This window comes from Emys orbicularis, chromosome 13, assembly GCF_028017835.1.
Source record: "Emys orbicularis isolate rEmyOrb1 chromosome 13, rEmyOrb1.hap1, whole genome shotgun sequence".
NCBI classification, from domain to species: Eukaryota; Metazoa; Chordata; order Testudines; family Emydidae; genus Emys; species Emys orbicularis.
In genome coordinates, this window is record NC_088695.1 from 3,567,050 (window position 1) to 3,709,346 (window position 142,297).

General features: G+C 50.7%; 3 protein-coding genes across 4 annotated transcripts; 1 reads left to right on the forward strand and 2 right to left on the reverse strand.

Annotated features, from left to right (window-relative positions):
- Positions 1 to 17,647: 17,647 nt before the first annotated feature.
- LOC135887916 (C-type lectin domain family 2 member D-like) lies at positions 17,648 to 68,926 on the forward strand. Of its 2 annotated transcripts, XM_065415714.1 has the most exons (10): positions 17,648 to 17,912; positions 25,796 to 25,922; positions 33,764 to 33,838; positions 34,785 to 34,850; positions 55,976 to 56,050; positions 57,005 to 57,070; positions 60,436 to 60,528; positions 63,234 to 63,418; positions 65,396 to 65,505; positions 67,570 to 68,926. In XM_065415714.1, the coding sequence occupies exons 3-10, from the start codon at positions 33,802 to 33,804 to the stop codon at positions 67,730 to 67,732; spliced, it is 795 nt and encodes a 264-aa protein (XP_065271786.1). In that variant the 5' UTR covers positions 17,648 to 17,912; positions 25,796 to 25,922; positions 33,764 to 33,801; the 3' UTR covers positions 67,733 to 68,926. The 2 variants fall into 2 exon arrangements, with proteins under 2 accessions (XP_065271786.1, XP_065271787.1); XM_065415715.1 differs by lacking the exons at positions 55,976 to 56,050; positions 57,005 to 57,070; positions 60,436 to 60,528; ... (1 more) ...; positions 65,396 to 65,505; positions 67,570 to 68,926 and adding exons at positions 37,347 to 37,439; positions 40,146 to 40,330; positions 41,402 to 41,511; positions 44,680 to 47,617.
- Positions 68,927 to 102,749: 33,823 nt separating this feature from the next.
- LOC135888456 (killer cell lectin-like receptor subfamily F member 1) lies at positions 102,750 to 110,256 on the reverse strand. The gene is made up of 6 exons (XM_065416264.1): positions 110,172 to 110,256; positions 108,251 to 108,337; positions 107,264 to 107,431; positions 106,101 to 106,255; positions 103,656 to 103,768; positions 102,750 to 102,873 (listed from the first exon to the last, which is right to left on the reverse strand). The coding sequence occupies exons 1-6, from the start codon at positions 110,254 to 110,256 to the stop codon at positions 102,750 to 102,752; spliced, it is 732 nt and encodes a 243-aa protein (XP_065272336.1).
- Positions 110,257 to 117,158: 6,902 nt separating this feature from the next.
- On the reverse strand, positions 117,159 to 127,525 carry LOC135888368 (killer cell lectin-like receptor subfamily B member 1B allele C). The gene is made up of 6 exons (XM_065416174.1): positions 127,438 to 127,525; positions 121,410 to 121,508; positions 120,485 to 120,652; positions 119,399 to 119,553; positions 118,056 to 118,168; positions 117,159 to 117,282 (listed from the first exon to the last, which is right to left on the reverse strand). The coding sequence occupies exons 1-6, from the start codon at positions 127,523 to 127,525 to the stop codon at positions 117,159 to 117,161; spliced, it is 747 nt and encodes a 248-aa protein (XP_065272246.1).
- Between the last annotated feature and the right edge of the window lie 14,772 nt (positions 127,526 to 142,297).

Genomic DNA, 142,297 nt, shown 5'->3' on the forward strand with positions numbered 1-142,297 from the left:
TTACAACAATGATCTATATGGTCCCAGTTTATGTCAATAACGTCACACCCAGAGAAAAAGAAATGAGTGTGTGGGGAGAGGGGGAGCAAAGAGCAAGAGGCAATGGGGTCAAACAACAGCATGGCAGGTTTAGATTAAACCTCAGGAAAAACTTCCTAACTGGAAGACCAGCAGGGCAATGGAACAGATGCCTAGGGAGGTGGTGGAAGCTCCTTCGCTGAAGGTTTTTGAAAGGAGGCTGGAGCCATCTGTCTTGGCTGGTTTAGACACAACAAATCCTGCATCTTGGCAGAGGGTTACAGTGGATGACCCTTGTGGTCCCTTCTAACACTATGGTTCAATGAATCCAGCCCTCTTCTCTGAATGGGTTTGACACCTCCGAGCTGGAGGGACAGGATCTAGTCAGTTGGAGGTCGCTGCATCACTCAGTTCAGAGAGCTGCACAACGAGATTGTGCTAGAAAAAGAGAGACAGGGAATGCTGTGGATGGGGTGGGGGTGGCAGTGAGGTGGTGTGGGGCAGAATGGGGCAAATGCACGTGGGTTGGAAGGAGGATTGTGCAGAAAGGCCCTCGTGAGACCACAGACACTAATCGGAGCTCTCTCTGGCAGATCGGCAAGGGGCTGCTGGATTGTCCCTGGGAGAAGGGACCCTGGAGGGGACATGGCACTGGGACAGAGGTGCCCATGAGAACAGTTCCCTTTTCCCCTCTAACCGCCTGCCTTGGGGGGCTGGGTGAGCAGCGGCTGCGCTGATCTTCTGTTGTAAGCTGATGACCGGGTGCTCAGGGTGTTGGCTCCCCCGATCTCTGCCAGCCACAGTAAGGATCCATCCATTGCTTACTGGGAATGGGTAGGGTTCATGGAGATCCCCCAGGGCTGGAGCCGGGGGCTTCTGTGCACTGCTGGCATCTGAGCTTGTGCTGTACTGAGCTCCCCACTAGGCACACCCTGCTGTTGTGGACGGTTACTAACAGCTGTAGCACCTGGAGACCACAACTGAGATCAGGGACCCGTTGGGCCGGGCACTGCACAGATACACAGGGAGACAGAGCAATGCCTTGAGCACCAAGCCAGCCTTCTTCAGAACGCAGTTGCCCCTTGCCAAAACAGACCAACATATCCACCGGCTTTTACTTTGTTGTAAGTTGAGGGTTGTGCTAATTTCATGAAAGGTGTGTTCATATCTCAGAGCGATTGTTTCAGGCTGTCTGCAGACTCAGGCAGAAGTCACTTCATCCGTTAAACTCGGAGCAGTTCCAATAGGAATTGCCAGAATGGATCAGACGAGATCCATGTAACCCAGGACCCTGCCTCTGGCCAGTAACTGATGCTTCAAAGGCCAATGTAGGTGCAGCAGGAGATGTGGGTTAATCTGCCCCCCATATTAGGGCATGCCTTGGTCTCTAATAATTAGAGATTGAGCTATGCCCTGAACCAGGAGGTTCCCTGCCGCAATTTGTTAGCATGAACTATTGTAACTCTGGGGGCTCTTTTTATGCATAAAAGGGTACAATCCTTTTTGAATGTTGCAAAGTTCTAACATCTTCCTGTGGCAATGAGTTCCACAGTCTAATTATGTAAAATTACATGTAACTCAGCCTAGAGCCACTGCAGTCACTTCATCCCAGTCAGTAATCTAATCAGGAAGGAATACAACTGACTAAGTACTCCTTCACCCAGACCAGCTGGGTGTCTGGGATGGAGCTGTGGTTACATCAGTTGGAGATCTGGCTCCATTGGAGTCAATGGGCCACGCTGACACACACCAGCTGGGATCTGGTGTTTGTTGTCCTGTGGCACTCAGTGACCTGGGGGGAGGGAATGATTTAAATAATGGCTCAGGTACATACAGCTGCTCTGGGAAAGGAAGCTATAAACCAGCTGCTCTCAGATTCTGCCAGCAGGGAGTGGCTGGGGGAAGGGTGATCTCAGTGCAGGGATGGTTTAAAAACTACTGAGCTGGGGAGAAACTTTTGTTACCTTTTGAGGGTGTTTTTTTTTCTGCGACCTAAAAGGCCAGGGCTTGGACTGACTCAGTTAATGGTGCTCACTTCGTCTTGAGCCAGACACAGCCCGAGCGGCGTGTGTGTGTAGCTGAGCCTGGCGTGTGGATGTATAGTCAGTAAACAGGGAACTCCCCTGTGCCTGTGTGTATACTACACACTCATTTGTTTTGCAAAGAACAAAAGACAGAACACAGTTCCTGCCCAGGAGAGTTTATTATCCAAATAGACAAGGTGGGGGGGAGGAAGAGATGGGCCCAAGGTCGCTCAACAGGGAGGGGGCTGAGTCAGGGGTAGAAACCCAATTTTCTGAGTCATACTTAAGCCCCTTCATTTTCAGTTTAAACCGATTTTTGCCGAAAAATTCCCCGGGTTTACAAAAAATATTTTTAATTTTTTTCTGATTTTCACCCTAGTTCTGTATCATTCAAATATGTAAAAAAAAAATAACTTGTTTTATTAGGGAAATACAATATTGTGTGTGATTTATGTATTAAGATAGCACATTAATCTGTGTGTATATGCAACGCTGCCTGTTGAAGTAAGGCCATGTATTAGTCTAGAAGCTACACACAATAAGCAAATAGGCATGAATGCAAGCTCTGAATGTACTGTGGAATCTCACGGCCACCACGTACTATTTCAAGCTGCTAGCAGATAACAATTTTGAGATCTGACACACTGAGGTGGGAAGAAAACGAAAGTCTGTCTCAGAATATGGTTCAGAACACAAGAAAGTATTCAAAAGTTTAAAAACAGGAGAAAAGGATGAAGTTGAGTGTAGGTTCTACAAATGGTACGGCCCAATTATTAAATGTAAATAGTTATAGGCTAATAGTTCTAAGTCTATGTGACGAACTGGGACTGTTCTTACTGTGATCTGTAAGTGCTGACAGGGGAGTGTGGCTAGGATGGTCTCCATTGGGGGATGGGAGAATGACTGAAGGGAAATACCTGAGCCTGTAACATGAGAACCCAGGAGGGGGCTGGGGCGAGGTGACACCTTTGCCCGGGAAACTGAACAAAGGCTGGGGGAGGGGTCGCTGAAGGCAGACTCTGGGAAGCTGGCTGGTGAGGTGGCTGGAGGCAGGGAGGGCTCTGACCTCTGGAGGGGGCCTGGGGTGCCCGAGGACCCCAAGATGGACCTAACTGAGGGGTATCCTGTTGTCTGTGCCTGCAAGACCTGTCTCGGACTGTATTCCCGTCATCTAAATAAACCTTCTGCTTTACTGGCTGGCTGAGAGTCACAGTCGATCTCAGGAAGCCGGGGGTGCAGGGCCCTGTGTTCCCCCATACTCCGTGACAACTGGTGGCAGCGGTGGGATCTACTGCACCCCGTGGACGGCGCTTCCTGCAGTAAGTGACTGGGGAGCAGTAAAACGAAGGGGGATTGACGGGGACCAGGCGTGCTGAGGAGTCAGAGAGAGACGGTTATCACCCCTGGGAGTGTGTGACCAGCGAGAAGGACTTTTGCAGTAACAGGGTCCCCCGGGGGATCGCAGCGAGTGGTCCCAGGGGCGGAGGAGTCTGCAGCTCGACCCTGGCAGAGAGGTGGTGACCTCGAGAAGGGCTGGCACACTAGGGGTCTCCCTGGAGACTGTGGGGAGCGGTGAGCACACAGGCCTGTGAGTGGCCAGCAGGAAGATGTATGCCAAGCGGCTTAAGAGCGACCTGGTGGAGCTGTGCAAGCAGAGGGGGGTGCACATTGGGAGGCTCACCAAAGAACAGCTCATTGCCCAGCTGGAGAAGGGAGATCGCGCGAATGAACTGATCCCTGTCTCTGAGGGAAGCAGCCTGGCAGATGCAGCGCAGGCCCCAGTGTCTGTCCCATCTGGGAGTGGTCAGCCGGCTGCTGAGGGCTTCCCGAGACCCCTCCTTCCTATGCCTAGGGGAAGGGTGGGGAGGAGCCCAGCAAATACCGAGGGCGCAGGGACCCCCCCGGCCAGCAGGGGATCCTCCCGGCAACGCTCGCCGGCCAGCAGGGGATCCTCCCGGCCACGCGCAGCATCCGTGGAGCGGAATGGGCTGGAATGGGAAAAAGAGCTAAAACTGAGAGAGCTGGAGGATCGGGAACACCAGAGACAGCATGAACGGGAGGAGAAAGAGAAACTGAGGCAGCATGAACGGGAGGAGAAAGAGAAACTGAGGCAGCATGAACGGGAGGAGAATGAGAGACAGAGGCATCATGAACTGGAACTGGCGAGGCTGAAGGGCCGCGAGCCCCCGGCTGCGGTGAGTGAGGGGGGACCCAGGACTGCACGAAGCTTTGATAAGTGCATCCTGGCCCCACGTAAGGAGGGGGAGGACATGGATGACTTCCTGGATGTCTTTGAGACGGCCTGCGAGCTGCACCAGGTTCATCCTGCAGACAAACTCCGGGCTCTCACCCCCTTACTGGACCCCAAAGCCTTGGCCTTGTACCGCCAACTGGAAGAGGCGGAAAAAAGGGACTATGAACTATTCAAAAAGGCCCTGCTACGTGAGTTTGGGCTGACTTCTGAGATGTACCGGGAAAGGTTCCGGAGTCAGGATAAAACCCCGGAGATCTCATATCTGCAACTAGCCGTCCGCATGGAAGGATACGCCAGCAAGTGGGCTGCTGGGGCCCAGACAAAGGAGGACCTGGTTAAACTGCTGGTACTGGAGCAACTGTATGAGCGGTGCCCATCCAACCTGAGGCTGTGGTTGGTGGACAAAAAGCCAGAGAACCCGCGACATGCAGGCCGGCTGGCCGATGAGTTTGTAAAGAGCCGGTCAGGGGCTGGCAGGGAGGAGTCCCAAAGGAACAGTCCCACCTCAACGCAGAGCGAGAGTCACCATGGGCCATCCCAGCGGGAAAATGCGGAGAAACCCCACCAAAGGGGAAGATCCAGCGTCAGGTCCATCCAACCCACTCGAGGGGACCCCTGGGACATGGTCTGCTATCACTGTGACCAAAGAGGTCACATACGGGCCCAGTGCCCCAGGCTCAGGGACAGACTGAGCAGACCAAACCCACAGAGGGTTGACTGGGTAGAGACCCAGCCGGCAAGAGAGAGCAGGTGGCCATCCCTGTCCCAGCTGCTGAGTTCCAGGCCGAGGTGCAGAAAGACCCCTCCTTACGGAAGATAAGGGACCTGGCCGACCTCGGTGCGGTACAGACCATGGGGAGAGGTGGCCGGAAAAGGTTCCTGTGGGAGAAGGGGTTCCTGTACCGAGAATGGGCTCCCCCAGGGAAAATGGAGTCAGGGGGGATCAGGAGGCAGCTGGTGGTACCCCAGAAGTATCGCCGCCAGCTGCTGTACCGGGCCCATGACATTCCCCTCTCAGGGCACCAGGGAACCTGGCGTACCCAGCAGAGGCTGCTACGGAGCTTTTACTGGCCTGGGGTCTTTATTACTGTCCGGCAGTACTGCCGATCCTGTGACCCCTGTCAGAGGGGAAGGAAGGCCCGGGACAAGGGGAATACGGCTTTAGGACCCTTGCCCAGCATAGAGGAGCCTTTCCAGAGGGCGGCCAGGGTAAAAAGGGGGGCTCTGAACCAAGAGAGCCCGAAGCACAGACCTCCAGACTGGAGCGCTGGGAGAAGACCGCAGCCCAGTTGGAACCCCAGGGGTATTGGGGTGGGAAAAGGGCACAGGCCGCATAACCCTTCCCCCATGCGAACTGCGAATGCCCTCGAGCACCCCCGACCTAAGGGGGGGAGTGAAACTGGAGGGGCCTGGTGTAATTCTCACCAAGGAATGGGAGGGATGCTGGGGCATCCATGGGAACGGGGGTAGGTTCGAACTTCCCCGGGTCACTGGCTAAAGTGACCCCGCTCAGTTCGGTCTCGAAGGGGGGAGATGTGACGAACTGGGACTGTTCTTACTGTGATCTGTAAGTGCTGACAGGGGAGTGTGGCTAGGATGGTCTCCATTGGGGGATGGGAGAATGACTGAAGGGAAATACCTGAGCCTGTAACATGAGAACCCAGGAGGGGGCTGGGGCGAGGTGACACCTTTGCCCGGGAAACTGAACAAAGGCTGTGGGAGGGGTCGCTGAAGGCAGACTCTGGGAAGCTGGCTGGTGAGGTGGCTGGAGGCAGGGAGGGCTCTGACCTCTGGAGGGGGCCTGGGGTGCCCGAGGACCCCAAGATGGACCTAACTGAGGGGTATCCTGTTGTCTGTGCCTGCAAGACCTGTCTCGGACTGTATTCCCGTCATCTAAATAAACCTTCTGCTTTACTGGCTGGCTGAGAGTCACAGTCGATCTCAGGAAGCCGGGGGTGCAGGGCCCTGTGTTCCCCCATACTCCGTGACAGTCTACAACAGTAACTGTTTGTTCAAATGAAAATTTTTTTATTTGGGGATTGGAGACATGTTGTTTTCTTAGACTCACAGTTGGTGTTGTGTTTTGAGTTCCGTTTCAGTCCTGCAGCAAACCACGTTGAATTTCATTCATCAAAGCATTAATCTACGGAATACTTTTTTCCCTTGTCTTTCTGTCCACCAAAACAAACCACAATACTTACCCAGAAAAAATTATAGTTTTTTGCCCTGATTTTTCACCTGTTTTTGTTGTGGTGGTAATAAACACTGATAAATTCCCATGAAAAATGAAATAAATTAAAAACTGAAAACCAAGGGCCCTAGTCATACTTCACTTCCCTATTTGCTACACCAGCGTTTCTCAAATGTGGCCACCACGGGCTTTTCTTGCGGCCACTGTTACCCGCACAAAATTCTCTGTTACTCACACACTCTAGGGCACCCCCTGTACCCTGTTCCTAGGGCTCAGGCGTAACCCTGCAGGTTTGCAGGACCTTTTATCAGTGAAAGAGCCCTACACAGTAATATTGTCCATAACCTCTATTTATTAACAATCACCAAAAACAAACTGCACACGCTACACATAAGAACATAAGAATGGCCCTATTGGGTCAGACCAAAAAGGTCCATCTAGCCCAGTATCCTGTCTTCCAACAGTGGCCTGTGCCAGGTGCCCCAGAAGGAATGAACAGAACAGGTCATCATCAAGTCATACATCCCCTGTCGCTCATTCCCAGTGTTCACCACTCCCAATAAGACAGATGAACTTTTCTTGATGGCCAGGATCAGGTCCATCTAGGGGACTCCAGTTTCTGCCCGGTGTCATTGGCAGAGTGTTGAGGTCTGGCAGCTCTGATCTTTGGGGCGGTGTCCTGGAGCTGGTTCCCAAAGAACTTCCTTTTGGACCCCAGTTTATATAGTGAAATTTGAGTCCTTTTTAGCTGTACCTTAACCAATCGTTATGCTAAAATTTTACTAACCAATCCTAACACAGTGTAACAAAAATTCTTTAACCAATCCTACCCCACCGCCTTAATTAATTTACACCTAGCAAAATTAACAATGTAACAGACAGAAACAATTATAGAACCAGACAGATAAACAATAGGGAAGTGAGGACTATAATGACAAAACAATAAAGAAATGAGGATTTCACAACCCCAACTATTGATAAGTGATTTCTTGTCAGACAGAATGCCATCAAACACCATTTTCTTTAACCATCTTTAGATCTGTTTCTTTATCTGGTGATAGTGGTGCCATTAGGACGGGGTCTCCTTCTTACCAGTCTGATATTACACTATTGTAATGTAATGTAGATGCAATGTGAGGATGTGACTTCCTGCTTCTCAGATAATGGCCGCTGCTCGGCTGCTCTTTTAATCTGGCTGCGGACAAAGGCTTTAGGCCTTACAATCTGGCTGCAGACAAAGACCTTCTCCTTACACTACAGCCTCCCGGGCTGTGATGGGGAGGCAGGGCAAAGTAGCTCCCCCTCCCCGTTGCTCCTGGATGCACTGCCTTGGTGAACGTGCTGGGGCCACCAGCAGGGGTTGGGCCCTGCCCCCCTCCAGAGACACCTGGGGCACAATGCTGGAGGATCAGGCAGTCAGTGAGTTCCCCACTTTCCCGGGGTGGCGGGGCTCAGGCTTTGGGCTTTAGCCCTGGGGTGGTGGGGTAGCTCTGGATACGGGGCTTCGGGCTCCAGCCCCAGGCTCTGGCTGTGTGGCGGCAGGCTCCAGGCTCCGGCCACATGGTTTTGGGTTCCATCCCTGGCCCCCGTCCTCAAGGCAGGAGGCTTCGGGCTCTGGCAGCAGAGCTTCAGGCTACAGACGGCCGCTGTCTCCTCCTACCACCCACCTTCATCTCCGCTGACCCCACTGCCTCCCCCGACCCTCCCTCCAGGGCTTAATTTGTCCCCAGGCTTGGCAGGGCTTATTAAATCTGCGAAAGGTGATACTTGTATGTTTGTTAATATCACTTCTCACAACAGACTTACTAGCTAGCACTAAATAAATTACAGTGATTTGGACGTGTCTACGTGCATATGTATTTGGTTTTCCTAAAGCTAATTAAGTATTTTAGGAAAGTGCGAGTGGCCACCAGCAAGAGTTGGTGGCGGCATTCTGAGGCCACCAACAAATTTGTCCTGGACCAGGTTAGCCCTTTTGCCACAGCAGCTGGGAGCTCATTTGTGGCTTTCAGGATCCCTCTGTTCCGTGGCCTTGTGAGGGTTAATTCCCACATGCAAAAATAACAGGGCTGGTTTAGAGCGAAGGTTGCCAGAGGGATCAAAGGCAGGGATGAAAGTAACTTGAAGGACTTACCGGTAAGCCGGAGTCCTGAGCGGGGGCGTGGCCTCAATTAGAAGAGGCGGGGCCTTTCAAAATGTAAAGGCCCTGGGGCTCCGGCTGCAGAGGTGGCTGGGAACCCTGGGGCTCAGGGGAGAATTAAAGGGCCCGGGGCTCCAGCTGCCGCGGAGCTCTGGGCCCTTTAAATCACGGCGGGAGCCCGGCTGCCGCTAACCCGGAGTGTCAGGGCTCGAGCAGGGATTTAAAGGGCCTGCAGCTCCCCGCAGCAGCTGGAGCCCTTTAAATCACCGCCGGAGAAGCCGGTCCAGTCGGGCACGGCTTACAGGCTCTTGCCGGTACGCTGCACCGGACCGGACCGACTTACTTTCACCTCTGATCCTAGGACTGGAAGGGACCTCGCAAGGTCGTCTAGTCCAGTCGCTGCACTCATGGCAGGACCAAGTATTATTTAGCCCATCCCTGACAGGTATTTGTCCAACCTGCTCTTAAAGAATCTCGGAGATTGCACAACCTCCCTAGGCAATTCATTCCAGAGCTTAGCAGCATCCCAGCAGGACTAGCCGAGACAAGGGCTAAGGCTACACTCGCCGAAGCGCGAGTGTAGTCGCGCCGCCAGCGCTGCGAGAGCTCTCCACCTCTCCGAGGGGAGTAGCTTGCAGCGCTGCGAGGGAGCGTGCAGCGCTGCAGGCGCTGATTACACTAGCGCTCTACAGCGCTGCACTCGCTGCGCTCAGGGGGGGTGTTTTTTCACACCCCTGAGCGCAGCGAGTGCAGCGCTGCAAAGTGCCAGTGTAGCCAAGGCCAAGGAAGATCATACAGAGTTAATCATCAACACTATCCATTCCTCATTTCCCCTTTTCTTTACCTGGCCCTGCTTCTGCCATTACCATGGTCATCCTGAACAGCCAATGGGAGAAGGAGTGGGAGGGCTCAGGAGAAAAAGGGCAGAGGGGGCTGAAATGCTGCAGTGCCATCAATCACTGGGTCCTACAGATGCTCACTGTATGGGGTAGGTGCAATGCATTTATCTCGCTGCAGCTGCTTGGAATCAGGGTAAGTGATGGTTTGTGTCCATCGGAAATTTTGGGGGTGGGGGGGTTTAGTGGATTTCTTAAAGGGATGTGGTTGTTGGAGGCAGAAGAGGGAAAACCCCCTTCAAGCCCCCAATGTGTGTCAGGGAAAACACCCGAGAAGGGACTGAGGGTTGGACATCTGGGGGGAGCGGATCCGAGGGAGGAGAAAAGGTGTGTTCAGGGCGGTGAATTGGCCCAGCCCAGCAGGGGGCAGCGCTCGGCTTGGTGGCGTTTCTCTGTGTCAGGCTGACTCTGGGAAGCTGTAGCTGATCGGCTGTAGGATGGCAGGGGTTGGTCTGTGTGGAACAAAGAGCCGGGCGCTGGCAGCACCTTCCAGCATCACCGCCCCCAGCTCAGCTCTGGCCCTGTCCCAGCGGAGTTTGGCAGGCTGGCGCCTCGTGTGACTGATCGCTCAGAACAAAAGAAATGAGTGTGTGTGGTGAGGGGGAGCACAGAGCCCTGTGGGGGGATGGGACATTGTGGGGTGCTGGTATGTGGGGAGGGAGACGCACAGAGGCCCTGGCATGGGGGCAGAATGGGGGATCCTTGTATCTGGGGAGGGAGGAATTTGGGGGCACACAGAGCAGCCTTGTCTTATAACAGGCTTATTCAAAGCGATACAAGCTACGAAAGTGAGATCTTGGAAGAGTGTTGCCGTTTTCATAATGTAATAAAAATACTGTAATGATTAATAGTGTGTAATAAGCATGTCATAAGAACAAATTTTATATTTCCCAGATCACTACTTCTATAACTTATACTCAGGTAAAAGAGAAAAGGAGGGATAGCTCAGTGGTTTGAGCATTGGCCTGCTAAACCCAGGGTTGTGAGTTTAATCCTTGAGGGGGCCACTTAGGGATCTGGGGCAAAAATCAGTACTTGGTCCTGCTAGTGAAGGCAGGGGGCTGGACTCGATGACCTTTCGAGGTCCCTTCCAGCTCTATGAGATATACCTATCTCCATATTTTATTTTAAAAAATCCCTGGAAATATTCATTTTTAGGAGGGGTTTGCGAGACTCGACATTTTAGTGAAAGGGGTTTGCAGGTTGTTAATGTTTGGGAACCAGTGACCTAGGACTTGAGCGTCTACACTTATTTGTAACCCAGGTTAGCAATTGTTCAACCCTGGGTCCCACCCCAAGGCTCCAGTGTCTGCAATGCACTATGCAGGCCCGAGTCCAACCACCCATATCCCAGACTTCGTAGCACCCTGCCAAAATGTGGCCCCTCTAGCCCTTTGTTCATGGTGCAGTGTGGGAAAACTTGACTGTCCAGAGGACAAAGAAAGTTGGCCTGTGGGATTGTGGGATACTTTTGACTCCCAGAGCACGAGTCCAGTGGGGCTGCATCTACACAGCAAAGCAATAGGGCTTGAACCCTGGGTCCTGGCTTGAATCAGGTTCAGGCCTTCTACCCCAGTGGAACCCTGGGTCAGCATGATTTGTGTGTTGACGGAAGAGGAGTTAGCCTTGAGCCTGAGTTGGAACCCTGGGCTTACATTGCAGTGTGGACATACTAGAACCTGATCCCAAACCCTGTTTCTGTTAAGGTCACTGAGTGCTGGATCTGGGCTGGCAGAACCACAGTAGGTGGGTAACAGCCTAAGGTTGGGCTACTGAGGATTTGTTTCCTAGGGGACTTTAAATGACTTGTGTTTATAACTAGGCCTGGTGGACGTTGATGATTTTCATAATTTTGACAGATAATATTGATGTTTATTTTAAAGCTTTTTTTAAAAAAGATTTTTATCAATTTTAAATGTTCACAGCTGTGCAAAATTATGGGTTTTAGGCCTTTTTAAAATGTTTATTTAAATGCTCGCCGTTGTGGGAAATTAATTGGGGGAGGGGGAGTCAGACAATAATTAATGACAATAGATGTTGAGATTTAAACAATTAAAGCTTTATAACGCTTAAAACACAAATTTCAACATCTCATGTCAAAACATACAAGGGAAATACACGTCAAACAAACCCCAATCAGTTCTCAAGCAGCATTTTCCTGACTTTGCCTGTCTGTGAAGCTCAATAATTGTGGCTGGAAGTATTTTGTCATCCGTTTGTGCATGTGCGGTGAAATTGACCTTTATTGACAGTGGCAGATAAAAATCGAATTCTGAGTCTATTTATACTGCACGAATGGCTCCGGGAGGAAAGCTGGCTGGGATAAAAGAGACATTCAGGAGACTGGAAAATGGTTCCATTGCAGAACATTCTCTGCTTCCAAGTGGGTGCAGAGGGGCACGTGTTTGCGCCTGCAAATGTGTATGTTTGTGTCATTGTTGCTGTGTGTGGTTTTTTTCAGTGTCCTCATCCTTTGCAGGAACCAATCCCTGTACAGCATGCTCTACCCACGCACTATGTTTAACTTTACTCTTTACCTCATATTTACACTCCTGATGTCTCTCGCCATTGTTTTCTTGTTGTTAACAAATGGTTCCCCGGGTGTTCTCCCTCTTATCATAGCTAGTGCAGACATTCTCTCTTCTAGCTTACTGTCCCATTTGCTTATCTTAGCGCAAGCATTTCTGCTGATCTAGTTACCTAGGATTACCATACGTCCGGTTTTCCCCGGACATGTCCGGCTTTTTTGTAATCAAACCCCCGTCCGGGGGGGGATTGCTAAAAAGCCGAACATGTCCAGGGAAGATGCCGGCCGGGCACTTCCCCTCCCGCGGCTGCTCTGCTCCTCCCCTGTATCTTCGGCTCTGTTTAAGAGCCGAGCTGCCGCGCTATGGGCTTCAGGCAGCCCCCTTGCCTCCAGACCCCGAGCCGCCGGCCGGGCACTTCCCCTCCCGGGCTCCGGCGGCTCGGGGTCCAGAGGCATGGGGGCTGCCCGAAGCCGGTAGCGCTGGGGCAGCTCGGCTCTTTAACAGAGCCGAAGAGTCAGGGGAGGAGCAGAGCGGCTGGAGCACAGGAGGAGGGGAAGTGCCCGGCCAGCTGCTCTTCTCCTCCCCTGACTCTTCGGCTCTGTTAAAGAGCCGAGCTGCCCAAGCGCTACCGGCTTCGGGCAGCCCCCTTGCCTCCGGACCCCGAGCCGCCGGAGCCCGGGAGGGGAAGTGCCCGGCCGGGGGCACAGGGTCCGGAGGCATGGGGGCTGCCCGAAGCCCGAGTGCTACCGGCTTCACGGTTTGCCGGGCAGCCTCCAGACCCTGCGCCCCCGGCTGGGCGCTTCCCCTCCCGGGCTCCAGCTGCGCTGGGGAAGCGCTGGCCGGGGGCGCAGGGTCTGGGGGCTGCCCGGCAAACCGTGAAGCCGGTAGCGCTCGGGCAGCCCTTTTCACGTGGGAGGGAGGAGGGGGCAGAGTTAGGGCGGGGAAGGGGTGGAGTTGGGGCGGGGCTGTGGGTGGGGAAATGGGCGGGGCCAGGGCCCGTGGAGGATCCTCTTTTTTTATTTGTTAAATATGGTAACCCTAAGTTACCTCCCTAATCTTGTCTTCCAAGAAATGAGGCCTCCCCCATGTTTCATAACTTGTAGCTGAACATGAGTAATGTTGGCTTATCACCGGGGTATGTGTGAAATTTTTCACATGCATCGTTTATTTGCTGTAAAATGCTGTTTCAGTTGACCAGAAGCTATTTGCAAATTTGACACCATTTCACTGAATAGTTTGGCCATTTCCCACCCCTCCCCCCCCGTCCCCCGCCCCTTGACATTCACAGGGGATGGAGCAGGGATTTTTCCCTCCTCGGTGACTGGTTCCATAGCCTGGTGGCTGGGACATTCTCACATGCTCTCTGGCCAAGTGACGATCTGAATACTTTATATGGCATCAGCAGGAGCAATTGGGAGGTACCTGCCCTAGGACACCCCACAGCCCGACTGTCTCCCAGGAGCTGCTCTAACCACAGGGATAACGGTGCACGACACCCTCCATCTGTTTTGTGAATCTAGTCCTGTAAAAAGGCCGGGGAAGAGGGGTCCTGGTGATTCTGTCTCTTCACCAGGGGTAGCTGCTGCTGACCTGATCGTGTTGGACCCCACCTGCTCCCCAGCCCGATCCCTGGAGCTTCAGTGGCTGCTCCAACCCCTTTCCCATCCTGCTCTTGTCTCTGCCCCCAGCAGTTGCAAACCCCCCAGCCTGAGCGGCCTGACGCGCAGGGGCAGAAACAGATCAGCCCCTGCACTATTTCCATTGCGGAGGGGGCGCTATCTCATGCCCCCTTCCCCACCCACAGCCGTTCTGCCACCCCTGCCTGGGGGGAGGGTTATAGAAATACCTGCAGGAACTAAAATCACTGGGCGGGGGGTCAATTAATGCAAAACACTGACCAGGTAAATGACTCTGGAGAAGTACCGTCCCCCGGGAAATTGCAACTGGTTTTGATCGGATTCAACTGTCTGTTAACTGATCATTTATATTCTTCTGCTGCTTGTTTTTTCCTTTTCTTCCCTGGCAACTAATGCAAATGTCTGTGCGCATGCAAACGTGGTTGCTAGGAGTCAGGCCAACGAATAACAGGTGCATCACATTGTATCCTGTTTCTTGTGCTTTTAAACAAATTCCTTAGCCAATTTCTTAGTTTATAGCCTGGTTTTCTTCAGGAGGTGAGTCTGAATGGGAGGGTGGGAAAGGTTTTAGGCAGACGCTCTGCAATGACGCAGGCTGCCTGGCTTCCTGACCGGTCTTCTAAGCACTAGCCAGGCCTGGGGCTGTTTGGCCTACAAAAGCGGACACCATCCAGTGCATTGAGTCCAGTGTTGGCGTAAGCTAGGACAGCTCTGTCTCAAAGTCCTGGGACATCAACGGGCCCCAGTTCCAGCCCTGTCCATTGCCATGGGCACACTGCACATCCTACCCCCACGGAGTTTGGTGCCAGGCTGCGTATCGACGTTGCAGACAGAGCAGCTTTGGGGGATAATGCTGGTTGCTTTGAAGTGCCTACTGCGGGTTTCATGTTCTGCAGCTGCTGTTACTAGGGGAACACGCTGCTGGGTGGGTTGATCTCGCATCCGATTTAGGGCTTGTCTACACTGGCACTTTCTTGCTCAGGGGTGTGAAAAAACACCCCCTGAGCGATGCAAGTTTCAGCGCTGTAAAGCGCCAGTGTAGACAGTGCACCAGCGCTGGGAGCTGTTCCTCATTTTAGCAGAGCTCTTTGTTCAGAGTTAGGAGCAAACACATTCTGGGGATTCTTTACCCACCGCATCATGACAACCTGGCTTGCTTTTTAAGCAACCCGGCAAATGATGGGCCCAGTTCACGCAGCCCATTTATACCAGCGCAGCATAGACACAAAGCCTGGCACCAAACTGTGGTGGTAAGACTTGCTCGTGACAACCGAAGGGTCTGGAACTGGGGCCCATTGACGTCCCACGACTCTGAGACAGAGCGGACAAGATTGATGGATTCCAAGGCCAGAAGGGACCATTGTGATTGTGTAGCCCGAGCTCCGGAATAGCACCGGCCAGAGAGCGGCCCTGGATGAATTCCGGTTAGAACTAGAGCAGAGGGTTTAGAAAAACATCCAATCCTGATTCAGATAATAAAAAGGGACCAATTCCAGACTCTTTAACGTGTTACTAGTAATATATAGAACCAAGGCCCTTTCTTTTTTTATTTTGATTTTGTTTAAAAGTCCCCGGGAATTTATCAGTATTTATTACAAAAATTTTTAAAACAGAGATGAAAATGACTGCAAAAATTAACATCACAGTTTTCTGGTTAAATATTGGGGGACAGAAAAAAAAGCAACAAGTAGAGGAAAGTGGGAGTATTGAAAGGAAAATCAGTTTAACGCTGTGGTTTGTATTATGAACTGTACATAGTACATACATGTAGGCACTCACATACGTGTGTGTTTTTCACTTTAATAGACAGCCTCGTATTTACACTTAGACTAACTCATTATTAACGTGAACACACCAACCTAATGTAATGTACTGGATTTTTTTTTAAATGTAATTAGTATTTTTGTGTACTGGAGAGGTCCAATACTGGTTTAAAAAATCCCAACCAAATAGCTTTTGTAAAACCCTGGAATTTTTCAGTTAAAACTGAAAACAAATGGCATTCCGTATAATAAGCATTAAAATAAGCATTCAGCCAGAAACTCAGCCAGCCAAACACCTACAGAAACTGCTTCCCAATTCTTCATTGTTCATGTAATTGGTGGTTTCAGGAGGGGCGCGAGATTTTAACACCTGCCAAAGAAGAAATTTAGTTCAGCTGCTTTCACCACTTCCAATGTATTGTGTTATTGCCCCTCCCGCTTTCCTTATCCAGCTCTCCAATTTGTCCTTGCCTGGCTAGAGAGTAGTCGGTTGTGAGATACGTTGTATCTACCCCCCAGCAGCTGCTTGAGTCAACCACAACTCCCAACTGCTGTTTTCTGACGGTTGGCCCTGAATCACGGAGCCTCCAACTGCCTGTTCAGTTCGGCAGATGCAGGTGTCATGGGGGTTGTTCTTAGACCCCGTTCATTATGGAGGGGGAGAATAACGCTTGCCTCAGACTCTCACAACTCACTCATATCGGCGCCTCCCCGGCAGTGCGGGATTCATCTGCTGATCTCTGGCCTGTACGCTCGTGCCCTCCTGCCCACCCACCAGACGCACACGCAGCCCTATAGACTCAGAGACCTGAAGGCCAGGAGGGCCCATCATGATCATTCAGTCTGATCTCCTGCACATCACAGGCCAGAGAACCTCACCCACCCACTCCTGTAACAGACCCCGAACCTTTGGCTGAGCCACTGACGTCCTCACATCATGGTTTAAAAACTTCAAGTGACAGAGAATCCACCATTTACACTAGTTCAAACCTGCAAGTGACCCGTGCCCCAGGCTGCAGAGGAAGATGAAACCTCCCCAGGGTCTCTGCCAAGCTGAGCTGGGGGAAAATTCCTTCCTGACCCCAAATCTTGTGACCAGTTAGACCTTGAGCATGTGGGCGAGACCCACCAGACAGACGCCTGTAGTAACTCCGAGCCCTCCCCAGCTAGTATCCCATCACGGGCCATTGGAGATATTTGCTAATAGCAGTCATGGATGGCCCACATGCCACTGTAGGCAACCTCATTGTACCCCCCCCCCCCCCAATTTATCAAGCTCAGTCTTAAAACAAGTTATTTTGTTGTCCACGCTGCTCCCCTCAGAAGACTGTTTTAGAACTAAACTCCTCTGGTGATTAGAAATTTTCATCTAATTTCAAAACTAAATTTATTGATGGCCAGTTTATATCCATTTTTTCTTGTGCCAACATTGGTCCTTGACTTAAATAACTCCTCTCCCTCCCTGGTATTGATCTCTCTAATGTATTTATAGAGAGCAATCCTATCTCCCCTCAGCCTTCGTTTGGTTAGGCTAAACAAGTCAAGCTCCTTAAATCTCCTCTCGTAAGGTAGGTCCTCCATGCCTCAGATCGTCCTAGTAGCCCTTCTCTGCATCTGTTCTAGTCTGAATTCATCTTTCTTAAACATGGGAGACCACAGTATTCCAGGTGAGGTCTCACCAGTGCTTTGTATAATCAGAGAATCGTTGGACTGGAAGAGACCTCGAGAGGTCATCTAGTTCAGTCCCCTGCACTCAAGGCAGGACTAAGTATTATCTGCCCATCCCTGACAGGTTTTTGTCTAACCTGCTGTTAATAATCTTCAATGATGGAGATTCCACAAGTTTCCTAGGCAATTTATGCCAGTGCTTAACCCCCCTGACAGTTAGTACTGACTAATGGTACGAACACTTCCCTGTTTCTACTGGAAATATCTTGCCTAATGCACCCTAGGATTGGTGGCTCATAGTCATCCTCACTGCCCAGCTGCTTATCTCTCACAAGAAACTACTCAGGCGGCTTAATCGCCTGACTCCAGAGACGTGTCCCGTTCGTGGAGAGCTAGCGAAGATAGGTGCCTCGTTCCAGCCTGGACTTAGGTGCCAAACTCCCGGAGGGGGGCAGGGCTTAGGACACACCCCTCTCATTAGCATTGGCTGGAGTAGGCATCTCCCTGCCCAGCATGCTGGCTGTTGTGAATCCCATTCTACGGCGCCTACCTCTCCCCATTCAGTGTGTCGGGAGCTGGGGAACCTAACCCAGGGGTGGTGGATCCTGGTGCTGTGCCTGAGATTTTTCTAGGCATCTGAAAGTTAGGGGTTGTGACTCTCAGCAGCACGACACCCTTTGTGGGGCCAGGCCCCCCTGCCTTGAAGAGAGGAAGGATGGTCCAGTCGTTAGGACGTTAACCTGGGACCTGCAAAACCTGGCTTTGATTTCCTGCTCCGCCACTGATACCTGGGGTGAGTCACCTGGGCCTGATCTTCATTGGTATTTACATGCCTATTTCCCATTGAAATCTATCTGGGGCGCAGTTCCCGATCTGTAACACGAGGGTAGAATCATAGAATCATAGAATATCAGGGTTGGAAGGGACCTCAGGAGGTCATCTAGTCCAACCCCCTGCTCAAAGCAGGACCAATTCCCAACTAAATCATCCCAGCCAGGGCTTTGTCAAGCCGGGCCTTAAAAACCTCCAAGGAAGGAGATTCCACCACCTCCCTAGGTAACCCATTCCAGTGCTTCACCACCCTCCTAGTGAAACAGTGTTTCCTAATATCCAACCTAGACCTCTCCCACTGCAACTTGAGACCATTGCTCCTTGTTCTGTCATCTGTCATGGGTAAAAGCACTGCCCTGCCTTGTAGGCTTAAATGCATTAAAAGATTGTGGTGACTAGTGCGACGTTGCACTCCATATGATTTTATGAAAATATGCTAATGTGTGAATATGATGTAACTGGAATATGCTTCGTGCAAAAGGTGTCTTGTAAGGTATCATTACAAAGCTTATAATCTCCTGAGTGTGTGTGACGTTCCCCTCTGGTGTTGTCTGGACCAGTGATCTGCTAGGTCACTCCAATCCTCGACTCTGGGAGCCAGCCTTACCCTGCTCTGCTGTGAGAACCCCCACTCCTGGGCTGTTCACGCACAGCCTCTGGCATGTAAGCTGCTCCCAGCTACTTGCAAGCGAATGACACTAGCCAATATCTCCGGTCCCAGACACAACCCTGGGAACCTCCGTCTTGCAGTGTCCAGTTATGCCCACTGGACGCTGCAATCTTATATGAGTTTGTCAATTTAACAAAGAAATTGATATGTACCAGGCTTGTTATCCCCAGGGGAGTCTCTGACACACTTCAAACCGAATGCACTGCTTCAGGTAGAACAAACAAACAGATTTATTAACTATAAAGGTAGATTTAAGTGATTATAAGTCAAAGCACAACAAGTCAGATTTGGTCAAATAAAATAAAAGCAAAACACATTCTAAGCTGATTTTAACATTTTCATTGTCCTTACAAACTTAGATGCTTCTCACCACAGGCTGGCTGCTCTTCAGCCAGGCTCTCCCCTTTGATCAGCGCTTCAGTCAATGATGGTGGTGGTGTCTGTAGATGTAGGAGGAAGAGAGTGAGCATGGCAAAATGTCTCTCCCTTTTATCATGTCCTTTCTTCCCTCCTGGCTTTGCCCTCCCCCTTCAGAGTCAGGTGAGCATTACCTCATCACAGTTTCAAACTGACCAAAGGAAGGGGATGACTCCCTCCAGGGTCTAACAGATTATTTTGTTGCTGCCTAAGCCAGTGTCCATTGTTCCTGTGAGGCTGGGCTGGGTTTGTCCCATCCATGCCCTGACGAGGTGTGAACTGCCTCTCTGTTCTTGGAGAGTTTTTGCATGGGTTTGCTAAGCCATGAGGATACATTTTCAGCCTCATAACTATATACATTAAATTATAATCTTAATATTTCTCCCCACTACAGCCCCAGGGCAGCCTGCACCCCAAACTCCTCATCCCTGGCCCCACCCCAGAGCCCACAGACCCCTGCACCCCAACTGAACCCGTCACAGTGGGACCTCCTATTACTCCCAAGCAGAATCTGCTGGAGGAGCAGTCTCTGGGTGTTGTCACTGATATTACAGCAGTGCCTAGAGGCCTTAAGCTTTAGACTCATAGAAATGGAGGACTGGAAGGGACCTGGAGAGGTCATCCAGTGCAGTCCCCTGTGCTGAGACAGGGCCAAGTAAACCTAGACCGTCCCTGACAGCCGTTTGTCCAGCCTGTTCTTAAAAGCTCCAATGACGGGGATTCCACAACCCCCCTTGGGAGTTTTTCCAGAGCTGAACTGCCCTTAGATTTAGAAAATTTTCCCTAATATGGAATCTAAATCTCCCTTGCTGCAGATTAAAGCCCATCACTTCTCGTCCTATCTTCAGTGGCCGTGGAGAACAATTGATCCCTGACCTCTGTATAACAGCCCTGCACATGGTTTAAGACAAATAAAATCAGCATGTTTTGCATAGTTACAGTCTCAGCTTAATCCCCTCCCCCCCCTCACCAGCCGGCCGCCCGTGTTCTGTGGGTGTTGCAGCAGATCTGAGTCGAAAGGAAGGTATTGTAGGGACTTTCTGTGTTTTGCTGGGGATGTTTTATACCTCAATAAGGGGGGAGCCTGGAGATGTTTGCAGGGGTAAGAGGCTGGATATCATTGGCAGAGCAATGGCGATGTCCCTGGTATGATGAAATAGCAGGTTGGCTAGGAAGTGAGGGGCAAAAGGGTGAAGAACTGTGACAGAGTGAAGCGGAAAACTGCTTCGCCAACCCTCGGTCACTCCAGCTCCAATGAAGGGGGGTGAATGGAGCTCGGTAGAGCACCTGGCCCTGATTGGGGAAGCTCTAACAGGCTGGGGCTGGATAAGAGCCCAGGGGAAGGAAGCCAGGGGGGAAGCTGGAAAGAGGAAAGGCAGTGAGGGGAAGCAGAGAGAACTTGCCCCCTCTCTCCTGCCGGGGGACTGCGAGAAGGGGACCAGCGTATGGTGATACAGGCTGTGCTCCCACCACCTAACAGGCTGTAAGTAAAAGCACCAGGTGGGCACTGCACCTGAAGGTCTCTGGGTGACTTTCTCAGCCCAGCGGGGGCAGGAGCCAGGAGGGTCCTGCAGTGACGCTGTTACAGGAACCTTAAAGGCATAGAGGAGAAGCTTGTGTCTAACGCTGTAGAGCAGTGGGAGAGGCCAGAGAGGCGTCTAGGTTGGCAGGGTAACAAACTCTAAGGGTAACCGTCACTGGAGGTTTTTAGGAACAGGTTAGACAGACGCCTGTCAGGGCTGGTCTAGGTTTACTTAGTCCTGCCACAGCGCAAGGGGCTGGACTTGATGAGCTCTTGAGGTCCTGTCCAGTCCAACATTGCTGGGACTCTGTTCTCAGCAGCCGCGTTGTGAATGATGTGGAGAAGGGGTGAGCTCTGTTCTCTGTGTGTGTGTCTGTGTGAGAGAGAGGGGGGATGGAGGGAGTGAGGCAGGGGGGACAGTGGGGGAGCGAGTGTAAAGAATATTGACATCAATATGAAAGACACTTTATGCTGCCAGAGTAAACATTTATATTTAGTACCCAGACCACTGTGTGCACTAAAAACAAAACCCCCATCAAAACCGAACGCTCCCCAGCACGCCCTGTTCTGTTCTCCTCCGGGGCCGGGATGAGAGAGGGAACGAATCCCATGTCTCCGACAGCTGCTCATGTCGTGCAGCAATGAGGAGAGGAGAAGAACAGAATTTATATGGCAATGTCTGGAGACTTGTTGGGATCAGAGCCCCTTTGCCCTGGCAGTTTTACAGACAGAGTTAAGTCCCTTCCCCGAAGAGCTTGTAGTCTGAATAGACACAAAACAGACCAGCAGCTGGGGCCTTGGCTAGAACGTGCAAATAAAAATAGTGAAGAATGGAATAGCTTTTTAGTGATGTGGTTGGTTGTGATTGGCTGCAGTCTCACACGTGTGTGTTACTTACCTAGTTAAGTTTAATGCCACAGCTGCGTCTTGACTGTTTTTACCCCTAACAGTTTTAGTTTCATTCTATTTATATGATATGAAAGTTCCCCAGTTAATTCTGTGTGACAGGCCCGGCTCTGTGTTTAATCACAATCCGGGGGTCAGTGGGCATAAATTTAGGGCTACGCACGCCCCTCAATGCACAGCAAGGTTCCCGCTAGCGTCAGTGGCAGCCTGCAAGGAGATGAAGGGGAAAATCCGTTCTTGATGAAATAGCAGAATTCTGAGTTATGGTCATTTCTGTTGTTGCCTGTTCCGCCTCACTCACTCGTGTGTGGGTGCCAAGCAGTTTATCCCCCCACCACCCATGGAAAAGTGATTACAATTTTTTTCCCCATGTTGACAAGGCCTTAATCACAAGGCCACCCTCTGTCTCCAATAAGGCCTCAAGGGCATCAGCTGCTACCCTGGATACAAGAAGGCTCTGTTCCCCCTTGTTAGCTCAGCAGTGCGGGAAGAAGGGCTATTAGGTGCTGGGCTCTTTGGAGAATCCGACCCCCATGGGGTGGGTTCACTTTCTTTGCAGCTGCAGCCCGTTGCTGACTCACTCAATTTGTGATCCATTCGCACCCTCAGCTCTGTTTCACAGTACAACCCCCGAGCCAGCTAGTCCCCAGGTTGTAGTTGTGCGTCTGATTTTTCCTTCCTGTGTGCAGTATGTTGTGCTTATCTTTACTGAATTTCATCTTGTTGAATTCAGACCAATTCTCCTATTTGTCAAGGTCGTTTTGAATTCTCATCCAGCCCTCCAAAGTGCCTGTGATCCTCCCAGCGTGGTGTCAGCCACAGATTTTACAAGCATGCTCTCCACTCCGTTATCCAAGTCATTCATGGAAATAATTAATTGTACCTGAGACAGGACCCTGATGGACCCCACTAGATCCATGTAGACGTTCCTGCCCTGAAGCTCGGTGAGAAGGGTGGGTCTCCGAGCCCATGCAATTTTTTGTGCCATAGCACAAGCCCGAGTCTGTAGTCCCGGGCTCTGAGACTCGCTGCCGTGGGTGTTGTTTTGCAGTGTAGACGTACCCTGGGTCATTACTTAGTGCCTGGAACCTGCCCACTTTGCAGTGACAATGCAGGCGAAATCATCTCTGAACTGTTAGCGATTAACTTCAAGATCTCATGGAAGGTGGATGAGGTCCCATAGGAATGGAGAAGGGCAAACATAAGACCTACCTTTAAAAAGGGGAAGAAAGAGGACCCAGGGAATTATAGATCGGTCAGTCTAACTGATTTACATGATAGCCCTGCCTAGGGGCCCCATTGTGTAGGTGCCTGCACAGATGGTACTTACCCCACCCGACCGACAGGCTGGCATGTCTGGCTCAACAAGGCAGGGTTCTGGAGTCCCAAGCTGGCAGGGAAAATGGGCTTAGAGGTAAATTCAGCACATCAGGTGACAGCCCCAAGGGGGTTTCTGTGATCGAACCCGTCACAGTACTTACCTTTAAAAAGGGGAAGAAAGAGGACCCAGGGAATTATAGACCAGTCAGTCTAACTTCGATCCCTGGAAAGGGACTAGAACAAATGATTAAACAATCAGTTTGTAAGCCCCTAGCCTTACATGAATTCTCACAAGCACGTGACATTCTCACAAGCAAACTGAGGAATGTGGTCTAGATGAAATTACTATAAGGTGGGTGCACAACTGGTTGAAAGACTGACCTCAGAGTAGTTAGCAGTGGTTTGCTGTCCAGCTGAGAGGATGTATCTAGTAGGGTTTAGCAGGGGTCAGTTGTAGGTCAGGTGCTATTCATTATTTTCATTAATTACCTGGATAATGGAGTGGAGCGAATGCTTATAAAATGGGAGGCTGATACCAAGCCGGGAGGGGTTGCATGCACTTTGGAGGACAAGATTAGAATTCAAAATGACCTTGATTAATTGGAGAATTGGTCTGAAATCAGCAAGATTAAATTCAATAAGGATTTATTGAATATATGTGTGGCAAAGTGCTACACATAAGAAGGAAAAAAATTAAATGGACAACTATAAACTGGGGAATAACTGGCCAGGTGGTCGTAGTGGGGGGAAAGGATCTGGGGGTTCTAGTGGATCAAAAACTTGAATGTGAGACAACAATGTGATGCAGTTTCAAAAAAGGCTTTAATATCATTCCGGGGTGGGGTGCATGAACACGAGTGCCGTGTGGAAGGCAGAGGAGGTCATTGTCCAGCTCTGTTCGGTGCTGTTGAGACCTCATCTGGGGCACTGTGCCCAATTCTGGACATTAAGAAAGATGTGGACAATTTGGGAGAGTTCAGAGGAGAGCAACAAAAGTGATAAAAGGTTTAGAAAACCCGACTTATGGGGAAAGGATGAAAGAATTGGACATGTTTAGTCATGAGAAGAGAAGGCTGAGGGGGGGACCTGATAGCCTGCAAATATGTTAAGGGCTGTTATAAAGAGGACTGTGATCAATTGTTCTTCATGGCCATCACCTGCTGTTACTTTACTGGTTGTATTATTACTGTGGGGTCTAGAGGCCCTAACGGAGACCAGGACCCCACTGTGCTGGGCACAGAACAGACACACACACTCAGAATCAGGGAGCTTGCAAGTGAACTGCACCAGAAAGAAAGGGGCAGGTGGGGAAACTGAGGCACAGAGCTGGGACTTGCTCAAGGTCACCCAGCAAAGCAGTGGCACAGCTGCAAACAGAATTGAGCTCTCCTGAGTCCCAGTGTGGTACCCTGGCTACTAGACCATCCTGTCCCATAGGAGTGCATGGGTGCTGAAGGAGATAGAAACAGGAAGGGGGTATCCTGTCTGCACCAGCCCTTCAGAGTGCCTGTGGTCCTCCCAGCTTGGTGTCAGGTGCAAATTTTACAAGCATACTCTCCACTCTGTTATCCAAGTCATTTGTGGATATAATGAATTGCTCCTGAGGCAGGACCTGCTGGACCCCACTAGACCCCTCCTCCCAGTCTGGCAGCGAACCAGTGAAAACCACTCTGTGCATACGGTCTGTCACCCAGTTGGGCACCAACCTCATAGCAATCTCATCTAGACCACGCTTCCCTAGCTTGCTTATGACAGTCATGTGGGACCATGTCAGACGTCTTACTAATGTGCTCCCATGACTGGAAGTGGAAATTAGTCAAATTCAGGCTGGAAATAAGACATATATTTTGAACAGGGAAGGGAATTAACCACTGGAACAGCTTACACAGAGTCACAGTGGAATGATTTTTGGGATACGTCTCTGGCTTGGAGAGAAGAGCCTCCAGTCTGTCTCCATCCTGCATTTGTATCAGTTTACATTTTGGAGGGGGGAGGGGGCGAGTTGCTAATTAAAGCCCAGTTCTGCAAATAGACGCCTCCACTGAAGCAGCAGACTCTCAACTGGCATTTTCATTGTTTGCAATATAGCCCTGCCTATGGCCCCATTGTGTGGGTGCCTGCACAGATGGTACCTGCCCCACCCGACCCACAGGCTCAAATCGTAGCAACAGTCGAGAGGCAGGCAAAAAAGTCCTGACAACAATGTAGCAACCGGTGACTGAAACAGATGGCGTGAGTGCAGTGAGCACGATTTAGGTAGCCGGTGATCGTCACAGCTTGTCCCTGGCCTAGCAACAGTGCCGCAACTGTGCAATATCTCTTGAGGGGACAGAGCTGGGGGCGCAGAGAACCCCTGCCAGGGGGGTTAGTGATGGTAATCTAGTAGTTACCCCTGTTTATTAGCCTGAGGTAGAACTTGGGGTTCGTTTGCCTGTTTGACTTTTGATATTCTTACGTCCTCACTAACACGGGTGAACAAAGACTCTGTGTGTTGCATCTGCCTGCGGCCAGGTGGGGTTTATAGCACACGATGAGACAAGAGAAGGAAGAGAGTGAAAGTCTCGCTGGGGATGGTGGGAGTTTGACGTACGAGCGGACACCTGCTCGACTCCTCTCCCAAGCCAAGGTCAAGTAACCAGTCGGGAGTGGAGGGAGGGGTGTGTGGGTGGGTGGGGGGGCATAAGAAAGGCTAAAAGCCAAAGAAACGGTGACCCTGCCTGGCCGAAACACACCCTCACTCCTTACCCTGGAAGGTGGGTGAGGTCCCATAGGAATGGAGAAGGGCCAACATAGGACCTACCTTTAAAAAGGGAAAGAAAGTAGACCCAGGGAATTATAGACCAGTCAGTCTAACTTCGATCCCTGGAAAGGGACTAGAACAAATGATTAAACAATCAATGTGTAAGCCCCTAGACTAGAGGATAACAGGGTAATAAGTAATAGTCAACATGGATTTGTCAAAAAAAAAAAAAAAACATACTAAACCAACCTAATTTCCTTCTTTTAACAGGGTCACTGACCTAGTGGAGAAGCAGGAGACGTGATATATCTTGATTTTAGTACGGCATTTGACATAGTCCCACGTGACATTCTCACAAGCAAACTGCGGAATGTGGTCTAGATGAAATTACTATAAGGTGGGTGAACAACTGGTTGAAAGACTGAACTCAGAGTAGTTATCAGTGGTTTGCTGTCCAGCTGAGAGGACTTTAGAGGAGAGCAACAAAAGTGATAAAAGGTTTAGAAAACCTGACTTAGCCAGGATGGGTAAGGAATGGTGTCCCTAGCCTCTGTTTGTCAGAGGGTGGATGGAGATGGATGGCAGGAGAGAGATCACTTGATCATACCTGTTGACTCCCTCTGGGGGCACTGGCATTGGCCACTGTCGGTGGACAGGATACTGGGCTGGATGGACCTTTGGTCTGACCCAAGCATGGCCGTTCTTATGTTCCTATGACTTATGGCAGTGGTCCCCAACCTTTCCGTGGGGCAGGCGCCAGACGACTAGATGCTGAGGAACACAGTCGCCGGACAAGCAGCCGCCGAAATGCCGCCGAGAAGCGGCAATGCCAAGAAGTGTCGCCGCCGAAATGCCACCAACAAGCAGTGTCATCAAGAGGTGTCGCTGCCGAAATGCAGCCGAAAATCGGCGATATTTCAGCGGTGACGCCTCTTGACTTTGCCGCTTCTCGGCGGCATTTTGGCGACAGCTTGTCCGGCACCGCACTGGGGACCCCTGACTTATGGGGAAAGGATGAAAGAATTGGACATGTTTAATTGTGAGAAGAGAAGGCTGAGGGGGGACCTGATAACAGCCTGCAAATACGTTAAGGGCTGTTATCAAGAGGATTGTGATCAATTGTTCTCCATGGCCACTGATGGCAGGACGAGAAGTAAGGCACTGAATCTGCAGCAAGGGAGATTCAGCTGAGATATTAGGAAAAAATATAACTCAGAGGAGAGTTAAGCTCTGGAACAGGCTTCCAGGGGAGGTTGTGGAACCCCCGTCACTGGAGGTGTTTAAGACCAGGTTGGACAAACACCTGTCAGGGACGGTCTAGGTTTACTTGGTCTTGCTCAGTGCAGGGGGCTGGACTTGATGACCTGTGAGGTCCCTTCCTGCCCGACATTTTTCGGATCCTATGATTTGATGAACTGGCTCTTTGAGGAGCTCAGGGGTAATTTGCCTCCTTGGATTTTTGCTTTTAAGCATTGTCAATCCGAAATATTTGTTGATTGAAAATGCCGTCAGCCCTGGCTCTGGCTGCCGTTCCACCCTGGCTCAGTAAATGCACAGCACGTAACAATGGCTCCAAAGCCCCATCGACGTTAAAGACTCAAGTTCAAGCAAAGGTCTCGCTCCACCAATCCCACCTGAAAACGTCTGGGAGAAAGGAAACTAGGTCCATGAAGTGGGAGTGAGGTGAAAGTTCTAGCATTTAGGAACTGTGATTGTAACACAGGTCAAGTCAGCCGCCCCTTCCTCATTAAACCAGCACCAGACGTTCAGCTGAAGTGCCTCAGCTGAGCTCCGTGATGTGTCACCTGTCACCTCTCACCCACCATCACCTGCTGTTACTTTACTGGTTGTATTATTACCGTGGGGTCTAGAGGCCCTAACTGAGACCAGGACCCCACTGTGCTGGGCACAGAACAGACACACACACTCAGAGGCAGGGAGTTTGCAAGTGAAATGCACCAGAAAGAAAGGGGCAGATGGGGAAATTGAGGCACGGGGGGGACTTGCCCAAGGTCACCCAGCAAAGCAGTGGCAGAGCTGCAAACAGATTTGAGCTCTCCTGAGTCCCAGCGTGGTACCCTGGCTACTTAGGGTGACCAGATGTCCCAATTTTATAGGGCTAGTCCCAATATTTGGGGCTTTTTCTTATATAGTCACCTATTGCCCCCCCACCCCTGTCACGATTTTTCACACTTGCTGTCTGGTCACCTTATCGCTGCTAGACCATCCTGTCCCATAGGAGTGCATGGGTGCTGAAGTAGATAGAAACAGGAAGGGGGCATCCTGTCTGCACCAGCCAGAAAGGAGGGGGAGCTGCGAAGGAGGCTGTTCAACCCAAGCCTGGAAGAGGAGGATGGAGCTTGCCTCTGCTTTTAGCTCCCCCTTCCTTTAACCCCTGGAGTTCTGACAAGTAGAAGGGACAAGGGGAGATGTGTGTGTGGGGGGGTGTCATAGAATCATAGAATATCAGGGTTGGAAGAGATCTCAGGAGGTTCTAGTCCAACCCCCTGCTCAAAGCAGGACCAATTCCCAACTAAATCATCCCAGCCAGGGCTTTGTCAAGCCTGACCTTAAAAACCTCTAAGGAAGGAGATTCCACCACCTCCCTAGGTAACCCATTCCAGTGCTTCACCACCCTCCTAGTGAAAACGTTTTTCCTAATATCCAACCTAAACCTCCCCCACTGCAACTTGAGACCATTACTCCTTGTTCTATCATCTGGTACCACTGAGAACAGTCTAGATCCATCCTCTTTGGAACCCCCTTTCAGGTAGTTGAAAGCAGCTATCAAATCCCCCCTCATTCTTCTCTTCTGCAGACTAAACAATCCCAGTTCCCTCAGCCTCTCCTCATAACTCATGTGCTCCAGCCCCCTAATCATTTTTGTTGCTCTCCGCTGGACTCTTTCCAATTTCTTCACATCCTTCTTGTAGTGTGGGGCCCAAAACTGGACACAGTACTCCAGATGAGGCCTCACCAATGTCGAATAGAGGGGAACGATCACGTCCCTCGATCTGCTGGCAATGCCCCTACTTATACAGCCCAGAATGTAGTTAGCCTTCTTGGCAACAAGGGCACACTGTTGACTCATATCCAGCTTCTCGTCCACTGTGACCCCTAGGTCCTTTTCTGCAGAACTGCTTCCTAGCCATTCGGCCCCTAGTCTGTAACAGTACATGGGATTCTTCCGTCTTAAGTGCAGGACTCTGCACTTGTCCTTGTTGAACCTCATCAGGTTTCTTTTGGCCCAATCCTCTAATTTGTCTAGGTCCCTCTGTATCCTATCCCTACCCTCTAGTGTATCTACCACTCCTTCCAGTTTAGTGTCATCTGCAAACTTGCTGAGAGTGCAGTCCACGCCATCCTCCAGATCATTAATGAAGATATTGAACAAAACCGGCCCCAGGACCGACCCCTGGGGCACTCCACTTGAAACCGGCTGCCAACTAGACATGGAGCCGTTGATCACTACCCGTTGAGCCCGACGATCTAGCCAGATTTCTATCAGCACAGGGATCAGAGCCCAGGCAGTGGGGCTGCAAGGCCTAAAGCCACCGGTGGGTCTCCCTTATTCTTGGCTGCTCCGGGGATGTTAGTGCAAGTTAGAACAGCCCCAGGGCTACTCTAATTTGCAGCAGCCTTGCAGAGTCATGCTCACTCGTAGCCCTAGCTGCACCCCCAGCAGGCCTCTCTGCTGGGCGCTGTGTAGGGGGGGCACAGGGCTTCTAAGCAAGTCCAGCGGCATAAGGGGATCAAGGGAGGTGGGGAGAGAATCCACCGCACTGTCATGGCTCCTCGTCCTGGAGGGGTGGTTTAGCCTTCCCCAAGCTCACATCTGACTCTCACAATCAAACCCCTTCTGCAGGGCTTGTCTACACGGGGAAATGGACTGGAATAGCTCCCGTGGGCCGAGCTGTTCCGGAATAGCTCCCCTTGTTCCAGAGGTGGATGAAGCTGAACCAGAACGAGGTGATCTTATTTCAGAATGAGAGCACCCGCCCTGGGTGTTATTCCAGAATAGCTCTGGCCCTTTAACGTCTCTCCCTATCTTACTCCGGAATCACTTCTTCGGGTAGCCCAGGCCTCAGATGGGAGCCCAGCAACCGCTGTCACCTCGGTAACGCTGCTCTGGGGATCACAGGCCTTTTCCTGTTTGCCGCCTGCAGAGAAAGCCGGGCTAAATAAGCACTGCGGCTGGAGAGGCCATGCTGGGCAGCCTCAGGGAAGTCCCTGGCATGGAGCAGACAAAAGCAGAGCCAACAGAAGGAAGCAGAGGCTGGGGAAAGTCAGGCTGCAGAAACAGTACCTGTTTTCACAGGTTAATCAATCATTGGAACAGCTCTCCAAGGCTGAGGTGGTTCCCATGGCAGGCAAAACCACTAAACCGAGATTAGCTATCTTCCTGAAACACACGCTCTGTTTCACACGCAACCGTTCTGGATGCCGGACGCGCTGCGGGGGAGGGTCTCTGGCCTGTGATATGCGAGATGATCTTAACAGGCCCTGCTGGCCTTTGACCTGGGGAAAGAAGCCTGATTTTCAGCGTCCCTGGTACTCGGCTGTTTCTGCGAATTTAGCCCTTTTCAATGACTGACTGTCGTCCGCGCTGCAGGGCGCGGCTGATGCTGCAGCGTTGTTCCCGCTCACGGTGCAGCGTGTTCGGTCAGTGTGTTATTCGTAAGGCCCTGGGCTCGGTTCAGTGGCAAAGGAGCTCAGCCAGGTTCATTGTCGACACACCACAGTGCTAGTGTCCTGTAGGAGCCACAAGGACACTAACACACGTATACCTGGGAAAATGGTACCGGCTCAGTCAGCGCACCAGGGTCCTGTCCCCTAGATCAGCGAAAAGTCACCCCTCCTCTGGAGTCTCCTCTTTAGGCATCGATACAAACAAGTTACATATGACGCTCCAGACGTTTAGTTACCGCCCTTGTCCTTTTAACTTCTAGTTCCACCAAAACATCCTTATCTGTTATTCTGTCATCCCCTCCTTGTCGTAGAGGGGTCGGTATGTTCCTGCACCATCTCTCAGGAATGTGCTGACGTGTTCTCTTGAGAGATCTGCATGTTTTTGTACCATCCTCTCCGCTCAGGATATGCTCACTTGGTGTGAGCTAAAACTTATTTTGCAGAGGTCAGTTATGCCAAGAGGTTAGTTATGCCAAGGGCTCCAGCCAGGCCCATGCTACTCTGACCAAAAACCACGGCCATGCTGTAGTTTAGTGCCTGGAGCACCAGAGTGGGTGACAGAAGACCTGGTTCTGCCACTAAACTGTGGCGTAACTCTGAGCAAGTCCCCTCTCTGCACTGTTTCCCCGCCTGCCCTTTTGTCTGGTTAGATTGTGAGCTCTTTGGGTCAGAGACTGTCTGCACAACGGGGTCATGATCTCGCTAGGGTAGTGACTGTCTCTCGCTGTGTGTCTGTGCATTGCTCTGACTTACTAAATCCTTGTGTGGGGATCCCTGTGCACCCCAGTACATTTAGGGCCAGGAGATCTCTCTGATCAGTGGGGTGTGTCCTGAACCCCACTAAACTGTTAACATAAAGACTTTCCTCGTCTGTGAGCTGGGTTTGAAGTGGGGACAGTTAGCACCGCAACATAGAACTTGAGGTGGCAGCAGTAGTAGGCTGTTATCCGTTGTGCGAATGGACCAGGAGAGAGGTACAAGAGTCTCCCTTTGCAATGCGTGACACTGAATGTATTGAAAAGGCAGGTTATTATCTCAGCCTGGGGGATCAGGGGTGATAATGAACCAGCAACTCAACATGAGCTCCCAGTGCGATACCGTGGCAAAAATGGCAAACGCGATCTGTGAACGTGTAAACGGGAGCTGTGCGCAGGGGAAGGCGGGTGATTTAATCTCTGTGTACGGCACTGGTGAGGTGATACTGGACTAGTGAGTCCACTTCTTGTGCCCACGTTTTAAAAAGGATGTTGAAAAATCAGAGAGGGGCGGAGAAGAGCCACAAAAATGATTGGCAGCTGGAGAAAAGGTCTTACAGTGAGAGATTTAACGAGCTCCGTCTGTTTAGTTTCTTAAACAGAAGATTGAGAGATGACTTGGACCTGCCCTGGGAGGAAATACCAGGTGCTAAATGGTTCTTTAAACTAACAGAGAAAGGCAGGAGAAGGACCAATGGCTGCAAGCTGAAGCCAGACAAATTCAAATGAGAAATAACGCACAGGTTTTCTAACCATGAGAGTAATTAATCCTGGGACCAAATTCCCTCGGGAAGCGCTGGATTCTCCACTACTCAATGTCTTCGCTCTAGGACTGTCAGGCGATTAAAAAAAATTCATCGTGATTAATCGCGCTGTTAAACAATAATAGAATACCATTTATTTAAATATTTTTGAATGTTTTCTACATTTTCAAATATATTGATTTCAATTGCAACACAGAATACAAAGTGTACAGTGCTCACTTTATATTTATCTTTGATTACAAATATTTGCACTGTAAAAAAAAAAAAGAAATAGGATTTTTCAATTCAGCTAATACAAGTACTGTAGTGCAATCTATTTATCATGAAAGTTGAACTTATAAATGTAGAATTATGTACAAAAAAATAACTGCATTAAAAATAAAACAATGTAAAACTTTAGAGCCTACAAGTCCACTCAGTCCTACTTCTTTTTCAGCCAATCACTCAGTCAAACAAGTTTGATTGCAATATGCAGGAGATAATCATAGAACTGGAAGGGACCATGAGAGGTTGTCTAGTCCAGTCCCCTGCACTCATGGCAGGACTAAGTATTATCTAGACCATCCCTGACAGGTGTTTGTCCAACCTGCTCTTAAAAAACTCCAGTAATGGAGATTCCACAATCTTCCTAGGCAATTTATTCCAGTGCTTAACCACCCTGACAGTTAGGAAGTTTTTCTTAATGTCCAACCTAAAAGGCCCTTGCTGCAATTTAAGCCCATTGCTTCTTGTCCTATCCTCAGAGGTTAAGAAAAAACATTTTTCTCCCTCCTCCTTGTAACAACCTTTTATGTACTTGAAAACAGTTATCATGTCCCCTCTCTGTCTTCTCTTCTCCAGACTAAACAAACCCAATTTTTTCAATCTTCCTTCATAGATCATGTTTTCTAGACCTTTAGTCATTTTTGTTGCTCTTCCCTGGACTTTCTCCAATTTGTTTACATGATCCATCTTTCCTGAAATGTGGCACCCATAACTGGACACAATACTCCAGTTGAGGCCTAATCACTGCGGAGTAGAGCGGAAGAATTACTTCTCGTGTCTTGCTTACAACACTACTGCTAATACATCCCAGAATGATGTTTGCTTTTTTTGCAACAGCGTTACACTGTTGACTCATATTTATTGTGATCCACTATGGCCCCCCGATCCCTTTCCACAGTACTCCTTCCTAGGCAGTCACTTCCCATTCTGTATGTGTGCAATTGATTGTTCCTTCGTAAGTGGAATACTTTGCATTTGCCCTTATTGAATTTCATCCTGTTTACCTCCAACCATTTCTCCAGTTTGTCCAGATCATTTTGAATTATAATCCTGTCCTCCAAAGCACTTGGAACCCCTCCCATCTTGGTTTTGTCCTCAAACTTTATAAGTGTACTTTCTAGGCCATTATCTAAATCATTGATGAAAATATTAAATGGGACTGATTCCTGTGGGACCCCACTCGTTATGCCCTTCCAGCTTGACTGTGAACCATAGATAACTTCTCTCTGGGAATGGTTTTCCAACCAGTTATGCACACACCTTATAGTAACTCCATCTAGGCTATCTTTCCCTAGTTTGTTTATAAGACGGTCATGTGAGACAATATCAAAAGCCTTATTAAAGTCAAGATATACAACATCTACTGCTTCCCTCTTATCAACAAGGCTCGTAACCCTGTCAAAGAAAGATATTAACTTGGTTTGACACAATTTGGTCTTGAAAAATTCATGCTGACTGTTACTTATCACCTTATCTTCTTCTAGGTGTTTATAAACTGATTGATTAATTATTTGCTCCATTCTTTTTTGGATTCTGACGTTAAGCTGACTGGTCTGTTATTTTTAGGGTGGTCCTTATTCCTTTTTTTATAGATTGACACTATATTTGCCCTCTTCCAGCCTTCTGGAATCTCGCCTCTGGAATATCATGTAAATGATAGATACATAATCCTATCCTCCAAAGCACTTGGAACCCCCAGTTTTAAAGGAGAAGTGCATAATTAGAATAACCCACCCTGAGTGACCGTCTCTGTTCCTTCCTGGTAGGTGGAGACACAGCAGTCTCGGTGCTGATTGTTCCGAAAATGGCAGAAGAGAGCGCTGAAGTGGCAAGCGATACCTGTAAATACTAAATACTTTGGTCTTAATTAAAAGGGAGCCTGCAGTGTGATTGGCAGAGGGACAATAATTCAGTGGGTGGGTTGCCCCCTCTTTTTTTATGAGGGATAAAGACAGGATAAAAGGAGTTTTTGTTGCTCTTTGGTTTATGCTTGTTTTTTATGTTAGCAATTTGGGTCTTTTCTACCCTGAAGGACTAAGGCCAACAGGAGAACTGGTGGAGTGAAAGGCTGAAAATCTGGAATACTGTGTGCGCCCCACCTCGGAAAGGAAATTGTAGAACTAGAGGGGTTCCGAGAGAGGTGACAAGAAGGATCAAGGGCCTGGGAAAACTCTTCTGTGAAGAGAGCTTGAAAAGACTGAGATTGTTACCTTGGAGAGGAGATGGGTACAAGGGACAGGATAATGGATGGGATAGAGGAGGTAGATCTGTATCTAGCACAAGCACAAAGGGGACAGTCAATGGAATGGAAAGGTGGGAACTTCAAACTGATCAGAGGAAACAATTTTTCACACACTGAGTAATTAGATGGTGGAACTCGCTGCTAGGTGACATCAGCTGATGATGTTAAGGCCAAGAACTTAGCAGAATTCCAAGAGGGATTGGAGAGTTCTATGGAGAACAGGAAGAGCCAGAATTGTTATAATACTAACAAAAATGTTGGCAGAGATTATCCACTTACCAGCCACTAGAGGGGCACACAATTGGTCAAATGCATTGCCATGCTCTCTAATCCGCTAGGAGCCCCCACAGCCAGGCCAAGGGAGGGCCGTGTGGTGTGGGGATAGCAAGATCTGGGGACTGCCAGTCACTTTGGGATGCACGGAGGGAGGGGAAGCAGTGATGGACACATTCAAAAGGCCTGGGCTCCGTACACAGAACTGGGCCCTGCGTGGAGGGGACTGTATGATCTGACCTTAAATGACAGTTTCTTTTGCTTTCTGGTAGGTGGAGGGGAGAATGTCTCAATGCGGCCGGGTCACACAGCAGTGGAAGAAAGGAGAAGAAATGTGGGTAAATAATTATATTATTTATTAGGTACAATATGGTAACATCGAGAGACAGCAGCTGAGCCTCATTGCATGCTGCACAGACACACAGGGAGAGACAGTCCCTGCCCCAGCTGAGATCAGGGCCCCGTTGTGCCGGGCGCTGCCCAGACACACAGCGAGAGACGGTCCCTGCCCCAGCTGAGATCAGGGCCCCGTTGTGCCGGGCGCTGCACAGACACACAGCGAGAGACAGTCCCTGCCCCAGCTGAGATCAGGGCCCCGTTGTGCCGGGCGCTGCACAGACACACAGCGAGAGACAGTCCCTGCCCCAGCTGAGATCAGGGCCCCGTTGTGCCGGGCGCTGCCCAGACACACAGGGAGAGACAGTCCCTGCCCCAGCTGAGATCAGGGCCCCGTTGTGCCGGGCGCTGCACGGACACACAGGGAGAGACAGAGACTTGGGGGAGATTCCCCCAAGTAACAGTGACCCCCCCCCCATAATTTGTCCCCCACACTTTAAAATCCAACAGTTTCACTAAGTACAAAAATCTCTTGGGTCTTCTGTTAAAACTTGTAAGCTACTGTCTGTAGAAACCATTGATTGTATCTGTCCTGTAAAAGATACTGTAATTGATACAAGGTAAACAAATGCTATAAGCCATTAAGTGACTTTCACTTCATTGTAACAGCAATGGCTCCTAGGAACAGAGCCCCACCCTCTGTGATTAAAGGGCCGGGAGTCTCAAATGAATTAGCACACACCCCGAAAGTGGTGGAGACAGTAAATTAAAATATGGTTAAGATATGGAATGTATGTTGATGAATGCTTGATGCACATGAATGGTTAGGGAGGTGCCAGCCTAGAAAGGGATTATCCATCGGCCGAAGAATGTGTCAAGTGGACAACCAGAGAACCCCCGGAGGGTAAACTGGGATCCACCCCATCACCTGGAAGGATGAGAAACACAAACTTTGGACAGTGTGAAGCCACCAGGATTGTGCCATCTGCTGAGTAAGTCAGCAACAGCAGAATGAAACAGCTCCCATAGACTAACATAGGAATTAATTCTATAAGAATGGACTCTCAAGACTGAGGATTTTGCGTCTCTGGTTCTGCTGCCAACCTTCAGGAGCATCAGGTGCATCTGACACGGACTCGGCTCCATCCTCATGACCAAGATACCTGGCCAGTAACTTGGCATGAGCAACTTCTAGGCTGGTAACTATAACACCTGTACAGAACATCTATCTATCTATATATGTGTGTGTATAAGGAATAAGTAGTGATAGGAATAAGTAGTCAAACAACGTTGTTTACTTTTATCTTTTGCTTTATTATATTTACAATAAATGTGGCATCTTTTCCTTATCCCTCTTAATAAGATCCTGCTGGTTTTTATTCTATTGGTATAACACACAACGAGAGACAGTCCCTTAAGGTGCTTTTCCTTTAGCTCAAGTGGTAATGGCTTGTGCCTTTAAATCCATAAATCAGACGTTCAATTTCTACTGCTGATGATTTATTCCCTTTCTAAAGGCAAGTCCTGGGATATCCTGGTAGCCCCCAAATTACCCCTCTGGGCAACCATGAAAATCTCTTCCAACCAACCAACCAGCTCATGGCAGCAAGGTCCCTGATCCAGCAATCTGGGAAGTAAGAAGGTCCTTCAAAGCCGGTGACCAGAGCTCAGTGACGTTTTTGAACCTCTTTGTTTTTTTAATTGAATTAAACATTTTTTTTTTCACCCAGAATTGTCAAAGTTGTTTGGCTTTTTCATTTCTGTTGAAAAAAGGTGTTTCTTGCTTTTTGTTTTTTATTGATCTTTTGGTGACATTTTTATTGAAAATGTATAAAGTTGTAAACATAAGAGCTGCCACACTGCGTCAGAGCACGATCAGTCTAGCCCAGTCTCCAGTCTGCTACAGTGGCCTCTATCAGAGCTTCGGGGGAGGGGACAGGAAAGGGGAATTACTGAGCGATCCGCCCCTGCCTTGGCTCCTGGGTTCTGGCAGTCAGAGGAGCATGGGGTTGTGTCCCTGACCATCTTGGCTAATAGCCATTGATGGACGTATCCTCCAGGAACTTAGCTCATTCTATTTTGGAACCTAGTTATTTTGGCCATCACCACATCCAATGGCAGGAGGACTATGTGCTGTATGAAAAAGTATTTCCTCTTGTTTGTATTAACCCTGCTTCCTGTTAATTTCATCAGGTGACACCTGGTGTTTGTGTTGTGGGAAGAGTAAATAACACTTCTCTATACACTTGTTCCACACCGTTCATGGTTTTATAGACCTCTAGCCTATCCCCCCCTTAGTCGTCTCTTTTCTAAGCAGAACGGCACTAATCTTTGTAGTCTGTCCTTGTATGGAAGCTGTTCCATGTCCCTGATCATCATCAACTAGATTTATCCACTTAGGATAAGGAAGCACTTAGCAAAACATGACCATTTTCATGCACCGGCAGCATTTGCTATTGAAACGCCTTCGTCTCCTTTCATCTTTTTTTCTTTTTCAGGTTTCAGCCTAAAATGCATTAAAGATAAACGGATCCCAATTACCGTTACTGTCGTCATCACAGCGTTGATCATCACCGTGATTGCACTGGCGGGTGAGTGAAGGGTCATTACTAACCCAGCTGATTCTCATTCCCTTGTCACTGATTCTTCATTGACTGCTTGTCCTAGCCCCAAGGTCACGGTGCCCACTTGCATTTCCCACGGCCTCTTCTCACCCCGTCTTTGCCCTGGTCTGACTCCTCCATTGAAGCACATTCCCCTTCTCAGAGGGGAAATCTCTCTCCAGACGCTTTCCTCCAAAGAGGAAGGGCCTAAGTCCATTCCCTGCCCCCTCGGAAGCAGCCCCACTAGATCCCAGGCCTGGGCAGCAGTGTAGGGATGCAGTGGGTGGGTCTCCCTGCCTCCCCCTCCCTGTGTCATCCAACGCCCAGTCTCACCTTAAATTGTCGTAGGTTTGGGTGCCACTGTGTGGCCATGGCTCACAGCGCGTTTCGAAAATTGTTTCCAATCCATTTATCGTTGTTCCTCCTCCCCCATCCACAGTACTGTGTGTAAATGCAACTGGGAGTCTCAGGCAGAGGATTCCGTTCCCTGATCCGGGCCAGTCTCTTGTGGCTTTGGGAGCATTTCTGAATTTCTTTTCTGTGCCAAAGCTCCTCTGTAAAACTCACGTGAAACAGAGAATCTGTCGCACTGAACGGATTCTTCCCATTCCTAGCTGGGCGTCGCTGGCGCAGCGGAAAGGGGTGTGTTGGAGTGTGTGCGCCCTGCCCCCAGGAACCGAAGAGTTCCCGGGATTCCTTAGAGAAGACACATGCTGTAGGGAGTGTGCGGTGACAGCTGCCAGTGCTGGAGCGAGGGGCTGGCTGCTTGGCCTCACTGGGCAAACAGACCTTCACAAGGAAATGGTTACAGGGAGGAACACGCTGTAGGGGTCAGGTTGGACTGCGTGGAGAGTGGGAGACTCTGGGCTGGATCCTTAGACCACTTTACACCACGCTGGGGACTCAAGGTGGATGCAAAGAGCCCTCTGAGAATCCCCCCAATTCAGGGGCCTCCCCAGCTGGTGTATGGGCTCTGCACCCAGACTGTAGGGGATGGGTTGGGGTTCTGGCCAGAGCACGCTGCATTACAGCTGTTCTGTGCTTCCCAGGCGGCCTGAGAAGCAGAGGGTAAGTTAGAGCAACCCTGAGGCTGCTCTAAGTCACACCAGTGGAAGGTCAGGGCCCTGAATGGCCCCGGAATACAGGAAGCGCAAAGCCAGCATCTCTTCAACATGTGCCAGACATCCACACGTGCTGTTTTGCTACAGAGCACGTGCCAGCATTTCTGCCCATAGTTAATGCGTCTGTGCGTTGGGAAATCACATGGCTGGTAAAAGTTTCCATTGACCCGAACTGAAATTGTTTCTGGCTTTTCAGTTCATGAAAACGTTTGACTTTTCTCCCTGACTCAGGAAGGGAAAATTCTGTGAAACCTCGAACGTTTTGCAGGATGTTGAGAAAACCGTTTCCCGCATCCCTCTTGTTAGGCTCCTTTGCCCTCAGTCTTAGTGGCTGCTTCGCTTGCCTGAGTGGAACGCCTTGGTGAGTGTGTGTGACAGGCCGGCCTTTGGCCCAGCCACAGAGAACGTGAGTTGTTCTAGCGCCACCTAGGGGCTCTCGGCTCCAATATTACGGGTCTAGCTCTTTGCTCTGGAGGGCCCCAGTTCTAGCCCTGGTGTGGCAGCCGTCATGGTGTACTGAGGATGGTATGTCCAGGGGGAGTCCATGAAATGCAGCCATCCCTCCCATTTTTCACCCCTTGCCCCAAGGAGGTGTATTTGAATGGGCTGCCCGTCCCTGGCAGAATGGGCCACCACATACGACGGTGCCGGAAGTTAAGATGGTGGATGGGCCCATTTGGATGTGTGGGTACAGTGAGTCATGACGCCATCTTAGCTCCACCCTGTGCTCTCCAGCCTCCCCATGCAAATGGCGGCCGTACATACAGTAGGGGGGGCTCTGTCCGGGGAGCAGGGACTCTGACAAAGGTTTGGGGGTCATGGGGGATAATCCGCTGAACACGAGTTCCCAGTGGGACGCTGTGGCCAAAGGCGCTAATGCGACCCTGGGATGTATAACCAGGGGAATCTCGAGTAGGAGAAGACGGGTTATTTTACCTCTGGATTTGGCCCTGGTGCGACCGCTGCTGGAATCCCGTGTCCAGTTCTGGTGCCCACAATTCAGGAAGGATGTTGATAAATTGAAGAGGGGTCAGAGCTGAGCCACAAGAAGGATTAAAACCTGCTTTATAGTGATAGACTCAAAGAGCTCCATCTATTTACAAGAGAAGGTTAAAAGGGTGACTTGATCCTAGTCTACAAATACCTACATGGAGCACAAATATTTAACAATGGGCTCTTCAGTCTAACATGATCCAGTGGCTGGAAGTTGAAGCTGGACAAACTCAGACTGGGAATAAGGCATCAGCTGTTAACTGTGAGCGTTATTCACCCTCGGAACGATTTACCAAGTGGCGCGGTTTCTCCATCACTGACAGTTTTTAAATCACAATGGGATGATGATGTAGAAGCTCTGCTCCAGGGATTATTTTGGGGCAGTTCTAAGACCCGTGTGATGCAGCAGGTCAGACAAGATGATCACGATGGTCCCTTCTGGCCTTGGGATCTCTGCAAAATGACAACCCAGGCCCGAGACGTGTGGGTCTTAGTGCCCTCTCTGGCCGGGATTCCCATGCAGAGACAGACACCAGGGATAGGTCCATCCCTCACCACTGTGCTACTTGCTTATTTTCAGCCAAGACAACTCCCCCCTGCCTAGGCAGCCCGCCCCATGTCACTGCTGCGTGCCCAGGCGGCTGGGTTGGATACCAAGGGAAATGCTACTACTTCTCAGAGACTGAAGGGAACTGGAGCGCCAGCCAGAGCCACTGCTCTTCCCTCAACGCCTCCCTGGCTTCCATTGATTCCCTGCCGGAGCTGGTAAGGAAGAGACACGAACCTTCATAACCACAGCTAGGGACATGCCAGAGCCTGGTGCCCCCTGAAGGCCTAAGGCAGCCAAGGAACTGAATCCCCTGCGGAGCTGGTTGTAAAATGGAAATTCAGGGGCAGGATTAGACATTTTTTAATAGGAAAAAGTTGATTTTTCTCCCAAATGTCATTTCAGTTTGGGGTTTTTTAAATCTCATTTTTCAAAATTTGGGGTTCCCTCCCCCTCACCCCACCCCGCCTTTTCCCCCCCCCCTTTTTCCACATCATTTTATACTGGAAAAATGGAGGAAAAATAAAAAGCGTGGGGAAAAAGGTGTGGAAACCCACCTTTAAAAAAAACCACTATTTCCCAAACTTTTCCGAGCAGGAAAACTGTGCAAATGTTACTCTGAAAAAGAAAGTAACATTTTCATCTCAACAATATATGCCTCGTTTTTATCTATCTATATCTATATAATTTAACCAGCAATAAAGACAAGTGCAAAGTACTTCACGTAGGAAGGACAAATCAAATGCATGAAGGCAAAATAGGGAATACCTGGCTAGGCGGTAGTACAGATGAAAAGGGTCTGGGGGTTACAGTGGACCACAAATTAAATATGAGTCGACAATGTGATGCAGCTGAGAAAAAGGCGAATCTCATCCTGGGGTGTATGAACAGGAGTGTTGTACGTAAGACATGGGAGATGATTGTCTAGGTTTATTTATTTTGTCCTGCCTGAGCACAGGGGCTGGACTTGATGATCTCTCGAGGTCCCTTCCAGCCATTCATTTCTATGATTTCCAAAAGTTGGGAAACTGTAAGAAAATGGGCAGAACCCCCCCCCCCCCCAGCTATGAAATGGGGGGTAGGGGGAAGTATTTGGGCTTTTAAAATAAATCTTCCTGTGCAAAAAATCATTTTGGATGAACCCCTTTGCCCTGAGTAGTTTGACTGGCAGCTCTTTGGGCGAGGGATCAGCTTTCTGTGTGTGTAGCACCCAGCGCAGGGGGCCCCTGATCCCCGTGAAGGCGGCTGTAACACAGATAAGGATATAATGTGTGTGTTCTTATCCACAGGATTTCATGCTGCGCTATAAAGGGATCCCTTACTGCTGGATTGGCCTCCAGAGGGAACAAGGCCAGGGCCAGCCCTGGAAGTGGACCAACGGTACCATATTCAACAACCTGTGCGTCCCTTTTCCTCATTCGCTTTCTCAGTAGTAGGGCGCAGAGAAATGCAACTAAACCCTGGGCTGGGTGGAGAACGGGGATTGGAAGCGAGACCTCAGGATCTTAAAAGCCTGATCCTCTACTGCCTGAGTGACAGGGCTAGTTCTGGGGAGGTTGCACCTGTTGAAGACTTGTAGACCTCTTCCATAGCGTAGGCACCAGAGGAGGACAGAGAGCCCCACTCGGTTAATGTGGGTGGCACAAGTGGGACTGGTTGGAAAAATTCCAACTCAAAGTTTTCCATTAAGGAAAATCTGATTGTGTCGAAAGCAAAATTTCCTGGAGGGAAAGGTCACTGGATGAGATTTTTCCTTTGTGGAAATTGACTCAAATGTTTATTTTCAGTCAACCCAGAATGAAACATTTTAATTTTAGTTTGCCTGTGGGGCCACTGCAGCACATCATGGGAATTGTAGTTCTGGGTCCTTCTGGTCCCATTTGTCCCTGATCTTTGACCAGACAACATCTCCCATGATGCACTGCAGTGTCTCACTGATGGATGTTCTTATGTGGTATTTTGGTGGTAGGAAGACACTGCAGTGCATCATGGGAGGTGTAGTCCAGCTGGGAATCAGGACCTATAGGAGAGAACGGTGGAAGAACCAAGAACGACAATTCCCAAATGAAAATGATGCACAAACACATCCCATCATTCATGCACAATGACAGCCCACCGAGGGGAATCGCTATGGCTACGGGATGCAGCAGAAGATGTGGCAGCTCAGTGGGGGAGCAGCTCGGTAGCCGCGTTAGGGCCTTGCTAAGCACAGCTGGGCTCTGGGTGCCTGGGGCAGAAGGGGAGGCAGAGGGAAATGGATGGGAAGTGTGGGGGAGAGGTTGGGAGACCCAGGGGGAGAAGATAATGAGCGGGGGCAGGTGAGGCAGCAAAAGGATATTGGAAGAAAGGGGAAGTTGCTGGAAGAGGCAAGTCCAAGAGGGAGAGCAGGAGGACAGGTCTATCAATGGCTATTAACCAAGATGGTCAGGGAAGCAACCCCATGCTCTGGATGTCCCTAGCTCTGATTGCCAGAAGCTGGGAATGGCCGACAGGGGATGGATCACTTGATAATTGCCCTGTTCTGTTCATTCCCTCTGAAGCACCGGGCACCGGCCACTGTCAGCAGACAGGATACTGGGCTAGATGGACCATTGGTCTGACCCAGCACGATCGTTCTTATGAGGTTTGCTTACCCTGAGGTATTGCCTGATTTCCAGTCTAGCTGCACTAATGCATCCAGTTCTGGTCACCCATATTCAATAAAGACTCACTCAGACTGGAATAGGTGCAGAAAAGCGCAGCTAGGATGTTCACAGGAATGGAGAATCTCTCTTATCAGAGGAGAACATAAGAACATAAGAACGGCCATACTGGGTCAGACCAAACGTCCATCCAGCCCAGTATCCTGTCTTCTGACAGTGGCCAATGCCAGGTGCCCCAGAGGGAGTGAACCTAACAGGTAATGATCAAGTGATCTCTCTCCTGCCATCCATCTCCATCCTCTGACAAACAGAGGCTAGGGACACCATTCCTTACCCATACTGGCTAATAGCCATTAATGGACTTAACCTCCATGAATTTATCGAGTTCTTTTTTAAACTGTTATAGTCCTAGTCTTCACAACCTCCTCAGGCAAGGAGTTCCACAGGTTGACTGTGCGCTGTGTGAAGAAGAACTTCCTTTTATTTGTTTTAAACCTGCTGCCCATTAATTTCATTTGGTGGCCCCCTAGTTCTTGTATTATGGGAACAAGTAAATAACTTTTCCTTATTCACTTTCTCCACACCACTCATGATTTTATAGACCTCTATCATATCCCCCTTAGTCTCCTCTTTCCCAAGCTGAAAAGTCCTAGCCTCTTTAATCTCTTCTCATATGGGACCCGTTCCAAACCCCTAATCATTTTAGTTACATTTCTCTGAACCTTTTCTAATGCCAGTATATCTTTTTTGAGATGAGGAGACCACATCTATACGCAGTATTCAAGATGTGGGCATACCATGGATTTATATAAGGGCAAGGAGATATTCTCTGTCTTATTCTCTATCGGTTTTTTAATGCTTCCTAACATCCTGTTTGCTTTTTTGACTGCCGCTGCACACTGCGTGGACGTCTTCAGAGAACTATCCACGATGACTCCAAGATCTCTTTCCTGACTAGTTGTAGCTAAATTAGCCCCCATCATATTGTATGCATAGTTTGGGTTATTTTTTCCAGTGTGCATTACTTTACATTTATCCACATTAAATTTCATTGGGCAACAAAATGGCAAATCACTTAGTTTTGTGAGATCTTTTTGAAGTTCTTCACAGTCTGCTTTGGTCTTAACTATCTTGAGCAGTTTAGTATCGTCTGCAAACCTTGCCACCTCACTGTTTACCCCTTTCTCCAGTTCATTTATAAATAAGCTGGGGAACACCACTAGTTACCCGTCCCCATTCTGAAAATTTACCATTTATTCCTACCCTTTGTTCCGGGTCTTTTAACCAGTTCAACCAGGAGACTGAAAGAACTTGGCTGGTTGAGCCTAGCAGGATGAGAGGGTCTCTCATTGCTCTCTGTAAATACCTCGGGGGTAGACACCTGGGAGTGAGAAGAGCTACTGAAGCTACAGGACAATGTTGGCACAAGAGCACACACTGATAAACTGGCCAGGAATTAATTTGAGGCTGGAAATTAGCAGAAGGTTTCAGCCCATCAGAGGAGGGAGGTTCTGAAGCAGACGCCCAGTTGGAGCCATGGGGCGAACCACCTAACTAGATAGAATACAGAACCTGAGAAGTCTGTGAACAGGACGATATGCCGGGTTTGCCTGCCATAGCAGGGGGCTGGACTCAGTGACCCAGGAACTCCCTTCCAGGCCTATGTCCCCTCACACACTGGAAAGACCTGCAAGAAACTTGCCAACCTCTGTTTCCTGTTCTCTGTGAGCCTGATTTTCAGGCACTCAGCATCCACTGTGACATTTACAGCTAGAAGTGACTCGCTCAGGGTTGATTAGTAGCAAAGCCTGATTGAGACCCCAGTTCCCCTGCGTCGTACAGCACTGGACCACATTGCTTCTCCATACGTGAGCAGGAATGGGAGCCGGCTGCATGTGATAACCCCACGCTGCTTCTCGTTGCAGGTTTCAGGTCAGAGGGGAAGGGCAGTGCGCCTACCTGGATGAACATGGGGTCAGCAGCTCCAGGTGCTACTCAGAGAGACATTTCATCTGCAGCCAGCCGGACGAGTGCTCTAGAAGGAAGCCAAGTGGTGCAGCAGGGGACACAACGTCTAAGATCACGTAAAGGGTCAATGCAGCCTCTTCAGTGGATGCAGAACTTACACATTCATCATTTCTTGCAGAGCATCCTATCTCTCCAACCATTGCTCCCTCCAGATCCCTGGTACTACTGAACAGGGGTTTTAGAGGTTTAAATCTAATATCCCCTTAATACCTAAAGTGAATAAGTTATTTAGATTATGAAGAATCCCTGCTTTTATTTTAAAAAGAGTATGTTTCTAGCTTGCTTGGTTATGAATATACTCTGGCAAATCAAAGAGAGCCTGAGTCTGCAGAGAGCTTGAAACAATAACTCAGAAAAGTGCCCCATTTAATTTATTGACACGTTGACTCTGGAACCTAGTGTCGACACTGACTTCTTTCTTTTTCCTCTACGCTGCTTTTCCTGGTGAGGGTCGCGGCAGCAGCATGGAGAGTAGGGAGGACCAGACCTCCCTTTCCTCCAAAACAGGTTCCAGCTCCTCCTGGGGGATTCCCAGGCCAGCCGTGGGAGATAATCCCTCCAGCGTGTTCTGGGTTGGCCTTGGTGCCTCCTCCCAGTGGTACATGTTCAGTAGAGTTCCAAAGGAAGCCTTCCAGGGAGTAACCTTACCCTGTCTCAGAGAGTAAGCCCAGCCACCCTGTGGAGAAACCTCATTTCCGCCGCTTGTACCCGCGATCTCGTCCTTTCAGTCATTACCCAAAGTTCATGGCCAGAGGTGGGGATGGGGACATAGATTAAACTGTAAACCAAGAGCTTCGTCTGAGAACTCAGCTCCCGCTTCACCACCACGGATCGGCACAGCGGCCGCATCACTGCGGCCGCCTCCCCAATCCGCCGGTAGATCTCCCGCTCCCATTTACCATCAACAAGTGGTGACTGGTTGACTGCTCTGCCCGTCTCTGCACCCGGTTGTCCAGAACATATGACCTTCCTCCGAGGATCGTTACCTTGACGTGGTGGAGGGGCTTGCGTGTTCCGATGAATCCCAGGGCTATGTCGTCTGGAGCTAGTGCTCCTGGGAGACGAACAGGTCTGGGGGGAGGTTCCAGACTAAAAACGATCCTGCGCAAGATGCTCATGAAAGCCCAACAAATGAGCACGTGAACCTCGCCTGGATTAGGCACCCCTGAAGCCAGGCCTGGGGTGGTGTTAGGTGAGTGTCTGATGGCCAGGCAACCCATGTAACCCAGCCGGGCCTAGCCCGAAAAGGGGACGTGGGCTCAGCACCCGCGAGGCAAAGGGTGAGGGTTGGGTGCGATGCCCGAATGGCAGCAGGAGGGATGGACCACGATGGGCTGGCCTCCGCGATGGAAACTGGCCTGACACTAAAATGCAGGTACAGGCAGCTACTCGTTGAGCTAAAGAACCAGACTTGTGAACAGCAGCTACTACAGGGGGACAGAGACCCTGAGTGTGGGATACAGACCCTTACAGTTGGGAAAAGGCCGAAGAGACTGAACCAAAGTCGGGGTAAGAAGTAGCCAATGGATCTTGGAAACATCATTTGAAGCTGGGACTGGACGACACGGGATGGATCACTTGATAATTGCCCTGTTCTGGTAATTGCCTCTGAAGCAATTGCCACCAGCGACTGTGGGAAGACAGGACACTGGGCTAGATGGAGCATTGGCCTGACCCCATATGGCTGCTCTGATGAACTTTATTTTTGTGCGTGTGTTTTTGAGTAGATCTGATCAGAATTTGACAAACATTTTTAACAGTGTTTTCTCCAGGATTTTTTTGCCATCCTTTATTTATTTATTTATTTTTATTCTGACTGAAACTGTGAATGGGAGAGACTTAGCATCTCTCATCACGTGCATTTAATTCATTGCTCTGAGCTAAGATTGTTTGGGTCGGGAGAGCTCCTGGAAGGGTTTAGTCACTTCCCCTGGGCTGTGTAAATACCAGAGTAACCCAAAATGACTCCCAGTTAGGAACCAAAATTAGTGGCCAGGTTTTCAATAGATTCATGTAGGTTAAGGCTAGAAGGGACCATTAAATGATCTAGTCTGGCCTCCTGCCTAGCACGGGCCAGAGAACTTCCCCCACTTATCCCTGTATTGAGCCCAATAACTTCTGTTTGGCTAAAGTCTATCTTCCAGAAAGGCACCAGTCCGGCGTCCGGCTCACCAACGCCATATACAATGAGCTGAGCTGTTCTGAAAATCTGCCCTAAGGGTCAGAAGGGGAGCTGTCATGGTGGTTGAGGGAAATCTGAGGGTCCTTAACTTGGAGCAGAAACTAAAGCAAAAAACAAACAAAACACAAACAGAAAACTGAACCCGAGTCGTAGATTCCAAGGCCAGAAGTGACCGCGGTGGTCATGTCGTCTGACCTCCTGTACGATACAGGCCAGAGACCTGCCGCCAAATAATTCCCGCTTAAGCCGGGCCTCCCATTTTGGATTACTCTGGTGTTTAAAATAGACAAGTAAATAAACCTTTGTTTTGGTGGGAGGAAAAATCAACCAACCAACCCTACTTCCTCTCACTTTTAAAAACTCTTTTTCCCACATGGGGAGGAAGGGATGGGGAAAATATTTGTTTAAAGAGAGACAGTAGCGGGAGAGGGGCGGGTTCTTTCCAGAATTTTTCATATCAAAATCTTTTGTCCAAACAAAGAAAAAGAAATGAAATTCAACCCAAATGAACACATCGGGGAGTGGGAAAGGGGCCTAGACATTTTCTTTTTGTAAAAAAGGTTATTTTCTGTTTAAGAACAATGTTTTGATGGCAAGTTTTTGATCTGGTCTGTTGATTTGTAGATAAATGACATGTTTTTCTTCCCTTCCCCTTAACATAGATTCCCTGCTGTGAATTGCTTATAATCTAAGGACAAAGTGTGCCTTCCCTGTTTGGAAAGTGCCTTGTACAGGGCAGCCTGTAAATTGCTGGGCAGGAAATGGTTTTCCCATACGACAAAAAATATTGATATAAAAAAAAAATTCTGTCCCAAATCGGGATGAAAACATTCCACAATTTCCCAAACAAGCGGAGAGCAACCCACTCCCCCAACAGTGCGTGCACTCACCTGAGAGGTAGGAGATACAAGTAAGTCGCTGCTCTGTATGAGACAGATTTCTACAAACCTGCCACCCCTGATCCTGCCCTGCAAACCTGAACTCCCAGCATTCTCAGGACACATGTTGATCCCTAGTGGCCACTGCTGATATCCAGCCCCTCCCTCCTCTCTTCACCTGTGAGTCCCTCTCGGGATTGGAACTGGACTGGAACCAAAGACCATCTTGGAAGCAGCATTACCAGCCCAAGCAGTCAAAAATCATGAGTTGACCCCCCAAAATCACAGGCTCTACCGCCGCCGCTTCATTCATTCTTCAGCGGCAATTCGGCGGCAGGCCCTTCCCTCCGAGAGGGACTGAGGGACCTGCCACCAAATTGCTGCCGAAGAGCCGGCCCTGGGGGAGGGCGCAATTTTATATTCTTGCCTTGGGCACAAAAATACATAGTTACGTCTCTGACCCGGGCTCAGTTCAGTGGCAAAGGAGCTCAGCCAGGTTCATTGTCAACACACCACAGTGCTAGTGTCCCGTAGGAGTCACAAGGACCCTAATACATGTATACCTGGGACAATGGTACCGGCTCAGTCAGCGCACCAGGGTCCTGTCCCCTAGATCAGTGTAAAGTCACCCCTCCTCTGGCGTCTCCTCTTTAGGCATCGATACAAACAAGTGACGTATGACGCTCCAGACGTTTAGTTACTGCCCTTGTCCTTGTACCTTCTAGTTCCACCAAAACATCCTTATCTGTTATTCTGTCATCCCCTCCTTGTCGTACGAGGGGTCGGTGTGTTCCTGCACCATCTCTCGGGAATGTGCTGACGTGTTCTCTTGAGAGATCTGCGTGTTTTTGTACCATCCTCTCCGCTCAGGATATGCTCACTTGGTGTTAAAACTTATTTTGCCAAGGTCAGGCCTTCTTTGGTTCACACTGTCAGTTATGCCAAGGGCTCCAGCCAGGGCCATGCTAATCAGAACAAAAAACCATGGTCATGCTGTCATCTAGTGCCTGGAGCACCAGAGTGGGTGACAGAAGACCTGGGTTCTAATCCTGGTTCTGCCACTAAACTGTGGTGTGACTCTGAGCAAGTCCCCTCTCTGCACTGTTTCCCCTCTCGCCCTTTGTCTGGTTAGACTGTGAGCTCTTTGGGTCAGAGACTGTCTGCACAACTGGGCCCTGATCTTGCTAGGGTAATGACTATCACTGTGTGTCTGCGCAGCGCCTGGCATAATGGGGCCCCGATCTCAGCTGGGGCAGGGCCTGTCTCTCGCTGTGTGTCTGTGCAGCGCCCAGCACAAAGGGGCTCCAGTCTTGCTTGATGCCCCGTGACACTTCTGCAAGAGAAGTAGCTAATAATATTAACCGTAGATGCGTTGGCACCAAGTACATGGGAGATTCTCAGAAGCTACGGTGATGGGACAGAACTTGCAGCACTAAGGGCTGGCATGAGGGAGACAGACAAGAGCCATCTGCATTCCCAGGTGTCTGTGCAAAGTCTCGCTCACCCTGCCCAGCAGCCCACACCACTGAAGCCGAGGTGGAAAGGAAATGCCCCGTGTCCCCTGAGTTAAAGGCCTGGTGCCAGAGGAGATCACATTCTTTAATGCCTTAAAGGTAGCCGTGTGGTTGGAGTAAGTGAAGGTTGGGAATTTGGTGGCCCAGAGACCAGTGGCTGGAGGAGGAGAATGTGCAGCGCTGGGGATGGGGACTGAAAACTCAGCAGCACTGGCCCATTGCTCTGACTTACTAAACCCTTGTGTGGGGAACCCTGTGCACCCTGTTACATTAAGGGCCCCTTTATAAGCCAGGAGATCTCTGATCAGTGGCGTGTGTCCTGAACCCCATTAAACTGTTCGTTAACATAAAGACTTTTGTCGTTGTCTATGAGCTGGGTTTGAAGTGGGGACAGTTAGCACCGCAACATAGAACTTGAGGTGGCAGCAGTAGTAGGCTGTTATCCGTTGTGCGAATGGACCAGGAGAGGGGTACAAGAGTCTCCCTTTGCAATGCATGACACTGAATGGATTGAAAAGGCAGGTTATTATCTCAGCCTGGGGGATCAGGGGTGATAATGAACAAGCAACTCAACATCAGCTCCCAGTGTGATGCCGGGGCAAAAATGGCAAACGCGATCCGTGACTGTGTAAACGGGAGCTGTGAGCAGGGGAAGGCGGGTGATTTAACCTCTGTGTACGGCACTGGTGAGGTGATACTGGACTAGTGAGTCCACTTCTTGTGTCCATGTTTTAAAAAGGAAGTTGAAAAATCAGAGAGGGGTGGAGAAGATCCATGAAAATGATTGGCAGCTGGAGAAAAGGTCTTACAGTGAGAGATTGAACGAGCTCCGTCTGTTTAGTTTCTTAAACAGAAGATTGAGAGGTGTCTTGGACCTGCCCTGGGAGGAAATACCGGGTGCTAAATGGCTCTTTAAACTAACAGAGAAAGGCAGGACAAGGACCAATGGCTGTAAGCTGAAGCCAGACAATTCAAATGAGAAATAACGCACAGGTTTTCTAACAGTGAGAGTGACTAACCCTGGGACCAAATTCCCACTACTTAATGTCTTTGGGCTAGTGCGGTCAAGCGATTAAAAAAAGCAATCACGATTAATCGCGTGATTAAAAATTAATCACGATTCATCACACTGTTAAAGAGTAATAGAATACCATTTATTTAAATATTTTTGAATGTTTTCTACATTTTCAAATATATTGATTTCAATTGCAACACCGAATACAAAGTGTACAGTGCTCACTTTATATTTATCTTTGATTACAAATATTTGCACTGTAAAAAAAAAAGAAATAGGATTTTTCAATTCAGCTAATACAAGTACTGTAGTGCAATCTCTTTATCATGAAAGTTGAACTTATAAATGTAGAATTATGTACAAAAAATATCTGCATTCAAAAATAAAACAGTGTAAAACTTTAGAGCCTACAAGTCCACTCAGTCCTACTTCTTGTTCAGCCAATTGCTCAAACAAGTTTGGTTGCAGTTTGCAGGAGATAATCATAGAACTGGAAGGGACCTCGAGAGGTCATCTAGTCCAGTCCCCTGCACTCATGGCAGGACTAAGTATTATCTAGACCAGGGGTCAGCAACGTTTGGCACGCGCCTCGCCAGGGTAAGCACCCTGGCGGGCCGGGCCAGTTTATTTACCTGCTGACACGGCAGGTTCAGCCGATCGCGGCCCCCACTGGCCGCGGTTCGCTGTCCCGGGCCAATGGGGGCGGCGAGAAGTGGCGTGGGCGAGCAATGTGCTGGCCGCGGCTTCCCGCCGCCCCCATTGGCCCGGGACGGTGAACCGCGGCCAGTGGGGGCCGCGATCAGCTGAACCTGCCGTGTCAGCAGGTAAATAAACTGGCCCAGCCCGCCAGGGTGCTTACCCTGGCGAGCCGCGTGCCAAACGTTGCCGACCCCTGATCTAGACCATCACTGGCAGGTGTTTGTCTGACCTGCTGTTAAAAATCCCCAATGATGGAGATTCCACAACCTCCCTAGGCAATTTATTCCAGTGCTTAACCACCCTGACAGTTAGGAAGTTTTTCCTAATGTCCAACCTAAACCTCCCTTGCTGCAATTTAAGCCCATTGCTTCTTGTCCTATTGTCAGAGGTTAAGGGAAAAAAAATGTCTCTCTCCTCCTTGTAACAACCTTTTATGTACTTGAAAACTGTTATCATGTCCCCTCTCAGTCTTCGCTTCTCCAGACTAAACAAACCCAGTTCTTTCAATCTTCCCTCATAGGTTATGTTTTCTAGACCTTTAATCATTTTTGTTGCTCTTCCTTGGACTTTCTCCAATTTGTCCACGTCTTTCCTGAAATGTGGTGCCCAGAACTGGACATAATACTCCAGCTGAGGCCTAATCAGCGCGGAGTAAAGAGGAAGAATTACTTTTCATGTCTTGCTTACAATACTGCTATTACATCCCAGAATGATGTTTGCTTTTTTTGCAATAGCATTACACTGTTGACTCCTATTTAGCTTGTGAGCCACTATGACCCCCAGATCTCTTTCCGCAGTACTCCTTCCTAGGCAGTCATTTCCCATTGTGTATGTGTGCAACTGATTGTTCCTTCCTAAGTGGAGTACTTTGCATTTATCCTTATTGAATTTCATCCTATTTACCTCAGACCATTTCTCCAGTTTGTCCAGATCATTTTGAATTTTAATCCTATCCTCCAAAGCACTTGCAACCCCTCCCAGCTTGGTATTGTCCACAAACTTGATAAGTGCACTCTCTATGCCATTATCTAAATCATTGATGAAGATATTGATCAGAACTGGACCCAGAACAGATCCCTGCGGGACCCCACTTGTTATGCCCTTCCAGCATGACTGTGAACCACTGATAACTCCTCTCTGGGAACAATTTTCCAACCAGTTATGAACCCACCTTATAGTAGCTCCATCTAGGTTGTATTTCCCTAGTTTGTTTGTGAGAAGGACATGCCAGACCATATCAAAAACCTTACTAAAGTCTAGATATACCACATCTACCACTTCCCCCCCATCCACAAGGCTTGTTACCCTGTCAAAGAAAGCTATCAGGTTGATTTGACATGATTTGTTCTTGACAAATCCATGCTGACTGTTATTTATCACCTTATTATCTTCTAGGTGTTTGCAAATTGATTGCTTAATTATTTGCTCCATTATCTTTCCGGGTACAGAAGTGAAGCTGACTGGTCTGTAATTCCCCATGTTGTACTTATTTCCCTTTTTTATAGATGGGCACTATATTTGCCCTTTTCCAGTCTTCTGGAATGTCTCCCGTCTTCCATGACTCTTCAAAGATAATTGCTAATGGCTCAGATATCTCCTCAGTCAGCTCCTGGAGTATTCTAGGATGCATTTCATCTGGCCCTGGTGATTTGAAGACATGCTGCCCGCTTCTTGTTTACGTCACTTGAAAATGAGAACAGCTCATATGTCCTTTCATGCTTCAACCACCCTGATAATGGATTCTGCTCGATAATGATCCAAAGCAGAGCAGACTGACGCATGTTCATTTTCATCATCTGAGTCAGATGCCACCCACAGAAGGTTGATTTTCTTTTTTGATAGTTCGAGTTCTGTAGTTTCCGCATCTGAGTGTTGCTCTTTTAAGACTTCTGAAAGCATGCTCCACACCTCATCCCTCTCAGATTTTGGACGGCGCATCAGATTCTTAAACCCTGGGTCGAGTGCTGTAGCTGTCTTTAGAAATCTCACATTGGTATGTCTTTTTCATTTTTGTCAAATCCGCTGTGAAAGTGTTCTTAAAACGAACATGTGCTGGGTCGTCATCCGAGACTGCTATAGCATGAAATATATGGCAGAATGCAGGTAAAACAGAACAAGAGACATGCAATTCTCCCCCAAGGAGTTGAGTCACAAATTTAGTTAATGCAGGTTTCAGAGTAGTAGCCGTGTTAGTCTGTATCCACAAAAAGAACAGGAGTACTTGTGGCACCTTAGAGACTAACAAATTTATTAGAGCATAAGCTTTCGTGGGCTACAGCCCACTTCTTCGGATGCATTATTTTTTGAACGAGCATCATCAGCATGGAAGCATGTCCTCTGGAATGGCGGCCGAAGCATGAAGGGGCATACGAATGTTTAGCATATCTGGCACATAAACACCTTGCAAGGCCGGCTACAAAAGTGCCATGCAGATGCCTGTTCTCACTTTCAGGTGACATTGTAAATAAGAAGCAGGCAGCAGAAAAGGACCTGGGGATTGATGAGACTCTGGATATGAGTCAGCAGTGTGTCCTTATTACCAAGAAAGCTAACGGCATATAAGGCTGTAGTAGTAGGAGCACTGCCAGCAGATCGAGGGAAGTGATTATTCCCCTCTATTCGGCACTGGTGAGGCCACATCTGGAGTATTGTGTCCAGTTTTGGGCCTGTCAGGGTTCCTTCCCCACTCTGAACTTTGGGGTACAGATGTGGGGACCCGCATGAAAGACCCCCTAAGCTTATTTTTACCAGCTTAGGTTAAAAACTTTCCCAAGGCACAAATTCCACCTTGTCCTTGAACAGTATGCTGCCACCACCAAGTGATTTAGACAAAGAATCAGAGAAAGGACCACTTGGAGTCCTATTCCCCCAAAATATTCGCCCAAACCCTACACCCCCTTTCCTGGGGAAGGCTTTAGAATAATATCCTCACCAGTTGGTACAGGTGAACACAGACCCAAACCCTTGGATCTTAAGAACAATGAAAAATCAATCAGGTTCTTAGAAGAAGAATTTTAATTAAAGAGAAGGTAAAAGAATCACGTCTGTAAAATCAGGATGGTAAATACTTTACAGAATAACAAAAGATTCAAAAAACACAGAGGATTTCCCCTCTGGGCAAAACTTTAAAGTTACAAAAAACAGGGATAAACCTCCCTCTTAGCACAGGAAAAATTCACAAGCTACAACAAAAGATAATCTAACGCATTTCCTTGCTATTACTTACTATTTCTGCAATATTAGATGCTTAGTTCAGATATGGCTTAGGGAGATGTATTTTCCCTGCCCTGGTTCCTTGCTGACTCTGAGAGAACAACGGAACACACAAACAAAAACCTTCCCCCACAGATTTGAAAGTATCTTCTCCCCTTTTTGGTCCTTTTGGTCAGGTGCCAATCAGGTTATGTGAGCTTCTTAACCCTTTACAGGTAAGAAGGGATTTTATGCTACCCTTAGCTGTATGTTTATGACAGGGCCCAACACTACAGAAAGGATGTGGACAAATTGGAGAGATTCCGGCGGAGGGCAACGAAAATTATCAGGGGGCTGGGGCACATGATTTACGAGGAGAGGCTGAGGGAACTTGGCTTGTTTAATCTGCAGAAGAGAAGGGTGAGGGAGGATTTGATAGCAGCCTTCAACTACCTGAAGGGGGGTTCCAAAGAGGATGGAGCTCGGCTGTTCTCAGTGGTGGCAGATGACAGAACAAGGAGCAATGGTCTCAGGTTGCAGTGGGGGAGGTCTAGGTTAGATATTAGGAAACACTATTTCACTAGGAGGGTGGTGAAGCACTGGAACGGGTTACCTAGGGAGGTGGTGGAATCTCCATCTGAAGAGGTTTTTAAGGCCCGGCTTGACAAAGCCCTGTCTGTGATGATTTAGTTGGGGTTGGTCCTGCTTTGAGCAGGGGATTGAACTAGATGACCTCCTGATGTCTCTTCCTACCCTAATCTTCTATGATTCTATGATTATCTCCTGTAAATGTAAACAGACTTGTTTGTCTTAGCGATTGGCTGAACAAAAAGTAGGACTGAGTGGACTTGTAAGCTCTAAAGTTTTACATTGTTTTATTTTTGAGTTCAGTTATGTAACAAAAAAAATCTACATTGGTAAATTACATTTTCATGATAAAGAGATTGCACTACAGTACTTGCATGAGGTGAATTGAAAAATACCATTTCTTTTGTTTATCATTTTTACAGTGCAATTATTTGTAATAAAAATAATAATATAAAGTGCGCACTGGGGGGAGGGATAGCTCAGTGGTTTGAGCATTGGCCTGCTAAGCCCAGGGTTGTGAGTTCAATCCTTGAGGGGGCCACTTGGGGATCTGGGGCAAAATCAGTACTTGGTCCTGCTAGTGAAGGCAGGGGCTGAACTTGATGACCTTTCAGGGTCCCTTCCAGTTCTAGGAGATGGGATATCTCCATTAATAAAAAACAAAAAACAACTGTACACTTTGTATTCTGCATTGTAATAGAAATCAATATATTTGCAAATGTAGAAAAACATCCAAAATATGTAATAAATTTCAATTGGTATTCTATTGTTTAATAGTGTAATTCATCATGATTAAGTTTTTTAATGGTGATTAATTTTTTTAAGTTAATCGCGTGAGTTAACTGCAAATAATCAACAGCCCTATTTCAGGCCTTAAAATCTACGAATCTGTGAAGGAGGGGTGGGGCCTGTTGGGTATCTGAGGATATTAAGGCCAGGGGAAGCCATGACAGTGGGTCTCACATGGTGACGGATGCACTGAAAACACCTAGATGGACACAGTGAGAGGTTAGACTGGGCATTGTGTGTGGCATTTGGCCCATGGTACGTTCTGATGGTTTTAAAGGAGAAGTGCATAATTAAAATAACCCACCCTGAGTGACCGTCTCTGTTCCTTCCTGGTAGGTGGAGACACAGCAGTCTCGGTGCTGATTATCCCGAAAATGGCAGAAGAGAGCGCCGAAGCGACAAGCGATACCAGTAAATACTAAATACTTTGGTCTTAATTAAAAGGGAGCCTGCGGTGTGATTGGCAGAGGGACAAAAATACGGTGGGTGGGCTGCCCCCTCTTTTTTATGAGGGATAAAGATAGGATACAAGGAGTTTTTGTTGCTCTTTGGTTTATGCTTGTTTTTAATGTTAGCAATTTGGGTCTTTTCCACCCTGAAGAACTCTGGCCAACAGGAGAACTGGTGGAGTGAAAGGCTGAAAATCTGGAATACTGTGTGTGCCCCATTTCGGAAAGGATATTGTAGAAGTAGAGAGGTTCCGAGAAAGGTGACGGGAAGGATGAAGGGCCTGGGAAAACTCTCCTGTAAAGAGAGCTTGAAAAGACGGAGATTGTTACCTTGCAGAGGAGACAGGTACAAGGGACAGGATAATGGATGGGATAGAGAAGGTAGATCTGTGTCTAGAACAAGCACTAAGGGGACAGTCAATGGAATGGAAAGGTGGGAACTTCAAAACTGATCAGAGGAAACAATTTTTCACACACTGGGTAATTAGATGGTGGAACTCACTGGTAGGTGACATCAACCGATGATGTTAAGGCCAAGAACTTAGCAAAATTCCAAGAGGGATTGGAGATTTCTATGGAGAACAGGAAGAGCCAGAGTTGTTATAATGCTAACACAAATGTTGGCAGAGATATTATCCTCTTACCAGCCACTAGAGGGGGACATGACACACAATTTGTCAAATGCATTACCATGCTCCCTAATCCGTTTGCAGCCCCTCAGCCAGGCCAAGGGAGGGCTGTGTGGGGTGGGGATAGCAAGATTTGGGGACTGCCAGTCACTTTGGGATGCACAGGGGGAGGGGAAGCAGTGATGGATGCCGTCAAAAGGCCTGGGCTTCGTACACAGCACTGGGCCCTGCGTGGAGGGGACTGTATGATCTAACCTTAAATGACAGTTTCTTTTGCTTTCTGGTAGGTAGAGGGGTTAATGACTTAATGCTGCCGGGTCACGGACAAGTGGAAGAAATGAGAAGAGATGTCGGTAAATAATTATAATATTTATTAGGTACAATATGGTAACATCTAGAGACAGCAGCTGAGGCCCATTGCATGCTGCACAGACACACAGCGAGAGACAGTCCCTGTCCCAGCTGAGATCAGGGCCCCGTTGTGCCGGGCGCTGCACAGACACACAGCGAGAGACCGTCCCTGCCCCAGCTGAGATCAGGGCCCCGTTGTGCCGGGCGCTGCACAGACACACAGCGAGAGACAGTCCCTGCCCCAGCTGAGATCAGGGCCCGTTGTGCCGGGCGCTGCACAGTCACACAGCGAGAGACAGTCCCTGCCCCAGCTGAGATCAGGGCCCCGTTGTGCCGGGCGCTGCACAGACACACAGCGAGAGACAGTCTCTGCCCCAGCTGAGACCAGGGCCCCGTTGTGCCGGGCGCTGCACAGACACACAGCGAGAGACCGTCCCTGCCCCAGCTGAGATCAGGGCCCCGTTGTGCCCGGCGCTGCACAGACACACAGCGAGAGACAGGCCCTGCCCCAGCTGAGATCAGGGCCCCGTTGTGCCGGGCGCTGCACAGACACACAGCGAGAGACAGGCCCTGCCCCAGCTGAGATCAGGCCCCGTTGTGCCGGGCGCTGCACAGACACACAGCGAGAGACAGTCCCTGCCCCAGCTGAGATCAGGCCCCGTTGTGCCGGGTGCTGCACAGACACACAGTGAGAGACAGTCCCTGCCCCAGCTGAGATCAGGGCCCCGTTGTGCCGGGCGCTGCACAGACACACAGCGAGAGACAGGCCCTGCCCCAGCTGAGATCAGGCCCCGTTGTGCCGGGCGCTGCACAGACACACAGCGAGAGACAGGCCCTGCCCCAGCTGAGATCAGGCCCCGTTGTGCCGGGTGCTGCACAGACACACAGCGAGAGACAGTCCCTGCCCCAGCTGAGATCAGGGCCCCGTTGTTCCGGGCGCTGCACAGACACACAGGGAGAGACAGTCCCCACCCCAGCTGAGATCAGGGCCCCGTTGTGCCGGGCGCTGCACAGACACACAGCGAGAGACAGGCCCTGCCCCAGCTGAGATCAGGCCCCGTTGTGCCGGGTGCTGCACAGACACACAGGGAGAGACAGTCCCTGCCCCAGCTGAGATCAGGGCCCCGTTGTGCCGGGCGCTGCACAGACACACAGCGAGAGACAGTCCCTGCCCCAGCTGAGATCAGGGCACCGTTGTGCCGGGCGCTGCACAGACACACAGGGAGAGACAGTCCCTGCCCCAGCTGAGATCAGGGCCCCGTTGTGCCGGGCGCTGCACAGACACACAGCGAGAGACAGTCTCTGCCCCAGCTAAGACCAGGGCCCCGTTGTGCCGGGCGCTGCACAGACACACAGCGAGAGACCGTCCCTGCCCCAGCTGAGATCAGGGCCCCGTTGTGCCCGGCGCTGCACAGACACACAGCGAGAGACAGGCCCTGCCCCAGCTGAGATCAGGGCCCCGTTGTGCCGGGCGCTGCACAGACACACAGCGAGAGACAGGCCCTGCCCCAGCTGAGATCAGGCCCCGTTGTGCCGGGCGCTGCACAGACACACAGCGAGAGACAGGCCCTGCCCCAGCTGAGATCAGGCCCCGTTGTGCCGGGTGCTGCACAGACACACAGTGAGAGACAGTCCCTGCCCCAGCTGAGATCAGGGCCCCGTTGTGCCGGGCGCTGCACAGACACACAGCGAGAGACAGTCCCTGCCCCAGCTGAGATCAGGGCCCCGTTGTTCTGGGCGCTGCACAGACACACAGGGAGAGACAGTCCCTACCCCAGCTGAGATCAGGGCCCCGTTGTGCCGGGCGCTGCACAGACACACAGCGAGAGACAGGCCCTGCCCCAGCTGAGATCAGGCCCCGTTGTGCCGGGTGCTGCACAGACACACAGGGAGAGACAGTCCCTGCCCCAGCTGAGATCAGGGCCCCATTGTGCCGGGCGCTGCACAGACACACAGCGAGAGACAGTCCCTGCCCCAGCTGAGATCAGGGCACCGTTGTGCCGGGCGCTGCACAGACACACAGGGAGAGACAGTCCCTGCCCCAGCTGAGATCAGGGCCCCGTTGTGCCGGGCGCTGCACAGACACACAGCGAGAGACCGTCCCTGCCTCAGCTGAGATCAGGGCCCCGTTGTGCCGGGTGCTGCACAGACACACAGGGAGAGACCGTCCCTGCCCCAGCTGAGATCAGGGCCCCGTTGTGCCGGGCGCTGCACAGACACACAGCGAGAGACAGTCCCTGCCCCAGCTGAGATCAGGGCACCGTTGTGCCGGGCGCTGCACAGACACACTGCGAGAGACAATCCCTTAAGGTGCTGTTCCTTTAGCTCAAGTGGTAATGGCTTGTGCCTTTAAATCCAGAAATCAGGCGTTCAATTTCTACTGCTGATGAGTAGCCCCCATATTAGCCCCAGTAACTCTGGGCAATCATGAAAATGGCTCTCCCAATCAACCAGCTCATGGCGGCACGGTCCCTGATCTAGCAATCTGGGAAGTAAGAAGGTCCTTCAAAGCTGGTGACCAGAGCTCAATGACATTTTTTAACCTGTTTGTTCTTTTAATTGAAAAAAATATTTTTTTTCACCCAGAATTGTCAGAGTTGTTTGGCTTTTTCATTTTCGGTGAAAAGAAGGAGTTTCTTGCTTTTTCTTTTTTCATAGATCTTTTGGTGAAATTTTTATTGAAAATATATTGTTAAGTTGTTTGGGAAAGTTGTAAACATAAGAGCTGCCACACTGGGTCAGAGCACAGTCTATCCCAGTCTCCCGTCTGCTACAGTGGCCACTATCAGAGCTTCGTGGGATGGGACAGGACAGGGGAATTACTGAGCGATCCACCCCTGCCTTGGCTCCTGGCTTCTGGCAGTCAGAGGAACATGGGGTTGCGTCCCTGACCACCTTGGCTAATAGCCATTGATGGACCTGTCCTCTAGGAACGTAGCTAGTTATTTTTTGGAACCTAGTTATTTTTGGCCATCACCACATCCAATGGCAGGTGAACTATGCGCTGTATGAAAAAGTATCTTCTCTTGTTTGTATTAAACCTGCTTCCTGTTAATTTCATCAGGTGACACCTGGTATTTGTGTTGTGGGAAGGGTAAATAACACTTCTCTGTTCACTTGTTCCACACCGTTCATGGTTTTATAGACCTCTAGCCTATCCCCCCGTTAGTCGTCTCTTTTCTAAGCAGAACGGCACTGATCTTTGTAGTCTCTCCTTGTATGGCAGCTGTTCCATGCTCTTGATCATCATCAACTAGATTTATCCACTCATGGAAGCACCTAGCAAAACACGACCATTTTCACGCATCGGCAGCATTTGCTATTGAAATGCCTTCGTCTCCTTTCATCTATTTTTTTTATTTTGCAGATTTCAGCCTAAAATGCATTAAAGATAAATGGATCCCAATTACCGTTACTGTCGTCATCACAGCGTTGATCATCACCGTAATTGCACTGGCGGGTGAGTGAAGGGTCATTACTAACCCAGCTGATTCTCATTCCCTTGTCACTGATTCTTCATTGACTGCTGTCCTAGCCCCAAGGTCACGGTGCCCAGTTGCGTTTCCCACGGCCCCTTCTCACCCCGTCTTTGCCCTGGTCTGACTCCTCCGTTGAAGCACATTCCCCTTTTCAGAGGGGAAATCTCTCTCCACACCCTTTCCCCCAAAGAGGAAAGGCCTAACCCCATGCCCTGCCCCCTGGGAAGCAGCCCCACTAGATCCCAGGCCTGGGTAGCGGTGTAGGGATGCAGTGGGCGGGTCTCCCTGCCTCCCACTCCCTGTGTCATCCAATGCCCAATCTCACCTTAAATTGTCGTAGGTTTGGGTGCCACTGTGTGGCCATGGCTCACAGCGCGTCTCTAAAATTGTTTCCAATCCATTTATCATTGTTCCTCCTCCCCCATCCGCAGTACTGTGTGTAAATGCAACTGGGAGTCTCAGGCAGAGGATTCTGTTCCCTGATCCGGGCCAGTCTCTCGTGGCTTTGGGAGCATTTCTGAATTTCTTTTCTGTGCCAAAGCTCCTCTGTAAAACTCACGTGACACAGAGAATCTGTCGCACTGAACGGATTCTTCCCATTCCTGGCTGGGAGTCGCTGGCGCAGTGGAAAGGGGTGTGTTGGAGTGTGCGCGCCCTGCCCCCAGGAACCGAAGAGTTCCCGGGATTCCTTAGAGAAGACACATGCTGTAGGGAGTGTGCGGTGACAGCTGCCAGTGCTGGAGCGAGGGGCTGGCTGCTTGGCCTCACTGGGCAAACAGACCTTCACAAGGAAATGGCTACAGGGAGGAACACGCTGTAGGGGTCGGGTTGGACCGCGTGGAGAGTGGGAGACTCTGGGCTGGATCCTTAGACCACTTCACACCACACTGGGGACTCAAGGTGGATGCAAAGAGCCCTTTGAGAATCCCCCCAATTCAGGGGCCTCCCCAGCTGGTGTATGGGCTCTGCACCCAGAGTGTAGGGGATGGGTTGTGGTTATGGCCAGAGCACGCTGCATTACAGCTGTTCTGTGCTTCCCAGGCAGCCTGAGAAGCAGAGGGTAAGTTAGAGCAACCCTGAGGCTGCTCTAAGTCACACCAGGGGAAGGTCAGGGCCCTGAATGGCCCCAGAATACAGGAAGCGCAAAGCCAGCATCTCTTCAACATGTGCCAGACATCCACACGTGCTGTTTTGCTACAGAGCACGTGCCAGCATTTCTGCCCATAGTTAATGTGTCTGTGCGTTGGGAAATCACATGGCTGGTAAAAGTTTCCATTGACCCGAACTGAAATTGTTTCTGGCTTTTCAGTTCATGAAAACGTTTGACTTTTCTCCCCGACTCAGGAAGGGGAAATTCTGTAAAACCTCGAACGTTTTCGCAGGATGTTGGGTAAAAACGTTTCCTGCATCTCTCGTTAGGCTCCTTCACCCTCAGTCTTAGTGGCTGCTTCGCTCTCCTGAGTGGAACGCCTTGGCGAGTGTGTGTGACAGGCCGGCCTTTGAGCCCAGCCACAGAGAACGTGAGTTGTTCTAGCCCCACCTAGAGGCTCCGGCTCCAATATTACGGGTCTCGCTCTTTGCTCTGGAGGGCCCCAGTTCTAGCCCTGGTGTGGCAGCCGTCACATGTCTGCATTGAGAAGGGTACGTCAAGGGGGAGTCCATGAAATGACCCACCCCTCCCATTTTCACCCCTTGCCCCAAGGGGGCGCATTTGAATGGGCTGTCCGTCCCTGGCAGAATGGGCCACCACATACGACGGTGCCGGAAGTTAAGATGATGGACGGGCCCATTCGGATGCACGGGTACAGTGGGTCATGACGCCATCTTAGCTCCACCTCTGTCCTCCCCAGCCACCCCATGCAAATGGCAGCCGTACATACAGGAGGGGGGCTCTGTCTGGGGAGCAGGGACTCTGACAAAGGTTTGGGGGTCATGGGGGTGGACACGATGAACACGAGCTCCCAGTGGGATGCTGTGGCCAAAGGAGCTAATGCGACCCTGGGATGTATAAACAGGGGAATCTCGAGTAGGAGAAGACAGGTTATTTTACCTCTGGATTTGGCCCTGGTGCAACCTCTGCTGCAATCCCGTGTCCAGTTCTGGTGCCCACAATTCAGGAAGGATGTTGATAAATTGGAGCGGGGTCAGAGTTGAGCCACAAGAAGGATTAAAACCTGCTTTATAGTGATAGACTCAAAGAGCTCCATCTATTTACAAGAGAAGGTTAAAAGGTGACTTGATCCTAGTCTACAGATACCTACTTGGGGCACAAATATTTAACAATGGGCTCTTCAGTCTAACACGATCCAGTGGCTGGAAATTGAAGCTGGACAAACTCAGACTGGGAATAAGGCATCAGCTGTTAACAGTGAGCGTTAGTCACCCTCGGAACAATTTACCAAGGGGCGCGGTGGATTCTCCGTCACTGACAGTTTTTAAATCACGATGGGATGATGATGTAAAAGCTCCGCTCGAGGGATTATTTTGGGGTAGTTCTAAGACCCGTGTGATGCAGGTCAGACAAGATGATCACAATGGACACTTCTGGTCTTGGGATCTCTGCAAAACGACAACCCAGGCCCGAGACGTGTGCATCTTAGTGCCCTCTCTGGCCGGGATTCCCACACAGAGACAGGCACCAGGGATAGGTCCATCCCTCACCACTGTGCTACTTGCTTATTTTCAGCCAAGAAGATGCCCCCCTGCCCAGTCTGCCCACCCCATGTCACTGCTGCGTGCCCGGGCGGCTGGGTTGGATACCAAGGGAAATGCTACTACTTCTCAGAGACTGAAGGGAACTGGAACGACAGCCAGAGCCACTGCTCTTCCCTCAACGCCTCCCTGGCTTCCATTGACTCCCTGCCAGAGCTGGTAAGGAAGAGACACGAACCTTCATAACCACAGCTAGGGACATGCCAGAGCCTGGCGCCCCCTGAAGGCCTAAGGCAGCTCCTAGATTCAAGGAACTGGTTGTGGAAACTCAGGGTCAGGATTTGACATTTTTAATAGAAAAAAATTGATTCCCCCCCCAAAAATTTTCATTTTATTTTTAACTTCAAATGTGGTTTCATTTTTAACTCCAAAATCTCATTTTTCCAAATATTAGGATTTTTTTTTCCTTTCAAAAAAAGGGAGGAACGGTAAAAAGCGTGGGAAAGAGGTGTGGAAACCTGCCTTTTTTTATAAAAAAACTATATCACAATTTTTTCCCCAGCAGGAAAACAGTGCAAATGTTACTTTGAAAGAGAACAGAACATTTTCCAACCAACAGTACATGCCTCACGTTTTATTTATTTATTTGCTTATTTATTTAATTTATTTATAAACCATCAATAAAGACAAGTGCAAAGTACTTCACCTAGGAAGGAAAAATCAAATGCACAACTACACAATGGGGAGTAATAGGCTAGGCGGTCGTACTGCTGAAAAGGAGCTGGTGGTTCCAGTGGATCACAAATATGACTGAGTCGACAATGTGATGCTGCTGAGAAAAAGGCTAATCTCATCCTGGGGTGTATGAACAGGAGTGTTGTATGTAAGACACGGGAGGTGATTGTCCCGCTCTACTTGGCACTGGTGAGGTCTCATACTGTGTCCAGTTCTGGGTGCCTCACTTTAGGAAAGATGTGAACAATTTGAAGAGAGTCCAGAGGAGAGCAACTAAAATGATCAAAGGTTGAGGGAACCTGACCTATGAGCAAAGGTTTAAAAAACTGGGCATGTTTAGTCTTGAGAAAAGAAGGCTGAGCAGGGACCCAATAACAGTCTTCCACTATGTTCAGGGCTTTTATAAAGAGGACACTGATCAGTTGTTCTCCATGTCCACTCAAGGCAGGACAAGAAGTAATGGGCTTAATTTGCAGCAAGGGAGATGTAGGCAGGGCCGGCTCCAGGCACCAGCCCACCAAGCTTGTGCTTGGGGCAGCACCTGGAGGGGGGCGGCGCGGCGCTCCGGCCGCCGGGGAGAGCGGGGCCACGGCCGGGCTCGCCGCCCTCCCCCCGGCGCTCTGGCCGCCCTCCCCCCCGGCGCCCTCCCCCCAGCCGGGGCTCGCCGCCCTCCTCCCAGGGCTCCGGCCGCCCTCCCCCCTGGCGCCCTCCCCCCGGCCGCTTACTCAACTGGGTCTCTCCTCCTCCGGCCGCCCTCCCCCCTGGCGCCCTCCCCCCGGCCGCTTACTCAACTGGGTCTCTCCTCCTAGGGCTCCGGCCGCCCTCCCCCCGGCCGCCGGGGGGAGAGCGGAGCCCCGGCCGGGGCTCGCAGCCCTCCTCCCAGGGCTCCGGCCGCCCTCCCCTCCCCCCCCGGGGGGGTGGGGTGGGTGGCCGGAGGCTTTTTTGCCTGGGGCGGCAAAAAAGCCAGAGCCGGCCCTGGATGTAGGTTCGATATTAGGAAAAACTTTCCAACTCTCATGTTAGTTAAGCTGTGGAGCAGGCTTCCAAGGGGGGAATCCCCATCACTGGAGGTTTTAAAGACCAGGTTGGACAAACACCAGTCGGGGATGGTTTAGGTTTTTGTCCTGCCTGAGCACGGGGGGCTGGACTTGATGATCTCTTGAGGTCCCTTCCAGCCCCGTGTTCTATGATTCCCCAAAGTTGGGAAACTGTAAGAACATGGGAGGAAACCCCCCAGTTATGAAATGGGAGGAGGGGGAAGTATTTGGGTTTTTAAATAAATTTTCCTGTGGAAAAAAATCATTTTGGATGAACCCCTTTGCCCTGTGTAGTTTGACTGGCAGCTCTTTGGGCGAGGGACCAGCTTTCTGTGTGTGCAGCACCTAGCGCATGGGGGCCCTGATCCCCGTGACGGCAGCTGTAACACAGCTAAGGATATAATGTGTGTGTTCTTACCCACAGGATTTCATGCAGCGCTATAGAGGGATCCCTTACCACTGGATTGGCCTCCATAGGGAACAAGGCCAGGGCCAGCCGTGGAAGTGGACCAACGGTACCATATTCAACGACCTGTGCGTCCTTTTTCCTCATTCACTTTCTCAGTATTAGGACGCAGAGAAATGCAACAAAACCCTGGGCTGGGTGGAGAACGGGGATTGGAAGCGAGACCTCAGGATCTTAAAAGCCTGATCCTCTACTGCCTGAGCGACAGGGCTCGTTCTGTGGAGGTTGCACCTGGAGGAGACTTGTAGACCTCTTCCATAGCGTAGGCACCAGAGGAGGACAGAGAGCCCCACTCGGGTAATGTGGGTGGCACAAGTGGGACTGGTTGGAAAAATTCCAACTCAAAGTTTTCCCTTATGGAAAATCTGATTGTGTTGAAAGCAAAATTTCCTTCAGGGAAAGGTTACTTTGGATGAGATTTTTCCATTGCAGAAATTGACTCAAATGTTTATTTTCAGTCAACCCAGAATGAAACATTTTCATTTTGGTTTGCCTGTGGGGTCGTTGCAGCACATCATGGGAATTGTAGTTCTGGGTCCTTCCGGTCCCATTTGGCCCTGGTCTTTGATCAGACAACATCTCCCATGATGCACTGCCATGTCTCACTCATGGGTGTTATGTGGTATTTTGGTGATCGAAAACACGGCAATGCATCATGGGAGAGGTACTCCAGTTGGGACTCAGGACCTATAGGAGAGAACAGGGGCGGAAGAACCAAGAACTACAATTCCCAAGAAGCCTGGCATCAGCCCCACAGTCTATCTAATGAAAATGTTTCATTTGGGTTGACCTAAATCTTTTTTTTCTTCTTTTTTTTGGAGGGGAAGAGAATGTCCGTTCTGTGGAAAATCTAAATATTTTGACTTTGTCCCAAAACATGAGAATTTCCTGTAGGATGGAAATTCCATTTGTCACCCACTTCTGTACACACGGTTCCCCCTGAATCATTCATAAGCACATCCCATCGTTTGTGCACAATGACACCCCAACGAGGGGAATCGCTACAGCTAGGGGATGCGGCAGAAGATGCGGCAGATCCGTGGGGGAGCATCTCGGTAGCCATGATAGGTTCTTCCTAAGCACAGCTGGGCTCTGACTGCCTGGGGCAGAAGGGGAGGCAGAAGAAATGGATGGGAAGTGTAGGGGAGGGCTTGGGAGACCCAGGGGGAGAAGATAATGGGCTCTGGATGTCCCTAGCTCTGTTTTCCAGAAGCTGGGAGTGTCCGACAGGTGATGGATCAGGGGATCGATGGTTGCCCTGTTCTGTTCATTCCCTCTTAAGCACCTGGCACCAGCCACTGTCAGCAGACAGGATACTGGGCTAGATGGACCATTGGTCTGACCCAGCATGGCCGTTCTTATGAGGTTTGCTTACCCTGAGGTATTGCCTGATTTTCAGTCTAGCTGCACTAATGTGTCCAGTTCTGGTCACCTGTATTCAAGAAAGACGCACTCAGACTGGAACAGGTGCAGCGAAGCGCAGCTAGGATGCTCACAGGAATGGAGAGTCTCCCTTATCAGAGGAGACTGAAAGAGCTTGGCTGGTTGAACCTAGCAAGATGAGAGGGTCTCTCATTGCTTTCTGTAAATACATTGGGGGTAGACACCTGGGAGGGAGAAGAGCTACTGAAGCTACAGGACAATGTTGGCACAAGAGCACACAGGGATAAACTAGCCAGGAATTAATCTGGGGCTGGAAATTAGCAGAAGGTTTCTGCCCATCAAAGGAAGGAGGTTCTGAAGCAGCCGTAGGAGCAGTGGGGCGAACCACCTAACTAGCTTGAGAAGTCTACGAACAGGAAGATATGCTGGGGTTGCCTGCCATAGCAGAGGGCTGGACTCAGTGACCCAGGAACTCCCTTCCAGGCCTATGTCCCCTCATACACTGGTAAGACCTGCAAGAAACGTCACAAACTCTGTTTCCTGTTCTCTGTGAGCCTGATTTTTAGGTGCTCAGCGTTCACTGTGACATTAACAGCTAGAAGTGATTAGCTCACGGTTGATTAGTAGCAAAGCCTGGTTGAGAACCCAATTCCCCTGCATCTGAACCACTGGACCACATCGCTTCTCCGTACGTGAGCAGGAATGGGAACTGGCTGCATCTGATAACCCCACGCTGCTTCTCGTTGCAGGTTTCAGGTCAGAGGGGAAGGGCAGTGCGCCTACCTGGATGAACATGGGGTCAGCAGCTCCAGGTGCTACTCGGAGAGACATTTCATCTGCAGCCGGCCAGACGAGTGCTCTAGAAGGAAGCCAAGCAGTGCAGCAGGGGACACAAGGTCTAAGATCACGTAAAGGGCCAATGCAGCCTCTTCAGTGGATGCAGAACTTACACATTCATCATCTCTTGCAGAGCATCCTACCTCTCCAACCATTGCTCCCCCCAGATCCCTGCTGAAAAACCATCTTTACAATGCTCACAACACGAACTACTAAACAATAACTCCATTGCAATGGTACTACTGAACAGGGGTTTTAGGGGCTTAAATGTAATATTCCCTTAATACGTGAAGTGAATAAATTATTTAGATTATGAAGAATCCCTGCTTTTATTTTAGAAAGAGTATGTTTCTAGCTTGCTTGGTTATGAATATACCCTGGCAAATCAAAGAGAGCCTGAGTCAGCAGAGATCTTGAAAAAATAACTCAGAAAAGTGCCCATTTAATTTATTGACACGTTAACTCTGGAACCTAGTGATGACTCTAACTTCTTTCTTTTTCCTCTATGCCGGTTTTTCCTGGTGAGGGTTGTGGCAGCAGCATGGAGAGTAGGGAGGACTAGTCCTCCCTTTCCTCCACAACAGATTCTAGCTCCTCCTAGGGGATTCCCAAGCATTCCCAGGCCAGCTGGGAGATATAATCCCTCCAGCGTGTTCTGGGTTGGCCTCGGGGCCTCCTCCCAGTGGTACACGTTCAGTAGCGTTCCAAAGGACGCCTACCGGGGGTAACCTTACCCTGTCTCAGAGAGTAAGCCCAGAACCCTGCGGAGAAACCTCATTTCCGCCGCTTGTACCCGCGAGCTCGTCCTTTAAGTCATTACCCAAAATTCATGGCCATAGGTGGGGATGGGGACATAGATTAAACTGTAAACCGAGAGCTTCGTCCGAGAACTCAGCTCCCACTTCACCACCACGGATCGGCACAGCGGCCTCATCACTGCCGCCACCTCCCCAATCCGCCGGTAGATCTCCCGCTCCCATTTACCATCACCAAGCGGTGATTGGTTGATAGCTCTGCCCATCTCTGCACCCGGGTGTCCAGAACATATAGACTTCCTCCGAGGATCGTTACCTTGTCGTGGTGGAGGAGCTTGCGTGTTCCGTTGAACCCCAGGGCTATGTCGTCTGGAGCCCAGTGCTCCTGGGAGGGTGACCCTAGACGAACAGGTCTGGGGGGAGGTTCCAGACTAAAAACGATCCTGCGCAAGATGCTCATGAAAGCCCAACAAATGAGCACGCGAACCTTGCCTGGATTAGGAATATCGGACCCACCCCTGAAGCCAGGCCTGGGGGTGGTGTTAGGTGAGTGTCTGATGGCCAGGTAACCCATGTAACCCAGCCGGGCCTAGCCCGAAAAGGGGACATGGGCTCAGCACCCGCGAGGCAAAGGGTGAGGGTTGGGTGCGATGCCCGAATGGCAGCAGGAGGGATGGACCACGACGGGCTGGCCTCCGCGATGGAGACTGGCCTGACACTAAAATGCAGGCAGAGGCAGCTATTCTTTGAGCTAAAGAACCAGACTTGTGAACAGCAGCTACTACAGGGGGACAGAGTCCCTGAGTGTGGGATACAGACCCTTACACTTAGCAAAGGCTGTTTCTCTCTCTCTCTGGCTGTTTACAGGTAAATTAAGTGTGGGATGGTTCACAGTGGGGCTCCTCTCCTGGGTCTGAACCAAACACTAAGGAAGGATGAGGGGGAACCACACAGAGAGAAAAGTTACAGGATGAAACAGTGTCAGTTATGCTGCTTCTACCTCCATTTATAACTGGAAATTAAACCCTGTCGCTGTATCAGGAACATAAATGGCCTGATGCTACTGGAGTCACTGAGTGTGTAGAAATTGACCCCAGCTTCTGGGCAAATGCACTGAGTGATGCATTTGGTCTGTAATAACATGTATGTATGTGTCTCTCACTTGTGTCTGAATTCTGTTTATATTTATATATAATATATTAACCAACTTTTGTTGTTTTTTAAGTAGCATGGGGGGAAAAATCTCTCTTGTGGGATTTGCAGGATCTAAGGTTTTCCTTAATCTTCCTCACACTCACCCAATAAAGGTGTTGTTTTGTCAGATGCTACTTGGTAGTTTGTGGCCCCTCACCTGACTCGTAGAGATGTGCCTGTCCTGCCGCAGTCCTTGCATTCAGAGGTGTGTGTTTATTGCCGCTGGGTGTCCCAGTGGAGGTGTGACAGCTGCTGTCTTGGCTGACACCCCAGGAGTTGAGCCAGGGAATGTACAGAACAAGACGCATGAGCTGCCCTGGGCTTGAGCTGCAGGACCAGGCTTTGTAGTGACGGGTGTAACAGACATCGATCCTCTGTGGAGCAGACGCAGGCAGCGATCTGTGACCTGCACTGACCAGTGTGTTACAGAGTCACTAATGGATCCGGGCAGAAATTTTTTGACAGGCCATTTGTCCTGTTGGGAAAATGGTGATTAAGCGAAAATCAAGACATTCTGCAGGGACGCGTCGATTTTGACAAAAGTTTAGACGGAAACTTACCTGGTGGCCTGCCCGCCTGGCTCCTCAGCAGCCCACCTGGTGGCCTTCTCAGGAGCCTGAGTTGTCAGACTCCCAGGTCCTCAGCATTGTGTCAGGTGTGGAGCTGGGTCTCCCAGGGCTTCCAACCTGTTTGGAAGTTTGCCCCCAGTGGGATGTCAGGGAGCTGGAGAGGTGGGACTGGATGTTTTTGCAAAATTCTTCCAATATTGATTTTTTTTTTTTAAACAATCCCTTCTGTGGAAAGTAGCGCATAGCTGACCATTAATTCCTATTTGGAACACACACTCTCTCTCTCTCTCTGCTGGAAATGTGGAATTTTCCATGGGAGGGAATTTCCAGTTTCCCTCCCAACTCCAGTGTCTAGGGATGGGATGACTTTTGATGGGATTTTGGCACCAAACTACCTTAAATTCCTTGGAAAATTCCAGCCTCGATGCTTATTTAGTGAGATGTATGGGTGGTGGGAGGAAGGGTGGGAGTGGGGAAATTTGAAGAGTTTTGTGGGCCCAGTTCCCTTTGATTTTCTCTCCCAATTTCCTTAGAAACCCCCTCCTGAACATTGCTAGAAGAGGGGCGCCTATTCCTAACACTCCAGCCCCCCTGCAATAACTTGAAAATGCATCACAAATAATATGCCTTAAGTGCGGCAGTACAATTTAATATAGGCTCTGCCCGCAATAAGTCAGGCAAATTACAAATCCAAACCTGCCTCCCCTTCCAGTAACACATGCACATCCCCTCCACCCCCCGTTGTAAAGAACATATTTTGCAACTACATCGGTGCAGAGATCTGCCTATGCAGCGCCTGTTTCAGGCTCTTAGATTTACTCCAGGGATCACTTACACCAAGGTCACATTACTCTAACCTCCCTTCCGCAGTGCCCTGGGCCTGATTCTCAGCTACACTCACCTTTATGCTACCATGGCCGGTGTGGAGCTGGCATAAGGGCCCTGCACGTACCCTGCTTCCAGCCCCTTGGTGTAGGGGCTGGATTGAGGACGTGGTCGGAATGCACTGGGTTACGCTTATTCTGTGCTACCTAAGGCCAATAGAGAACAGACTGTAGATTAGAGCAGCCTTGAAGCTGCTCCGATCTACACCAGGGGGCAGGCAGAGCTCTGCACAGACCCAGAATAGGGGAAGCAAAAGGGGGGTTAAAACTACTTAAATTCCAGCCTGAGCTGAGGAATGTGGTAACTGGGGATCAGGGCCTGTATCTCTGAAAGGGAGGCGTCGACACATCCAAATCTCTTTACGTATCATGGTATAATATTGACTATGTGCTGTGGTGCAGACAGCAGAGGGAGCCATAGTTCACTTCACTGTCACCAGCTCCCCAGCTGCGGTAAATCGACCAGAGCTCCACTGAGTCGTTAGAGCCAAATCTCCAGCTGGTAGAAGTCAAAGGAGCTGGGCCCGTTAATGCTGCCTGGGGCTATGGCAGGGGTCCCCAAACATGACCCTCCCGGCCCCCTCCTTACCTGGCCCATGCCCCGCTGGGATTGGGGCTGCAGCTGGGGCCGGGAGCGGGGCCATGGCCGGAGCCGGAGTTGCAGCAGGGGCTGCAGCCCGGAGCGGAGCTGGGGCCGGGAGCCAGTGGGGAGGCCGGGGCTGGAGCTGCAGCTGGGGGTGGGCCCATCTCGTCATCCTGAACAACCAATGGGAGAAGGAGGGGGCGGGCTCAGGAGATAAAAGGCGGGAGGGGCTGAAATGCTGCAGTGCCATCAATCACTGCAGGGAGCAAGTGCAATGCATTCAGCTCGCTGCAGCTGCTTGGGATCAGGGTAAGTGGTGGTTTGTGTCCAGGGGAAATGGGGGGGGGTTAGTGGATTTCTTAAAGGGATGTGGTTGTTGGAGGCAGAAGAGGGAAAACCCCCTTGAAGCCCCCAAGGGTGTCGGGGAAACACCCGAGAAGGGGCTGAGGGTTTGACATCTGGGGGGAGCGGATCCGAGGGTGGAGAAAAGGTGTGTGCAGGGCGGTGAATTGGCCCAGCCCAACAGGGGGCAGCGCTCGGCTTGGTGGCGTTTCTCTGTGTCTGTCTGACTCTGGGAAGCTGCAGCTGATCGGCTGTAGGATGGCAGGGGTTGGTCTGTGTGGATCAAAGAGCCGGGCGCTGGCAGCACCTTCCAGCATCACCGCCCCCAGCTCAGCTCTGGCCCTGCCCCCGGGGGGTTTGGCAGGTTGGCACCTTGCGTGATTGATCACCCAGAGGTAAAGAAATGGGTGGGGGGGGGGGGAGAGGGAGCACAGAGCCCTGTGGGGGGATAAGAACGGCTGTACTGGGTCAGACCAAAGGTCCATCTAGCCCAGTATCCTGTCTTCCAACCGTGGCCAGTGCCAGGTGCCCCAGAGGGAATGAACAGAACAGGCAATCATTGAGTGATCCATCCCCTGTCGCTCATTCCCAGCTTCTGGGACATTGTGGGGTGCTGGTATGTGGGGAGGGGGATGCACAGAGGCCCTGGCATGGGGGATCCTTGTATCTAGGGAGGGAGGAAGTTGGGGGCATACAGAGCCCGGGCATAGTGGAGGGAGTTGCTTGGAGTCCCTACAATAAAGGAGGATGAGAGCTTTGGGGGGTAGGGGGAGGTGGGATGGATGCAGGTAGCCCAGTGTGTGTGCAGGGAGCTTGGCCTGCACAGGCTGTGAAGTGTGGGACCCCCAGTTAGGGTGACCAGACAGCAAGTGTGAAAAATTGGGATGGGGGTGGGGGGGTAATAGGAGCCTGTATAAGAAAATGACCCAAAAATCGGGACTGTCCCTATAAAATTGGGACATCTGGTCACCCTACCCTCAGTGGGGTTCAGGGCAACGTGTGTGTCTGTTTTCCTGGGGGCAGCGAGGAGGCAGGGCTGTCACAAGGACACAGGGTGATTTCTTTTAGCCTGGGGCCTGCTTGTCTCCATCCAGCTGCCTGGATGTACCTTCCCTGGGCCACAGCCTCAATGCCAGGGGAAAGGGAGTGGGGGTTTCCGAATGAAGGCAGGGCCGGGGCATCCGAATGAAGGCAGGGCCGGGGCGGATGGGAGCCAGGCGGCTGCACAGAACAGATGGGCGATTGTGGGTTTGCTGGATCACCTCCCTTCCTATGGGGCCTCATGCAGGGAGAGCCGCAGCCATAACCAGCCCACCCAGCTAGCAGCCGTGCCCTGCTCTGCTCAGATGGGCTGGGGGAAGGATGGAGGCTCTCAGCAGGGCGGGAAGGAGGCTCCCTTGTTTTGGGAACAGCAGCGCTGGGGTGGGTGGATCTGGGAATGGGGGGAGGGAGGCAACTGGATTTGAGGGGTGGGGCAGGAGGGGACATCCATGCTTGCTGGGGAAGGATGGAGGCGGCTCATTCCATGGGGAAGGCAGACTGCAGAAGGGGTCTGGTTTGCAGCAGGCAGGGTGGATCCAGGCTAAGGGAGCGGGGTGGGAAGAGGAGTCTGATGTCTGCTTGCAAAGTGAGGGCCTGAGTTGGGGTCCAAAGGGGCTGGGGGGGGGTCAAGGCCCCCCTGCTTTGGGAATACCCCAGAAATCCCCCTCACCAGTGCAGGGGCCTTTCCACGGCCAGATGGGAACAAGCTGCCCCTCCTGGCCTGTGTGTTAGAGGCTGTTCCTCTGCACCCAACGCACAGAGGATCTGGGTTGTTTGAGCCCAGCTCAGCTCACACTGGAGCAGTTCATGCTGTTAGCGCTGGAGATCCCTGACTCAGTCCCTGCGGCATCAGCCAGGACAGTGACTGTCACCCCTGCAGCATGGCACCAGGCCAGAGGCCTGGAAATGAAGAGGCTGGGCTTGAGGAGGGCAGGGAGGGGGAGAGACGTGCAGTGAACCCCGACTGTTTATTCACCTTCTGGTCTGTTTCTAGGCCTTCTGGCCAGTGAGAAAAGCTGGAAAACATGAATCCGAAAGGCCGAGAAACCAGGAGGCGAATAAACAGAGCCCTCCTTGGAACTCCCAGCGGCAGCGCAAGCTTTTCTTTTTCACCGTTTTCAAGGTCTGCTCCTGTCTCTCTTGTTGCCCAGCGTTCAGAGCCTGTGACGGAGCGAGACTCACCCCTGCGGCCCCTCCTGTTGGTCGGCCTGGGAATTAGCTCTGTTGACCCAGCGCGCCCTCTGCAGGCTGGTGCCTCGCTGCCACTGGCCCCTGTGGCCCTCCCAGATCCAGTGCCCCTTGTCCTCGGGCACTGCCCCCTAGCAGTACACCCGCTCTCTGGGTCTCCCCACCCAGGAGAACCTCCACCCACTATCCCCACCTCACCTCAGTGGCTACTGCCAGTCACCATCTAGCCCCCTTTCACTGGGGCTGACGGCGTGTACAAGCCATTCATCACTGGCAAGGGGGGTCTGGGCCTGCTGCCTTAGCCTACACCTGGACTGTCCCCTGCTAGGGTTACCATACGTCCTCTTTTTCCCGGACATGTCCGGCTTTTCGGCACTCAAACCCCCGTCTGGGGGGAATTGCCAAAAAGCCGAACATGTCCGGAAAAATGGCGGCTCTGCTCCTCCCGACTCTTCGGCTCTGTTTAAGAGCCGAGCTGCCCGAGCGCTATGGGCTTCAGGCAGCCCCCTTGCCTCCGGACCCCAGCCGCCGGCCGGGCACTTCCCCTCCCGGGCTCCGGCGGCGCAGGGTCCGGAGGCACGGGGGCTGCCCAAAGCCGGTAGCGCTGGGGCAGCTCGGCTCTGTTTAAGAGCCGAGCGCTACGGGCTTTGGGCAGCCTCCATGCCTCCAGACCCTGCGCCGCCGGAGCCCGGGAGGGGAAGTGCCCGGCTGGGGGCACAGGGTCCGGAGGCAAGGGGGCTGCCCGAAGCCCAAGCGCTACCGGCTTCACGGTTTGCCGGGCAGCCTCCAGACCCTGCGCCCCCGGCTGGGCGCTTCCCCTCCCGGGCTCCAGCTGCGCTGGGCAAGCGCCGGCCGGGGGCGCAGGGTCTGGGGGCTGCCCGGCAAACCGTGAAGCCGGTAGCGCTCGGGCAGCCCTTTCCCCGTGGCTGGGAGTGGGAGGGAGGAGGGGGCGGAGTTAGGGCAGGGAAGGGGCGGAGTTGGGGCTGGGGCGGGGAAATGGGCGGGGCCAGGGCCCGTGGAGGGTCCTCTTTTTATTTAATAGATATGGTAACCCTATCCCCTGCAACCCCAGTACCTTTCTGTCCTTTACCTTAAAAACAGGTGTCCTGTGCTCATCTGGTTATCGGTGCTTGGTATCCCAGCCCACAGGGCCGGCTTTAGGCCGATTCGGCCGATTTCCCTGAATGGGGCCCCACGTCTAGAGGGCCCCGCGCAGCTGTCCACCCCACCCCGGCCCCCTTCTCCCCTGAACGCTCCGCCCCCCTTCTCCTTCCCCTCCCCTGCTTCCCGCGAATCAGATGTCTGCGGGAAGCCTGAAACAAGCTGCAGGCAGGAGGTAAGCTGGGGTGAGGGGGGCGTGAGGAGGGTTCCAGGGAGGCACGGCGCGGCCCAGTCCGGCCCTGGCTAAGCGCGTGGCTCCCTCCGGCCTGGCCCCCCGGCCTGTCCACGGCCGAACGCACCCAGCCCGGTCCCGGCGGAGCAGCTCCGGCCCGGCTCGGGCCCCGCAGCACCGGTCTCGGTCCCTGACCCAGCCCGCACCGAGCGGACCTGGCCCGGCCCCGGCCCCAGCCCAGACCCGGACGTAGACCCGGCTGAGCGGCTCCGGCCCGGACCCGACCCTGGCCGAGCGGATCTGGACCCGGATCGGGATCCGGACCCAGACCCGGCCGAGCAGCTCCAGGCAGTGCAGTAAGGGGGCAGGGAGCAGGTGTTGGAAGAGTGCAGGGGAGTTCGGAGGGTTGTGGGGGGGTGGATAGGGGTCGGGGCGGTCAGGGGGCAAGGAACAGGGGGATTGAATGGGGGCAAGGGTCCCAGGGGGGCAGTCAGGAAGGAGCAGGGGATGGATTGGGCGGTGGGGGGCAGTCAGGGGCAGGGGTTCCAGGGGCAGTCGGGGACAGAGACAATGGGTAGTTGGATGGGGCAGGAGTCCTGGGGGGCCATCAGGAGTGAGAGGAGGGGTTGGATGGGGCGGCAGGGGGCAGTCAGGGGACAGGGAAGGGGGGTGGATGGGGCAGGGGCCCCGGGGGGGCGTCAAGAACTTTAGGTAGGGTTAGCTTGCATCCACATACATTACGCAATGTATGTAATATATAATTTGGTTATTATTTATATAGTTATGGAAAGTAAATAATACATGGAAGAAATGAAAGGTGTTTTTTCACTTTTTTTTTTTTTTTTTTTTTTTTTAAGTCATCCCTGTCGGGGCCCCGCCGAAAATGTTCGAATTGGGCCCCGCACTTCCTAAAGCCGGCCCTGCCAGCCCAGGAATACAAACTATAGATCTGATCTGAGCGGCGCGTCTGTGAAGGAACACAGATGTCAGTCTGGCATTCACTTCAAACCTGCTGTTCCAGCCCTGCCTCTCTGGGGTACCAGCCAAGTTGAAGGTGGGTGGAATTTCCTATTCCAGGTGTGAGGAGCTTAGGAGGTGTCTGCTGTTCGTCACTGCAGAGTCTGGGCCTCCCGAATAGGAATGAAATATTTCCTCGCCAAGCAAGCGTTATCACGGGCCTGTTTGGTAGGTGAGGGACAGAGATGAACGGACTAGCCCAGGGTCATGCCAGGAGCTTGTGAGATTGCTGGAAACTGAACCAAGACCTCCTGGTCAGCAGATCAGTGCTGTCACCATCCTTTGTTGGGAATGAAAGGTAAGATCTAGGGTGTAGCCCTAAAGGGTATGTCTACAATGCAATGTAAGCCCAGGGTTAGTAGAACTTGAGTGAGCAGATCCTAGGTTTGTTAACCTAGGACTTGAGTGTCTACACTCATTTGTAATCCCTTGAGCCTGAGTTTGAACCCTGGGCTTACATTGCAGTGTGGACGTACTAGAACTGGATCCCAACCCCCCCCGCTTCTGTTCAGGTCACTGAGTGCTGGATCCGGGCTGGCAGAACCACAGTAGGTGGGTAACAGCCTAAGCTTGGGCTAGTGCGGATTTGTTTCCTACGGGGACTTTAAATGACTTGTGTTTATAACTAGGCCTGGTGGACGTTGTTGATTTTCATAATTTTGACAGATAATATTGATGATTATTTTTAAGCTTTATTTAAAAGTTTTTTATCAATTTTAAATGTTCACATCTGTGCAAAATTATGGGTTTTAGGCCTTTTTAAAATGTTTATGTAAATGCTCGCAGTTGTGGGAAATTAATTGTCTGACTCCTCTCCCCCAATTAATGACAACAGATGTTGAGATTTAAACAGTTAAAGCTTTATAACCTTTAAAACACAAATTTCAACACCTCATGTCAACACATACAAGGGAAATACACGTCAAACAAACCCCAATCAGTTCTCAAGCAGCATTTTCCTTTCTTTGCCTGTCTGTGAAGCTCGATAATTGTGGCTGGCAATATTTTGTCGTCAGTTGGTGCACGTGCGCCCCAACCAAATAGCTTTTGTAAAACCCTGAAAACAAATGGCATTCTGTATAATAAGCATTCAGCCAGAAACTCAGCCAGCCAGACACCTACAGAAACTGCTTCCCAATTCTTCATTGGTCACTGTAATTGGTGGTTTCAGGAGGGGTGTGAGATTTTAACACCTGCCAAAGAAGAAATTGATTTCAGCTGCTTTTCTGTTGGAGGACTGTGGTATTTCACCACTTCCAACCTATTGTGTTATCACTCCTCCCTTTTCCTTATCCAGCTCTCCAATTTGTCCTTGCCTGGCTAGAGAGTAATCGGTTGTGAGATACGTTGTATCTACCCCCCAGCAGCTGCTCAAGTCATACACAACTGTTTTCTAACGGTTCTCCCACAATGCCCTGAAGCAGGGAGCCTCCAACTGCCTGTTCAGTTCGGCAGATGCAGGTGCCATGGGGGTTGTTCTTAGGCCCCGTTCGTTATGGAGGCGGAGAATAACGCCTGCCTCAGACTCTCACAACTCCCCCATGTCGGCGGCGCCCCGGCGGTGCGGGATTCATCTGCTGATCTCTGGCCTGTACGCTTGTGTCCCTCCTGCCCACCCACCAGACACACACGCAGCCCTATAGACTCAGAGACCTGAAGGCCAGAAGGGCCCATCACAATCATCCGGTCTGATCTCCTGCACATCACAGGCCAGAGAACTGTAGGGACGCATAGCTCCGAATCGTCAGCTCACAGGTGCGGCACACTGGGTCTGTGGCTACGAGGCAGGAGTGGCCTTCACCCCAGCGTCTGTGATTAGGAAACTTACTGGCTGACTTGATCATCACCCTCGCAGCTGGCTTTCACGTGCACAAGATATGGGTTTGTTATCTTATGTTGTTGTACACTGTATGCTTCTTCTATGCGCAAGAATTTAACCAGTTAGAAGTGTTGTAAGCAGGGAAGTAGAAAGAATAAAAACCTCAGGGAAAAGTCCCTGGGGGGGCTTTTTGGCTTTCTGGCTACCACAGACCAGGCGTTCTGTTTCCTTTCTTCTCTCGTCGCCACAGCTGGTGACCCCGACGTGATAACCCCCTGCTCACCGGCTGGATACGCCGAGTGCACCCCCGCGGCCGTTTGCCGCCCCTGATTCGTGAGTATGGGGGGGGGACTTTCCAGTGCCCAGAAGGAGCACGCAAGAAAGTTACAAAAGATTATACGGCAGCGATCATGTGTCGTTGTCTCGGTCGCTCATATTGAGGACCTTCTAAGGGAGATAGATCGCCAGTGCCCCTGGTATCCGGACTGCGGGTCGTTACGGCTTCTTGATTGGATACGGATTGGGACCACCTTGTATAGTGAACCCCGTGCCCCGGTCCAGCACCTGCTGCTCTGGCAGCGTTGCAAGGAGGCGCTGGAGGGGGTCGGCCCCGACGGTCCCAGGCCGGTTTCCCTCTTGCCCCCAGGTGATGGGCCACCCCCCTCCTACCCGCAGCTGACCCTCCCTGCGCCGCCGCCCGTGGCGGCGCCCCCCTGCCCACCGGTCGGGCGGGAGGGCGCTGTCGCCGCGGCGGTGCGGCGAGCGCGCGAGGCCGGTCTCTTGACCAACGAGGAATCCAGCTGTGGGTTCGAGGCGTCCCCCGTCTCTTGGCGGGATAATGGTAACGGGGGGCAGATCGTGGACTGGGAGGCTCTCCCCTACTCGGTTCTGCGCGAGCTCTGCAAGGCAGTTCGTGAGACCGGGGTGCGGTCCACTTTCACCCTGGGGATCTTGGAAGGTGTGTCAAACGGTTATTTCTTGCTCCCCCAAGATTGGAGAGACATGTGTCGCATGGTGCTGTCTCCCGCGCAATACGTTGTGTGGGATAGCGAGTACCAGCGAGAGGCGCTTGCGGCAGCAGCACAAGGTGGGGGGGCTTATCTCGCTGATCAGTTATATGGCGCGGGGCAGTTTTCGGGCATCCCCGAGCAGGCGGTGGGTACGCCCCGGGCAGCTTATCCCATCATTGGCCAGTGTGTCCGTCGGGCGTTTCGCAGGGTCCCCGCTGCGGGCAAGTCCTCTAAGTCCTTTGCGGTTACTCGGCAAGGTGCCGCCGAACCGTTCCACCAGTTTGTTGACCGCCTCCACGAGGCAGTCCAGAGGCAGATTGATAACCCGCAGGCCCAGACTGAACTAATGATAAAATTGGCTTACGAAAATGCCAATGCAGATTGCCGCCGTGCCATGCAGGCAGTAGTTGGGCGCCCAGGGTATACCCTGGCAGAATTGCTGCAGGCGTGTGCTGACGTGGGCACTCAGACCCATCAAATGGCCCTGCTGGCGGCTGCCCTCCACAAGGGGCAGAAGCCTCAGGGGAACTGCTTTAACTGCCAAAAGCCCGGGCATTTTCGGCGGGAGTGCCGGGCCCCTGGGGGGGGGCGTGCAAAAACAAGCCCCGAACAGACCAGAGGCCCCGCACGCTGTGTCCAAAATGCAAAAAGGGCTACCATTGGGCCGCGCAGTGTCGCTCAGCCGGGGGTGACAACCGGGTCTTGGCTGCCAGCCAAGATAACCCCCCGGGAAACTAGTAGTCGGGCCTGCGACCAGCCCGAGGCCCAAGGCCGCGCCCCTCTCCGTGCACGACGTCCCCGCCGCCACAAGGGGCAGTGCGGGGATTGACCTTGTTAATCGGGAAGATATGGATATAATTCTCCCCGGGGAGGTCCTCCTCATGCCGTCCCAGATCCAGGGCCCGCTGCCGGAGGGCATGGTGGGCCTTGTCCTACCCCGCTCGTCCGCCAGCAAGCAGGGCTTGTTTGTGGTGCCTGGGGTGGTGGATTCGGACTATGGTGGAATTATTTATGTTCAGCTGTGGAGTCATCTCCCGAAACAGCTGTTTCAGGGAGATGCCTGGGCGCAGCTCATACTTGTGCCCTACTCCCTTCCGGCAGGGGGAAGAAACGTTCCCCGAACCGGAGGCTTCGGGTCCACCAGCCAGCGCACTGTTCACCCGCAAGTGGCAGCGGTTGTTAAAGATATTGGATCACCCCAACCTAAACGCATTTATTGCCTCAACGATCAGCCGTTTGAGGGTGTTATTGACTCTGGGGCAGACGTCACAGTCATCGCCGCCGCGCAGTGGCCCGCCCATTGGCCCACGGAGCAGGGTCCGGCTGTCTGGGGTGTGGGCGGGGCGCAGGACTCGCAACGGAGTGCCCGATGGTTGGAGGTTAGGGCGCCTCAAGGCACCCGCCGCGCCCGTATCCGGCCTATTATTCTCCCCGTCCACCTTAATCTGTGGGGCCGTGATTTATTAATACAGTTCACTGCCACCATCCATATTGATGACTAGGCGTACGGCCCTCCACCTCCGTTGGCTCACTGACGAGCCTGTATGGGTTGCGCACTGGCCGCTTCCTTTGGAAAAGCTGGAGGCCCTCCAGCACTTGGTCAGTGACCAGCTACGGGCAGGGCATTTGGAGGAGTCCACTAGCCCCTTTAATACCCCCGTGTTTGTGATTAAAAAGAAATCTGGCAAGTGGCGCCTTCTGCAGGATCTTCGCGCCATTAATAAAATTATACAGCCTATGGGTCCCCTGCAGTGTGGTACCCCCAATCCCAATCTTATTCCCTGTGATTACCGGTTATTTGTAATAGATTTAAAAGATTGTTTTTTTACCATCCCCCTGCACCCTGAGGACCGGGCGCGTTTTGCCTTTACTGTTCCGGTTTTGAACCACTCCCAGCCCACTCCACGCTATCAGTGGAATGTGCTCCCTCAGGGCATGTTGAACAGCCCCACCTTGTGTCAGCACTTTGTTGCGCAGGCCCTACGGCCCTTCCGCGCAGCACACCCGGATGCCTTAATTTATCACTATATGGACGACATCCTGGTGGCTCACCCCGTCCTCCCTGATGACTGGCTGGACGAACTGCACCACCAGCTTGCGGCGTGTGGCCTGGTTATAGCACCGGACAAAGTCCAGCGCCAGCCGCCCTTTTTGTATCTTGGTCACCGTATGCTCCAGTCATATGCCCACCCAGTGTGTCCCGAGCTGGTGTTGCCCAACCCTCTTACGTTCGTACAGCTCCAACAGTTATTAGGGTCCCTCAATTGGGATTCGTCCTTTTTGCCCTCTGACTACCTCCATGCTGTCCCCTCCTTTTTCTGGCCTTCGGCAGGGCCACCTCCCCGGAGAGGTTATTCCCGTTTCCCAGGAACAGCGCCAAGCGGTCGCCCTCATTAACCTGCACAACGGGACCCTGATCTCGCTAGGGTAGTGACTGTCACTGTGTGTCTGGGCAGCGCCCAGCACAACGGGGCCCTGATCTGAGCTGGGGCAGGGACTGTCTCTCGTTGTGTGTCTGGGCAGTGCCTGGCACAACGGGGCCCTGATCTCAGCGGGGGCAGGGACTGTCTCTCCCTGTGTGTCTGTGCAGCGCCCGGCACAACGGGGCTCCAGTCTTGCTTGGTGCCCTGTGCCACTTCTGCAAGAGAAGTAGCTAATAATATTAATCGTAGGTGCGTTGGCACCAAGTACATGGGAGATTCTCAGAAGCTACGGTGATGATAGAACCTGTAGCACTAAGGGCTGGAATGAGGGAGACAGACAAGAGCCATCTGCATTCCCAGGTGTCTGTGCAAAGTCTTGCTTGCCCTGCCCAGCAGCCCGCACCACTGAAGCTGAGGTGGAAAGGAAATTCTCTGTCCCCCCTGACTTAAAAGCCTGGTGCCCGAGATCACATTCTTTAATGCCTTAAAAGCAGCCGTGTGGTTGGTGTAAGTGAAGGTTGGGAATTTGCTGGCCCAGAGACCAGTAGCTGGAGCAGGAGAATGTGCAGCGCTGGCCCATTGCTCTTACTTACTAAACCCTTGTGTGGGGAACCCTGTGCATCCCAGTACATTAAGGGCCCCTTTATCAGCCAGGAGACAGCTCTGATCACTGGGATGTGTCCTGAAACCCACTACACTGTTAACATAAAGACTTTCCTCATTGTATATGAGCTGGGTTTGAAGTGGGGACAGTTAGCACCGCAACATAGAACTTGAGGTGGCAGCAGTAGTAGGTTGTTATCAGCTGTGCGAATGGACCAGAAGAGGGGTACAAGAGTCTCCCTTTGCAATGCATGACACTGAATGTATTGAAAAAGCCTGGAGGAGCAGGGGTGATAATGAACAAGCAACTCAACATCAGCTACCAGTGCGATGCCGTGGCAAAAATCGCAAACACGATCCGTGAATGTGTAAACGGGAGCTGTGAGCAGGGGAAGGCAGGAAATTTAATCTCTGTGTACGGCACTGGTGAGGCTGATACTGGACTAGTGATTCCACTTCTTGTGCCCACGTTTTAAAAAAGGGGGGGGGGAAATCAGATGTTGAAAAATCAGAGAGGGGCGGAGAAGATCCACGAAAATGATTGGTGGCTGGAGAAAAGGCCTCACAGTGAGAGATTTAACAAGCTCCATCTGTTTAGTTTTTTAAACAGAAGATTGAGAGGTGTCTTGGACCTGCCCTGGGAGGAAATACCGGGTGCTAAATGCCTCTTTAAGCTAACAGAGAAAGGCAGGGCAAGGACCAATGGCTGCAAACTGAAGCCAGACAAATTCAAATGAGAAATAACGCACAGGTTTTCTAACAGTGAGAGTGATTAACCCTGGGACCAAATTCCCTCGGGAAGCGCTGGATTCTCCACTACTCAATGTCTTCGGTCTAGGTCTGTCAAGCGATTTAAAAAAAAGTAATCGCGCTGTTAAGCAATAGAATACCGTTTGTTTAAATATTTTTTAATGTTTTCTACATTTTCAAATATTCATATCAATTACAACCCAGAATACAAAGTGTACAATGCTCACTTTATCTTTGATTACAAATATTTGCACTGTAAAAAACAAAAGAAATAGTATTTTTCAATTCACCTAATACAAGTACTGTAGTGCAATCTATTTATAATGAAAGTTGAACTTTCAAATGTAGAATTATGTACAAAAAATAACTGCATTAAAAATAAAACAGTGTAAAACGTTCCTACTTCTTGTTCAGCCAATCGCTCAGACAAACAAGTTTGATTGCAATTTGCTGGAGATAATAATAGAACTCGAAGGGCCCACGAAAGGTCGTCTACTCCATTCCCCTGCACTCATGGCAGGACTAAGTATTATCTAGACCATCCATGGCAGGTGTTTGTCTGACCTGCTCTTAAAAATCCCCAATGATGGAGATTCCACAGCCTCCCTAGGCAATTTATTCCAGTGCCTAACCAGCCTGACAGTTAGGAAGTTTTTCTTAATGTCCAACCTAAACCGCCCTTGCTGCAATTTAAGCCCATTGCTTCTTGTCCTATCCTCAGAGGTTAAGAAAAAACATTTTTCTCCCGCCTCCTTGTAACAACCTTTAATGTACTTGAAAACTGTTATGTCCCCCCTCAGTCTTCTCTTCTCCGGACTAAACAAACCCAATGTTTTCAATCTTCCCTCATAGGTCATGTTTTCTAGATCTTTCATCATTGTTGTTGTTCTTCTCTGGACTTTCTCCAGTTTGTCTACATCTTTCCTGAAACGTGGCACCAAGAACTGGACACAATGCTCCAGCTGAAGCCTAATCATAATGGAGTGGAGCACTGGAATGGGTTACCGAGGGAGGTGGTGGAATCTCCATCCGAATTGGTTTTTAAGGCCCGGCTTGACAAAGCCCTGGCTGGGATGATTTAGTTGGTCTTGTTCCTGCTTTGAGCAGGGGATTGGACTAGATGACCTCCTGATGTCTCTTCCAACCCCAATCTTCTATGATTATCTCCCGTAACAGACTTCTTTGTCTTAGCGATTGGCTGAACAAAAAGTAGGACTGAGTGGACTTGTAAGCTCTAAAGTTTTACATTGTTTTATTTTTGAGTTCAGTTATGTAACAAAAAAATCTACATTGGTAAATTACACTTTTATGATAAAGAGATTGCACTACAGTACTTGCATGAGGTGAATTGAAAAATACCATTTCTTTGATCATTTTTACAGTGCAATTATTTGTAATAAAAATATATAAAGTGAGCACTGTACACTTTGTATTCTGCATTGTAATAGAAATCAATATATTTGCAAACATCCAAAATATGTAATAAATTTCAATTGGTATTCTATTGTTTAATAGTGCAATTAATTATGATTAAGTTTTTTAATGGTGATTAATTTTTTTGAGTTAATCGCATGAGTTAACTGCAAATAATCGACAGCCCTTTTTCAGGCCTTAAAATCTATCAATCTATGAAGGAGGGGTGGGGACTATTGGGTATCTGAGGATATTAAGGCCGGGGGAAGCCATGACTGTGGGTCTCACATGGTGACAGATGCACCGAAAACACGTAGATGGACAAAGTGAGAGGTTGGACCAGGCATTGTCTGCGGCATTTGGCACATGGTACGTGCTGATGGTTTTAAAGGAGAAGTGCATAATTAAAATAACCCACCCTGAGTGACCGTCTCTGTTACTTCCTGGTAGGTGGAGACACAGCAGTCTCGGTGCTGATTGTCCAGAAAATGGAGGAAGAGAACGACGAAGCGACAAGCGATACGTGTAAATAATAAATACTTTGGTCTTAATTAAAAGGGAGCCTGCAGTGTGATTGGCAGAGGGACAAAGATACGGTGGGTGGGTTGCCCCCTCTTTTTTATGAGGGATAAAGACAGGATACAAGGAGTTTTTGTTGCTCTTTGGTTTATGCTTGTTTTTAATGTTAGCAATTTGGTCTTTTCTACCCTGAAGGACTCTATGGCCAACAGGAGAACTGGTGGAGTGAAAGGCTGAAAATCTGGAATACTGTGTTTGCCCCATCTTGGAAAGGATATTGTAGAACTAGAGGGGTTCCGAGATAGAACGAGAGAGGTGACGAGAAGGATCAAGGGCCTGGGAAAACTCTCCTGTGAAGAGAGCTTGAAAAGACTGAGATTGTTACCTTGGAGAGGAGACGGGTACAAGGGACAGGATAATGGATGGGATAGAGAAGGTAGATCTGTGTCTAGCACAAGCACAAAGGGGACAGTCAATGGAATGGAAAGGTGGGAACTTCAAAACTGATCAGAGGAAACAATTTTTCACACACTGGGTAATTAGATGGTGGAACTCACTGCTAGGTGACATCAGCTGATGATGTTAAGGCCAAGAGCTTAGCAAAATTCCAAGAGGGATTGGAGATTTCTATGGAGAACAGGAAGAGCCAGAATTGTTATAATACTAACAAAAATGTTGGCAGAGATTATCCGCTTACCAGCCACTAGAGGGGGACATGGCACACAATTTGTCAAATGCATTACCATGCTCCCTAATCTGCTTGGAGCCCCTCAGCCAGGCCAAGGGAGGGCTGTGTGGGGTGGGGATAGCAAGATCTGGGGACTGCCAGTCACTTTGGGATGCTTGGGGGGAGGGGAAGCAGTGATGGATGCATTCAAAAGGCCTGGGCTTCGGACACAGAACTGGGCCCTGCGTGGAGGGGACTGTATGATCTGACCTTAAACAACAGTTTCTTTTGCTTTCTGCAGGGCCGGTGCAAGGATATTTTGCGCCCTAGGCAAAACTTCCACCTTGCGCCCCCCCCCGCACATCGGTTCATTGAGGGGCAAATCCCAACAAGCCTTTATAGACCCCAGGGGCCAGCCGTGCCCAGGGGCTACTCGCCAGACCAGGTTCCCCCCCTCCCTGCCCCCTGAACTCCCCTGGAGGGTGCACAGCCCCCCTGCGAGTCCACCCCACCCTGGCGGCCCCCCTCCACCCCCCCTAGTCCACTCACTGGCTTTGCCGGGCATGGGCCGCTGCAGCAGCTCGGCAGGGAGGAGCCGCCTTCTGGAGGCACCGGAGAGCCAGAGCGTCATCGGCAAGCCCCAGCCATGGAGGAGCCGGCGCGGTGCAGGGGGGCAGCAGCTAGCGGGGAGCATGCACCCCCATGCACCCCCCGGCTGCCCCCTCACCATGCTCAGGCTCTGCGGCTCCCAAGAGTGTGAGCCACCACCGCCGCTGCCCCTCCCGGAGCAGGCTCAGGGCCCCGCACTGGCTCACATGCCCGGGAGCCGCAGAGCCCGAGCGTGGCTGGGGGGAAGACGGGGGGTGCACGGGAGCTGGGGGGCGCATGCATCTGCTGCAGCCTGCAGGAGCCCCCGGGGGGGTACCAGGCCGCAGCCTGGGCAGGGGGCGCAGCTGCTCCCTGCTAGCAGTGCCGCCACCTTTGCAGGGCTGCTGCCCCCCTGTACCGCGCCGGCTCCTCCATGGCTGGGGCTCGCCACCCCCGCAAGCCGACGCTCTGGCTCTCCGGTGCCTCCGGAAGGCGGCTCCTCCCTTCCGAGCCAGGGCACTGCTTTTTTAGTGTTACCATATTTCAACAACCAAAAAAGAGGACAGGGGAGGGTAGAGCCCCACCTGAGTCCCGCCCCCATCCACTCCCTCCCACTTCCCACCTCCCTCAGAATCCCCAACCCCCCCTGCTCCTTGTCCCCAACTGCCCCCTCCTGGGACCCCCCCACCCTAACTGCCCCCCTAGGACCCTACCCCCTACCCGTCCCCTGGCTGCCCCAACCCTTATCCACACCCCCGCCCCCAGACAGACCCCTGGCACTCCCATGCCCCATCCAAACGCTCCCTGCCCCCTGACAGGACCCCCAGAACTCTCAGCAAGGGTCTGTAGCGTGCTATTGGGATATTACTACCCAAGGCGCATTGGCCGGGGAACGCAGGCCCACCCAACTCCACTGCGTTCCAGCCCAGGGCGCTGACAGTGGCGGGCGAGGGTCCCGCCACGGGGTCAGCGGGGGTCCTTCCGCAACACGCTGACCAAATAGACCCACCGCGCTGTTCAGTTCTGTCCCTGGGCCCCTTCCTACCTGGTCCCTTGAGCGGGTCCCTCCGGTCCTTCCAGCTCGTCCGGGTACTCGGCTGCTGGCAGCTCCAGCTCCCCCTCAGGCTCCTCCGGGTACTCGGTGGCGGGCAGCCCTGGTAGCCCCTGTCCTTCCTCCAGGTCAGGTTTCTCCTGGTCCAGGGCCTCCTGTGGCCCAGCAGCAGGATCTGAAGGGAGCAGCCCGCGGTCTGCATCTGTCTCCCTCCCTGGTACTTCTCTGACTGGGCTAAGAGCCCTGCCCTTTATACTTCCTGTTCCACCCCTCCCCTTCTGGGGGGTCTGGCCCCGCCCCCTCCGGCTGAGAGAGTGGCTCTTTACCCTCAGGTTCAGAGGGAAGCCACCCTGGCTCCCTACACACACCGTTCATGGTTTTATAGACCTCTAGCCTATCCCCCCTTAGTTGTCTCTTCTCTAAGCAGAACGGCACTGATCTTTGTAGTCTCTCCTTGTATGGAAGCTGTTCCATGCCCTTGATCATCATCAACTAGATTTATCCACTCATGGAAGCACTTAGCAAAACACGACCATTTTCACGCGCCGGCAGCATTTGCTATTGAAACGCCTTTGTCTCCTTTCATCTTTTTTTATTTTGCAGATTTCAGCCTAAAATGCATTAAAGATAATTGGATCCCAATTACCGTTACTGTCGTCATCACAGCGTTGATCATCACCGTGATTGCACTGGCGGGTGAGTGAAGGGTCATTACTAACCCAGCTGATTCTCATTCCCTTGTCACTGATTCTTCATTGACTGCTGTCCTAGCCCCAAGGTCACGGTGCCCACTTGCATTTCCCACGGCCTCTTCTCACCCTGTGTTTGCCCTGGTCTGACTCCTCCATTGAAGCACATTCCCCTTTTCAGAGGGGAAATCTCTCTCCAGACCCTTTCCCCCAAAGAGGAAGGGCCTAACCCCATTCCCTGCCCCCTGGGAAGCAGCCCCACTAGATCCCAGGCCTGGGTAGCGGTGTAGGGATGCAGTGGGTGGGTTTCCCTGCCTCCCACTCCCTGTGTCATCCAACGCCCAGTCTCACCTTAAATTGTGGTAGGTTTGGGTGCCACTGTGTGGCCATGGCTCACAGCGCATCTCGAAAATTGTTTCCCATCCATTTATAATTGTTCTTCCTCCCTCATCCGCAGTACTGTGTGTAAATGCAACTGAGAGTCAGGCAGAGGATTCAGTTCCCTGATCCGGGCCAGTCTCTCGTGGCTTTGGGAGCATTTCTGAATTTCTTTTCTCTGCCAAAGCTCCTCTGTAAAACTCACGTGACACAGAGAATCTGTCACGCTGAACGGATTCTTCCCGTTCCTGGCTGGGTGTCGCTGGCACAGCGGAAAGTGGTGTGTTGGAGTGTGTGCGCCCTGCCCCCAGGAACTGAAGAGCTCCCGAGATTCCTTAGAGAAGACACATGCTGTAGGGAGTGTGCGGTGACAGCTGCTAGTGCTGGAGCAAGGGGCTGGCTGCTTGGCCTCACTGGGCAAACAGACCTTCAAAAGGAAATGGCTACAGGGAGGAACACGCTGTAGGAGTTGGGTTGGACTGCGTGAAGAGTGGGAGACTCTGGGCTGGATCCTTAGACACTTTACACCACACTGGGAACTCGAGGTGGATGCAAAGAGCCCTCTGAGAATCCCCCCCAATTCAGGGGCCTCCTCAGCTGGTGTGAAGCTGGTGTATGGGCTCTGCACCCAGAGTGTAGGGGATGGGTTGTGGTTGTGGCCAGAGCACGCTGCATTACAGCTGTTCTGTGCTTCCCAGGCAGCCTGAGAAGCAGAGGGTAAGTTAGAGCAACCCTGAGGCTGCTCTAAGTCACACCAGGGGAAGGTCAGGGCCCTGAATGGCCCCGGAATACAGGAAGCACAAAGCCAGCATCTCTTCAACATGTGCCAGACATCCACATGTGCTGTTTTGCTACAGAGCACATTCCAGCATTTCTGCCTATAGTTAATGCATCTGTGTGTTAGGAAATCACATGGCTGGTATAAGTTGCCATTGACATGAACTGAAATTGTTTCTGGTTTTCAGTTCATGAAAACGTTTGACTTTTCTCCCCGACTCAGGAAGGGGAAATTCTGTAAAACCTTGAACGTTTTTGCATGATGTTGGGTAAAAACGTTTCCTGCATCTCTCGTTAGGCTCCTTCACCCGCAGTCTTAGTGGCTGCTTCGCTCTCCTGAGTGGAACGCCTTGGCGAGTGTGTGTGACAGGCCGGCCTTTGGGCCCAGCCACAGAGAATGCTAGTTGTTCTAGCCCCACCTAGGGGCTCTCGGCTCCGATATTACGGATCTTGCACTTCGCTCTGGAGGGCCCCAGTTCTAGCACTGGTGTGGCAGCCATCACATGTGTGTACTGAGGACAGTACGTCAAGGGGGAGTCCATGAAATGCACCCACCCCTCCCATTTTTCACCCCTTGCCCCAAGGAGGTGTATTTGAATGGGCTGCCCGTCCCTGGCAGAATGGGCCACCACATACGACGGTGCCGGAAGTTAAGATAGTGGACGGGCCCATTTGGATGCACAGGTACAGTGGGTCATGACGCCATCTTAGCTCCACCCCTGTCCTCCCCAGCCACCCCATGCAAATGGCGGCCGTACAACCAGGATGGGGGCTCTGTCCGGGGAGCAGGGACTCTGACAAAGGTTTGGGGGTCATGGGGGATAATCCACTGAACACGAGTTCCCAGTGGGACGCTGTGGCCAAAGGCGCTAATGCGACCCTGGGATGTATAACCAGGGGAATCTCAAGTAGGAGCCGAATGGTTATTTTACCTCTGGATTTGGCCCTGCTGCGACCGCTACTGGAATCCCGTGTCCCGTTCTAGTGCCCACAATTCAAGAAGGATTTTGATAAATTGGAGAGGGGTCAAAGTTGAGCCACAAGAAGGATAAAAACCTGCTTTATAGTGATAGACTCTAAGAGCTCCATCTATTTACAAGAGAAGGTTAAAAGGGTGACTTGATCCTAGTCTACAAATACCTACATTGGGCACAAATATTTAACAATGGGCTCTTCAGTCTAACACGATCCAATGGCCGGAAGTTGAAGCAGGACAAACTCAGACTGGGAATAAGGTATCAGCTGTTAACAGTGAGCGTTATTCACCCTCGGAACGAGTTACCAAGGGGCGCGGTGGATTCTCCATCACTGACAGTTTTTAAATCACGATGGGATGATGATGTAAAAGCTCTGCTCCAGGGATTATTTTGGGGCAGTTCTAAGACCCGTGTGATGCAGGAGGTCAGACAAGATGATCACAATGGTCCCTTCTGGTCTTGGGATCTCTGCAAAACGACAACCCAGGCCCGAGACGTGTGGGTCTTAGTGCCCTCTCTGGCCGGGATTCCCATGCAGAGACAGACACCAGGGATAGGCCCATCTCTCACCACTGTGCTACTTGCTTATTTTCAGCCAAGGGTACGTCTTCACTTACATCCGGGTCCGGATGTAAGCAATCGATTTTCTGAGTTCGATTTATCGCGTCTGGTTAAGACGCGATAAATCGATCCCGGATCGATCCCGGAAGTGCCCCGGATCGATCCCGGAAGTGCTCGCCTTCGACGCTGGTACTCCAGCTCGGCGAGCGGAGTACGCAGCATCGACGGGGGAGCCTTCCTGCCGCGTCTGGACCGCGGTAACGTCGGACTAAGGTACTTCGAATTCAGCTACGTTATTAACGTAGCTGAATTTGCGTACCTTAGTCCGAAGTGGGGGGGTTAGTGTAGACCAGCCCCAAGATGACATCCCCCTGCCCAAGCAGCCCGCCCCACGTCACTGCTGCGTGCCCAGGCGGCTGGGTTGGATACCAAGGGAACTGCTACTACTTCTCAGAGACTGAAGGGACCTGGAGCGCCAGCCAGAGCAACTGCTCTTCCCTCACCGCCTCCCTGGCTTCCATTGATTCCCTGCTGGAGCTGGTAAGGAAGAGACACAAACTTTCATAACCACAGCTAGGGACATGCCAGAGCCTGGCGCCCCCTGAAGGCCTAAGGCAGCTCCTAGATACAAGGAACTGAATCCCCTGTGGAGCTGGTTGTAAAATAGAAATTCAGGAGCAGGATTTGACATTTAACAGAAAAGTTTATTTTCCCCAAAAAAAATTTCATTTCATTTTTAACTTCAAATGTCATTTCAGTTTGGTTTTTTTTTAAAGTCCAAAATTTCATTTTTCAAAATTTGGGTTTCCCTCCCTCCCACCCTCTCCCCCCCATTTTTCCACATCATTTTATACTGGAAAAACGGAGGAAAAATAAAAAGCATGGGGGGAAAGGTGTGGAAATCCACCTTAAAGAAACAAAACCAAAAAAAAACTATTTCCCAAACTTTTCCGAGCAGGAAAACTGTGCAAAGGTTACTCTGAAAAAGAAAGAAATATTTTCATCTCAACAGTATATGCCTCATTTTTATCTATCTATATCTATATAATTTAACCAGCAATAAAGACAAGTGCAAAGTACTTCACCTAGGAAGGAAAAATCAAATGCATGACGGCAAAATAGGGAATAACTGGCTAGGGAGTCGTGCTGCTGAAAAGGGTCTGGGGTTACAGTGGACCACAAATATGACGATGAGTCGACAATGTGATGCAGCTGAGAAAAAGGCGAATCTCATCCTGGGGTGTATGAACAGGAGTGTTGTAAGTAAGACATGGGAGGTGATTGTCTAGGTTTATTTTGTCCTGCCTGAGCACAGGGGGCTGGATGATGATCTCTCGAGGTCCCTTCCAGCCCCGTGTTCTATGATTCCCCAAAGTTGGGAAACTGTAAGAAAATGGGAGGAAACCCCCCAGTTATGAAATGGGGGGAGGGGGAAGTATTTGGGTTCTTTTAAATAAATTTTCCTGTGCAAAAAATCATTTTGGATGAACCCCTCTGTCCTGTGTACTTTGACTGGCAGCTCTTTGGGTGAGGGACCAGCTTTCTGTGTGTGCAGCACCTAGCGCATGGGGGCCCTGATCCCCGTGACAGCAGCTGTAACACAGCTAAGGATATAATATGTGTGTTCTTATCCACAGGATTTCATGCAGCGCTATAGAGGGATCCCTTACCACTGGATTGGCCTCCATAGGGAACAAGGCGAGGGCCAGCCCTGGAAGTGGACCAACGGTACCATATTCAACAACCTGTGCGTCCTTTTTCCTCATTCGCTTTCTCAGTAGTAGGGCACAGAGAAATGCAACAAAACCCTGGGCTGGGTGGAGAACAGGGATTGGAAGCGAGACCTCAGGATCTTAAAAGCCTGATCCTCTACTGCCTGAGCGACAGGGCTCGTTATGTGGAGGTTGCACCTGGAGGAGACTTGTAGACCTCTGCCATAGCGTAGGCACCAGAGGAGGACAGAGAGCCCCACTCGGGTAATGTGGATGACACAAGTGGGACTGGTTGGAAAAATTCCTACTCAAAGTTTCCCCTTTTGGAAAATCTGATTGTGTCAAAAGCAAAATTTCCTGCAGGGAAAGGTCACTGGATGAGATTTTTCCATTGCAGAAATTGACTCAAATGTTTATTTTCAGTCAACCCAGAATGAAACATTTTCATTTTGGTTTGCCTGTGGGGCCGCTGCAGCACATCATGGGAATTGTAGTTCTGGGTCCTTCCGGTCCCATTTGTCCCTGGTCTTTGACCAGACAATATCTCCCATGATGCATTGCAGTATCTCACTCGTGCGTGTTCTTATGTGGTATTTTGGTTGTAGGAAGACACTGCAGTGCATCATGGGAGTTGTAGTCCAGCTGGGAATCAGGACCTATAGGAGAGAACATGGGTGGAAGAACCAAGAACTACAGTTCCTACGATGCCTGGCATCAGCCCCATGGTCTATCTAATGACAAGGTTTCATTTTGGGTCAACCTAAATCATTTTTTGGGGGAGAGAGGAAGAGAATTTCTGTTCTTTGGGAAATTTAAATATTTTGACTTTTTGTCCCAAAACATGAGAATTTCCCTCAGGATGGAAATTCTATTTGTCGCCCATCTCTGTGCAAACAGTTCCCCCCTGAATCATTCACGAGCACATCCCATCATTCATGCACAATGACACCCCACCGAGGGGAATCGCTATGGCTACGGGATGCGGCAGAAGATGCAGCAGCTCGGTGGAGGAGCAGCTCGGTAGCTCCGTTAGGGCCTTGCTAAGCACAGCTGGGCTCTGGCTGCCTGGGGCAGAAGGGGAGGCAGAGGAAATGGATGGGAAGTGTGGGGGAGGGCTTGGGAGACCCAGGGGGAGAACATAATGGGTGAGGTGGCAGGTGAGGCAGCAAAAGGGTTGTGGGAAAGAGGGGAAGTTGCTGGAAGAGGCGAGTCTGGAGGGAAAACGGGAGGACAGGTCCATCAATGGCTATTAACCAAATAGTCAGGGAAGCAACCCCATGCTCTGAGTGTCCCTAGCTCTGTTTGCCAGAAACTGGGAGTGGCCGACAGGATCACTTGATAGTTGCCCTGTTCTGTTTATTCCCTCTGAAGCACCTGGCACCGGCCACTGTCAGCAGACAGGATACGGGGCTAGATGGACCATTGGTCTGACCCAGCATGGCCGTTCTTATGAGGTTTGCTTACCCTGAGGTATTGCCTGATTTCCAGTCTAGCTGCACTAATGCGTCCAGTTCTGTTCACCCGTATTCAAGAAAGACGGACTCAGACTGGAATAGGTGCAGCGAAGCGCAGCTAGGATACTCGCGGGAATGGAGAGTCTCTCTTATCAGAGGAGACTAGGGTGACCAGACAGCAAGTGTGAAAAATCAGGACAGGGGTAGGGGGTAATAGGAGCCTATATAAGAAAAAGACCCAAAAATCAGGACTGTCCCTATAAAATCGGGACATCTGGACACCCTAGAGGAGACTGAAAGAGCTTGGCTGGTTGAGCCTAGCAAGATGAGAGGGTTTCTCATTGCTCTCTGTAAATACCTCGGGGATTGACACCTGGGAGGGAGAGGAGCTACTGAAGCTACAGGACAATGTTGGCACAAGAGCACAAAGGAATAAACTGGCCAGGATTAATATGGGGCTGGAAATTAGCAGAAGGTTTCAGCCCATCAGAGGAGGCAGGTTCTGAAGCAGTCACCCCGTAGGAGCAGTGGAGGCGAACCACCTAACTAGATAGAATACAGAGCCTGAGAAGTCTACGAACAGGACGATATGCCGGGGTTGCCTGCCATAGCAGGGGGCTGGACTCAGTGACCCAGGAACTCCCTTCCAGGCCTATGTCCCCTCATACACTGGAAAGACCTGCAAGAAACTTGCCAACCGCTGTTTCCTGTTCTCTGTGAGCCTGATTTTCAGGCACTTAGCGTCCACTGTGACATTTACAGCTAGAAGTGACTCGCTCAGGGTCTAAGGGTTGATTAGTAGCAAAGCCTGGTTGAGACCCCAGTTCCCCTGCGTCGTACACCACTGGACCACATCGCTTCTCCGTACGTGAGCAGGAACGGGAGCCGGCTGCATGTGATAACCCCATGCTGCTTCTCGTTGCAGGTTTCAGGTCAGAGGGGAAGGGCAGTGCACCTACCTGAATGAATATGGGGTCAGCAGCTCCAGATGCTACTCAGAGAGACATTTCATCTGCAGCCGGCCGGACGAGTGCTCTAGAAGGAAGCCAAGCGGTGCAGGAGGGGACACAATGTCTAAGATCACTTAAAGGGCCAATGCAGCCTCTTCAGTGGATGCAGAACTTACACATTCATCATCTCTTGTGCAGCATCCTACCTCTCCAACCATTGCTCCCTCCAGATCCCTGCTGAAAAACCATCTTTACAATGCTCACAGCACGAACTCTACTGCATAATAACTCCATTGCCATGGTACTATTGAATGGGTGTTTTAGAGGTTTAAATCTAATACTCCATTAATACCTAAAGTGAATAAGTTATTTAGATTATGAAGAATCTCTGCTTTTATTTAAAAAAGCTTATATTTGTAACTTGCTTGGTTATGAATATACCCTGGCAAATCAAAGAGAGCCTGAGTCAGCAGAGAGCTTGAAACAATAACTCAGAGAAGTGCCTCATTTAATTAATTGACATGTTAACTCTGGAACTTAGTGATGACACTAACTTCTTTCTTTTTCCTCTAAGCCAGTTTTTCCTGGTGAGGGTCATGGCAGCAGCATGGAGAGTAGGGAGGACCAGACCTCCCTTTCCTCCGCAACAGATTCCAGCTCCTCCTGGGGGATTCCCAAGCATTCCCAGGCCAGCTGGGAGATATAATCCCTCCAGCGTGTTCTGGGTTGGCCTCGGGGCCTCCTCCCAGTGGTACATGTTCAGTGCAGTTCCAAAGGAAGCCTTCCAGGGGGCATCCCCTCAGCTGACTCCTCTCAATCGGGAGGTGTAGGAGCTCCTCACCCTGTCTCAGAGAGTAAGCCCAGCCACCCTGCGGAGAAACCTCATTTCCTCCACTTGTACCTGTGATCTTGTCCTTTCAGGCAGGGCTGGCTTTAGGAAGTGGAGGCCCGATTCGAATAGTTTCGACGGGGCCCCGGCAGGGATGACTTACCCGGCGGCACTTCAGCGGCGGGTCCTTCACTCGCTCCAGGTCTTCGGCAGCACTGAAGGACATGGCCCCGATCCCCTAGCCAGAGCCCCAGGAGTAGCATGGTGAAACCCCCAGCCCTGATCCCCCGGGGGATCGGAGCCGGGGGGTTCGCCGCGCTCCTCTTGGCACTGTGGCCTGGGGATCGGGGCCGGGGGTGTCGCCACGCTCCTCCCGGGACTCCAGTCAGGGGATTGGGACCATGGATTTCGCCGCACAGCGCCCGCCACTCCAGTCGGGGGAGCGGGGCCAGGGGTTTCGCTGCTAAAATGCCGCTGAAGACCCGGAGCGAGTGAAGGACCCGCCACCGAGTGAGTAAAAATTAAAAAGGCGCCTAAGTTAGTCTCTCTTCTAGGCGCGGGCGCGGGGACCTCTTATGCGTGTGGCTGGAATCGGCCTAAAGCTGGCCCTGCTTTCAGTCATTACCCAACGTTCAGGGCCATAGGTGAGGATGGAGACATAGATTAAACTGTAAACCGAGAGCTTCGTCTGAGAACTCAGCTACCGCTTCACCACCTCGGAGCCGTGAGGTGCCGCCGCCGCCCCACTCTGTCGGTAGATCTCCCGCTCCCATTTACCATCACCAAGCGGTGATTGGTTGACAGCTCTGCCCGTCTCTGCACCCGGGTGTCCAGAATATACGACCTTCCTTCAAGGATCGTTACCTTGTCGTGGTGGAGGGGCTTGCGTGTTCCGATGAACCCCAGGGCTATGTCATCTGGAGCCTAGTGCTCCTGGGAGGGTCACCCTAGACCAGGGGTCTCAAACTCAAATGATCACGAGGGCCACATGAGGACTAGTACATTGGCCCGAGGGCCGCATTTACTGACACCTCCCTCCCGCCGCCCTCGGCCCCGCCCCCACTCCACCCCTTCCATGAGGCTCCGCCCCTGCCCCGCCTCTTCCCACCCCCTCCCTGCCCCCATTCCATCCCCTTCCCTGAAATCCCCACCCCAACTCCGCCCCCTCCCTGCCCCCAGGGGGTGCAGGAGGGGTGTGGGGTGTGGCGGAGGCTCAGGGTAGGGAGTTGGGGTGAGGGGTGCTGCAGGGGTGCAGGGTGCAGCAGGGGGCTCAGGGCAGGGGGTTGGGGTGCAGGAGGGGTGCGGGGTTCAGGGCAGCCGGTCAGGGTGCAGGAGGTTGGAGTGCAGGAGGGGTGCAGGGTGCAGCAAGGGGGCTCAGGGCAGGGTGTCGGGGTGCAGGAGGGGTGTGGGGTGTGGCGGAGGCTCAGGGTAGGGAGTTGGGGTGTGGGGTGCAGGAGGGGTGAGGGGTGCTGCAGGGGTGCAGGGTGCAGCAGGGGGCTCAGGGCAGGGGGTTGGGGTGCAGGAGGGGTGCGGGGTTCAGGGCAGGCGGTCAGGGTGCAGGGGGTTGCAGGGTGCAGCAAGGGGGCTCAGGGCAGGGTGTCGGGGTGCAGGAGGAGTGCAGGGTGTGGCAGGGGTCGGGGTGCAGGAGGGATGCAGCAGGGGGTTCGGCTGCAGGAGAGGTTCGGGGGGTGGGCTCTGGCCCGACGCGCACCGGGGGCAGGGCAGGCTCCCTGCCTGCCTGCCTGCCTGCCCTGTCCCCGCACCGCTCCGGGAAGCGGACGGAACCTGGGGGAGGAGGGGCGCAGGGGTGTGTGTGGCTGTTGCTTCATGCACCACCCCCAGCAGCTCCCGTTGGCTGGGAATGGGGAACATGAGCTCTAGGTAAATGCTGGGGGCGAGGAGCTCGCGGGCTGCAGAAAATAACCCCACGGGCCGCGTGTTTGAGACCCCTGCCCTAGACGAACAGGTCTGGCGGGAGGTTCCAGACTAAAAATGATCCAGTGCAAGATGCTCATGAAAGCCCAAAAAATGAGCACACGAACCTCGCCTGGATTAGGAATATCGGACCCACCCCTGAAGCCAGGCCTGGGGGGGTGTTAGGTGAGTGTCTGATGGCCAGGCAACCCATGTAACCCGGCCGGGCCTAGCCTGAAAAGGGGACATGGGCTCAGCACCCGCGTGGGAAAGGGTGAGGGTTGGGTGCGATGCCCGAATGGCAGCAGGAGGGATGGATCACGACGGACTGGCCTCCGCGATGGAGACTGGCCTGACACTAAAATGACAACATAAATTCGTAAATTAATTTTAGCTCCTTTTAGTGGATGAGAGCTTGGAGCTGCTGCCGGGAAGGAAATGCAGAGGGGAGAAAGGAAGAGAGTGACAAAGACAGGGGGAAAGAGCAGAGAGGGTAGGATGGAGAAAGAAGGGATGGAAAGGACAGGTTGCCCTAAAGGGGAGGATCACCCGGACTGATATTGAATGGGGGACAGAAGAGCTAAGAAGTCAGGCCTGGGACCTCAAAGGTTTCCTTGGAGCCTAAATACCGTTGAGGATCTGGGTCTCAATGACTAGTTTAAAGCCAGATTCTACTACTGGAAGGTGATTTTATTTGGAGGGTTTTTCTTTTGATGGGATTTTGGTACCAAACTACCTTAAAGTCCTTGGAAAATTCCAGCCTAGATGCTTATTTAGTGAGATGTATGGGTGCTGAGGGGAAGGGGGGGAGTGGGGAAATTTGAAGAGTTTTGTGGGCCCAGTTCCCTTTGATTTTCTCTCCCAATTTCCGTAGAAAACCCCTCCTGAACATTGCTAGAAGAGGGGCGCCTATTCCTAACACTCCAGCCCCCCTGCAATAACTTGAAAATGCATCACAAATAATATGCCCTAAGTGCGGCAGTACAATTTAATATAGGCTCTGCCTGCAATAAGTCAGGCAAATTACAAATCCAAACCTACCTCCCCTTCCAGTAACACACACGCGCGCACACACACCCCTGTAAATAACATATTTTGCAACATTCCTTGAAGCTCATGTGACACTGGCTGTTTCAGACCAAAGCCCCACGCTCCTGAGTTCGGTGTGCTGCTACGTCGGTGCAGAGATCTGCCTACGCAACGCCTGTGTCAGGCTCTTAGATTTACTCCAGGGATCACTTACACCAAGGTCACATGACTCTAACCTACATTCTGCAGTGCCCTGGGCCTGATTCTGAGCTGCACACACGTTTATGCTACCATGGCCGGCGTGGAGCTGGCATAAGGACCCTGCACGTACCCTGCTTCCAGCCCCTTGGTGTAGGGGCTGGATTGAGCACGTGGTTGGAATGCACTGTGTTCCGCCTGTTCTGTGCTACCTAAGGCCAATAGAGAACAGACTGTAGATTAGAGCAGCCTTGAAGCTGCTCCGATCTACACCAGGGGCAGGCAGAGCTCTGCACAGACCCAGAATAGGAGAAGCAAAAAGGGGGGTTAAAACTACTTAAATTCCAGCCTGAGCTGAGGAATGTGGTAACTGGAGATCAGGGCCTGTATCTCCAAAGGGGAGGCGTCGACACATCCAATTCTGTTCACGTATCATGGTACAATGGTGAGTATGTGCTGTGGTGCAGACAGCAGAGGGAGCCACAGTTCACTCGCAGTTCCTCTTAGCACCAGGCTTCTGTGATAAAAATATACTTCACTGTCACCAGCTCCCCAGCTGCGGTAAATCGACCAGAGCTCCACTGAGTCCTTAGAGCCAAATCTCCAGCTGGTAGAAGTCAAAGGAGCTGGGCCCGTTAATGCTAGCTGGGGCTATGGCAGGGGTCCCCAAACTTTTTCAGTCATGACCCCCCTGGCCCCCTCCTTACCTGCTCCCTGCCCCACTGGGATTGGGGCTGCAGCTGGGGCCGGGAGCGGGGCCATGGCCGGAGCCGGAGTTGCAGCTGGGGCTGCAGCCAGGAGCGGAGCTGGGGCCGGGAGCCAGTGGCGAGGCCGGGGCTGGAGCCGCAGCTGGGGGTGGGGCAGAGCTGGGGGCAGAGTGGGGCTGGGTGGCACTCCCTCCATGCCCCACATGGGGGCTGGCCCGGGCCCCCCAAATGTTCCTCTGTGCCCCCCTTAGGGAGGCCCACCCCACAGTTTGGGGAGCACTGAGCTATGGCCTGGTAATTGTAACTATAATTATAATGAGCATTTAAGAGACACATTTCACACATGCAGTGGAATCGTGCTAGGTGTCTTTTGTCGCAGGATGAAAGCGATATCTGCTCTTTGTGGTCAACTGTGCTCCGGAGGTGTCACAGATCAACTGCTAACATAGAATCACACTGTAAGATGAGCGAGGTTTTATTAACCTGCTACCTCAGGTGGTCAGAGCTGTCTCTTTACAAAGATGTTGAAAATTGCAGCTCTTTCAGAGAGCTCCAAGAAGGATTTGGGCTCTGACAAACATGCCGGGCCGTGGGTGACATAAAGAGGTCGGTCTACTTCGCTTATCACACACAAGGTTCGGGGGAGACTTGTTCACAGCGTACACGGGAAGAGGATTGCTAATCGAGATCTCGAGTCGAACGCACTGAGGCAGATCCCATGGCTGGAAGCTGAAGCAAGACAAATTCAGACGGCAAATACACTGCCCCCTTTTTAACAGTGAGCGGAACTAGCCATCGGAGCCACTTACCGAGGGACGTGGCGGATTCGCCATCACGTGAGTGGTTTGACTCACGAGTGGGTTGGTCTAAGAGTTGTCGCTCAGCCACACGGATTGGGCTCCGGGCCGCAATCACCGGATGAGATTCTCTGGCCTGTGTTACGCAGGAGATCAGACGAAATCATCGGAACGGTCTTGTCTGGCCTTAAAAATCTGCGGCTTTTTTCCTTCCGTTTCTGGAATTTATATTTATTTTGGTTACTTTGCTCATTTAACTGTATCTTAGTCCAGTGCCCCTGTTTGTGCATCTTTCATATGCTGAGATGAGAATAATTATTATAATCATTGTTTAAAACCACAAAAATTGGCAGGAGACTTATGTACGGCGCCGGCTTCCTCATTTCCCTGGGGGTGCTCAACCCCCGCTCCACCCCAAGCCCCGCCCCCACTCCACCCCTTCCTCCAAGGCCCCACCCTACCCTGCCTCTTCCCGCCCTGTTCCGCCCCCACCCCCTCAGCGCCTCCTGCACGCCACTGAACAGCTGATCCACGGTGGGCTGGAGTTGCTGGGAGGGAGGGGGGAGGAGCCAATTGGTGGGGCCACCACTGGGTACTGAGCACCCACTATTTTTTCCCATGGATGCTCCAGCCCCAGAGCACCCACAGAATCAACACTTATGGAATGAGGCTGCTTTAAACTCTATGGGCCAAATCCTCAGATGGCGTAAGTTGTCATACCTCCATCAACATCAGTGGACCTATGACAGTTTACACAAGTTAAAAATCTGTCCCTATTTTTAAAAAAGTAACTACATTTCAGATTGAGGCGGTCTTTTTAAACAAAGCAGATTCTAGAGCCAGAGAGCTGGCAATCCTTATTGTCCATTTTTATGTATTTTTCTAAAACACAGTTTAAATAAAGGAGGAAATTCCATGCAAAAAGACTAGCGTTGAGCTAACACTGGGAACTCAACCAGCTAAAAGCCAGGCAGATGACAAAGAAATACCGGCTTAAAGGAAAGAGTGCTACCCCCTGGAGGCCCTGACGTATCCCACGCAGGGCTCTGATCACACTGAGGGCAGGTCTTCACTACGGGGGGGGTCGATTTAAGATACGCAAATTCAGCTACGCTAATAGTGTAGCTGAATTCGACGTATCGGAGCCGACTTACCCCGCTGTGAGGACGGCGGCAAAATCCACCTCCGCGGCTCCCCGTCGACGGCGCTTACTCCCACCTCCGCTGGTGGAGTAAGAGCGTCGATTCAGGGATCAATTGTCGCGTCCCGACGAGACGCGATAATTCGATCCCCGAGAGATCGATTTCTACCCGCCGATTCAGGCGGGTAGTGTAGACCTAGCCTCAGTGGATGCAGGGAGTAAGAGGAATGCCCTTGTGGATAAGACCTTGAACTGCAGCACAAGTGTTCTCCCTCCAGTTCTTGGTTCTGGTCTGGTTTACACTTAAAATGTAAGTTGGGTAGCGAGGCCTCTCAGAGGTGGGATAAATCCAACCCCTGAGCACGGGAGCAAAGCCAGCCTAACCCCCAGTGTAGACACAACTGGGTCAATGGAAGAGTGCGTCCGTCAACCTGCACAGGGAGGTGGAGTTCCTGCACCAAGGAAAAACCCCTCCCATTGCTGTAGGCTGCGTCTACACTACAGGGTTCACCAGCATCGTTATGACATCTCACTATGCCAATATAGTCCCTGTAGTGTAGACAAACCCTCTGTTTTACACCCCTGTTGTAACCTTGTTATCACTTAATCACTGGGCCTCAATTCCCCCATTTATTAAATGTAGATAGTAACGTTTGCTCTGTCCATTCAGGCTTTGATTTTCAGAGGAGCCTAAGAGTTGAATTTCATTGGGATTTGAACACCTGACACCCTGAGGGGCCTTGGAATCTCAGACTCTGATTGTAAATTCCCTGGGGCAGGGCCTGTCTCTCCCTGTGTGTCTGTGCAGCGCCCGGCACAACGGGGCCCTGATCTCAGCTGGGGCAGGGACTGTCTCTCGCTGTGTGTCTGCAGTGACCAGTACAATGGGACCCTGATCTCAGCTGGGGCCTCTAGGTGTTACCATCATGTATACAATAATGTCCCAGGAATCTTTTAATACTCTGAAGACAATATTAGAACACTGTGAAAAAATTATAGATTTATTTTTTTAAAAAAATAATCAAAGGGCCAGATTTCCAGCTGGTGTGAACTGGCCGCAACTTCATTGGAGGCAATGGGCCCAGACCCCCAATGGGTGTAAATCAGCATTGCGCCATTCACTTTATCGGCGCTTTTACACTGCCTGAGACTTTGTTAGCTGCAATGGAGATGAGAACCCAGGATGTTCTGCATTCCATAGATGGAGACAGCGGTCGCCAATCCACCCGGTTAAATGAGCACAGCTTCCTTCTGGCAAATCCATTTATAGTCAGTGTTGCAGATTTCAGACTTGATCTGATTCTTCTTTACTGCAGCACAGCTGTTCTCTTCAGCAGGACCCGATACCGTGAATCTAAGGAGTGAAGGAGAAAGTCACAATCAGTGGGTTTAGAGGTGGGGAAGAGGGTCTATCGCAGCTATTCTCCTTCCTTCCAGGATGCTGGGGGTCCAGCTGTCATCTCTAGTCCTTCTCCAGATAGACTAATACATGAAACGAGTTGATATGTTAAGTCCAGACCTGATGGAGAGGGGCACATGGTACAGAAACTTGCAGCAAAGTGATTAATCAGAGTGCTAATGCAGAGAGGCCAATCTTTAGAACAGATGCAAATGTTCTGCTTTTGAAACTTACATGAAAAGTTGAGTCAATTTCAAATTTCAATGAAAAAAACGGGGAAGTTTTGATGAATTTTGAGTGGCTTTTTGTCCTAGTTTTTTGACCAACTATGGAGGCAGTTGGGACTTTCTCAGTTTTGAAACTGAACAGCTTTTGAATTTTAAAGTCTTAGATGTTGACAAAAACAAGAAAAAATTGAAAAAAATCGTGTTTCTCCCCATTTTGTAACCAGTTCTGCCCAGGAGTGTGGGGCCATGCAAACAGAGACCCTGATCCTGCAAACATTTATGTACTTGCTTCGATTTCCTCCCATGCATACTACCATTCACTGCAATGAGACTTAAAATTAACCCCATGTGTGTTTGCAGGATTGAGGCCCTTACACTAAGATTTAATGGATGAAATCCTTGCCCCATGGAGGTCAACAGCAGATTTGCCATTGACTTTAATGGGGCCCAGTATTTCACACTATGTATTTATTGCAGACTCATGTCAAATACTCATCAAGAAACACTCACAGCGTTTGATTTAACGGGGAACCATCCACCCAGGTCCACTTCCTCCCTGGGGATGTGATGTTGAGTCCAATCCACACCGGAATTTGATTTCCTGTAATATTCTGTGTGAACTCCTGTGACATGGACACGGTGTCAGAGAGAACAGAACATGGTAGAATTCTCTGGCTCCTTTGCTCACAATGCAAATGAGACCTGATCTCTAGTTTGGGTTTTGATCATTAATATTGGTGACGAATCAGGACTAGCTGAAACGCCAATTGAAAGTAAACATAACAAATAATTTACACTACTAATTAATAACTGAGTCAGTCCTGTTCCCCTCCATCAAGATTTTGATTAATTTTATTTAAAATTTTCAATGAACTTCAGTGAACATTCTCAACTTTTTTGAATGAAAATTTTAAAAAAAAATTGTGCTTTTTTTAAACACAGCTCTAATAAATAATTAGTAACATTTTAGCTCTGGGCAAACTCTCCAGTATTATCCAGCTACTGCACCTCTTTCCATATAGGGCATGATTCTGTACTGAGTGAACAAACCCTGTGCAACGTTGCTATACAGCTGTTACCCAGCTGCCCCACCCCAGAGGTAGCCGCATCCCAGTGATAGCTGAACAATCCCTGTCTCTAGTTTGTACCTAATCGTTTTAAGACCATAAAATGCTTTGGGATCTACTATTAATGTATTTATTTCAATATACTTAGGCTTGGAAAGATTAGATTTTTATCGGTAAACATCGACTTCACCATACACACACAACCTGATGAAAAAATATTTCCACTGACAATAATCAAAATTTACAGGTAGGCAAAGTAAGAAAAATGCTGCGGAGTTTGATTTAAGGATTCTTAATGTGTATATTTTGATAGTTATAAAGCTTTACCTTTTTGAATCTCAGCTTCTACTGGTAATAAATAATTATGGTCGGACCTCCCTGCCCAGTGTCTGATCCCACCCCATGATTTCCCACAATTATGAAAATTTAAATACATAAAAATTGATAACAAATGCTTAAAACTCATAATTTTGCACAACTGAAAATTTTAATAGATATATTTTTAAAAATGCTAAAGAATAAACAGATGTCTGTCAAAATTATTTTAAATATATAAACCCAAATCTATATTTTTATGGAGTTTTGTTTATTATCTAGGTTTTTATATTCAGTCTCTGTGATATCACTACACCTAATGTTAATCCAGCTAGAGTTCATGATAATGTTCTCAGAAAATAAAGACAATATTAACGGTAAAGCCAGTGGAAAATTTTCAGTCAAAACTTTTTTTTTTCAGCAGGATTTTCCTCCTCCTTGTTTAAGAACATAAGAATGGCTATACTGGGTCATACCAATGGTCTATCTAGTCCAGTATGCTGTCTTCCAACAATGGCCCATGCCAGATGCTTCTGGTGTTTGGAAATTAAGGGACACCCACAGCATGTGGTTGCATCCCTGACCATCTTGACTAATAGCCATTGATGGACCTATCCTCCATGAATTTATCTAATTCTTTTTTGAACCCAGTTATACTTTTGACCTTCACAACATCCTCTGGCAAAGAGTTCCACAGGTTGACTGTGCGTTGTATGAAGAAATACTTCCTTTTGTTTGTTGTAAACCTGCTGCCTATTAATTTCATTGGGTGACACCTAGTTCTTGTGTTATGAGAAGGAGTAAATAACACTTCCTTATTCGCTTTCTCTGCATGATTTTATAGACCTCTATCATATCCATCCTTAGTTGTCTCTTTTCTAAACTGAACAATCTCAGTCTTTTTAATATCTCCTCTTATGGAAGCTGTTCCATACCCCTAATCGTTTTCATTGACCATCTCTGAACCTTTTCCAACTTTAATATATCTTTTTTGAGATGAGGCAACCAGAACTGCACGCAGTATTTAAGATGTGGGCGTACCATGGATTTACATAGTGGCATTATAATATTTTCTGTCTTATTATCTAACACTTTCCTAATGGTTCCTATCATGCTATTAACTTTCTGACTGCCGCTGAACATTGCATGGATGTTTTCAGAGAAATATCCACAATGCCTCCAAGATCTCTCTCTTGAATGGAAACAGATAATTTAGAACAAAATATTTCCTTTTGCCTCTCTAACTATCCCAAAGTCGAGGACATTTTGAAAAGTTCCCTTTTTTCTGCTAAGAATATGGAATAAGTGGAAAAATATCATTATTCATCCCATCGGATTCAGTGGTCAAAAAAAAGGGGGGAGAGAAAAGTTTGAAGTTTTAAAAAGAAGTTTGGTTTCTGACAATCAAAACGAACATCTCATTTCACTCTCAGATTTTCCAGTGAAAAATAGAAAAATTGTGAATGAAAATTTTGCTTTCAAAAGTTTGTTGATAGAAAAATAAAAAGAGGGCTTCTTGACCTGCCCTCATTAACAAGGACACAAATATGATGAAGTTTAGCACGTTCTTTACCAGTTCCTCCCGGTCCTGGATCACTAGCAGGTGAGATCTCCTCCGTGAGCAGTCATCCCGGCCACTGCTCCAGTATTGGTTCTCTTCAGAAAGCCAGTAGCACTTGTCCCTGTGCGGCACCCAGTGCCTGGGGCAGAGTTTGCACCCGGAGCCCTCTGGACGGGGAAATGGAAAAGTTATCAATAACGGGTCTGATCATTCTACCAGCTCTGACCAGCTTCCCCCACAGAGACACACGGAGCTTCCCTCTTAGTGTTTTAGTGAGACAACGTGCAGCGGATTGGCACAGCTCTGGGGAGCGTGGCAACATCATAACATCATTGGGTGCTCTGTGCCAGTGCTGACCCCAATACCTCCGTGTGATGCCAGGGGCGCTGTACTGCAGGTTAGTGGATGGGAGGCTCAGTAGGGGGCACTCTCCCTTCACAGCCATTACTGGTGCCAATGCCCCAGTGTGGCACTGGGGGGTGCTGTGTTAGGCTATCAGAGGCTCAATAAGAGGCGCTCTCACCTTGCAGACACTGCTGACCCCATTGCACCTGTGCAGTGCTAGGGGGCGCTGTGCTGCAGGGCTCAGTAGGGAGTATGCTAATGTCAGTCAATGCTGGCCCTGATCTCAGCTGGGACAGGGACTGTGTCTCCCTGTGTGTCTGTGCAGCGCCCGGCACAACGGGGCCCTGATCTCAGCTGGGGCAGGGACTGTCTCTCGCTGTGTGTCTGTGCAGTGCCTGGCACAATGGGGCCCTGATCTCAGCTGGGGTAGGGCCTGTCTCTTACTGTGTGTCTGTGCAGCGCCCGGCAAAACGGGGCCCTGATCTCAGCTGGGGCAGGGCCTGTCTCTCCCTGTGTGTCTGTGCAGCGCCCGGCACAACAGGGCTCTAATATCAGTTACTGCCTCTAGGTGCTACACATATAATACGCGTATCAGCTAAAGAAATATAAAATCTTATTACACTATTATGGCTCCAGGGCTCTGACCACCCTGACTGGCCACTAGTTGTCGCACTGAGGCTGTAGGTTCCTGGTGATATTATAGAGGCTCATGAAAGGAGGGATGGGATAGAGAGGGGGTGGGAACGAAGGTGTCTCGGCTTCATGTAAACATCCGGGTGTGTAACAGTGAGGGTGAGTGACGGGTTGGATATATGATGCGCGGGGGTTACCTGCCAAGCTGTTTTCCACCCCACACAAGTTTTGCTTCAAGCAAGATTGGAAATTCTCTAATGTACGGTGGTACGGTGTTGTGTTTCGACTTATCTCACAGGAGTCGCTCTTCAGAGAGGTCTGCGGGACGGCTGCCATCTGGCAATTCTGGGATGGGCGCTGGCCAACTTCAAGATAAATAGAAGTGAAAAATAGGAAAAGACAAGGCCAGATTCCAGCTGGTGTAGATTGGTCGTAGCTCCATCCACAGGCGCTGATTTTTGGAGTTCCCAGAGGGTGCTCCACCCCCGCTCCGTCCTGAGGTCCCACCCTTGCTCCGCCTCTCCCCCGAGGCCCCGCCCTTGCTCCGCCTCTCCCCCAAGTCCCCGTCCTTGCTACGCCTCTTCATGCACCCGCTCCTCCCCCTTTCCTGAGATCCCCCTTCCCCATCCCCTGTCTCTTCCTCTCCCCACTGTCCCCTGCCCCATCCCCTTCTCTTCCCCTGCCCCCTCCCCCTCCCCCGCCCTCTGAACAGCTGATTGGCAGCCAGCCCTGGGGCCACGCCGAACCACTGTGGCTGGTGGGTGCTGAATCCCTATTCTTTTTCTGTGGGTGACTGAGGCCCAGAGCACCCCTGTCGTCAGTGCCTATGGCTCCATCGGAGCCCACCTGATATGAATTGGCCGTAGCTCCATCGGAGTCAATGGGCCGGATCCCAGCTGGTGTGACTCGTCCGTAGCTCCATTGCAGTCAATGGGAGATCCCCAGGCAGTGTAAATCAATGACACTAAGGCAATTTATAGCAACTGAGAATCTGGCACAGTTGTCCCAGAATCATAAATTTCAAGGCTAGAAGAGACCATTTGGCTCATCTAGTCTGACCTCCTGTATCCCCCAGGCCAGAGGCCGCCGCTCAGTGATTCTGGCATTGAGCCCCAGCAACGTGTGTTGAGTTCCCGGTGCGTTGCTGGGCCGCAGCACAAAACCCGCAGCCGGGGGTTACTCACCCAGGACAGCCAGCACTATCACAGCTCCCAGCAGGACGATGTTCCCGGCCCAGCCCACCCGATGCCAAAGTGGGCACTGCGGACAAGCTGCAAGAATCAAGGGGGGAAATGCAGAGCCGGTTTGCATGCACCGGGGGAGATAACTGCCTGTGGTGCACCCACACCCATTGACATCTGCAAGGCGACGTCTCTGCCCTTTAACGCGCTGGCCTGGCCTGTTTGCAGTTCTCCCCTGTCAGTGGAAACAAACCCCCTTGTTTGACTGTGGCTAGCTGAGCAAATTGCATGCAAAAGTCTCTGAGAAGGAGGTGGAGAAGACACTGCTCTTCTCAGCTCAGCAGATCAGGAAACCCACTGCCGGAAGTGTGTGTGTGAGGGGGGAGGTGAACGTGTTATAATGCATCTGATGAAGTGGGTTATAGCCCACAAAAGCTTATACCCAAGGAATAATACTAGAAGGAACTGGAGTCGGTAACAGAATTCTGTTGTCCTCTGGAACTCACCTGGCTCCGTTTCTGTAGCAGCCGAGCGCCGCATCATAAGCCGGGAAATATTTACCCGCCCTGCGCTGCTCTGAGATAGGGCAGTGCTGTTATCTCCATCTTGCGTAGATACCAAGGCCAGAAGGGACCTTTGTGATCATCTAGTCTGACCTCTAGGATAGCACAGGCCAGAGACCTGCCCCAAAATAATGCCTACAACGGAGCCGTCAGAAAAACGTCCCAGCTTGAGTTAAAAACGGTCAATGATGGAGAATCCCCCATGACCCTTGGTAAATTGTTCCACAGGTTAACTACTCTCCCTGTTATAAATGTACCTGTATTTCCAGCCTGAATTTGGCTAGCTTCAAGTTCCAGCCATTGGGTTGTGTTAGACCTTTGCTAGACTGAAGAGCCCGTCATTAAATATTTGTACTGACAGCCTGGGATCAAGTCACCCCGTCACCTTCTCTTTGTCACGCTGACGAGATGGAGCTCCTGGAGTCTCGCACTGTAACACAGGTTTTCTAACCGTTGAATCGTTCTTGTGGCTCTTCCCTGACCTCTCTCTAGTTCATTAACGTCTTCGTGATCTCTGCCACCAGCACCGGCCGCAGAGCCCAGCAGCGCTTGTACCGGTGACAGACACAGAGGTAATAGAACGCTGCCCTGTCTCTCCACGCCTGCTTACGGGTGGGAAGCGGAGGCACCGAGTGATGGAGGGCCAGCTTTCCTAAGGTATTTAGGCACCTAAAAAACCAGGCCGGGTGTAATTTTTTTAAAGTCTCTAAGTCCCACTGAAACCAACTTGCTCAGGCACCGACGTACCTGTGGAAGTCTGACCCACGCGCCTAGCTCAAGGCGACACAGGGAGTGTGCAGATCCTCCAAGCTCTGGGCAAGTGTCCTCCCCTCGGGCCTCCCTGCTCCTTCCTCTTGGTCTCAGTACGTGTTGACCACATTCCAGTCGGGCAATGTGACCGCACAGGAGGGCAGAGCTGTACAATATATTGTGACCAACTGTGTCTTGCTCTCACTATGCCCAGATCTCAGTGACCCTGTTCCAAATCCGGAGTGACTCCACTGCGATGAATTGTGTCAGGGCTGCAGTCTAATCTCAGTTACCTTGTTCCAAATCCGGAGTGACTCCACTGCAATGATTGGGGTCAGGGCTGGATTTTGATCTCAGTGACCAGAGGTAAATCCAGAGCAGCCCCACTGAAGTCAGTGGAGTGAGGACCAAATTCTGATCTCCGTGACCCTGGTGTAAATCCAGAGTTAATGCACTGAAGTCAATGAAGCTGTGCCCACTTACACCAGATGGGGATTGGGCCCCTAGTGCATTGCTAGACCTGCTACTTATCAACATTAGTCGCAAAAATGGAATCCCAGCCTCCCCAAATCCACCCCCTGAAACACCGCCACAAAGTGAAATGCACTCACTGTGATGCTGAGCCAGGGCTGATGTGTCGCTGGGCAGGGAGCCTGCCAGGCAGTTTTCATAATCATGGACTTCTCCATCAGCCATGGCCAGCAAAGGCAACAGCTGTGTGTGAAGGCACCGTCCTAGCTGTGTGTGAGCTAAGATGAACACGCCCCCACGAGGAAATATTGTGTCTGTTGAAACCTGCCACCTTCTGACCCCTGCCTGGGCTTTGGCGAACGGCTGAATAATTTGTACCTTCTGCCCCAGCTGCTCTCTTTTTTTGGAAAAGTGCCAGGAGAGTTGGGTGCTCGACCCGACTCCGATTCAATGAAGATCCTAACTCAGTTAGGCAGCAAATTCCAATCTGGAGCCACACAGAGCCAGTGCAAGCGGTCTTGTGTCTAGATCCTGCCACTCCGCTTTTCTCTGTGCTCGGAGAATCAATGGTCTTTGCGGGGGCTGCCCACAGCAGCCAGCCGTCAAAAGCCTGTGTAGCTATTTTAGCTCAAGAGGCGGAAATGAGCTCGAAAAGAGGGTGGGTGGACACTTTTCCATTACAATGTTTCAGTAACGTGATTTTATTTATTTTATTTTTTGGCAGAAAGCAGCCGCTTTCCTCCAAAAGTTTGGAATGTTCGTCCCCCAACTAACAATCCCCCACCCGGAAAGAAAAGGTTGCCATGGGGAGGGAGGGCTGTAAAAGATTTTGTGTGGGGAGGAGGCACAAGAAGTGGAAAGTTTCCACTGAAAATGTTGATTAAAATGGTGGGGAAAAAAATCACTTCCCATCAACATTTTCTGTGGGGGGGAAAAACAGCATTTCCCAACGTTTGAAATCCAACTTCTCTGGCCTGGTTTAACTGCATGGTCCAAGGGACGGGAAGTTGGTGTTTTTATTATTAATTATTTGCCTTGGGGCAGTTGTTTCATTCTATGCGTAGCTAGACAGACCTGCCCTCCCTTAGCACCCTAAAAATAGCAGCGTGGATGTTGTCTCAGGTTCGCAGCTCACGGCCAGGCCCGCCTGCCTTCCCCCCGTCTGAGCTCAGGGGACTAGCCCAAGTCACTAGCACCGTACCAGTCACCCTGCCAGTTTTTGCATGCTAGCTCCGGCGAAGGTAGCCCTAATCTTTTCACAAGTAGCCCTGCTATGTGGGAGCAGAGCGTGGCAATGACCTGCTCTGGCTGCACGTGCCCCCCAGCCAGCCTTCAAGCCTCCCTGCTCATTGACTGGCTAAAAAAGTCACCCCCCTGTCACTGAAGGGCAGAAGACCTTTCCACTGCAGAAGACCTTTCCAGCCCACCCACTGCTCTGAAGGTGATGCTACGCCCCGATGGGCGAGGTTTAGAACCTAGCATGAAAACAGCTGGAGAACGTGGCTGGGTAGAATGATTAATAGTTCCACAGATTTGAAGCTCATTAGATCGTCTTGTCTAACGTCCGTAACGCGGGCCAGAGATTATCCGTAGTGCCACGGCAAGTCCATGGCAGCTGTTTGAGACAGGTGTCTTTTAGGAAGATGCCTTCATTTGATGATACTTGACAATGCGTTCCTCCAGAGTGAATAGATATAGCGACAGGCCCTATAGATCTGTTAAAAGTGAAAGTGTAAAACATTTGGAGGTTGAAAAAAAGAGCCTTTTCAAAACCAGACATTTCTACCCCAAAATGTACTTTTCATGGTTTTTTTAAAAAACAAAATATTGAGTTATTTACCATTTTTCCTTTCCCTCCTGTGACAAAATTGGGGATTTTCTTACCGTTTCACAGGAATACGGTGCGTGCCTCGGTTTCCCCTGTGTGCTTCATGTTTAACGAGGTGGTGGGAGAGGGTTTGTTGGTGCAGAGGACCCTCCAGCTGTGACCTCGCCTAGAAGCCAGGACCCCGGACGGCAGCCTGGAGATGGGGTACCCTAGCGACTGGTGACCTGGAGCACAAGTCCTGTGAGTCCATGACACCCCCCTTTTTTCTTCCTTTTTTTTCCAGTGGCAAAAGGGAAAAGATCAGGGGGAGGGGTGGAAAGAGGAAATAACCCACAAATACCCCCACCCCGAAAAATGGGGGGGGAAATGAAAAAGTTCTAAAAAAAAAATCTGATGAAAATTTCCAAACACACACAAAATAAAATAAATGAAACATTTAAAAACTTTAAAAATGAAAAAAGGTCCATAGATTCTAAGGCCAGACTGGACAACTGTGATCATAGTCCTGGGATAGTCAATTATTTCTTGTCAAAGTCCCAATTTCTTGATCAAGGTCTAGTCAATGTCCAGACTCCAGAGAAAAGAATTAAAAAAAAATAAGAAGAAATAAGTAAATAAAAAGATGTCAGCGTTCATTCAAAAGCATCTGGTGGTCCGGCTCTGGCCTGCGCTCCGTTTATTGACTCCCCCGATTTAGTCTGACCATATAACACAAGCCAGTGAACTCTGCGGAGTTCATGCCTCTTTGAACTACAGCCGGGCTTTCAGAAAAAGATCTAGTCTTGAGTCAATAATTTGGAAGCTTTCGTCCATTTTTTCACAACCAGCCGTAAGCCCTTATCACGCAAACTGATCCTAGTCCCATTGCATTGTGGGTCACTTTTGCTCAGGATTGTGGGAGAAGTCCGTCCAACTTGGGGAATTGTTGGAAGAGGGAATAATCCATGTGGCTGCATGGAGGATTCCCAACAGGATTTATTATTATGTTACCGTAGCACCAACCCAAACCCTAACCCAGTGCTGCTCTACATACAAATGGTCAGTATTTAGCGTGGGCATAGTCGTCTAGCCAAGCGATGGCATCTTCAGCGGCTTGATGCAGTTCTAGCCCACCGCTGACCTAGTTGGCAGGCATTCATCGACAACGTGCGACATCGCCTGTGTTTCGCCTTTGCATAAAGGGCTGTCACGAAGGCCCCAGCGATACTGGTTGGCTGGACACAGACCTTGCCCGGTCTGGAACCTGTTCAACAGGGACCATTGGCGATGAGGCAGGTCAAACCCAGGCAGGCAGATTGTGGGGTCGGCGACGAGGGACTGGTTGGGGATTATAACAGATCCATTCCTCTCTCCAGAGGGTTTCCACCCTAACATCCTGGCGTGGCGGATGAGACCATAATGGGCGACGTGATGGGTTAAAAAGGTCATTGTGCCGTGGCAGGCTTGGGCTGGTGCGTACTTTCTCCAGTACCTTGCCAGTGGCGACCTCTCGTCTGATATGAGGAGGAGCGATATTGCTCAGGACTGGGAGCCGGGGAGTGGAGTTGGACGCAGGGTGCTGGAGATGAGGCGCAGGGCGGCAGATAACTGCGTATCCACCAGTTTGGTGCGTGACGATTGATTCCATACTGGAATCACAGAGGTGAACTGACTTGCCGAAAGTCACCCAGACGGCCGAGCTGGGACACAAATCTAGGTCTACAGAAATCCCAATCCAGTGCTGCCCCACCCACTGGACCACACTGCTGCTATGCGATGAGTTTGTCTCTCTGTGAGGCAGAAGCACAGAGCTTGGAGTACCTTGTAAGTGTAGCCATCACCAGGCAGCGTGACTGTCACATTGTTACTTACACAGACAAAACGGGGGCTGCTGGAACTCGCCCCGGCAGCATCAGGACTTGCAAACTGAGCTGCAGCACGTCACACCTCCGCTAGCAGCCTCGGTGTCTGGGGGCCTTGCAGGAAACCGTCTTCAGGCAAGAATGTCTCTGCTAGGTGAGCAGCTTTCAGCAGCCCTTTGCACCCACACGTTATCAGCTCTGGCTCATCAGTCCGCTCCCCCTGCTGCATCCCACTTCCTCAGCTGCTGGGATTCTCAGAGTGTCTCAGAACAGGGCCTCCTGCTGTTGGAGGCTGGGGGCTGCAGACCGGTTTCCTGGAGACGTATCCTCATTTCGGGCCACACGGGACCACTAGGTCATCTAGCCTGACATCCTGACATATCCAGAGACCTGCCGATAGTGGGAGGAGCAGAGAGAGGGTGGTGGCTTCGGCAGACGTTACTGAGCATGCTCAGTCATCAGAACATAAGAACGGCCAGACCCTAACACAACACCCCCCCCCCACACACACACACACGCATCACCTCTGGTCATATCTTTTATTGGATCTGTTGGAGAGAGAGACAAGCCTTCGAGGTCCACAGAGCTCTGCTGCCTGTCTGGGAAAGGTCCTCAGCGTGTCACAGCTCAAAACAAGGTGGAAGAGATGGTGAAGCATAAGGAGCTAACAAGAAACCACTCCAAATAACACAGGCCAGAGAATCGCACGATGTTACCCCTGTACTGAGCCCAGTGACTTGTGTTTGACTAAAAGCCTCTTCCCAAAAGGCATCAAGCGATGGAGCATCCACCACTTCCCTTGGAGGTTTGTTCCAATGATTAATCACCCTCATTTGTGCCTTGTTTCTAACTGGGAGTTGGCTCTTGTTCTACCTTTCTTGGCTACATTAAAGCACCCTTCAATATCCAGTATTTTCTCCCCATGAAGATATTCATTTAGTATCTATTTAATGCCAGGTACAGCCTGTTGTTAGAGCCAGTCAGGAAACGGAGGAGGAGGGGTTCTGAGGAATAATTTTAACAATGAAAAAAAATCATTTGGCAGAGTTTTTAGAGGAGAACTGAAGACTGGTTTTCTTAGCGCAAAACCGAAACTTTCAAGAAATGTGACCATTTAAAAAACGTTGGCATAACGATGACACCGTAACCTCATAGCTTAGATGCAACCTATGCCAGTGCATGGAGTTTTTCCATTGTAGGAACTCCACATCGTGAGGTTAGCTACGCTGATGGATGCATTCTTCCATCGTCTTCGCTATGTCTGCAATGAGCGTTGGGTTGGAATAGCTGTGTCAGTCAGGGATGTGTGCTCTTCAGAAGAATGGCCACACTGGGTCAGACCAAAGGTCCATCTAGCCTCAGTATCCTGTCTTCTGACAGTGCCCAGGGCCAGAAGCTTCAGAGGAAATGAACAGAACAGGCCAATTTAGTGAGTGATCCATCCCGTCGTCCAGTCCCAGATTCTGGCAGTCAGAGCTAGGGACACCCAGAGCATGGGGTTGTGTCCTGGACCATCTTGGCTAACAGCCATGGATAGACCTATCCACCGTGAGATTATCTCATTCTATTTTTTCACACCTCTTAACTGATGTAGCTACAGCAGCCTGAATTTACGAGCTAGTCTACACTAGTGGGTTAGAGTAGAGGTGGGGATAGAAATCAGGATAGAAATTTCCCCATCGCTAAATCCTATGTGAAGTGCTTTGAGCCCTATAGCTAGAAATTACCCTGAAATGCAAGGATATGACTGTCCAATGGTGTTATTCTTAAATCTGTTAAATCGCTCTCTCCGTGAACAAAAGAGGAGTCGAACTGGGGATAGTGACCAGATGCTGGCTTCAGGAGTTCCAGTCATTGCACAGAATAAAAGGGTTAAATAGATCATAGCTGCTTCTGTTTACACACGAGTATGGTTGTGTATTTTATTACAACATTGGCCACGCTCCCTCCATTGGTGTGTAGTCAGACCCTGCCCCCTAGGGGTGACAAGCAGATAAAACAGTGAACGAATCCTGCAATGATTCTCTCCAGCAGAGGTAAAGCTGAATTGCCCTGCTCTGAGTTTTGTGCTATACAATGTGATTAGTGAATTTTCTTGTCACGTTAGCACACTGCTGGGGGGGTGGGGAGGAGGGCAGGGGATGGAGAAATGGAACCAAATTCACTGAGGTTTGAAATGACACCGCTATAAATAGTAGACCTTTTTTGAAAATGTTTGGCCTAAAAAATTTTTCCATTGAAGAACAGCTTTTCAACCAAATCAAACATGTTCCCAGCAAATTTTTGCTTTGGTCAAAATTTTCTGGCTTTTCCTTGAAATGACAGAAAACAAAAGCCAGTTTCCCACAAAAATTGTGGGTTTTTTTCCTTGAAAAAGTAGAAATCAGACATTTTTGGGGGGAAACTTTTCCATTTTCAATAAAAATGTTCCATTTTCAGTTACAAAAAAGTTCAGATTTTGAAAACTGAAGAGAATCAATTTTTCCCCCCGAAAATGGAAAACATTTTTACAGAAAAGGAAAATCTGTTCCTGAGCAGGGACTGTCTCTCGCTGTGTGTCTGCAATGCCCAGCACAACGGGGCCCTGATCTTAGCTGGGGCAGGGACTGTCTCTCCCTGTGTGTCTGTGGAGTGCCTGGCACAACGGGGCTCTGATCTCAGCTGGGGCAGGGCCTGTCTCTCCCTGTGTGTCTGCAGTGCCCAGTATAATGGGACCCTGATCTCAGCTGGGGCAGGGACTGTCTCTCCCTGTGTGTCTGTGGAGTGCCTGGCACAACGGGGCCCTGATCTCAGCTGGGGCAGGGCCTGTCTCTCCCTGTGTGTCTGCAGTGCCCAGTACAATGGGACCCTGATCTCAGCTGGGACAGGGACTGTCTCTCCCTGTGTGTCTGTGGAGTGCCTGGCACAACGGGGCCCTGATCTCAGCTGGGGCAGGGATTGTCTCTCCCTGTGTGTCTGCAGTGCCCAGTACAATGGGACCCTGATCTCAGCTGGGACAGGGACTGTCTCTCCCTGTGTGTCTGTGCAGCGCCCGGCACAACGGGGCCCTGATCTCAGCTGGGGCAGGGACTGTCTCTCCCTGTGTGTCTGCAGTGCCCAGTACAATGGGACCCTGATCTCAGCTGGGGCCTCTAGGTGTTACCATCATGTATACAATAATGTCCCAGGAATCTTTTAATACTCTGAAGACAATATTAGAAGCACTGTGAAAAAATTATAGATTTATTTATTTTTTTAAATTATCCAAGGGCCAGATTCCCAGCTGGTGTGAACTGGCCGTAACTCCATCGGAGTCAATGGGCCCAGACCCCCAATGGGTGTAAATCAGCATTGTGCCATTCACTTTATCAGCATTACTCAGATTTACGCTGCCTGAGGCTTTGTTAGCTGAAATAGAGCTGAGAACACAGGATGTTCTGCATTCCATAGATGCAGACAGAGGTCGCCAATCCACCCGGTTAAATGAGCACAGCTTCCTTTTGGCAAATCCATTTATAGTGAGTGTTGCAGATTTCAGACTTGATCTGATTCTTCTGTATTGCAGCACAGCTGTTCTCTTCCGCAGGACCCGATACCGTGAATCTGTGAAAGGAGTGAAGGAGACAGTCACAATCAGTGGGTTTAGAGGTGGAGAAGAGGGTCTATAGCAGCTTTTCTCCTTTCTTTCAGGATGTTGGGGTTCCAGCGTCATCTCTAGTCCTTCCCTAGATAGGCTAATACATGAAACAAGTTGTTATATTGAAGTCCAGACCTGGTGGAGAGGGGCACATGGTACAGAAACTTGCAGCAAAGTGATTAATCAGAGTGCTAGTGCAGAGAGGCCAATCTTTAGAACAGATGCAAATGTTCCGCTTTTGAAACTTACATGAAAAGTTGAGTCAATTTCAAATTTCAGTGAAAAAACAGAGTAGTTTTGATGAATTTTGAGTGATCTAGTTTTTTGACCAACTATGGAGGCAGTTGGGACTTTCTCAGTTTTGAAATTGATCAGCTTTTGAATTTTAAAATCTCAGATGTTGACAAAAAACAAGAAAAGATTGAAAAAATCGTGTTTCTCCCCATTTTGTAACCAGTTTTGCCCAGGAGTGTGGGGCCATGCAAACAGAGACCCGGATCCTGCAAACATTTATGTACTTGCCTTGATTTCCTCCCATGCATACTGCCATTCACTGCAATGAGACTTAACCCCATGTGTGTTTGCAGGATTGAGGTCTTTATCCTGTAAGATTTAATGGATGAAATCCTTGCCCCATGGAGGTCAACAGCAGATTTGCCCTTGACTTTAATAGGGCCCAGGGTTTCACACTATGTATTTATTGCAGACTCATGTCAAATACTCATCAAGAAACACTCACAGCGTTTGATTTAATGGGGAACCATCCACCCAGGTCCACTTCTTCCCTGGGGATGTGATGTTGAGTCCAATCCACACCGGATTTTGATTTCCTGTAAGATTCTGTGTGAACTCCTGTGACATGGACACGGTGTCAGAGAGAACAGAACATGGTAGAATTCTCTGGCTCCTTTGCTCACAATGCAAATGAGACCTGATCTCTAGTTTGGGTTTTGATCATTAATACTGGTGACAAGTGAGAACCAGATGAAACTCCAATTGAAAGTAAACATAACAAACAATGTATAGCATTAATTAATAACTGAGTCAGTCCTGTTCCCCTCCACCAAGATTTTGATGAATTTTGGTTATCATTTTCGGTGAACATCAGTAAACATTCTCAATTTTTTTGAATGACAGTTTTTACAATTTTTTGTGCTGTTTTTTTTTTTAAACACAGCTCTAATAAATAATTAATAGCATTTCAACCCTGGGCAAACATGTCAGCTGTTATCCACCTACTGCACCTCTTTCCATATAGGATTCTGTATGGAGTGAACAAACCCTGTGCAACGTCGCTATACAGCTGTTACCCAGCTGTCCCACCCCAGAAGTAGCCAAATCCCAGCGATAGCTGCGTGATTCCTGTCTCCAGTTTGTACCTAATCATTTTAACACTGTAAAATGTTTTGGGATCTACTATTAATGTATTTATTTATATAATAATTATATATATATATATAATGCATTTATTTATATAAAAATTTAATCGTTCCCAGTCTAAGTATATAGGCTTGGGACGATTCGATTTTTATCGGCAAATGTTGACTTCACCGTACACACACAAACTGATGAAAAATATTTCCATTGACAATAATCAAAATTTACAGAGAGGCAAAGAAAGAAAAATGTTATTTGAGACCTTAGCATTTGATTTAAGGATTCTTACTTTGTATATGTTGACTGTTACAAAACTTAACCTCTTTGAAACTCAACATCTACTGTCATTAACTAATTATGGTCCGACCTCCCTTCCCAGTGTCTGACCCTGCCCCATGATTTCCCACAACCGTGAAAATTTACAGCAATAAAAATTGATAAAAAATACTTCAAATCCATAATTCTGCACAACTGAAAATTTAAATGTTAAAAAATTATTAAAAATAAATGGAGAATATCTGTCAAAATTCTGAAAAAAAATAACATTTCATTTCCCTTTAAATTTTTCCTGTCAAAAACAGAAAAATTGTGAATGAAAATTTTACTTTCAAAAGTTTGTTGTTGGGAAAATAAAAGAGGGCTTCGTGACCTGCTCTCATTAACAAGGACACAAATATGTTAGGTGAAGTTTAGCACGTTCTTTACCAGCTCCTCCCGGTCCTGGATCACTAGCAGGTGAGATCCCCTCCATGAGCAGTCATCACGGCCCCTGCTCCAGTATTGATTCTCTTCAGACAGCCAGTAGCACTTGTCCATATGCGGCACCCAGTGCCTGGGGCAGAGTTTGCACCTGGAGCCCTCTGGACGGGGAAATGGAACAATTATTAAAATAATGGATCTGATTGTTCTGACCTGCTCCACCAGCGGAGACACATGGAGCCTTCACACTCAATGTTTTAATGAGACAAAGTGTAGCGCATTGGCAGAACTCTGGGCAGCGTGGCAAGACCATAACACCATGGGGTGCTCAGAGTAAGTGCTGGCTCCAATACCCCACTGTGATGCAAGGGGGCGCTGTGCTACAGGTTAGCGTAGCAGGAGGATCAGCAGGGCGCGCTCTCCCCTCACAGTCAGTGGCGCTGCGGGGGCGTGTGGGGGGGGGCTGTGTTCAGTTATCAGGGTAGAGGCTCAATAAAGTGCTCTCACCAGCCACTGCTGACCCCATTGCGCCAGTGCAGTGCTAGGGGGCGCTGTGCTGCAGGGCTCAGTAGGGAGTATGTTAATGTCAGTCAATGCTGGCCCTGATCTCAGCTGGGGCAGGGACTGTCTCTCGCTGTGTGTCTGTGCAGCGCCTGGCACAACGGGGCCCTGATCTCAGCTGGGGCAGGGACTGTCTCTCGCTGTGTGTCTGTGCAGTGCCTGGCACAACAAGGCCCTGATCTCAGCTGGGGCAGGGACTGTCTTTCGCTGTGTGTCTGTGCACACAGGGGCCCTGATCTCAGTGCCTCTAGATGCTACACATGTAATACACATATCAGCTAAAGAACTATAAAATCATAATTCACTATTATCGCTAAAGCTGCTTGTATCTTTCAAAGCTCAGATCACCCTGGCTGGCCAGTAGCAGTCACTGTTGAGGCTGTAGATTCCTGGCGATATTATAGAGGCTCATGAAAGGAGGGATGGGATACAGAGTGGATGGGAACGAAGGTGTCTCGGCTTTATGTAAACATCCGGGTGTGTAACAGTGAGGGTAAGTGACGGGTTGGATACAGGATGCGCGGGGGTTACCTGCCGAGCTGTTTTCCACCCCACACAAGTTTTGCTTCAGGCAAGATCGGAAATTCTCCAGTGTACGGTTGCACAATGTTGTGTTTTCATTTATCTCACATGAATCGCTCTTCGGAGCGGTCTGCGGGATGGCTGGCATCTGGCGATTCTGGGAAGGGCGCTGGCTAACTTCAGGATAAATTAAAGCAAAAAATTGGAAAAGACAAGGCCAGATGCCAGCTGGTGTAGATCAGCCGTAACTCCAGCCACAGGCGCTCCACCCCAGCTTCGTCCTGAGGCCCCGCCCTCACTCCGCCTCTCCCCCCGAGGCTCCGCCCTCACTCCGCCTCTCCTGCTGAGGCCCCGCCCTCACTCCACCTCTCCCCCCGAGGCCCCACCCTCACTATGCCTCTTCATGCCCCCGCTTCACCCCCTTCTCCATCCCCTCTCCCTTCCTCGCCCCACTGTCTCCTGCCCCATCCCCCTTCCCCTGCCCTCCAAACAGCTGATTGGGAGCCATCCCAGGGGCCACGCTGAACCACTGTGGCTGCTGGGAGCTGAGCACCTCCTATTTTTTTTTTTCTGTCTGTGCTTGAGGCCTGGCGCACCCCTGACGTTAGTGCCTATGGCTCCATCGGAGTCAATGGGCCAGATCCCAGCCGGTGTGAATCTATGTCGCTCCATTACAGTCAATGGGAGATCCCCTGGCAGTGTAAATCAATGACACTAAGGCAATTTATAGCAACAGAGAATCTGGCACAGTTGTCCCAGAATCACAAATTTCAAGTCTAGAAGAGACCATTTGGATCATCTAGTCTGACCTCCTGTATCCCCCAGGCCAGAGGCCGCCGCTCAGCGATTCTGGCATTGAGCCCCAACAAGGTGTGTTGAGTTCCCGGTGCGTTGCTGGGCCACAGCACAAAACCCGCAGCCGGGGGCTACTCACCCAGGACAGCCAGCACTAGCACAGCTCCCAGCAGGACAATGTTCCCGGCCCAGCCCACCCGCAGAGCGATCCGATGCCAAAGCGGGCACTGCGGACAAGCTGCAAGAATCAAGGGGGGAAATGCAGAGCCGGTTTGCATGCACCGGGGGAGATAACTGCCTGTGGTGCCCCCACACCCATTGACATCTGCAAGGCGACGTCTCTGCCCTTTAACGCGCTGGCCTGGCCTGTTTGCAGTTCTTGCCTGTCAGTGGAAACAAGCCCCCTTGTTTGGCTGTGGCTAGCTGAGCAAATTGCATGCAAAAGTCTCTGAGAAGGAGGTGGAGAAGACACTGCTCTTCTCACCTCAGCAGATCAGGAAACCCACTGCCGGAAGTGTGTGTGGGGGGGGGAGGTGAACGTGTGTTAATGATCATACAGAGATACAGTAAACTGATGTAAGCCATCAGCTCTGAGTGGATCTCTAAACTGAGGCTGGACAGGATGATTCCAATCATCTCAACTCATCTCCTCAACAGACGGGGCTGGGAATTTCACCCAGTATTTCCTGCCTCCAGCCCGGCAATACGTGGTGGGATGAAAGCGAGCCACAGCGTACATCGCTCAGTGACACACCTTGCAGGAGGCATCATCTCCTAAGGGATCCCTTTGTGCTGCGATCCCGGTTTAGAGGGGGGGGGAGGAGCTGTCAGACCCAGCGCAGAGACACCAACACTCTCCTTGGTTGTGACGCCCACAAAAAAACTTGACAATGGCTAGGCTGAGGGTGCAGCTACCACAGCTCCTCACAGCGCCCATTATGGGCTCGTTGCTCTCCCCATCATCTGTCTGTCACCTTCTGTCGTCTCTCGTCTTAGGCCCAGATTGGAAATGCCATAGGGCAGGGCACTGCCTTTTTATCCCGGGTTTGTACAGCCCCGAGCACAACAGCATCCTGGTAAATGACTGGGGCTGCTAGAGGCCACAATAATTAAGTGACTTGATCGAGGTCACACACAGAGTCAGTGGCAGAGCCAAGAACCAAAACCAGGTTTCCCACGTGCTAGTCTGGTAGCCTAGCAACAAGGACATCTAGCCAAAAGAGGCACTCGCACTGATACACTGGAGTGGGACTGCCTCTGGGTGGTGACTCAGCGAAAGCCCTGCTCCCTCGGTGGTTCAGAGCCGTAGCTGATCGGTTGAGGGACTAAAAATTCGTTGCTGTTTTTTATCCCCTCCAGGAATCAGCCCGACTCTAGAAGGAACTGGAGTTGGTAACAGAATTCTGTCGTCCTAAGGAACTCACCTGGCCCCGTTTCTGTAGTTTCTGGGTTGTGATGGTTCCGCATCATAACCCGGGAAATATTTACCCTCTCTGCACTGCTCTGAGACAGGGCAGCGCTGTTATCCCCACCTTGCGTAGATACCAAGCATAGGCACCGACTTGGTGGGTGCTCCAGGGCTGGAGCACCCCCAGGGAAAAATTAGTGGGTGCTCTGCACCCACTGGCAGCCAAGCTTCTCTCTCCCGCCACATGCCCCACCTCCTCCTCCGCCTACCTCTCAGCACTTCCTGCCTTGCCGCCACAAACAGCTGTTTGGCAGCATGCTGGAAGGGAGGGGGAAGAGTGGGAATGCGGCGTGCTCAGGGGGGGAGGCGGGGAAGAGGCACGGTCGGGGTGGGGATTTGGGGAAGTGGCTGGAATGGGGGCAGGGCAGGGGCGGGGTAGGGGTGGGGCCAGGGCAAGAGGGGAGTCGAGCACCCACTGGTGGGAGCAGAAGTCGGTGCCTATGATACCAAGGCCAGAAGGGACCATTGTGATCACCTAGTCTGACCTCTAGGCTAGCACAGGCCAGAGACCTGCCCCAAAATAATGCCTGCAGTGGAGCCATCAGAAAAACATCCCAGCTTGAGTTAAAAACGGTCAATGATGGAGAATCCCCCGTGACCCCTGGTAAATTGTTCCACTGCTTAATTACTCTCCCTGTTATAAATGTACCTGTATTTCCAGCCTGAATTTGGCTAGCTTCAAGTTCCAGCCATTGGGTTGTGTTAGACCTTGGCTAGACTGAAGAGCCCGTTATTAAATATTTGTACTGACAGCCTGGGAGCAAGTCACCCCGTCACCTTCTCTTTGTCACGCTGACGAGATGGAGTCTCGCACTGTAACGCAGGTTTTCTAACCGTTTAATCCTTCTCTTGGCTCTTCCCTGACCCCTCTCCAGTTCATTAACGTCTTCGTGATCTGTGCCACCAGCACCGGCCGCAGAGCCCAGCAGCGCTTGTACCGGTGACAGACACAGAGGTAATAGAACGCTGCCCTGTCTCTCCACGCCTGCTTACGGGTGGGAAGCGGAGGCACCGAGTGATGGAGGGCCAGCTTTCCTAAGGTATTTAGGCACCTAAAAAACAGGTCGGGTGTGATTTTTCTAAGTCCCACTGAATCCAACTTGCTCAGGCACCGACGTACCTGTGGAAGTCTGACCCACGCGCCTAGCTCAAGGCGACACATGGGGTGTGCAAAAAAGGACTTAAACCAGGTCCTCCAAGTTCTGGGCAAGTGTCCTTCCCCCCCGGGCCTCCCTGCTCCTTCTGCTTGGTCTCAGTACGTGTTGGCCGCATTCCAGTCGGGCAATGTGACGGCGCAGGAGGGCAGAGCTGTACGATACGCTGCGACCAACTGTGTCTTGCTCTCACTACGCCCACAGCCTGCATGAAATCGTTTTCTGTGCAAAGTAAAGCTGCAGTTACTCAGCACTGGGGTCAGAGGCGGATTTACCATAAAACACAGGGGGCCCTGGCACGGGGCCCCCCAACGACAGAGGGCCCCAGGGCCGGGCAACTGCGGGGGCAGAAGCTTGGTCCTGCCAGCAACTGCTGCAGGCTCCGCCCCCACCGGCAGCCAAGCTTCCCCCTCCCCCCACCTCTTCCCCGCCTCCTCCTCCGAGCAGGCTATGGACCCGCCCCTTCCCCTCCCCCCCAGGGCTTCCCCCGCTGCCAAACAGCTGTTTGCCAGCGCTCAGGTCACTCCCTGGGGGAGGGGGAGGAGCAGGGCTGCAGCACACTTGGGGGAGGAGGCAGAGAAGAGGCGAGGGCTGGGCCTTGGGGAAAGGGGTGGAATCGGGGTGGTGTCCCCGCACTTCACCTACACATACCCCCCCCCCATCCTCCTGCCGTGAGCCGCTCAGGGCAGGGGCCTGGGGTGGGGCAGTGGGCGGGGAGCACCCCCACGACCCCAGCCCACACCCCCAGCTCTGACTCCTGCACCCCCCTCACACACCCCCAGCCACCTGCCCTCTCTGACTCCTGCACCCTGCCCCCACATTCCCACCTGCACCTCTTGCACCAAATGGGAGCTGCTCCAGGTAAGCGCTCCACACCCCAACCTCCTGCCCCAACCCTGAGCCCCCTCCTGCATCCTAACTCCTAGCCAGACCCTGCACCCCAACCCGCAGCCCACTCCTGCACTCTAACTTCCTCCCAGATCCTGCACCTCTAGCCCTGAGCCCCCTCACACACCCTAAGTCCTGGCCAGACCCCGCACCACAACGCTTTTTTACATTTTTTTTTTATAAAGCACTTTACAATAGTTAGCTAATAGTACAAACAATATTTGGAAAGATGGTCCGCCGAGACCCTCAGTGATTTTCAAGTGGTCTGTGGAAAAATAAGTTAGACTAGAAAAACAATCAAGGTACCTCGCTTTATTTTCATTTACTTCCTATTACTTATAGGAGGGGGATGAAGAAAAACAGAATGAAACACGGGGACAGTGGGGGAGATAAGAGAGAATGTTCTTTTTCTTGGCTGGGTCCCAAGGAGGGACCCCCAAAATGAAGCTGAGCCCAGGGCCCCACTAACTCTAAATCCGCCACTGACTGGGGTCACATTTTCCTCAGCACTCAGGGCCAGATTTGCCAGGCATCAGTACCCACAGTCAGGGCTCGGTGTCTCAGGAGACAGCTTTCCAGATGTTCCCCATCCAACGGCAACTTGCAGCTGTGACGTCTATGGGAGGATTTCCAGAGATTAGCACCCAATGCGCTGGGCTCCCCTGGAACCTAGCCACTGAGTGGGGTGCCCACCCGAAAGCTGAGAGCCCCTGCAAATTTGGTCCCACTTGTGGTGCTGAGCATATAAATAAATTAATTAATTAATTAATTAATCAAGGCATACGGGCCAGATGCTCAGCTGCTATGAATCAGCAAAGCCCTGTAGATGCCAGTGGTGTTACCGCGATTTACACCAGGGCCAATCTGGCTCTTAGACTGTCGCTGGTTTGGAAGAGTTCAGAGACACTGTCTCATTTACCAGTCCAGAAGCGAGTCAAAGCATTTCGATGACCTTCTGCTACGGGCTAGGTCAGTGGTTCCCAAACTTTAACAACCCGCGAACCCCTTTCACTAAAATGTCAAGTCTCGCAAACCCCTCTTAAAAATGAAAATTTCCCAGGATTTTCTCCTTTACCTGAGTATAAATTATAAAAGCAGTGATCTTGGAAATATAAAATTTGTTTTTATGACATGCTTATTACACACTATTTATTAATAATTATTATTTATCATTACAGTATTTTTATTACATTATGAAAATGGCAACACTCTTCCCAGATCTCACTTTCGTAGCTTGTATCACTTTGAATAAGCTGTTATAAGACAAGGCTCCTATGTTTCATCAAGGAGTATCAGATGTGAAACAGCATGAAGGTATTTAAGAAACCAACTCAAAGAGTTCCTCCTACACAAGCACTCCGGGCTTGAGCAGTCCAGACAAACAACGCACGTTACAACAAAGCTTAAACTTGTTCTTCATAATAATTTTAAAACCAATACTAGCTGCCTATTTAATTTAAAAACAGCAAAACATATCCCCCTCCCTTTCCATTTCTTATAAGGAGTCTTGAAGTTTAAATCTCCTCAGTGTGATAGATATGCTTGCTTTGATCTGCTTAGCTCTTGGAAGTCCAGGGGCTCCGGTCTGCTTGCCCCGTGCTACCCGGGGTCCCTAGGGACAGCTCTGTCTGCCATTAGGGATTTTTTCTAGAGACCCCCCTGTAACATTTCGTGAACCCCCAGGGGTTCACGAACCCCAGTTTGGGAAACAATGGGCTAGAGGAACCTAAACCCGGACCCCCAGCTAGTGCAAATCAGCTGAAACTAGAGTGACCAGACAGCCAGTGTGAAAAATCGGGACAGGGGGTAGGGGGTAATAGGAGCCTATATAAGAAAAATACCCAAATATCAGGACTGGCTCTATAAAATAGGGACATCTGGTCACCCTAGCTGAAATGCCACCATAGTCTACAGAGCTGATTTCACATGTTGATTATCTGGCCCTGCATAGTGATGCCCAGACAAAAATCTATGTGAAGGTGGAGCGAAGATGGAGTGTAATTTAATAGTAAAAGCATTCCAGGGGTGTTATAATCATCCTACCACCAAGCACTGCCCCAAAGGAATCCAGGTCTGGAAATGCACAATTAAGGCAGCCACACAACGTTATTCTGCCTTGTAGTGATGCCATGGAGTACATATACAATTAGGATGAACACATTTTAGCGTTTTGGATGCTGGGTTTAATGAAGCTGATTTGAAAGAGACATTAGATTGTCTTCAGGTTATTTTCTTTCACAGAGTCAGGGCTGATTTCAGATCTCAGTGACCCTGTTCCAAATCTGGAGTGACTCCACTGCGATGGATTTTGTCAGGGTGCATTCTGATCTCAATTACTTTGTTCCAAATCCAGAGTGACTCCACTGCAATGAATGGGGTCAGGGCTGGATTTTGAGCTCAGTGACCAGAGTTAAATCCAGAGCAGACCCACTGAAATCAGTGGAGTTAGGACCAAATTCTGATCTCCGTGACCCTGGTGTAAATCCGGAGTTAATGCACTGAAGTCAATGAAGCTGTGCCCGCTTACACCAGATGGGGATCTGACCCCTAGTGCATTGCTAGACCTGCTATTTATCAACATTACAGTCGCAAAAATGGAATCCCAGCCTCCCCAAATCCACCCCCTGAAACACCACCACAAAGTGAAATCCACTCACTGTGATGCTGAGCCGGGGCCGACGTGTCGCTGGGCAGGGAGCCTGCCGGGTGGGTTAGATAAGTGTAGATTACTCCCTCCTCAGCCATAGCCAGCAAAGGTGACAGGCAGGGAGCTGGGTGTGAGGGCACCGTCCTTGTGTCTGAGGTAAGCTGACCGACACCTCTTCTATCAGGAAATATTGTCTGTGTGGAAATATCCCCACTTCTGACCACTGCATGGACTTTGGCGAATGGCTGAATAATTTGTTCCTTCCTCCCCAGCTGCTCTTTTGAGCGTTGGGCGCTCGACTCTGCTCAGATTCGATGGAGATTCTAATTCAGTCAGGCAGCAAATCCCAGCCTGGAGCCAGAGCAGACAGTCGGGTGTCTAGCTCCTGGCCCTCTGCTTTTCTCTGTGCTCGGAGACTCAATGGTCTTTGCGGGGGCTGTCCACAGCAGCCAGCTGTCAAAAGCCTGTGTCGCTTTCTTAGCTCAAGAGGCGGAAATGAGCTCGAAAAGAGGGTGGGTGGACAGTTTTCTAACAAAATCTTTTCTTGGGGGTTTCACTCAAATGACATTTTTGGCAGAATGCAGCCACTTTCCTGGGAAAGTTTGGAATGTTCGTCCCCCAACTAACCCCCCCCCCCCACACACACACACCCCGAAAAGGAAAGGCTTTGGTCAGAGGATTGTGTGGGGAGGTTGCAGAAGAAGTGGGAAGTTTCCACTGAAAATGTTGATGAAACTGGCGAGGAAAAAAATCATTTCCATCAACGTTGTCCATGGAAGAACAACCAGCATTTCCCAACGGTTGAAATCAAACGTTTCTGGCACGGTTCCACGGCGTGGTCCAAGGAGCGGGAAATTGGTGGGTTTTCATTACTGGCATAAGGACCTTGGGGCGGTTGTTTCGTTATATGTGTGGCTAGGCTTGGGCTTCCTTCACGGCAGCTAGCACCTTAAAAATAGCAGCGTGGATGTTGCCTCAGGCGAGCAGCTCAAGTCCAGGCCTGTCATCTGCCTTCCCTCGGGTCTGAGCCCAAGTCACTAGCACCGTCCCAGCCACCCTGCCAGTTTTTGCATGCTAGCTCCAGTGAAGCTCGCATGACTCTTTGCTCAGGCAGCCCTAAGTGGGAGCAGAGACTGGCAATGAACTACTCTCCTGCACGTGCCCCCAGCTGTCCTTCAAACCTCCCGGCTCATTGACTAGAAGCTGGCGAAAAAGGTCACACACACACACACACACACACTCCCCCCACCCCATCAGTGAAGTTTTTCTTTCCACTACAGAAGACCTTTCCAGCCCACCCACTGCTCTGAATGTGGTGCTATGCCCCAGTGACCTACGGTGAGGTTTAGAACCTAGCATCAAACAGCTGGCAAATGTGGCTGTGAAAAGTGATTAATAGTTTCATAGATTTAAAGGTCATTAGAGCGTCTTGTCTAACACCTGTAACACAGGCCAGAGAACAGCAGTAGTGCAGATGTTGAGTCCACAGCAGGTATTTGAGTTAGAGCAGGGGGTCTCAAACTGGGGGTCGGGCCTCCTCAGGGGGTCGCGAGGTGATTACATGGGGGGGTCGCGAGCTGTCGGCCTCTACCCCAAACCCAGCAGTTAGAATAGTGTGCATTATAAAAAGAAGTGTTTTAATTTATGAAGGGGGTCGCACTCAGAGGCTTGCTGTGTGAAAGGTGAGCCACATCCAGCCAGTACCAATTAATACCCCTTAATTGGAGCTGGGCTAACAGGGGCCTGGCCAGAACCTTTTCGGCCAGCACCCTGTTACACTCTAACTCATTGGTTCTCGAAGTTTTATATTGGGGCGTATCTTTTAGAAAGTTTAATGATCCTTGACAATACTTCCCTCCGTGGTGTATAGATGTATCGCACAAGGACAGGCCCCTATAGACTTGTCAAAAGTGAAAGTGTTAACCATTTTGGGGTTGAAAAAAATGGCCTTTTCAAAACCAGATCTTTTCACCCATAAATGTATTTTGAGGGCTTTTTTGGAAAACAAAATATTTAGTTACTTATCATTTTTCCTCTCCCCCATCCCCTTTTTTCCCCTCCTCTTGTTTTTTTCCAGTGGCAAAAGGAAAAAGATCAGGGGGATGGGTGGAAAGAAGAAAAAATCCACACCATCCTGCCCCTGAAAAATGGGGGGGGGGGGGAATTGAAAATGAAAAAGTTCTAAAAAATTTCTGATGAAAATTTCCACACACACAAAAATGTGAATAAATGAAACATTGAAAAACCTTCCAAATGAAGCAGGGTCCATCGATTCTAAGGCCAAATGGCACCACTGTGATCATCGGGCCCAGGGGTTGTCAATTATTTTTTGTCCACATCCCAATTTCTTGGTCACGGTCTAGTCAAGGTCCAGACTCCATAATTTAAAAATGCCCCAACAACAATGATAATAAATAAGTAAAAAACAAAAAGATTTTGGGGTCCGTTCAAAAGCATCTGGTGGTCTGGATTTGGCCCATGGTCAGGCTACCCCTGACCTCCGACCTATGTAACACAAGCCATAGGATTCCTCGGAGTTAATTCCTCTTTGAACTACAGCCGGGCTTTCAGAAAAAGGACCGCCCTTGATTCAAGAACGTGGAAGCTTTCGTCCATTTTTCAACCAGCCGTAAGTCCTTATCATGCAATCCGATCCTTGCCCCCATTGCATTGTGGGTCATTTTTGCTCAGGATTGTCGGAGAAATCCCTCTGACCTGGGGAACTGTGGGAAGAGGGAATAATCCCCGCGGCTGCATGGAAGATTCCCACCAAGATTTATTATTACGTTACCATAGCACCAACATGGTCCCATTGCTGCTCTACATACAAATGCTAAGCGACCTTCTGTGAGTGGTTCTCAACCTGCGGCCCACGGGCTGCTTACGGCCCAATCAGCACACAGCTGTGGCCCATGTGACAGCCTCAGGGCCATACATGTAGTATATATATAGTGCGGATGGGATTGTGACCCACATAACACATAGAGAGCTGCATATGCATCCCACTATGGTAAATAGGTTGAGAACTGCTTCTGTCCTGAAGAGCTTGCAACTAAATAGACAAGACAGTGGGTGGGAGAGGAAACAGAGGTGAACTGACTTGCTGAAAGTCACCCAGATAGCTGAGCTAGGACACAAACCTAAGTCCAATGAATGCGTCTGGTGCTGCCCTACCCACTGGACCACACTGCTGCTAAGTTAGGAGCTTATACATCCATGAGACAGAAGCGCAGACCAGGGAGTATCTGAGAGCCCGCTGCATGGCATACGTCCTGCAGCGGACTGAGTGGAGATTCAGGGAAGCAGGGAATGCGCTCCGGTCCCGGAAGAGAGCCATGGACCAAGAAAGACGGAGGGCTGGTCTGCATTGAAAACTTATGGCAGCATCGGTGCATGTCTCGGGGGGAAATCCACGCCCCTGAGAGATGCAGCTGTACCGACCTAACCCCTAGAGTACACAGCGCTAGGTCGACAGAAGAATTCTTCCACTGCCCTACGTACCACCTCCCGGGAGAACCCCTCCCGTTGCCGTAGTGAGTGTCCAGCGTTTTAAGTGTAGCCATCACTGGGCCGTGTGAATGCCCCATTGTTAGGTCTGCAGACAAAACGGGGGCTGCTGGAACTAGCCTCAGGGGCATCAGGGTTTGCAAATTGAGCTGCAGCAGGTCACACCTCTGCAAGCAACCTCACGGTCACACTGGCCCACAGGAAACCGTCTTCGGGAGAGAACGCCGCTGCTAGCTGAGCAGCCCTTCGCACCCACAGGTTATCACCTCCGGCTCATCAGTCCACCCCTGCACTGTCCCTGCTGCATCCTACTTCCTCAGCTGCTGGGGTTCTCACGGTGTCGCAGAACGGGGCTGCCTGCTGCTGGGGGGCAGGGCGGCAGAGCGGTTTGCTGTAAACGTGTCACAGTCGGCTGGGCCCACAAGTCTGACATTCTGTATAAGGTGATGTCCCGAGACGACCCATACCTGCCCATAGTGGGGGGAACAGAGCGAGGGCAGCCGCTTCAGCAGATGTTACTGAGCATGCTCAGTCCGCGGGAGCGTGCTCAGAACAAGCCAAGCAGTAAATCTGGAGGGAGGAGGCATGTGACCCCATGTGACCCCCCCACACACATACCACAGTTGCCAACTTTCCCGTGGTAAATCAGCCCCCCGACTTTCACAATCAGCCCAAAATCAAGCTAATCCCATCTCAAAACGAGGCCAAAACAAGCCAATCCCTAAGAATCCCAACACTCTATGTGACTAGATCCCTGCGGCATGCAGTCTGGGGCTGGGGTGGGCCGCTGTGCACTCCTGACTCTCGCCCCTCCTTGTCCCTGTTTGCCCCCTGTCCCCGCTGGCCCCCCTTGCCCCTGCTTCCCCCTTGCCCCTACTTGGCAGGAGCCAATCAAAAAAAAGAAGCAACAAGCTACAACAAGCGACAAGCTACAAGCCCACTAGACAACAAGCAACTCACAAGCCAATTAAGCCAAAAATAAGCCCAATTTCTGAGGTTTTTTCCCATGGGTTTGGCATGTCTGACACACACGCGTTGCCTCTGGTAATATCTTTTATGGGATCAACTGTCTGTTGGTGAGAGAGACAAGCCTTCGAGGTCCACCGAGCTCTTCTGCAGGTCTGGGAAAGGTCCTCAGCGTGTCACAGCTCAAAACAAGGTGGACGAGATGGTTAAACATAAGGAGTTAATGTGTTGCAAGAAACCACTCCGAAAAACACAGGCCGAAGAATTTCACCAGTTACTCCTGTACTGAGCGCAGTGACTTGTGTTTGACTAAAAGCATCTTACGGAAAGGCATCGAGACATCAAGAGACAGCGCATCCACCACTTCCCTTGGGAGTTTCTTCCAGTGATTAATCACCCACACTGTTAGACATTTGTGCCTTGTTTCTAACAAGGATTTGCCTGGCTTTAGCTTCCAGCCTTTGGTTCTTGTTCTGACTTTCTCGGCTACATTAAAGCGCCCTTCAATAGCCAGTATTTTCTCCCCATGAAGGCTGTGACGGGGCAGAGTGGCCCCGCACTGGTACCGCAGGGATTAACCCTTCCTAGCACAGGAAGCCACGCTCTGGGAGCTCTGCTGGGAATGGTATAAAAGGTATAAAAGCCGCAGAGGAGAAGGAGGCACGCCACGCCACCAGCTCCCGAGGAGAGACAGCTTGCGCACTAGGATCTGGAGGCCAACCAAGCTGGGACACACCCTGAGGCACGCCACGCCGCCAGCTCCCGAGGAGAGACAGCTTGCGCACTAGGATCTGGAGGCCAACCAAGCTGGGACACACCCTGAGGCCCAGACGGAGGACATCACAGGAGGGGAACAGACCGGAGGACCCCCCGAAGCAGAGAACCTGGCGTTTATGGTAGGAAGTGACCCAGGGGAGCTTTAGAGGCAAACGGCATTAGAGCCGCACAGACGCTCGGCATGTTGCGGGCGGATCCCCGCTGAGCTAGTGGCAAGGGGAACTTGCCACTATCAGGGCCCTGGGTCGGGATCCTGTGGAGAGGGCGGGCCCGGGTCCCCCTACTATTCCCACACACACACACACGCATGGGAATTATATGGACTCTGGCCATTGAGCCACACTGCCCTGACACTTGGGGCGAGTTTCATGGACTCTGGCCACTAGGCCGCACTACCCCACTGGTGAGGGGGGAGTTATATGGACTCTGGCCATTAGGCCGCACTGCTCCAATGCTGGGAGCGATTTATATGGACTCTGGCCGTTAGGTCCGCCCACAGAGAGGCGAGCACCAAACATTTCCAAACTTGGTAGTGGCTAGGGCTACTACATGTCCGGCTTTTCGGTCTATAAACAGCCGTCCGGGGGGATTTTTAAAAATCTAAAAATGTCCGGGATTTCCCCCCGTTGGCTATTTATGGACAGAAAAGCACCGTCCCCAAGCCCCGCAACCCCGGCCGGAGCGCAGCCCGATGCCTGGGCTCTTTAAAGCTGGCCCTGGTCAGGGGACCGGGGGTTGGATGGGTCGGGAGTTTGGGGGGGGGCTGTCAGGGGGCAGGGGTGTGGAGAGGGGTTGGGACAGTAAGGGACAGGGAGCAGGGGAGTTAGATGGGGCTGGGGGGGCTGTCAGGGGGGCAGGGGTGTGGACAGGGGTTGGGACAGTCAGGGACAGGGAGCAGGGGGGTTAGATGGGTCTGGGGTTCTGGGGGGGCTGTTAGGGGGGCAGGGGTGTGGAGAGAGGTTGGGACAGTCAAGGACAGGGAGCAGGGGGGGTTAGATGGGTCTGGGGGGGCTGTCAGTGGGGCAGGGGTGTGGACAGGGGTTGGGACAGTCAGGGACAGGTAGCAGAGGGGGTTGGATGGGTCAGGAGTTCTGGGGGTCCTGTCGGGGGTGGGGAGCAGTTGGATAGGGCATGGGAGTCCCTGGGGGTCTGTCTGGGGGCAGGGGTGTGAATATGGGGTGGGGGTGTGGATAAGGGTCGGGGCAGTCAGGGGACAGGTAGGGTCGTAGGGGGTTCTCAGGAGGGGGCAGTCAGGGGACAAGGAGCGGGGGGGGGTTGGGGGTTCTGAGGGGGGCAATCAGGGGGTGGGAAGTGGGAGGGAGTGGATGGGGGTGGGGCAGGGGTGGGGATAGAGCGGGGCTCCTCCCCCCAGTGTCCTCTTTTTTGCTTGTGGAAATATGGTAACCCTAGTAGTGGCGAGGTTCTGACACCCCATCCCATCCCATCCCTCCACAAAGGCCCTTATTTGGTTTCTATTTAATGCCTGTAGTTAGAGCCAGTCAGGAAACAGAGGAGGAGAGGTTCTGAGGAAAAATGTTGACAAGGATGAAAAAAATCATTTGGCAGAGTTTTCAGAGGAGAGTTGAAGGCTCGTTTTCGGAGCGCAAAACCAAAACTTGCAAGAAAGGTGACAGTTTTTAAAACCTTGGCCTAATGATGGCGGCGTGACTTCATAGCCGAGACACAGCCTATGCCAATGGATGGAGCTTTTCTGTTGTAGGAACGCCACACTGGGACGTTAGCTATGCTGACGGACACATTCTTCCATCGCCATAGCTGTGTCTACAGTGAGTTAGGTGTAGCTCTGTCCATCAGGGATGTGTGTTGTTCATAAGAATGGCCATACTGGGTCAGATCGGGGGGGGCCGGACTGAGGCTCCGGACTGAGGCCGGACTCTACACCGGGGGATGGACTGAGGCTCCGAGGCACCCCCCCCCCAGAGCCCAGTCAGGGAGAGCTGCGCTGGCAGCTGTGGGGAGCGGTGGCGGACCCTCCACCTGCCCTGGGCAGGGGGCCCAAGCAGCCCTCCACCCAGTGTCCCAGCCTCCTCACCCAGGGCAGGTGGAGGAACCCAGGCTCCCCACAGCTGCCAGCGTGGCTCTCTCCAGCCCAGCTCCGGCTGGGGGATGGGGAGACTCGGAGCCACAGCCTGACCACAGTAAGAGCCGGGCAGACAGCTGTGTGGAGCCACGACGGCCCCTCCACCTGCCCTGGGCGGGGGGCCGAGCAGCCCCTGGCCCTGTCCCCCAAACCCTCCTCCCAGGGCAAGTGAAGGATCCGTGCCACTGTTCCTCACAGCTGCCCGCCTGCTCTTACTGTCAGAGCTGCTCTCCGCAGAAATGGTCCCGTGGATATAAAGCGGATACCCATGGATTTGCAGGGCTCTAGTCAGAGGTTTAGGGACACTGAGAGCATGGAATTGCATCCCTGACCGTCTTGGCTAACAGCCATTGATGGACCTGTCGTCCGTGAATGTATCTAATTCTTTTATTCACACCCCTAACTGATGTCGCTACGTCGATTCTGACTTTTAAGAGCTAGTCTACACTTCTCAGAGCTAATCTACAGCTGTGCCGCTGGAGCATGTCAGTGTAGACATTTACTACATTGATAGGACAGGGTCTTCCTCCTTTCTGAGCGGCAGTAGCTAGGGGTTGCTCAGGGGTGTGAGAAAACACACCCTATGGCACCATAACTATGCCAACAAACTCCCAGTGTAGATACAACTAGGTTGACAGAAGAATGCTTCCATCGACCTAGCTACCGTCGTTCAGGGAGCGGGATGTTCCTACACCGAGCGGAAAAACCTCCTCCATTGGTGTAGGCTCTGTCTACACTCTGGGGTGGTGCCAGCACAGCTACGGCAACCTAGCTACACTGGTATAGTCTCTGTAGTGTAGACACAGCCCAGTTTCCATATCTGTAAAATGGGTGTAATCCTTCCCTCCCTCACTGGAGTGGTGCGGTGATAAACTCCGTCCCCGGTTTTGAGGTGCTGACCTACTGCAGGGATGGGAGACCAGAAGCGGTTAGATTAGGCCTGATTCACACAGTGTCTCAGCTTGAGAATGGAGATTGGAATTGTTCCTGGCTCCTACCCCAAAGCCTAGTCCATGAAATCACATTACCTCGGCCTGGTCTATATTAAGAAGTTAGGTGGACATAGCTACGTAGCTATCAACATAGCCCTCGGTGTAAACACAGCTTGGTCGATGGAAGAAGTCTTCCAACCCCTTCCATTGGTGCGTCTACACTACAGTGTTATGCCAGCCCAGCTACGCTGATGTAACTATGCCAGGATAGTCTCCATAGTGTAGCTATATTCTTAGCAGCTGCTCTCTGATGCTATCCACCCTTCTGTACTTTTTGGGGGATAGCACACTGGAGGAGGAGAACTCCTTTGCAAACCATAACGCAGCTCTTCAGCATCGAACGCCCTATTGGAACAACAAGGAATGCAACTGATTAGGGGCATGGAAAGACTTTCACATCAAAAGTATTTGGGAGTGTCTGTCTTTGAGGGGAGATGGAGGGGACACCATAAATGTACACAGGATTAATGGAATAGATTGGGCACTGCTATTTTACCTGTCTCATGACACAAGAACAAAGTCATATTCAGTGAAAACTGAAAAGGGGCCAAATTCAAAATCAATTCAAGGAAATACTTCCACACACAGTTAGCCTGTGGAATTCATTGCCACCAGATATAACAGGCCCCAACAGGATTTAGGGACAGGAAGTCACGATGCCGGGGTTCAATTGCCAGCTCTGGAAAAAGAGAGTGCTATGTAATAGAGCAGGAGCGCCTGGAATCTCAACCTCTGGGCTCTATCCCCAACTCTGGGAATTCAGTGGGATCTAGTGGTTAGAGTGTGTGTGGTGTTATTCCTAAATCTGTTAAATCGCTCTTTCCGTGAACAAAAGAGGCGTCGAACTGGGAATAGTGACCAGATGCTGGACTTCATGTGTTCCAGTCATTGCACAGAATAAAAGGGTTAAATAGATCATAGCTGCTTCTGTTTACACACGAGTATGGTTGTGTATTTTATTACAACGCTGGCCACGCTCCCTCCATTGGTGCGTAGTCAGACCCTGCCCCCTAGGGGTGACAAGTGGATAAAACAGTGAATGAATCCTGCAATGATTCTCTCCAGCGGAGGTAAAGCTGAAATGTCCTGCTCTGAGTTTTGTGCTATACAATGTGATTAGTGAATTTTCTTGTCACTTTAGCACACTGCTGGGGGTGGGGAGGACAGTAGGAGATGGAGAAATGGAATGACATTCACTGGGGTTGTGAAATGACACCGCTACAAATAGCAGACCATTTTTGAATATTTTTGGCCTAACATTTTTTTCCAGGGAAGAAAGGCTTTCAACCCAAACAAACATGTTCCCAGCAAATTTTTGCTTTGGTCAAAATTTGCTGGGTTTTTGATGAAACGACAGAAAATAAAAGCCAAACAGTTTCCCACAAAAATTGGGTTTTTTTCACCTTTGAAAAAGTGGAAATCAGACATTTTTGAGGAAATATTTTCCATTTCCAATACAAAAAACATTCAGGTTTTGAAAACTGAAGAGAATTATTTTTTTTCTGAAAACAGAAAATATTTTTACAGAAAAAATTCTGATCCTGAGCACAACGGGGCCCTGTTCTCAGCTGGGGCAGGGACTGTCTCTCCCTGTGTGTCTGTGCAGCACCCTGCACAATGGGGCCCTGATCTCAGTTGGCTTCACATTAAAGCACGTGCTTAAATCCTATTGATTCAACATTAAGCATATACTTACACACTTTGCTGAGTAACTGGACTCAAGCACTTGAGATTATGGTAGAACTGGGAATAGAACCCAGGACTTCGCATTGTTCTCTTTATCCACTGAGGAAGGGACAAGAAGTAATGGATTCCAATTGCTGCAAGAGCGGTTTAGGTTGAACATTAGGAAAAACTTCCTAACTGTCAGGGGAGTTAAACGCTGGAACAAATTACTTAGGGAGGTTGTGGAATCTCCATCACTGAAGAGTGTTAAGAACAGGTTAGACACCCCTGTCAGGGATGGTCTAACTCAGTGTTTCTCAACAACTGGTCCATCGTGGACCGGCATCGGTCCCTGAGATGGCCCTGACACAGTTTAGGAAGGCTGCAAGCCGGTCCCTGGCATCATAAAGGTTGAGAAACACTGGTCTAGATAATACTTAGACCTGCCTCAATGAAAAGGACTGGACTTGATGACCTAGTGAGGTCCCTTCCAGACATACATGTCTAGAATTTCTATTCTATTTCCTAACCACTGCAATATGAAACTAAAACTACCTAGAGTGCATAGCTTCCTCCTCTGTTATTGGTAATGACCGCTTGGATGTTATAAGGCTTCCCACAGGTAGATGAGTCAATTGCCACTTGACTAAAAATAGTGTGACCTTGAAACACCTTTTTCTGCTCACCACAAACTACCCTGGGGCTGCCTTGTTTACGTCTCGCTTCGTCATCAGAATTTCTGATTGTCTCAGGGTTCTTTTAAATGTCCAGCCAGGCGCTACACTGACAAGTGATCAAGAAAATTCTCTCAGTCAAATTAGCATCTATCTATTTACAGCTACTTCCGGTCAATCTAAACCCAAACCTAATCTGTTTAAATCTATTTCATCTCAATTTAATCCTAATACGGACAACTCTAAGCCTAAATTGTCAATTTATATCCAGCTTATCTAAATCTAAAGAAATTTGCAGATTACACAAAAATTGGGAAGTAGTAAATAATTAAAAGGACATGTCACTGGCTCAGGGCGATCTAGATCTCTTGGTAAACTGGGTGCAAACAAACAATATGTGTTTTAATATGGCTAAATGTTAATGTGCACATCTAGGGACCAAGAATGTAGGCCAGGCTTACAGAATGGGGGACTCTCTCCTGGGAAGCAGGGCCTCTGAAAAAGATTTGGCATTCGCCGTGGATAATCAGGTGAACATGAACTCCCATTAATACATTTTAATCAAATGTTAATCCATTTAAACACAATGTATTTCAATTGAATCTGTCAAATGGAGTTATAGTCTATTTTAAATGAATCTATTTAAATCTAATTCTAATCAAATCTATTAAAATCTAATCTATATGCACCTACTACTAATCTATAATCGATTTAAATCTAAATCTAATCAATCAAAACCCAATATAATTAATTCGGATTATGTATCGCTATATCTAAATCTAATCTAAGCATTTATTCTATGTTCACCACCCTGCTGCCGGATTCAGAGCCCAGCTCGGAAGAGGATTTACTAGTAAATTTTGTTCCTTGCGCCATCTGCCTGTGTCCTAGCAGAGCTACAGGATACATGTGATAAAACATTAAAGCATATAAGTGTCCTCCTCTTTATGGTGAAAGCTGCCAAAACTGGATGATAAGAGCTCTATCATCCTGTTCAAGGGGATATTTTATGATCCTGTCATTATCCCTGTGTCCGAGGAACATAAAGTAGATACAATGTAGGCAGAATAACCAAGACAACAGGAAATGTAGGCTTGCACCCAGTGCCTCTTGAAGTCACTGAAAGGCTCCTGTTGCCTGCACCAGGATATGGGACAACCCTTTGGTACATATGCGTAAGAAACAGATTCGCTCTGAAACTTACCTGGCAGGCTCAGAATGATCACAGCCCGCTCCAGGGCAATGTTCTCTGCGAACGAAACCCCTACTGTGATTTTATACCAGCAAAGAGTCAGGGAAGAAACTGTAGAATTAAAACCACTGGTGAAACCTCGTCGGAAGTTGTTGAGTGGCGAGCTGAAATCAGTGAAAAAATCCACTAACATTGGGTATGTCTACACAGCAAAAGCTGTGTATGGGCTACCCGAACTAAGCTAGCTTGAATCCAGCTCGGATGGGTGTCATGGGGTATATCAGACCCTCTGAGGCCCCCTGCTGAAGGCCTCGTGGCCCTGCCACACCGCGGCCCAGAAAAGGGCAGTGGAGAGAATCCTCCAAGTTGCCTAGAGTGGCTGTGTGGGACACAGCCAATCAGGGCCCAGCAAGCTAGTATAATAGGAGCTGCAGGGTCAGAGTGAGTTCAGTTCCTTGCTGGAGCTGGAGGAGGGTGGATGGTGTATGGCTGGCTGAGGGAGCTGCAGGTCCTCAGACAGGGCAGTGCGGCCAGAGCGAGAAGGAGCTCTGGGCTTGTTGCTGGGACTTCATCATGACAAGGCCCCGAGGTAAGAGCGGTGACGTCGTGGGGCTGCAGGAAAATGGTCCAGGGAATTAGAGCAGTGGTGCAGCGTAGCTAAAGGGATACAGCAGAAAGCTGCTACCTACAGGGCTCCTGGGCTGGGACCCGGAGTAGTGAGCAGGCCTGGACCCCCCCCCCCCCCATTAGCCCTTGTGGGAGAGGCCTGACTTTGAGGCACCCCAGAAGGGGAACTGACCCCTTTAGTGGCCCAGCAGGAGAGCTGAGGCCTGAAACGAGGTGAGGACATTAACTCTAAGGGGAAGCCCTGGAGTATGGCCCGATACCAGGGCTGGGACCATTGATAGACCACGGGACGAATTAAGGGCCTAAGGCCAAGAAGGACTACAGGGAAAGAAAGTGCAGGCCCACACACGCTCCACCAGGGGGCGCTCGCAAGAGGTGAGTGCACCCCATTACAGGGGGTAACAATAACAATTAAGATAGTCCAGCACAGCCTTCAGTGCTGGTTAGAGAGCCCGAGCTAGGCCCTGGGTGTGTACTCCGCTTCTAGCTCATGCTGAAGCCTGGGCTGTCACCGTTTTCACTGCTAGTGTTAAACCCAAGCTGGCTGGATCCAGCTAACTGCAACTAGAGGTGCTGGGGGTGCTGCCACACCACCTGGCTTGAAGAAGTTTCCATCAGTTTGGTTTAATGGCTCTCAGCACCCCCATTGTACACATTGTTCCAGCGCCCCTGGGATGATGTGTTTCTGCTCCCAATTGCTGGACAAATTTTCATTGGTGCTACACCGCAGACCACTGGATGAATTCGGTCCAGAAAAATTGGAGACAGCAAAGACAGCTGGCCCAGAACAGAAATGGAAATCCACTGGGGAATGGATTATTAAATGCCGGGATTGGAATGGTATGCCCATTCGTGGACCGCTGCTTCTGGTCCCAGAGGACCAGCATGGTGTGGTGGGACGACATTGTCTTGGAAACCTGGGATGACAACCACTGGCTGCAGAACTTCAGAATGAGAAAGCAGACCTTCATCGAGTTGAGCAAGGAGCTCGCACCAGCCCTCCAGTGCCAGACCACTTGTTTTTGCTGATGCATATCGATGCAGAAGCAGGTGGGTATCACTCTTTGGAAGCTGGCAACACTTGACAGATACCGGTTGGCTGCAAACCAGTTTGGAAGTCACCTGTTGGCGGTGATTAAACAGGTGTGCCAGGCTTTTAGTACTATGAGCTATCCATGGGGGGCTGAAAGTCTTTGAAATTATAGCAGGATTTCAGTGGACAGTTTTTTCCGAACTGTGCGAGGGCCATTGATGGAACACACATCCCTGTACTTTGCCCACTGAAAAGGGCCAGTCAATTCGTGAACTGAAAAGGACACTATTCATGGCTCTCCAACGTTTAGTGGACCACAGGGATCAGTTCATGAACATCAACCTTGGACACATGGGAAAGGTCCATGATGCCAGGATGCTCAGGAGGTTGGGATTGTACCACATGGGGAAAAGGGGACATTATTCCCCAGAAATGATGCGATTATGCATGGAGTTTCTGTGCCAAGATTTATTTTGGGAGACCCCCCCCCCCATACCTGCTCCTACCGTGGCTCACGAAGCCATACCCTGACATCACCAACCCAAGAGAAAGGGAATTCAACTACAGACTGAGTAGCTGCCGAATAGGAGTGGAGCGCCCCTTTGGGCATCTGAAAGCCCGTTGGCGATGCCTCCGGACCCATCTGATTGCCAGTGTGACCAATCCGGATCATCCCAGCATGCTGTGCTTAGCAAAATGCAGATGAAGCTAAACGGGAATATTTCCACACAGAGTAGGCACAGGACAGAACTGCTTTCCAAAGCCAGACCCCACCTGTATGCACCCTGCTCCTGGTTCCTGATGGTCCAGGGGAATTCATGATGCCGTGTGCTTGAACATCATGGAAGAGTGGGGAGCTGAGCTAGCAGGTGACTTGGGACTGTGGCAAGGCACAGTATTGTGATGCTGTGGTGGTGCTGAAAAAGCTCAATAGACCCTTGAAGCACACGTGTATAACAACATACTTTGGTGGGTTTCAATCCCCTGCAGCTGCCGGTAATGTACTAAGTGAAAGCAGACCGACATGGGAGGCCTTCACGGTTAAAACCTTTGGATGTGGTTTTGTGCTAAGAAAACTGTTAATGTACTTTAACACCATAATGTTTTTGTTGCATGTTCTCTGTTCTGTTTTGAGGTGGTTTATGGGGAGCATTGAAGTATTATTAATGTAATTCAAAAACAGTTCTGTAAGGTTTGGTGAATGACTTCACACACTCCTTCCTCACCATTATGTCTGACCAAGACCTTGTCTACACTACAGGTTACTTTGGTATACATTACGTCGGGAATAATCCACACCCTGGAGGGACATAAGTTATACTGACATAAGAGCTAG

Coding starts and splice junctions, on each gene's coding strand:
- LOC135887916 (XM_065415714.1), top strand. CDS start 33,802: ATGGCAGAAGAGAGCGCTGAAGTGGCAAGCGATACCT. Junction 34,851..55,975: donor AGAAAGGAGAAGAAATGTGG/GTAAATAATTAT, acceptor CCTTCCTGGTAG/GTGGAGACACAGCAGTCTCG. Junction 63,419..65,395: donor TTGACTCCCTGCCAGAGCTG/GTAAGGAAGAGA, acceptor TCTTACCCACAG/GATTTCATGCAGCGCTATAG.
- LOC135888368 (XM_065416174.1), bottom strand. CDS start 127,525: ATGGCTGAGGAGGGAGTAATCTACACTTATCTAACCCACCCGGCAGGC. Junction 121,509..127,437: donor GGCCCCGGCTCAGCATCACA/GTGAGTGGATTT, acceptor TGATTCTTGCAG/CTTGTCCGCAGTGCCCGCTT. Junction 120,653..121,409: donor GCTAGTGCTGGCTGTCCTGG/GTGAGTAGCCCC, acceptor TTTATCCTGAAG/TTAGCCAGCGCCCTTCCCAG.
- LOC135888456 (XM_065416264.1), bottom strand. CDS start 110,256: ATGGCTGATGGAGAAGTCCATGATTATGAAAACTGCCTGGCAGGCTCC. Junction 108,338..110,171: donor AGCCCTGGCTCAGCATCACA/GTGAGTGCATTT, acceptor TGATTCTTGCAG/CTTGTCCGCAGTGCCCACTT. Junction 103,769..106,100: donor TCCAGGACCGGGAGGAACTG/GTAAAGAACGTG, acceptor TCCATGTCACAG/GAGTTCACACAGAATATTAC.